We start from the raw sequence: 144,179 nt of genomic DNA, 5'->3' as shown, positions 1-144,179 counted from the left end.
GCAGTGCTCGGACTCAGTGACTCCTCTGGGTGGGTGAAGCTCGATTCGGTATGTTGCCTTTGGCAAAAATCATTACATGCATCTACAAGGTATGCTATGCTGATATCATATGGCTGTCAAAGGAGAAAAAAATTTCTTTGAAGTGCCAATAGAAGGTCTTGGCTATCACAAGACCAAAACTTCAGTATTTCCTTATGAATATTTTTAAGCTCTAACTTACAGAAACAAGGAGATTTTGGGAAGATCAGACAGTTGATCCAGGAACTATGTCTGGGAATGGTTCCCTGGAAGGGCATTCAGCTTGACAGCCCTGAATATCATTCACGGATGACTCAGCAACACAGAACAGGTGATGGAGAAAACACAGATGCATTATTGACTGAGATAAATGAGAGATGTTCAAAATGGTATGTTTGACTCAAACTGTAAGGTCTTCAAATTTGTTCCAGATAGAAGAAGGGAATACCTTGTGCAGGTGTTCCTGATAACCCCCTGTAGCTATTCTCTGTCCTTGCCCTTCTCACTGGTGTAACACACTCCTCAGACCCCTACCGGAGTTCAGTTACTGCACAGTGGGTCAGTGCTTGATATGGGATACTCCTCTATAGGGAAAAGATTTTCATACTTCTCTGTCTTCACCGGTTAGTAACTTGCTCTGTGAGCAAAAGCTGGTTTTAACCTTAAGAGCCTTAAATGGTAAGAATTACTTCTGAGACTAACTCAACATCTGTGGCACAAAGCAGCAGAGATCACAGGGAGTGCTCAAGCTAGCAGAGTCCAATTTAATTGCCTCTCCTTTGTTTTCACTGGCTTGCACTCTCAGTAGTTTTGAAGCCTCTAGTTCAGATCTCACCCAATTCAAAAACTCTGGAACTGCTCATTCCCAGGGCACACTGTACGTTTTGCTTGTTCTCCCCACATTTTTATTTTTCAGTTATGGCCACAAAAGAATATGACAAAAGCATATTGCAAAATGAAATGAGATCTATAAAATACGTTTCTGTTACTTATGGCCAGATTATTCAGCTCTTGGCAGACACCAACATAGATATGGGAAACAGGCATGAAGATCTAAATCATGCAATTTGCAACAAACCTCACTTGGCAGTGTCAGAAGCTGTCAGCTAGCTGAATCAGCTGGCCATACCCCTTTCTGCATGCTCAAAGAACGGCTGTTCTTTGGAGAGGAAAGAAAGATGGGGAAACCCCACTCAGCTGAGCTAACTTTCTGATGGCAGAACATCAATTTAATCACCATTAGGTTCTTCAAAATGCCAGCCTGTTCTTGCAGATCTTGCTCACACGTATTCCTATTCTGAAAAGCACTCTAAGAGGCAACCATCCAATAATTGTTTTGTCCAGAAAGAGCCCCCAAAATACTGTATGTTCCAAATGATCTGTTCATGTGCCTCTTCTGAACGTCTTGAAATCATAATAAGGTGATATGTTCCTCAAGATTTCATTGGCCATCTGCACCAAAATGAATTTCACTTGGTGAATAACTGAAGGAAAATCTCCCCAGTCCTTTTTGTCCATTATCATCTTAAGCAGTAGAACGGACCGAACTTAGCTGCTTTGTAACATCAGCCTGGTTATTTCAGATACAACACGCAATTATATAAATAGGGTTAGTCAAGTTTTAAATCACATAACATGAGCAAATACACACTATCTCAATTCTTTTGAGAGTAAGCATCAATGACCCATTTCTGGCACATGACTCATTCCCTTTCTTCCCAACACAGCAGAAATTAGCACTAAAGAATGTGAGTATGGGGCACTAAATGCACACAAACATACTGCCCTTCTAAACAAGAATATGCATGAGTACCGAATCCCATAGCATGAAACATCTACCACGGAGTCCTTGTATAAATGCATCATTTTGGTGGCATGCAGTACAACCTCTGGGTTACCTCCAGAACTTTGTTCAGTAACATCCCCTATCATCCTCAAAATAATAGTTTTTGTGACATAAGAGTAGAGAGTAATTGTAGAGAGAATCCCATAGCATGAAGAATTAAATATAGATTTGCACACACAGAGCATCTGCTCTAAGGAATGATATCCCCAAGCTGTGTGGATGTGTGTTGTTCCTACATTTGCAATAGTATGGATATCATATTTGTACTTCACTTGTTTTCTTTTCCAGAAATCTCAGCCCACATGAACCCACAGCATATAGCTTTTTCAAAATTAGAATAAACTGTAAATGAGAAAATAGCAGAAGTTTTCTTAAGAACCTAAGATTCTTAGGTGAGCTGGCAATATGTGCTTGCAGATCAGAAAGCCAACCATATCCTGGGTGGCATCAAGAGAAGCATGACCAGCAGATCAAGAGAGGTGATTCTGCCCCTCTGCTCTGCTCTCATGATACCCCACCTGGAGTACTGAGTCCAGTTCTGGGGCCCACAGCACAAGAAGGATATGAGCTATTGGAACAAGCCCAGAGGAGGGCCACAAAGATGACCAGAGGGATGGAGCATCTCCACTACGAGGACAGGCTACAAGATGGGGCTCTTCAGCCTGGAAAAAGAGAAGGTTTTAGGGGAATCTTATAGTGGCCTTCCAGTGCCTGAAGGGGGCCTACAGGAAAGCTGGAGAGGTACTTTTAAAGGGGATGTAGCAACAGGACTAGGGGAAATGGAAGAGAGTACATTTAGACTAGATATTAGGAAGAAATCCTTCATTGTGAGAGTGATGAGACACTGGAACATGATGCCCAGAGAGGTTGTGGATGCCAACTCCCTGGAGACATTCAGGCTCCAGGTTGGATGGGGCTTTGAGCAACGTGATCTAGTGGGGTTTGTCCCTGCCTATAGAAAGGGGGTTGGAACTTGATGGATTAAAGATCCCTTCCAACTCAAACCATTCTGATTCTATGATTCCACTTGCACAGTGCACAGCACCCCTGAACTACCACACCCAGCACCTATTGCTGTATTACGGGCCATGGTTTAGTGGGGAAGTACTGGTGGTAGGTGAGCAGTTGGACTGGATGATCTTGGAGGTCTTTTCCAATCTTGGTGATCCTATGATTCTATCATTCATCTTGTTTTCCAAAATAACACAGACATATGTAGCAATTTCACCTGGTGACTTGTGCTGTAAGAATTCCCAGCATGTCCACAGCTAAAATAGGTCTGGTAGAAAGAAATCAAGGCATCTTCTTTGGTGCAATCTGAAGGCTGGATTAATCTGGAACATTTTGTGAGTCTCTTTGGCGTACATAAAAGTGTCTGAATCAAAAGCAAAGATGCAAGTCTCCGTCCCCACATAATTCATTCTGATGTTTTCTAAATTATGTTTCAATTTCATAAGAAATATTATTTCATTCCAAAGTTTTCTTCAATTGTATCTAAAAATAATTTTAAAAAGATAAATCTCTAAAATAAAGGTATTTTGCTTCCAATACATTTTTTTCCAAATTTCTAATTTGGCAAAACTGTTGTTTTGTAGGTTATTTTTTCAGTAAAGCAGGCATATCTCAAAATAAATAAATAAATAAATAAAACAATCCAAATCACAGTCACTTACACAATTCTTAGGTATTGCAAAACAGATCATATTGTTTCATAGGCTAAACAGAATTGCAAAATACCACACAAAAAACACTGTACTGAACAAAAAGTAGACAAATGCTTCTATAGTAGGAAGTAGTAGGAAGAATAAATTATACTCCATTTCAAAGCAACCATGACTACATCTCAGGGATTGGTTTTGAAAAATTTGTTGTCAGAAAAATAATTACACCTTTAATCCTACTTAAGAGAATGAACCAGCTAACAGTGTTAAACACTGAGCAAACCAACTGCTTTTTCAGTTCTCTCTGTTCTGGAGAGAAGAGTCATCAGCTCACTGTATGTACTAGTGAGGAAGATTTAACAGCCTAGATATTCAACAAGAGCATAAAGGATTGTATTGGCCTCCACCAGTTCACCATACCTTCATCATCCATTTCATGATATGTAGCTTGCTCTGTAAGCAATGTGTCCTATTTATTTCCATGGAAATCATAATAGACACAAAGAACACAATTACACTGTTTGATTATAAAATCACTATTCAAACGCCAATGAATGTTAACAGGTGCCATTTTTTCTGCATGCAGGAATTCAGTGACACACCCGTGCTTCATATGCCCTTCCATGTCAGGCACCATTTTGTCAGACTGCCCCTCTGCTGCCATCTGTCACACAGCAACAAACTATAGCAGAATGCTGGTGCAAAGGCTCAACTTCTACTGCTGCCTCTGACATCGTGGGCCAACATAATAAAATTGGAGATATTACTTTCAGAGCAGCCCTGCAACAGGATTATCAGGAAACTGCTTCAACATGAACAGATGTCTTTAGAAATGGATTGCTTTACTCACGGTGAACTATTATTTCTCCTTTGATAATTTTCATGCTGACCAGACCATGAGGGCTTTTTTTTATTATTGCACCATCTTCCTTCGCAGAATCTTTCCAGTGGGCTATTCTGCGTATCTTCTGGGTATCAATGTTACCCATTAGATTCTACAAAAAAGGATCGATCTGTCTGTCTATCTATCTATCTATCTATCTATCTATCTATCTATCTATCTATCTATCTATCTATCTATCTATCTTCATCTCTTCTATGAACGCAGCTCTTTTGCTTAAAGGTAACAGGAATTTTACTATATATAGGAAATATTGAGTCTTGATAAAATGTTGAAGGGATTGCTTATCAAATTGTGTACCTCTTCATAGGTAGAAATCTTCTCACAGTTTTCTCAATAGTTTGATGAGAAAGAGTTGTTAAGACTGACATCAGAAATAATACCACCAGCATCTAATACGTGCAGCGTAGTTACCACCTTCAGTCACACCATTCATTAAAGCTCCAAATATTGAACATAAACTCAAAAGTACAGTTAAATATTTGGGTTTGGACAGCTCTTCATGCAGTGTGTATGGAAATCAAGGAGGGAGCAGGCTAAACTCCCATGAAGTCAGTCTACCAAACTCCTCACTAGTCATGCAGACTAGCCATACAGAGACAAATGTCGGAAATTCCACTTGGACAGATCTCTCCTGAAACACAATGACTGTGGTATGCACCTTGAAGCATACTGTAGGAAGGAAGAGCTGATTTGAAGTGGTTTAGGTACCCACCCAGGCAAGTGAGCAACAGAGTTAACATCTAACAAATCTTCTTCCAGCATTTCTATCGGCTCAGACTGATAGGGCTCTTTTAGTTACAGCAGATCCATTTGTGGCTGAAGAACCTCTTTACACTGCTGCCATGTTTAGGGAGGAAACAAGGCGCAGGTAGCAAGTTTATTACCAAGCCTGCTGGTTTGCTGTTAGTGTGTCAAGTGCAGTGTGAATGGAAAACTGATAACACTGATAATATGAATTTGCTGTGGTGTCTATATGTATAGTTTTTCCATTTTAACATCATTGAACATTCACAGCCTGAAAGCATGTTAGGAATTTAAAGCTGTCATCTAAATGGAGAACTAGCTAAAATACAAAATTATGGTATTTTCAAGAAAAATATAGCAATTGTAAATGTAAAAATTTGTGTTGTAAATGTAAAAATTCTGTGCAACTGGGTTTTGTGAAGCCAGGAAGCTAGACAGGTGGCTAGCTTTGAAAAGAGGGATGTTGCCGTGATTTCTTTAATGTTTTTAAGGCTACATGCTTAGATGCTTCTGGAAAGGAATATGATCAGTAATCAGAAATTCTCTAAGAGTCAAGCCAGTACTATTTGTCACCTCTGCTTCCAGCCTGGTGGTTGTGTTGGTGTTAAAACATCCATAAACCATCAGGTGTTGTAGAAGTAAACAGATTGGGTGAAAGTGATATATTTAGCATTGCTAGATCTGTGGTGAAATGTCATATCCAGAGAACCATGCCAGAGATTTAGCACAAGGAAGACATGGAAATCCAGAGTGAGAAATCTTCGCCTGCAAAGGCTGATAGTGGCCACTGTGGGATATCATAGCTGTAGCTGGGTTTGAACACACATCCTCTGTACAAAAGCAGAAGGCTGTACTCCTTCCAGAAAGAAAAGACATCTGAAAAGAATGGTGTCTTGACAGTGTTTAAGTACAACACATTACTTCGCTTGCTTAAGCATTTACAGCAATAGAAGCTGAATTTTAGAGTTAAGATTAGGAAACACTTCAGCATGTGCTCTGCACAGCCCCTACATAGTGATTTACATACCCATGTGTGTTATATCCCTAACAGAAACTGCAAATTACCAGCCTGTTTTCCTTTTACTAGGTATCATGCAAGACTCTCCTAGCTGGCGACCTTGGCTCAGGAAAGCCATTAAGTTTATTCTTAGAGTTGGAACTCTATTGCTGGACTCTGCTCCTGGACTCACACTTCTCAACGCTGTGCATCAGCTGTATCTCCCTGCAAAATGGTTGATTCCTTTACATATTAGGAGGAATTACTCTTTGCAATAACCATAGCCAGGGTGGCAAACCAGATATTAACCCACTTCAATACAGTCACATAAAAAAGCAAACCCAAAGAAACTAGACCATTCATTCATATCTGCTAGTTTTAAAGCATGAGTAAGTGCTATTCATTGTCAGCTGAGCCAGCAGCATACCCCTCCACCTCAACATTATTTTGCCCTCTGAAGAATATTAACAAAGAGTACTTTCATGTGATAAGAAAATTATGTCACCCTCAAAAAAGTTGTAAAACAAGTACAGACAAAAAAGAATCACATTAGAAAGATGAAGCAGCATCTTAGAACAGGTAATTCCAATGGACTCCAAATTAAACACGCTTCGGAAGGGCAGAAATGTCTGGAAAAAAAAAGTGTTTGGCTCTACTGCACTAAACTGCAGCATCACCCTACTTTTACAACTGATATTTTATAAGAGCACAGGATGTTAACAAATTTATTAAATGTACATAAAACTGTTAATTTTTCAGAATTAAGTATGCTAGTAAATATTCTCCTTTTCGTTTTTAACACTCTCTAAAGTTTTATGTGGTGCAACCTTTCTGTAGACCAGAAGATACTTAGGAGTGAAGTAATCTCATTTAAAGGGAAGGTAACTTTCAGTGGCTGTGGATGATTATTGGCACTGAAAACCTCATCACATGAACAGGCAAAAACAGATCTTGTATGTGCCCTTCTGGCTTACAGCCCTGCTCCTGGGAAAACTCCAGGAGAAGCAATGCTTCTTTTTAGCAAAACTTAATGCTTGGCCAAGAGCATCAGTGATTCTGTTCACAAGCAAGGTACTGTAAAAAGTGGCTATGCACTAACTGCTTAAATCAGAAGTGGTAGGCAAAAAGCAAGGGAAAAAAAGAGAAGAGATAAGCAAGCTGAAATGACCTGTGCAGCTCTGGATAACTGAAATAACCTCAAACCCTTACCCACGCTGTTAATCAGCACTGAGCAGTCCTCTGTTCCCCTTAGCTGGCTCTGCTGTTTAGGAGTAAGAACATGAATGGTCAACGTGTGACTTGTTTCTGTGCTGGAGAAGTCTGATGTTCTCAGGGACAACAGGCTGCTCCAGAAACCATGGCTGTTGCCACGTAGCATCAGGGAAGGAATTGTAAGTCTTGTCCAAAAACAAAACTTGCATCTGACGATTGCTGGTTCTCTGCTGAGTATTACTTTGGCTTAGAGCTACATCAGCCTTGGAAGTTCATGTGTACCACTTGTGTTATGTCTTAAGCTGAAAAGGCATCCTGTTTTCACTGATCTGCCCACAACTTGTTTGTTTTTCAAATATTTTCTCTTTAACATGCCATGACAGAATCTGTTGCCTATGATCTGCCTTAGACAAGTGGGGATAGAGAACATCTGTAACCTAGAAAGACCCAAGGCTACCACAGGCAGAAGACAATTCCTGACAAGACACATTAACAGATGTAGTTTCCCATAGAATCACAGAATGGCTTAGGTTGGAAGGGACATTAAAACATTAAAAGCATTGAGTTCCCTGTTGTGGGCAGAGCTGCCACCCACCATATCAGGCTGCTCAGGACCCCATTCAGCTTGGCTTTGTACAGGAATGGAGGCACCCACAGCTTCTCTGGGCAGCTGTGCCTCAACATTCTTCGAGTAAAGATTTTTTTCCTAAAGTCAAACGAAAATTTCTATTCTTTTAGTTTAAAGCCACCCCCCTTGTCCTTTCACTATCAGACCATGTAAAAAGGAAGTACCCATCCTGTCTATAAGCTCCCTTCAAGTACTGGAAGGCTGCAGTGAGGTCTTCCCAGAGCCTTCCCTTCTCCAACTTAAACAAGCCCATCTCTCTCTGCCTTTCTTCATAGTAGAGGTGCTCCAGCCCTCTGATCAACTCTGTGGCTCTCCCCTAGATCGTCTCCAACAGCTTCACAACAGTTTCTGTGCTGGAGGCCCCAGGCCTGAATGCAGCACTCCAGATGGAGCCTCATGAGGGCAGAGCAGACACGATCACCATTTTCTCCCTGCTGCCACTCTGGTGCAGCCCAGGATGCTGTTGGTCTTCTAGGCTGCAAACACACACCACTGGCTTGTTTCCAGCTTTTCATCCACTAGGACCTCCAAGTCCTTCTCCACAGAGCTGCTCTCAATGAAATTTATTGGTGAGAGGTGTCACCCTATAATGTTGTCCCTTCATGGGGCACACTGGTGGCTCTGGCCCACACGTGCAGGTCCCCACTCAATGTGGGGAGCCAAGTGGGCCTTGGCCTCTGCAGTCATGTCCTGAGGAAAGGAAAAGGATCTGAGTGTTAGCTGACAGCCTGACTGCTGAACATGAGTCAGCAGTGTGCTCAGGTAGCCAAGAAGGCCAGTGGCATCCTGGCTTGTATCAGAAACAGTGCAGCCAGCAGGAGCAGGGAAGTGATCATCCCTCTGTACTGGTGAAGCCGTGCCTTGAGTGTTGTGTTCACTTTGGGCCCCTCACTACAAGAAAGACATCGAGGCTCTGGAGCGTCTCCAGAGAATGGCAGCAAAGCTGTGAGGAGTATGGAGCACAAATTGTATGGGGAGCAGCTGAGGGAGCTGGGATTGTGCAAGGACGAGAAGAGGAGGCTCAGGGGAGACCTTATTGCTCCCTACAACTGCCAGAACGGAGGTTGTGGTGAGGTGGGGGTCAGCCTCTGCTCCCAAGTAACCAGAGATAGGAAGAATGGAAATGGCCTTAAGTTATGCCATTATTAAGTTATGGGGAGTTTCAGTTTGGATATCAGGAACACTTTTTTCTCTGAAGGAGTGGTGAGGTGCTGGCACGGGGAGGTGGTGGAGTCACCTTCCCGGGGGGTGTTCGGGAAACGCGTGGACGTGGCACTGAGGCTTAGTGGGCATGATGGGTTGACGTTTGGACTTGGTGCTCTTAGTGGTCTTTGCAGCTTTAACGATCCTATGCTCCTACGATCCTAAAGCCGGGCTCGGCCGTGCCGGGCAGGTGGCGGAGCATAGCGGGGAGCGGAGCACACCGCCCTGCCCGGCTGCAGCTCCCCGCCTCCGTCCCACGCTGCCGGTGGTGGGGCGGGGGGTGTGTGTTGGGGGGGGGGGGGGTCCGCCGGTTTCTATATAAGTGGCCTCAATGGCTCTGCCGGCAGAAGCGAGCGGCGCGGCGGGGAGGCGGCCGGGACCATGGAGACGGGCGGCGGGCACGGCCTGCCCGTCCTGCTGCTGCTGCTGCTCCTCCTCCGGCCGTGCGAGGCAAGTGCGGGGGGGGGGGGGGGGCACGGGGCACGGGGTAGAGGGAGCCGGCGTCCGGACCGTGACCCGGAGCCCCTCGGGGCCGCTCTGTCCCCGCAGGTGAGCGGGCGGGAGGCGGCGTGTCCCCGGCCCTGCGCCGGGCTCTGCCCCGCGGAGCCGCCGCGCTGCGCCCCGGGAGTGCCCGCCGTGCTGGACGGCTGCGGCTGCTGCCTGGTGTGCGCCCGGCAGCGCGGAGAGAGCTGCTCCCCGCTGCTGCCCTGCGACGAGAGCGGCGGCCTCTACTGCGACCGCGGCCCCGAGGACGGCGGCGGAGCCGGCATCTGCATGGGTAGGTGCGGAGGGACGGCTGGGGCGGGAGACGGTTGACCTCTCCCGCTGAAATCCGTTCGCTTTCCTCGCCAGTGCTGGAAGGGGACAACTGCGTGTTCGATGGGATGATTTACCGAAACGGGGAGACGTTCCAGCCCAGCTGCAAGTACCAGTGCACCTGCCGAGACGGGCAGATCGGCTGCCTGCCCCGCTGCAACCTGGGCCTGCTGCTCCCCGGGCCAGACTGCCCCTTCCCGAGGAAGATCGAAGTCCCCGGAGAGTGCTGTGAGAAGTGGGTCTGTGAGCCCAGGGATGAAGTGCTCCTGGGAGGCTTTGCTATGGCCGGTGAGGAACTAAAACTCATGATCACAGCTGTTAGGAGGAGAAGGCGATGTGCTGGAAGTATCCCTGGGGTTGCAAAGTCTAAGACGCGGCTGCTTTTTGCCGTTTTCTCTTGTTGTTTTGTTTTTCTTATTTCTCATCTAGAGTGACCAGTAAGTGCACCGCTGGTTATGAAGAAAGGCAGAGGTTGACAGGTAAACGATGCTCAGAGGATGCATGTGCATCACTGTTTTAAAATATAGAATCATAGAATCACTTGGTTTGGAAGGTACCTTTAATCTCCCCTGCAATGAACTGGGACACCTACATCTAGATCAGTTAGCCTGAGTTAGTTTCCAGTTCTGGAATTGCCATTTATCTGGTGCAGGGTACTTCTGTGAGTGGAACAAGATCATAATCCTCCAAACATTATTTTCCCCTCAGAATTAAAACTGTAGTCTTGCTCTGCAAGAATATCTTACATCATAATACCAACGTTACAGCTTAGTCTGCAAAAGACCGTTTCCCCCCCCAAATTCCCCAGCTATTACAAGTAGTCAGCACGGAAGCTTAAATGCCAGCAAATTCCTGTCTGTCTGTGCTAGAGCTCTCATCATTATTGTTGGCATTAAAAGCATTATGAACTACTTGGAGAAGCAGTAGTTACAAGTGGATCTGGAAAAAATTGCCATTCCAAAACACAGAACTCATCAAATGCTTTTATAACTTAAATCAATTAAGCTACATAATATTTTTGCCTATTTTCTTTCTGAATTATGCCTCCCTCCTCTTCAAAAGGAGTCTATCAGTTCAACATGAATTTTCATAAGCTACTTTTACTGAGATTTGAGGGCACTGCATTCTCTTCCAGTCACTGCTCTTTGTGCTGTTAAGCAGTTACTTACGCTGAAACTCAGCTAATCCATTTGAAAAAGCATTAAAGAAGGATTCAGGAAGAAAAGCTCTAGTGACTTCAGAGTGCTACAGTGAGTCAGATGTAAGGCACATAGGGTATAAATGAAAAGCTTGCCATCTTTCCACTGTCTTTCATTTTCTTTGATTTTTATTTTTATATATTTCTTTTTATAGTCACAGGCAAATGATAGAATGGCTTGGATTGGAAAGGACCTTAAAGATCATGTAGTTCCAGCATCCTCTGCTGTGGGGAGGGTTGCCAACCAGTACATGAGGCACTGAGTCTGGTCCTAGATCAAATACCTAGAGATTGATTATCTGGATTCTTTCGTGTCAATGGCCACTCATCATAGGAGGCCACGTTTTTTGGAGCTTTACCTTGCAAAAGATGAAAATACATTCGTAGAGGAGCTTAACACCCGAAGCTGTGGGAATGACACAGGAAGATTCATGTGACTAGCTCGGTCATGCTGCCTCATTCTCTTTACTACTGTGATAACAACCGAACCGAACTACAGTTAGCAGTGTTTGCAGAATGGAGCTTAACACATCCACGAGGGCAGAACAGTGATCAGAGCTGGCAACTAGGAATTTCCCTCCCACCTTCCCTTTCTCCTCTCCTCCCTCCTTCCTTCCCATCATAGTCTGTCAATAACTGACAAAGTTGAGTGACTTTATGACTGCGGGAGTTAAAGCACTTTACTTCCCTGCTGTTTATTAGTTTAGATAAAGCATATGACCTCTTAAATCATACTTAATATAAATATTCTTGTGACAGCTTTAGAACAAATTTGTGACGTATTTCCTTTGGAAAGAAAGAAGACTAAGTAGTTGTTGAAGTAGCGCTTGGAAGTATTTAAAAATTGATAATAATTCTTAGAATTATGTACTCAAATGTACTGAAACTAAACTAACAACTTTGCTGATAATGATGACCTACACCTTTACACTGACCTTTAGATGTGGGAAGTAGGCATCCAGGACAGCTGAACAGGCAGACTGTAGTTCCTAAAGTACGAGTCTTAGACCTGTCTGTGTTTCATGTTTCATCCCAGATGTGGTGGAGATCAATTAGATACTGTTCTTTCTGTTAAGTTTTTCTTAATAGTGAAGTTCTGCAGTGTCTTGTTTGCAGCATACAGACAGGAGGCCACGCTCGGGATCGACGTGTCTGATTCAAGTGCCAATTGTATCGAACAGACAACGGAGTGGAGCGCCTGTTCCAAAAGCTGCGGAATGGGCTTTTCTACCCGTGTTACCAACAGAAATCAGCAGTGTGAGATGGTGAAGCAGACACGGCTTTGCATGATGAGACCTTGTGAAAATGAAGAGCCATCAGATAAGGTATGCCCTGAGCAGTGACGAGAGCAGCATCTCTTCAGCTGTATTTCCAAGGTGGCACTTCGTCAATCTAAAATACTCTAGACACAAGTGTATATGTATTTTAGCATATCTGCAGCAAACTCTTTGTTTTTCCAAAGCATTACATTTGTCATGTATGCTCAACAGCTCTATGCTGCACATTGTATGAGGTGTGAGAGATCAAACACACTGCGTACGCAGAGTGGATACGTCATATTTCTAGTCTGCTGAGCATTGTAGAAGTGCAGAGAAATGTGTGAATCTACTTGGGTAAACTAAATCTTTTCTTAATCCTTTTGATGTTTTGCCAAAAGCAAACCCAACACTGGCACTTAAGCAGTAATAAATAAGTTTCTAAGAGAGCTGATTTCAGCTCCTTCTAGACGTTATACAAGTTTTGCTGTCAGTGAGAATAATGTAGGTAGGGAAGAGGACCATTTGTTTTGTAACGTTCTTGTGTTGGAAAGCATTGCTAAGACCTTTGCTGAATTCCCTGTGCAGTTTTGAATCCTGTGTTTGGAGAAGGATCTAAGACATTTGGAAAGAACTGGGGAAATTAACAGGAATGGTCAGAGGTCTAGAAAATCTGTTCTAAAGAAAATTTGCACTTTTACTGCAAGCCAGGGAAATGATGCAAGTTTTCATAACTGTGCTGAGATATTGCAGCTTGTTATGACTCTGTGGGAGATATGTTGAGATTTGGTGAGTTTAGTCTGCACAAAATTGGAGAGAATGAAAACCTTCCAAGCAGTAAGCATAGTGAACCATTAGGATTGTCCAGTGAAGGCTTCCTAGGATGGGTTAGACAAGCATCTGTTAAGAGTAACGTGGATAAAACTGGTTCTGCCTTGGGTCACAACAATTGAGCAGTACTTCTGTTTTAGCCTTCTTTTCCTGAATTTAGTTCTGTAACTTGCTTGTTTGTCTTCCTGTTTCTCTCGTATGGAACTACAGTTGCTTGAGAAGTTTTCCATTAGGGTAGAGTTTCATAATGAATGTCAGCTTGTCTTGTCTCAGTTGAGAAAACAAAGCTTTAACTATTGGTCATTTGTTACTATCTTAATGACATACTGGTGTTGAGGAGAAATTCTGCAGGAGTGAGAACTGGTAAGAAACTACTGATGTAGCTGCAATGTATTACTGGAGTAGACCTAGCAAAGGCAGCAAATGGAAGCTTTTGGAGTAGACCTATATCCTTGCAAGTCAATTTTTAACTGCTTTCTTCTTCTATGCAGTGATATCTCTAATATATTTTCTTATTTCTCTTAGAAAGGAAAAAAATGTATCCGAACAAAGAAGTCCTTGAAAGCTGTTCGTTTTGAATACAAGAACTGCACGAGTGTGCAGACTTACAGACCTCGTTACTGTGGCCTCTGCAACGATGGGCGATGCTGTACCCCACACAACACCAAAACGATTCAAGTTGAGTTCCGTTGTCCTCAGGGCAAATTCCTAAAAAAGCCAATGATGTTGATTAATACCTGTGTCTGTCACGGTAACTGTCCTCAGAGTAACAATGCTTTCTTCCAGCCATTAGATCCCATGTCTAGCGAAGCAAAAATATGAAATGTATAGTTTAGGTGGCCCATAAGGTATGTAGTTTGTACAAAACTTGACCCACAATCAGGTGAATGTAACGATTGCATGTGTAAAACATCTGAGATTATTTCAAAACAGTCTGAGTGCCTTTTCTCCTGTACTTTGCTGAATACCTCATGACATTTCACCCCTCCAGATGTCTTTTATTCACTTGAAGGAGATTTTGTACCTTGGACAGAGCCTTCTTTTTCTTGACAGTGGCATAACAATTTAGAAGTCAACAGCTGATCTTTCTCCCTGAGTTTGGGGACTGTGCCACAGTTTTCAGTAGCCACAAGACTGGGCTTTTTAATAATGGATTCCTTGGGGAATGCATGATAGTATGTCACAAAAGCTTCCAAGCTCTTACCTTCACTTTGCATAATGTGTACAGCATAGCCTTCTTCTTTCTGTTCTAGTTAAATTCTTTCTGATAACTGTAAAAATCATACTGATGAGAGTGTGGAGTTCTTGTGGTTTATTAAATACCTTCAGTCTGTACTTCTTGACTTTCTCTGACGGATTAGTTTGCACATAGCCTCAGAAATGACATAGCTAAGATCTCTTATTTTGAAGTGTAGGAGATTGATAGCTGGTAACCATAAATTTGTCTTTTGTAGCTTTATTAGCAGCTTTATTAGCAGCCTAATCCAAACTCGCTGAAGTGACTTAGGAGAATTTGGCTCCAACCAATGGGTGTCTGTAGATATAAGTATTTGTATGCAAAAATAAAACTTCTGTAAATTCCTTTAAAATACTAACTGTATCAGATGGTGCTTCACTTATTAGAAACACATTTATGTAAATAGAAACTGTATATATTGTAATATAACTTAATTAGGTAAATAAACTCTAAGTGATCAAAAATATTTTTTCCTAGAATGGTTTAATTTCTTTTTCTAAAAGCATAGATTATAGTGGCTAAAACTAATGGGAGGTTAAAGGGTCTGCCAACTCCAAATATGAAAACACCCAATCTTGTGATGCTCTTTGTGTACCTCTTCCTAATCTGTGCACTAACAGGTGTGCAATAACTTGGTTCAAGAAAGGATAAACAACTTGTGAGGAGCGCATTAGAGGGTGTGTTGGGTTCTTTTTATAGCAAGTTAACCTGGGAGACAGAGTGACATTAACAAATGTTGTGATGCAGCCTGCCATGGGGGGTAGTGGTGGTATAAAGGAAAATCTATGTGACTTGGAGCTTTCTTGTAAAGTATTAAGCAAAATATTTAGCTTCATCTTGTTGCATCTTGCCTGACAAATTGGCCCATGAACTTGATACCCAGAGGATACAGAGCCTGAAGGTGGTAGTTTCACCTAGTGCAGTGTGCAAACAAGTCCTAAGTGCAATTGTGCAGACATACAGACTTTGAGGTCAAGCATAATTTGCTATGAGTGTAAGAGGTAGCAGTGTTTATGCCACAGCCATGAACTTGACCATGCAGGTATGTGGTAGGGAACAGTTCTGTTGCCCTCTTATATCTTTGGTCCTCCCCTGGACTCTTGCATGGCTTTCCTCAGTAACTGCACCAGTGATTAATGCATTTGCACTCAATTGCTATTGTCAAATCATCCCTGTCTGTTTTTTGCTGTTGAAAAAGCCAGAACAAGCCTAGTCTTGCCCCTCAGTTGGAGCATGACACCGCATGTTCTCTGTTCTTGCACTGGTTGATTCCTACTGTACAGAATCTGTAAAGCTCTTCCCAGTTTTGCACCCTGGAAACCTTAAGTGCTAGGATATGTTGAGTGCTGGAGATCCCTGTAGGTGGCCAAGGAGCAGTTTAGAATCTGAGAGAGGAATAAATATCACTTTCACCCTACATCTCTTATCTGCTTCCCCAAGGTTCAGGCTGGATTGTACACACCTTTTTTAACATAAAACAAGCTATCAAGTATTTCTCAGCTTGTAAATTACATGCGTTATAATTTGCAAGATACCAACCACCAAGCAATGCAACACTTGATTGGCCAAATTTAAAGACTTTGGTTGGGTAACCAAAATCCAACTAATGTAAACCCCTGTTCTTGAAACACTCCTTGTAGATCATCCATCACTTCCTTTATAAAAGGAATGTGTGCAGTATGGTATACAAGTTCAATTCTATCTTGAAGAATTCCTTTGCTTATAGAAATTTTCCCAGCACTTTGAACTATGGTCTTCACTTCACCACATCCAGTGCTAAAATGCTCTGCATCATCTCTTTGTCTGCAGCCCATTTTAGGAGAAAGGTATTACATTCATATGAGCACTACAACCTTCACAACAGAAAAGCGCTACAGAGGTCACATCCATATTAGTTATATTTATTAACATCATAACTGTTGCTGTTTCAGTGTCCTCTTACAAAGCTGCAGCATTTCTGTAGGAAAAATATATTTTGGAAAAGAATGCAAATGTTTCTTCTAGAAAGAAGGAGCCTAAGGATGACCTAATTCTCTACAGTCTTTTAGGCTATATATCTAATACCAATACAGTGGCTGTTTTCAGTTTGCCTCTGTTGATACAGTTTTTTCTCTGATGGTTGTTTTGTTCTACTCATTTAGATTTGCTACTTGAATATGGACAGTTAGTCTGAGTGAATTTCAGTGTGTTCCTGCAAGAGGCAATATGTACAATATAATTAAAATATAATAGTGATGTGCCAAAGCTGTGACATTTTCATAAGTAATACCCTGAACTTTGTTATTTCAAGACTATGATTTTCCCAAATAAAGTTAAATTATTCAAGTTGAGCAACATTAAATTATTCAAATAGCAGCAGGTTGGTTTATTTTTATTTTTATTTTTATTTTTATTTTTATTTTTATTTTTATTTTTTTCATATCTTCTCGGATTCGCATCTAAGCAGGTTTGTGCCCATTGGCATTGGGTATCTTCTCCTGGAATTGGGTATCACTGAAAAGAGCCTGGCTCTGCCTTCTTTGCACCCTCCCTTCAGGTACTCACTTTGATTAAATACCCCTGAGCCTTCTCTTCACCAAAGAGCCACAGTTCTCTCAACCTCTTCTCATAGGAGAGCAGATCTAATCCATTAATCACTCCAGGGGCATTTTATTGGACTTTATCCAGTATGTCCAAGTCTGCCTTATACTAGGGAGCCCAGAACTGGACAACATATACAAGATGTTACCTCAACCACCTCAGTGCTGAGTAGAGCACTGAGTAAAGGATGCATTCAGCTCCTGCACTCAGATCATATGGCCACAAACTGAAGCATAGGAAGTTCCACACAAATGTGTATAAGAACTTTTCATATTAAGGGTGACGGAGCACTGGCACAGGCTGCCCAGAGAGGTTGTGGGGTCTCCTTCTCTACAGACATTCAAGACCCGCCTGGACACCTACTTGTGCAACCTGGGCTAGGAAGCTGCTTTGGCAGGGGGCTGGACTCCATGATCTCTAGAGGTCCCTTCCAACCCCTACAATTCTGTGATTCTGTGATCATTAATTAAAAAGATGAACAGAACTGGCCCTAGAAATGAGCTTTGGGGAGTATCAGTAGTAACTGATAGAGTGAAAATCTCACAGCAATTGAAATCTTACAATCAATTTCAGAAATATCATGGCTTCACCATTTCTGTTTTCCAGCATATTTCCAAGGGTAGCATAAGAACACAGTAAAAAATAGAAATGCCCTATATTTTTCTCTCTAATTCAAGTTGTAATTTGTCTTCACTGTATTTTTATTAAATCTATAAGTGTGGGGGGTAATAGAGGGGAAAGGAATTCTGTTACTCTTTCTAGCTCTAATGTTTTTATCTCGTGACAAATCCGAACTTCATAAAATAGGATTTTATTTCTCTCCTCTCAGCTTTCTACCTTGGAATTTACACTCCTTCATTTTTGAAGCAATTGTGAAATAATTATTTGGTAAGAGTATTAACTCCTGTTTCCAAAGCTATTCTAGTCAGGTTTACCATGCTAAATTTTATAATATGAGCGCTTTGGTGCAGGCACAAGATTTTGTATGACCTGTGGGAAAATTCTGCTCTGGATTTCCCATTACTAATCCTTGTTTATATATTATACCAGTACGAACAGCTATTCTCTGATCAAAAGTCATTAAACTGGTATCAGTCAAGAGACCAGCTGTGAGAGGAGCGGTTTATTTGCAAATATTTACTCTTTATATTGATTTAAATCACTGCAGTTAACACTGTTATTCCTCTAAATATGCAAAGTTAGAGTTTCCAGCCTGTACCTGAATGATTAAGTACATCTTTAAAATCTAAAGTTCTCTCTGTGTGGACTGTAGAGGAAGCCCAGATGACTGACTGTCTACCAGTGAACTTTTTAAAATAACGTAACATTAATCTCATGATCAGCCTCTTCATTCGGTCAAACAGTAGGAACTGCCATTGCTGATCAATTGATTTGTTTGGTTGAATGATTTGTAGATTACCTAGCAGAAAAAAATATCTTTGTACGTCCCAGGGAGTCTGTCCCGGACATTAAAGAAAACATATTACAACAGTGACAAGCAATACCTCAGGGACTACTTTAATATTTCTTTGTTCACAGATGCCAAACTTATCATTTTCAATGGCTGAATTAAATATTGAAAAAAAATTACTTTTCATTCCATTTTATGGAGGGAAACCTGAATGTCTGGTCTCTTAGTCTGTCTCTTCTCGTTATTCGGTATGTGCTGATGCTCTGTTTCTCACCCTCCTTCATATTTTTTCCATTATTTCCTCTGACAAAATGCTGTTTTCATCCCAATTCTCAAAGTCTGTATTTATTATTCACGTCTACAATGTCCTCAAGTGGCAAATTAAACATGAATATCCAATGGCCAGAGGCCTTCCTGCTGCCCCCCATGCACCCCATGCATCCTGCTTTCTTCCATTTCTTCATGTTCCTTGCAGCACTCACGGTTTGTGTTATATCCATTGTTGTTACAGAAACATTATTGCTTGGAGCTAATGAGCTTATCTGAGCTTTTTCAAACAAATTCAATTTTAATTTTGCTGAAGGCAAATGATGTACAAGGCTACTCTGAAGAAGGAAAGACGTGTTGAAAATTTGCTCTGCTACACTGCTGGGTCTGGCTTGTTAGGAACCCAGATCAGGTCAGCTGAGTAATCCAGAAAGGAAAAAGACATCAGGACAGAGGTTTGGACTTACACATAACACAATATTGTTCTATAACTATCAGGATGGAAAAATCTGCATGCTAGCTCCTGAAGAAAGATTGCTGCTTCATTTCATTTCTTTCCCTCTCTTCTGAATTAAACATGTTTTCACAAAAAGTTGATGGATTTGGTTTTGTGTGGTGGCTTTTTTTTATTTTAAGGTGGGGTTTTTTTGTTTGTTTTTTTGTTTGTTTTGTTTTTTTGTTGTTGTTTTGTACAAATTTTTTCCAATTTTCCAATCCCAGAAATACTTGCATGGATTGAAGCATAACTATATCCTCTGAACTGTCTTCATAAGCAACCGCAAGCACTGAAATGAGCCTCTGTGTAGTAGGCTTCTTGATTCAGAAACAAACTGTACATCTTTGGGTAGAAAAAGAATCGAGTTTGCTACATCTGTACATGCCTTTAACATTTCGCAGGCTACGTGGTTTGTGACTTTCTTGCTCTGTGGTGTAAGAGCTTGTGACTGAACATTGAAATGCCGTTGTTCTCATCCCAGGACCCCTGCCCACCTCTAGCCCCAGGTGTTGGGCTGGTAACCACTGCTTCCGCCACCACAGCACAGAGCCTGTAATTTTGGGCGTGAATTACAAGAAGCATTTCATCTCAAAATTGCAATGCGACATGGGTTTCAGTGAAACAGCCTAGTTCTCCTCCAAACTACGGAGAAGGAGGACACCTGGTGGCTACAGGCCATTTCACCTTATAAACGACAGACTTCAGACCTGATCCTGAAAGTCCTAACTGATACGACAACCATCACTGGTTATGGGGACATTAACGCTGAAGCAGAGCAGAAGCCTGGGTAGCTAATTCATTTTAGCATGCTTTCAAGTTATTGTCTGCAACACAGTTGTCCTTCAGGCCCCCACCACATCAGGAGCCTGGTTTGGGTTCATGTCAACGTGAGGAAAAGTTTCTGGTCCAGTGAAGTGAGAGACACAGAAGATAAAAGAAAGGAGAGACCCATTTCTTTGGCATATTGCAGAAAAAATGAAGCAATATGATTTCTTTTGGGAGAACTGGAGAGGTCTCGAGCCTAATGCCTAATACCTTCAGAGACTAGAAGGCCGACAAGCTCAGGTAAATTTGTGGTCCCAGGAACTGTGAATATGTGGTTCGTGGTGAAAATACTGCTTTCTGTGTACAATGTGCATCTACTTGTGACAGTCTTACTTCACTTGATGACAAATTATTGAATTACTGTATTTTATTTGTTATTGTATTTCAGGTTACACACTGCATGGTGGATATGGCTTTGAGTACTGTGTTTGGTTTTGGGCCCCTCAGTACAAGAAAGATACTGAGGTCCTGGAACAAGTACAGAGAAGGGCAGTGAAGCTGTGAAGGGTCTGGAGCAGAGGTCTTATGGGAAGCAGCTGAAGAAGCTGGGATTGTTCAGTTTGGAGAAGAGAAGGTTCAGGGGAGACCTTATTGCGCTCTACAACTGCCTGAAAGGAGGTTGTGGGGAGGTAGGGGGTCAACCTCTTCTCCTATGTAACAGCAACAGGACAAGAGCTAATGTTGAACCAGGGGAGGTTCAGGTTGGATATTAGGAAAAAATTCCTCTCAGAAGGAGTGATGAGGCACTGGAACAGGCTGCCCAGGGAGGTGGTGGAGTCACTATCCCTAGAAGTGTTCAGAAAACATGTAGATGTGACACTGAGGGACGTGGCTTAGTGGGCATAATAGTGATGGGTTGATAAACTCAATGATCTTAGTGGCCTTTTCCAACCTTAATGACTCTATTCTGTGATTCTATTGTAGGCTTTGCGTCTGTCTTCCTCAGGATGCCTTTGGAGCTAATGGTCATCTCTCACTTGCACTGACTTTTATCCAGACTTATTGGTAAATCTTTCTTCTTTCAGGCTGTAGCGAACATTTTAGTTTCCATATCAGTGTCCAGAAACCAAACCCATAATAAAAATCCATCACAAAAACTAAATATCAGTCAAATTTGAACTTGCAGATGGTATATGGAGACAGAACACTTCTTGAGAGAGCAATGAGGACAGAAGCCAAAGGTCAAGTGTAGAGTCAGCGACCTGCTCTCAAGGCACTTGGCATACAGATAGGAAGAGATGTATGTAACATTCATGCTCACATGAAGAAAAGAGGAGAGAAAAGGACAAGAGCATAGTTTGGAGAAAGGCATTAAAATGCTGAAGTCGGTTGCAGCTGCACACAAATTTCTTTGTGGTACCTTCAGTCTTTCATTGAAATTTACTTCTTTTGTTGTTGTTTTTTCTTTCTTTCTTTTTTTTTTTCTTGGGGAAGATTTGATATGGTCTTGCCTTAATTCGAATTTGTTCAGCATTTGAAAGGCTCCACCTAAGGAGTCAGTTTAAATGCTCAAGCTGAGCTTTACCCTATTTTTCAACATTTCCGTATTTTTTCCAGATTAACCACGAGGGGGAGGCAGCTGAAAAATTATCAGGCTGCCATTCTTGGAACGCTGCTCTTAGTGAGAAAAGGAACATCCACAAAGAGTGTAAACAATCTGTCTTCAACTTTAGAGGAAATACTAATCTTTTCACAGTTGTTATCGGCTCATATCCTTTTAAGTAAATTTTTTTAAAAACTTAATGATTGCATTTAGAATGTAAGTCAACACTTTCCAGAGGAAGGAAATCTGCTAATTGAAACAATGCTCTTGCTTCTGTATGAGGAGTGAAATAACTTTCTCCAAAATTTACATCAACCAACAAACTTTTACTGCAGGATTTATATGAAGTAGATCAAAGGAAAAATCTTTCTAAATTTCAATTTGTTATGACATACTCTGAACCTGAAAATACATACTTATATTTAAAAAACAAACAAACAAACAACCACAGTTGTATTCTCTTCCTACTGGAATATTCTGTGCATTCTAAATCTTCTCCCCAGCCCAATTGGTGTGTGTGTTTGTGTCTGAAATATTTTTTTTAAGCAGTTGACTACCAAAACTTACTGCCCACAGCACCAGCAACAGGGCAGAAAAAGGCTAGCAGAGGGTTTAATTGCCTTCCTAATGGTCACCAGCAGATCAGTGACAGAATCAAGAGTATAAGGTATTAGCAAGAATGTCTTGGAAGACATTTATTTTTTTGCACGATGAAAATAGAAGGAGGTTTTGCTCTTAACATCAAGAAGCCCTGAAGCATTTAATGCCCAAGGTTAATGTCAGTGCAGTGCTATGAAAAGCAGCTACATAACCCTCAGAAACATTAGTTATGAGTGTATGAGACATAGTCTTCTCTCCTCTGTCAGACATTGACTTGTCAAAGATTGTCATTCAATAACAAGCCTGCAGAATAGGTCACCTTTGAAAACTATATTGAATAACCTCGAAAGAAATCCTTATAAAATCTTAAACAAGCAAAAGACACTAGCCAAGGGCTTAATAAAATACACAAGCCCCACACGCAAAAAAAAATAGGCAAAACAAACAGAAACCTATGGCAACTCCAAACATAACAAGATGGACCTCATAAGGAGGAATTAACAGTAAATCTCACAATAATGTGCCTTTCGTGGCCAGAGGTCTGCTATCTCCCCAGGGTATGGAGCATAGAGAAACCAAATTAAGCTGTGGTTATCTGATGTCTCTGGTGAGATTCACTTCGTCCTACGCCGAAGCTCAGTGGGTAGCTCAAGCCCAGGACTGGGAGTCAGAAAGTCTGCGTTCAGTTCCCAGTTCTGACACAGGCTTGCTCTGTAGCACTGGTTGACTTACTCAGCCTTTGTTTGCCTCAGTTTCCATGGCTTAAAAAGTGAGGGATTGCAACAGGGCTGTGATACAGGAGGATGCTGCAAAGGCCAGAACAAGGCTACTTGCACATCTGTCAGCTCACGGGAGGCAACCACTGTCCGATGTGGCAGCTTCTGGATGTTCACCATGACATATTATTGAGTATTTCAGATTCCTAAGGGGAAGGACAATTTTCAGAACTGCCTTGCTCTATGGACAGCAGATTGAGTGATTGCTATAAGATGTGGCAGTTCTTAATTGCAGAAGGATTGCATGCCTACATGCTGAGCAGTATGGCAAGGGGAGACTGCAGCACTCTGGTCCCTGGAGCCTGAGGCTGCATAGCTCAGTGTGGTGTTAACAGTGTGAGCAGGGTGGGCAGTGCTCCTGCAGTACCCCACTAAGCTGTATATCTGTGCTTTCCACCTATTAGCCACCGTGAGTTGCTCAAGCCACAGCTGTAGGAGCAGCCTGCTGAGCCACAGGGAACCAAAACTGTATTGTATGGCAGCTAGAAAGGGGCACAGCTGTGCAACCTTTGTAATGTGCTCCTGCTGGAAAGGTATCTTCACTCTCACAGTTACATGACACCATGTGCAGCAGAGCCAACAGCAGACAATGAGCATTTTATGCCCCCTGTGATCCAAGCAGTTTACAGATGGTGTCTCACGGCCTGAGGTAAACTCAATTTCATAGAAAAGAAATCTTGGGAGAAATTCTTAGACCTTAGTGCAAACCTATTCATGTCACTTGGCAGGGTCACATGCCATTAGGCACAATAGTTTCCTGTACTTCCATGAACTGAAAATCCAGTTTTCTGATGGAGGTATATGTAATGACACAGAAAGGAATGTGCAGGAAACCTGTGGGGAAGAAGGAGCTGTAGCCAAGGGCAAAGGGCATGCAGATGGCACACAGGAACAAGGAACAGAATTGAGCTACACAGGGTTGAACTTATCCTGGTTGAACTTTGCTTCGAATCAAATTAAGGGAAGTCAGTAGAGCATCTCCGATGCACAGGAGAACCAGGAATCACCCTGCAGAAGTGATTGGCACAAAAGGAAGTATCTATAATAAAAATGAAATTTATTTTAGAAGAGAACAAGTAGCCTTGTCAAATTCAAGCTATCTCAGTCAAGGATGTGCCAGGTAACACTGCCTGTGCCTGGTCCACCTCTAATTTGCTTTCAGTTGAATCTTTACATTACAAAATACAGTAATACAACCAAGAACTCACATCTTCCAAGAACTTTACATCTTTCATGGGCAGTGATTATATGGAGTATAATTCTGGCAGCTTGTGTCACAGAGGGTACTGTCCTCTAAGTGTAACTTCAGTCACATCTTAGCTCTTATGTTCCCTCATAGCCTCTTATTACCCACTTGCATATATAGATATATATTATTTTTTGCACAAGTTCTTCATAGGCTCTACCTGAAGCTTCTACCTTCAGATGGCCATTTTTTAGACAGTTCTACATTTCAAATGAAGGTGTCATTTACATTTCACTTCTAGGAACCGAATAACAGTGCAGGACAAGAACAGGGGCCTGGAAAGCTAGAAGCAATGGAAATATATTAATAAAATATCTGGATCGTGACCCATTAGAAAGGATTCCAAGGACCATAAAAACCTTCACAAGTTGTCTTGTAAGCACAGAGGGGACACTTACATAAATGGCTTTGGCAATTGAGCCACAAGTGGCGAGGACCACTGCTCCAGCCTTCAGGGCTCTCTCTGTTGTGTGCCACTTGCAGGTCTGTTTTCCACTGTGCGATTTCATGCTTTTGAAGTTGTCTGATATTTGCATCCAGAAAATCACCACAAGAAATTGCATCAAGATGTGTTTTAATACACTTTATTTTTCCAGGCAGTCCTTCTATCCACCTCCCAACCCTCAGAATGGTACTACATACATAAATAAGGAATGGCATTGTGAAATCACCTCCGACGTGATGTAACCAGGGCCCAGCCTGTAAAAACTGTGCTGTTCAGGGTGACCCACATCAAAAAGCCATGCAAAACCTGGTTCCCAGTGCCCACACAGCACTCTGGGTAGCGAGCCAGCCCGCATGCAATGCTGTCACTATGTGTTATGTTCTCACTGCAGAGATCTTTGGATCTGGTTTCTGTAGTTTTCAGAAGTTCTAAATAAAAGCCAATTGACCAGAATTATTTTTTTTTCTTCATAGAACAAGACATTACATTAATTGCAGTTGGGGTAACAATGGAAAAAAAATTTAAAAACTCTATAATCCTCAGTTCCTTTAAAATATGTCTAAATAATCAGCTAAAATGCCTACAACATTGCACAGACAGTGATGATGCTGTCACCAAAAGAATATTGCACCAAACATGGCCGTTTTGTAGACTCTTCTGAATTTGGAATCATTTTAGCTTTGAGTTTTACTGCTTCGGTTTTCAGTTTTACTTTTTCTGTCATGAGTTTTACTGTTTTAGCCCTCTGTCAAGAAGCAGTATCTGACAGCACACAAAGCAGGCCCTTTCCTCAAAGGTTGTAAGAATCATGGAAAACATTTTCTGAATAAAAGATGCGAGGAGATCTCAGCATAAACTTTCGGTAGCTATTTTTTCAAATACATGTGTCACTGCATTAGCTTGGGATTAGGCTTGGAAACAAGCCCAGTTATCTGCAGCTGGCATAATGGTGCTTGTACTGATGCAGTATACATCATAATAAGTTATACAAAGAGTAAAAATGGATTAAATGCGTAATTAACCTCCACACAAATACTTGGAGCTCCTTTAACTGGGATAGCACTTATGTCTCACCAGCAACTGAAGCCATCACCAACAGTCTGACCTCACAGTCTCTGAGTGTTGCAAAGCCTTCTAGATCCAGCAGGAAAACCACCGTGTTTTTGCCAACTTTTCATCTTCTTGGCTAACCAAAGAACATTTTGGTTTAGGTCAAATTAAAACAGGATGCTAGTCTGCATGGGGAGTCCATATAGAGTGACTTCACACTGCCTTGTTCTGCCTCCTCGAAGTTGGAGTTATTATCTTCTTTATTATCAAAGCAAAGTTGGACATCTGGGCTTCTCAGTGCATTTGGCCCTCCAGCTTGGAGGTAGCTGCCCCAATAAACCTGGAGGAAGGGCAGTGCAATACCAAGGGAGACTTGTACGAATCTGGAGGTTAGAAGAGCAGAAATAAGACTCAATATTATGGTATGTAATACAAAGCTGTGCGTGAAATGGACAGCATCATTTGATCAGGTAGTGTAATTTGAGAATGTCAGAGAAAGATTTACATGTATCATAGATCCTACAGTAATGCAGCCAGGGATGTGTCATGGCATGCAGAAGGAAAAATATTTCTGTGACTACAGAATATAACTGATATTCCAGGATTTACTTGGAATTCAGAAGGTTTTTGTTTGTTTGGGTATTTTGGGGGGCAGTATCTGATAAGCCTTCTTTTTCTTAAATACTTTTCTTCAGTAATATTAAATTAGAGCAAGAGTAACTGTAAAGTGAACAGAGAAATAAAAGGGCTGCCTTAGAAAAAGACTATTAGAAGAATCCGAAAAAACTTTAAACAAAATCTTGTGGACAAAAACTGATTGCTCTCTACAAGCACAGAAAAACAAACCAGCAACAGAGAAGTAAAAGACATGAACTAGAAAAGCCTGTCCAAGGATACATGGGTGCAGACTGGCAATGAAGCTTAGGTTGGAAAATTTAAAAGGGTTCTTTACTATGGCATCAACAACTTATTCCAGTAGGAAGAGGAAAAGCATGAAACCAGCTTATTTCCAGGGCAATGCTTGCTAATTTCATTGGAACCATCTGTTTTAGTGCAGTATCAAGGGTCTTGAATTTGAGGTTGAAGTTCTGCAGAGACAGAGACATTGAACAATCATCCCACTATGCACAGCCTTATCAGAAGCAGCAATTAAGCTGATCGACAGTGGAACTTGACTGAGATACAGGAATTGCTCTCTTACTGCTCCTAAATCAGCTCAGAAGTTCAGCCTGAAGTGTCAGCTTTGCTGCAACCCCACCAGCCAGCTGCATCACACACCTATATCCACACAATTGTGATTCTGCTTTCAGTGAGGTGACAGTGGCAAGCATGCTGCTCTTCTCTTGTTATATTCTAGCAGAAAAATGTTTGCCCAAGAAATGGAATACAAGACCTTGTGGGAACTCATCCTGAACCATGTTCAGATGAGGACCACATGGCTCAGTAAGTCAGAAAAGGCAATAGGGGGTCAAAAGTCTGTGACCAGAAGGGAAACGTAGGTTTTGTCCCTGCTCCCAGGAGTCTTTCTGTAATTGTACCAAACACTGGTTAAAGACAAGAAAACAGCTCTGGTAGCAGAGATTGAGAAGCCAGGCCACTTCCTTCCCAGCTAAACACCCCGTGCCCTGAACTGAAAGGTCATGTTTATGCCCTTCCTCTCCTCCAAGGCATCCTGAATTCTTCCCTGCAGTTTCCCCAAGAACAATGCAGCAAGTCTAGTCTAGAATAGGCCAGAGCTGGGGGCTGAGAGGCTGCTTCTTGAGAGGAGCCATGGCTTCGAGTGGTGGACATTTCCACTTCTGGAGCAGTATAGTACACTTCTGGAGTGGTGGACATCTCTACTTCTGGTCCAGGTACAGGACTGGAGTTCATTGGAGGTGAATTTGGGCTACTCCTGCTTGTTAGCTGACTAGCTTGGAAAATGCTTGCTTTAAAGGCTATGAGCCTTCATGCAGAGTTTGCAAAGATCAAACAAACCTTTGCCTAATCTCAAACATCCAGCCTAAACTGAGGTACTTTCCATTTGAGAGAATTACTCAGTTCTCACCCTAACAGAATTTTCCAAAGAAAGTAGGATTTATTGCCTTATTTATTCATTTCAGCTTAATCTGCTCAAACAAGCTGCAGTGACCATCTCCCAGAGGTCTCTCTGCTACACATATCTATTCCCACATCTGCCCAACTCCCACTTCAGTGAATGAAATATTTCAGGAGGGAAAACTTTTCCCTTTTCCCTCAGGAATCATTGCAGGTCTGGGAAGAGTACGCCACTAAATAAGTAGGTCGCTCCGAAAGTAATGCCTTCCATTTATTTCCATTGAAAATACATCAGATACAAAGAGCACGATAACACTTTTTGATAGAGCAAACTCTCAGCTACAAAACGCTATTTTTCAATATAACCACCACTGTTAGCTATGCTTTTTTTTTTTCGACAGTGATGAACAAGAGCCTGCATGCTGGGCTTGTAATATCTGCACTGGTAACCCACTGCTGCTGGGGTTGTTGCTATGAAAATGTTGCCCATGCAGTCAACTGGAACACATGAAGGACAGAAGGCACCAAATCTGGATTATACAGTGGTTGTGGTAGGACAGCCCAGCCCAAACTGGGACTGTGCTCCACCGTCTTCAAGCTGGTATTAGGCCTGGTATTATCATGTTGCAAGAGAAAAGTTGTCTTCTTCTCTGGCCTGACTCTGAAGTTTGAGCCTTCAGCTTAGTCAACATCACAATGCTGTGGTCAGAGCTGATGGTTTGTCCTGGTTCCAGGGCCCCTTTCTTATCCCAGAAAGCAGTCCACATCACTGTGTTTGCTAAGGGCTGCCTCTTGAACTTCTTATTTGATAAGGATTTCACATGTTGCCATTCCAAGGACCACTGCTTTGACTCTGGCTTGTAGTGGTAACAGTGAAATCTCTGGTAATCACCATCATCACTGGTAATGATGCAATACAGGAAACTGTCACCTTCAGCCCCCTCGTTCAATAGGTTCAGACAAATTTGTCTATGGTGTTCTTTCTGCTCCTGTGTGAGCATTTGTGAGACCCACTGGGTGCAAACTGAGATGTTCCAACATTGCCACCACTGTTTCCAGTGCACTGAAGCTGATATTCAGCTACGTGCACAGTTCGCTGGTCATAATCTGCTGATTTGTGTGGGTGAGCTGATCAAGATGCTTGATTTCATGTTGTGACAGCTGTACATGGCTGTCCAGAATGTGGCTCGTCTTTCACATCACTGTTCCCACTGCTGAAATACACCACCCACAGACTCACTGTGCTCACATCTACTGTTGGGTGCTATTTTTTTCTGCATGGGGGTATTCTATTCGTAGAATCATAGAATGGCCTGGGTTGAAAAGGACCTCAAAGATCATCTTGTTTCAACCCCTTTGCCATGGGCAGGGTCACCAGCCACTAGACCAGGCTGCCCAGAGCCACATCCAACCTTGCCTCAAATGCCTCCATGGATGGGGAATCCACAACCACTCTGAGCAATCTGTTCCAGTGCATCACCACCCTCTGAGTGAAATTCCATACCTTTACTTCATGTGCACTTCCATGTCAGATGCCATTTTATCAGACAGCTCCTCTGCTGTTATCGTGACATAGCAACAGCATGTAACAGTGGGAAGGTTCATCCTTTACTGCCATATGATCAGTACCCACTGCTGATGTCGTGAGCCAACATAATAAAACAAAGTCATCACTTCCAGAGCAGCCCTCATTTGTCACTATCTCACGACATTGTTATTATTAAAATTTATTAGTATAGCAGGCAATGCAGTCCAAAATACACAAAAGGAGAAGGCATGCTGTGGTATAACAGAATACAAAAATACAGTTGATGTACAAGATTGTCTGCCTCAATGGTTTCCAAACTTTTTGGGCAATGGGACCACCATTAATACTAAGACCGTTTTGTGGACTACCATGTACCCTATATTATCAACCTTTTAATTGAAAAAAATAAAAATAAAAATGAAAACTCTTCAGCATGGCTCTGCAGACCACCTGTGGACCACTCACCATCATGGACCACCACTGGTCTGAGAACCACAGTTTGGTATATATCAGCCAAGTGACTGAAGGCTAGAAACTGCCAGAAAAAGCAATGGCAGTGTACAATGCTATTATAAAGGCATTACACTTAACTACCCATATGGATAAGAATTCTGCATACCACCCACAGCTTTCCATGTGGGAACACAGTTCCAGCTCCTGATTATCTTCTTGCTAATGCCTCCCATATTTTTTGCAGCACATCCTGGGATTTGTTTATATGCATGAGCTTTGTGCCACAGCCAGTAGCTACAATTAAGAAATAATTATATGTGGTAGGGCCAGGAGGAAAACTTGGCTACCAGTAAATTTCACAACCGGTGTTTCTCCTACATCTCATAAAATAGTTTAATTGGGCTCCTTGTTTGCCTCATTCTTTAACTAGTTACTGGCCTGAGCTGCTTTTTCAAAGTCCTTGAGTCTTGTGGGTCTGTATTTTAAGGCCTGGTTCTCTTCCTCACATAGAGGAGGTGGAGCAGGGAAAACCAGAGATCCCTAGCCACAAATGACTACTTCGAGTCTTGCCCAAATACAGTTTACTTATATGTTTTGGGCATCCTTGAATTCTTGGTTTATGTTTTTAGGTTCATCCAAACTCTAAATACACATAAACCTTTGAATAGCAGATACTTGTTTAATCTGCTGCAGCATACACGTTTACAGACATACACACACACACAGAGGGTTTATCTGCAGGACAGTGAGGTGCTGTGCAGGATTGCCTTAAGTATCTCCCAGTGACCTTGCTTAGGAGTGCACAGTTCTACTCAGAGCTCTGCTCAGAAACCTGGAGGACCTTAAGGTCCAGAGCCTTTTTGCTTCTGGTGTCAGCGTGTACACCACAAGGCAGAGAGACCCATGCTGTCTCTAACCCAACTTGCTCAAATACCATAAATAGTGTTGCCAGGACCTTGTGGAGCAGTGTAGGTATATTGTAAGTGGCATATTCTCTACAACTAACATGCTTAAAGGATTCCTTGGTGACTTTGGAAAGACAAAATGGCATTCAGTCCTCACTCTGTTGTGGAGAGGTAAGTGAATGCCGTGAAACAGCAAAGTCCCCAGTTGGCAATAGGTTTGTTAAAAATCAGGCAATATGAGGAAGCACAAAGGGAAGATTTCAAGCAGCCAAAAGAGGCGAATGGGACTCTTTGAAGCTCCTTCACCGTCACTAACATGAACGCTTGCAAATACGCTTCAAAGCTGAGAGGACATTTTATGTAAAATTCATCTTCAGCGCTTTTTGAATTTGGACCCAGTACATCTCTTTGGACAGTATTTCTGGCCATTTGGGAAGCAAACGGCATGCTATCATTTGGATACAGAAAGATTGGGTCAGCTGCTCTAAATTGTGCAGCAAATCAGCAGCAGGGCCAAAAAAACGAGCAGGGAGTGTGCTGATTACATGTTCCATGCTCCTGACCCACTGCTGCAAAAGGCATCTTTCACTTAGCCAGACACAGGAGATGGAGGAAGCAAGGGACAAGTAAGATTTAAAAATCTGGAAAAAAGATTGCAGAGAGGAAGACATTGCATACCTCCACTGAAAGGCTGTTTGTCACACAGGAACAGTGCTCCCAGGCCAAGCCTGAGGAGACAAATTAGCTCTTGTGCAACATCAGCGAAGGAAAGAGACGAAGTTACTAAAATACTGGACTTGACCCAGTAGGCCAACTCATCTTTGGTTGGTTGTAGCAGAAACTTGCCTTATTCTTCTTTATCCTTGACCTTTTTCATGGAAAAAAAAGAAGAAAGCAAAACTGGACACAGCTCTGCTCTGGGAAAAAAAAAAAAAAGTATGCCAGCGGCACATGGCTTCCTGAGATAGAGAAGCTGTGGAGATTTTTCTCATACAAATATCATGTTGATAAACTCAGTTTACACAGCAACAGAGCTGATGCTAATGCTTGCCACTGTCAGTGGCATCTCACCGTGGTGTACTACTTTGTCTCCTTAACTGAGATACAAATATGGCATATTAAGAAATCATTCTGTGATGCTCCGAGGAAGAAACAAAATGAGAGAGATTTTGTCATCTTCCACTTCTAGTGCTCAGAGACAGCCCATGGCAGGCTGCTCTGGGAGTGCACCTCTATGTGGTCCTGAACCCACCCTAGGGAGCTGATGGCTCAGTGTCCTTCTTCAGCTTTGCAGCTCTCCAGGAGGAGATAACTAGCTCCTGTAAGGGTTATGCATGTGAGCTAGCATTTATACACCTCTTTCTTCCTGTTTTTCACAGAGTGTTTTTGGAAGTGCTGAGAATTGCTAGGAGGCTATGGGTCTGAAATAACAGGTCTGTTTTTCTCATGATACCTCAGAGTCTGCTTGGAGGAAGTAGGGTAAGAAGACCAGACCTAATCTCATTCCATCCTGGATGCTCCTTGAGGGATTAAAAAGCCTGTGAAATAAGAAAGAAAGAAAAAAAAAAAAAAAAAAAAAAAACAAGCAGAGAAAGAGAAGGAACCCACAGACAAAGAGTCCAGCTTTATTTGGGTTTCCCCTAAACACATGTTTCTCAACTACATAGTGCTTCTCACTGAGATGATATTTCCTCAGATGTCTCATGACTCATAGAGCTACATAAGTGATGTTTGCCATTGGTTGGGGCACTAAGTGGTGCATATTTAGTTTGTCTCTATCCCTTTGCATTCTTCTCCTTATTTAGTTTTCCCAGCTGCCTACCAGAAACTCCTTCCACCTCTGACTATGCCCATCGTGACCTTTCAGAATAAGCAGACTCACAAACTAGTTCTTTGCTCTGAATTTATCTCTTTGTTTCAAAGCAACTTTTGGATGCAATAGTTTGCTCTGTTTTGCAAAACAGTTAGTCTAATTTTCCATTCCCTTATGCTTGAAAAGACAAAAGCCAAATAAGAGGTACTGATACTGTCCTTAAAAACTAAAAGCAAATGGCCCCACTGCTTTTTTCATTCTTCCAATGAGCCTGTTATCACTCTTCACTTTCTCATGCAAACTTCTCACATTCTAGTGCTGTCAATGAGCAAATCTGCAGATGGCATTATCAGTGCAATAGATTGTCACGTGTCCATAAAATAACATGGCATCATGCAGTAAAATAGTACACCCAGAGGATCAGCTGCTGCAAAATGGACTGTTTAGAAGAGTCAGATTAAGAAATGCTCTGCAAATGCAGATATTTTCGTAGGAAAAACCACATTTTTTGCTCCTATTCATCAGCAGTGCTATCAGGCAGCTCTCCTTGCACCAGGAGCTGATGTAGGGTACAGCAGGGCCTCCCCACACCTGCTTATGAGGGATATGATACAAAAAAACCATCTCCGGAGCCTGCTTCAATTTTTCACCACAGCTTTCTCTTTAATTAGGTTTAATGCAACAAAGAACCAAAACAAGCAAACAAGCAAACAAGAAGCCCACTTTAGAAGAGGAAAGGGTCTGAATTCCCCAGGGGCAGTTATTTTTACTCAACGGGAGAGCAAACAAAGAACTCTTCACTTTAAATTCCTCTGTGGGATTATTTGTGTCCATCAGTGTAGTCATGGTTCTTCAGATATACCTCCTTTCCCTAAAACAAGAATAATACCAAAGAGGTGCTTATATGAGGGACAGCATATCACCCTGAGCCCCACCTCCGTTCCCCACAGCACAGCATTCCTGGGAGACAGGGAAATACCTGTCCCCTCTCCATAAGACTACTGAAAAGCAAAGGCCATCTCTGAGGCTCCTCACAGACATCGCTCTTCTAACCAGAGTCACTTCTGGCCCAAAGTCCAAGTCTCAATTTGAATAACACCTTGAGTCAGCAGCTGCTCAGGCCCTGCCATATGGCCACTCTGATTAATGCTTGGTCAACACGAGTCACCAAAAATCCTACTGTAAAGCCTGATCTAAAATCAGACACCTGAATGGGTCAGCTCTTTCCAAGGCCCCTCCATCAAGGACATATGGGCTATAATGCACATCAGCAGGATGTGCCTTGTTTGCAATGTGCATCTCCTTTTTCTGGTGAGGCCACAGGAACATGGGAAACAACCACAACTCCTCTGCTTTGTCCAGAGGAGAATACGAGTCCAGGAAAGCTGAGGCTATAGAGCCTCCTTAACCTGAAATGCAAAAAGTCAGAGCCAGCAAAGGGCTGTGACCTTAGCACCAGCCCTGACAGCTGCCTGAGGCAATCTCTATATGGATGGAAAGACCAAGTGCTGGTGCAGGAGTTAGACCCTACCAACATCAGGCCCAGGGTTGTGCTGTGCTTCTTAAGGTCTGGCTTGAAGCTGCTCCTCACCCCCACATGTTGTTTGCAAGGTTTGTTTGTTCTCTCTCCCCCCTGCCAGATATCAAATCTCCACCTGGGTTTTTCTTGTCAGTCTGGGTCCTCACAGCTCCCTGCAACGTTGGTAGATCACACACATCTACAGAGAAGCAGGAAGCTGATGATGGGGTGCAACACAGCCTTCTTCATCACTGAGCGGTCTCTATCCTCCTGAGCTGCGCCAGAACCCCTCACACCTACAGTCCCATGAAATGCGATGACAGCCATTGACACAAATATCTGCTGCTAAAGGCAAAATCAGAACATCCAACTGTACGTGATGATACATGGGCTGGCTATGATGTGGTATTTGAGCCAGGCACCTGGCTCTGATAAGGGACGCTCCACGAATCCTCATTTAACTCGCTGGAGCTGAGGGCAGGCTGTTGTTTGCAGGATCTGAACCAATGACCTAAAAGTGAAAGGCTCTTTTTCCCATGCTAAAACTACTACTTTTCCCATCCATGAGATTTCATATTGGCTTCAAATCAACTGCTGCTTAAAAAAAAAAAAAAGAAGAAGAAGAAGAAAAGAAAGAAAGAAGGAAGGAAAGAAGGAAAGAAAGAAAGAAAGAAAGAAAGAAAGAAAGAAAGAAAGAAAGAAAGAAAGAAAAGAAAGAAAGAAAGAAGAAGAAAGAAAGAAAGAAAGAAAGAAAGAAAGAAAGAAAGAAAGAAAGAAAGAAAGAAAGAAAGAGAAAGAAAGAGAGAAAGAAAGAAAGAAAGAAAGAAAGAAAGAAAGAAAGAAAGAAAGAAAGAAAGAAAGAGAGAAAGAAAGAAAGAAAGAGAGAAAGAAAGAGAGAAAGAAAGAAAGAAAGAAAGAAAGAAAGAAAGAAAGAAAGAAAGAAAGAAAGAAAGAAAGAAAGAAAGAAAGAAAGAAAGAAAGAAAGAAAGAAAGAAAGAAAGAAAGAAAGAAAGAAAGAAAGAAAGAAAGAAAGAAAGAGAGAAAGAAAGAAAGAAAGAAAGCATTTAAGCATTTAAGCATTTTGTTATTTATTTTATTTTCTTATAATAAAAAAAGGAAAGAATCGTGGGGAGGATGGAATCGGAAGAACACATCATTATTCTGATGCTTCTCTTATGAAAATGTTTTATATGAAAAATCAGTCCAATTCTGCCATTAAAGAAACAGACATTAACTGTGATGTATAGCCGTATCAAGACAGGGAGTATCAGACCAAGGAATGATCTAACATCAGGAAATGGGTTTTCCTGTCATATTTAAAAAATGTCAATATTTACATGAAACAACACTTCCACAACATCATTCTGGATCTGCAGGAGATTTCTTTTCAGCAGAATCACCACACTTCTGCTTAATAATGGAATCATTTTAAAAACAAGCTGTCAATGTTAAAGCAGACTTTCTTAAACTATGAAAGTGAAACATCCTCTTCCAATAAGTTCAAGCAATCCACTCCATGCTTTAACTAAATGGCTTAACTTATGTTTTCTCAGTGCAAAATGTTTTCGAAATGGTCGCAAAATGTTTTCGAAATGGTCATGTTCTTGGGGAACATTTCTGATTTTGAAATTGGAAAAATATTTGATTGGAAAAAAATTCTTTCACTGGAAAGGTTTCAACCCGTTCTCCTGATTTATGTAAGGCAAACTGAGGTGACAAGCAGCCACACAAACCTGCAGGGAACAGAGCGTCTTGTTGCGTGTGCTGCTAAGGTCGTGCTTACACTAACCTCCTCCTCTGCATTAAATAGTGGGAACCACCTTCAGCCCATGTGCTCAAAAAGACTTTGCAGCTCCTGAGGAACAAGAATTACACATCACTGCATCTGGGTGAGCAAGGAATTTACACTGGGTCTGTGCCCATCAAGCAAAGTCTCAGGGCAGGTGCAGGGATTAGCGTGCTGCTTGTCCCTCACATTTCTCCTCACTTTGAGTTTCAGCCCAGGCAGCAGGGAGGACCTCAGGCACCACTGTGGGCTAAGTGGGAGCAGGAGCTGCTCATCCCTTCTTGCCTTCTCCAGGAATAGCAGTGGTGCCCTGTCTCTCCAGGGCCAGGCAGAGGAGTTCAGCAGCTCCTGCTACTGCTGGGATGGCATGGTGACTGGTCAGGGACTCAAAAGCCAAGATTCAGCCCCTGCAGCTGCTGTGGTTAAGCCATCTTCTTAATTACGCAGGAAAATGTCCTAGAAACCACAATTTACATTGGTTCAGCTCTCCTCTGCCTGAAACCAGAGTAAACTGCGCAAGAGGAAATCACAGCTAAGAGCAGATTTTGCCTATCTGAACCAGTGTTATCAGGACCTGGGGACATCACTGACAGAAATTGACCATCTGTTTATCTGAAACAGAGGTGGTCATACCTGAGACTTCTCTCAAACCAAAAAAAAATTTTTTTGTAGCTCTCTTCATCATGGTTCATATTTGCTACTGGATATTTAACCAGCTTCAAAGCTACTGCTGCTACTTGTGTTTAGCAAGTTGAACTGACTGTTTCCCTAGTGTATGTCTTAACAGTTATTTCTAATTTTTTATTTGTCATGGGCAGCTCTGTCCAGAAAGTGGAACCAAGAACAAACTGTGAGGCAGATCAGCTTGCTGCTATGATGACTGCCCGTGCTGTGCAGTGATGTTTAAACCATACAAATCCATCCCTGCAAACGGAGGCAGATTGCTACAGCGGCTGTGCTTTTAAAGACGTTCTGGACTTCTTACTCCAAGTAGACTGAAAATTACTTTCATCACACAGTTTGGAAAAAAATAGCCAAACCTCAGGGATTACTAATGATGGGCAAATAAACCAAAGTTAGAATACTGGGGAGGGAGTAAACAGTAGCAGTGCTTGAGATCCGACATGGTGACCCAGGCAATGATACTGATCAATGCCTTCCCAGAGGCGGAAAAATTAGAGAGTATGGAATTAGAGACACCATTCAGTTTTAAATGAATAGAGCCTTAAGCAAAACAGAAGAGAACAACCTTATGATGTTGTAAAAGGGCTTTTTGTTTGCCCCATACCATACCTTCTTTCATTGTGCTAGGCTGTTATCATCTTTCATTAGTGGCCCTTTTGGCATGAATTTTTTCTCCCATGAAACACACAGATTTTTATGGGCCAAATCGGGACCCTTAAGCTAAAGTCCTGGACAGTTGGCAATGAAATTGGATAAGGAGAGGTTAAAAGCACACAAGAAACAATTGACAAAAGACTTGGCAAAAAGAATAAGCAAGAAAATATTTTGTGGCTGAATAAATGTCACGTTGTCTGAACCATCAGGAACATCCAGGGAAATAAGGCTATGGTGGGCTTAGGAGACCCAGTGTAAATTACTTGCTCACCCAGATGCAGCAGTATGTAGCTCCAGAATGAGGCCTTGTTTTTTTCAGCATAGATTTCCTTTACTGAACTGTTCAGTGCAGCTGGAAGCGAAGTAGGCACAAGTACTAAGCTGGTGCTTCCTCTGGCACCAGAAGTGCTGTAGGATTACTTGCAGTGGGAGCCAGCAGCAGCAGTGCAGGGAAAACCCTGAATCTGTCTACCCATACCATGAGCGCTGGGATATGTGCCTGGAGAGAAGCACCCACATGTACAGACCACATTGAGTACTGAATGCAGGTCCTCACAGCCCTCCCAGGTGTCCCCACCACCACTTCATGGGGGCAGGCTCCCACACCAACCCCATTCTTGCCTTGCATGGAGTGTGTCATTCCAGATTCCTTTGGTTATAATCACTCAAAATGGGAGTGTGAAGGTTCAGCTCCATATCAAATCAAGTCAGTGGGTTAAAATAATGATATTAACCACCCTTGTGGCAGGTCCTACAGCAAAAAGCTCTGCACAACCGGAGCCCTCTCACAAAAAGCGGGAAGTCACCAATTTGCAGCTCTTTCAGCACAAAAAGGCAATGGGAAACATGAATTTGGAGATCATTACTCCTCCTGCAGTGTTTCTTACCAGTGATGGAAAAAAAAAGTGGAGGGGTATTTCTTACCCACTCGATCCTGGCAAAGAGCATTAAGAAGCACTTCTAGCTTGAGAAGGAAGCCTGAGATTCCCAAGTGCAAGCAGAAGAGCATGACATGAGGGACGAGAGAGCACACAGTTCTTACAGGAGTGGGCATGTACTGACACCTACGGAAACTTGGACTTAAAAATCAGCAGCCAACTCGAGGAAACATCAGTATTAGACTTGTCCTGACAGCTACAAAGGAAGGAATCAGAGAGGCTGGTTTACATTAATTGAATGCAACCCAAATGAAATCCTACCCAGCAATTCTATACACTCAGTGCTTTCAAGATGTCCAGTTACACAAAGCTGAAAACAATTACGAGTGAAATTATTTCTGAGACATAATTTAAACAGGAAAAATGTGAGTGATAATTGGGAACTATTTAAACGCAGTTTTCTAAATGCCCCAAAAGGCACATTCTCATATTGCACAAAAGAGGTCAAGTGGAGTTAAAAAACAAAAGCAAAACAAAACAAAAGCACAAGCTGGCTTAGAGAGGAAATTAAATCAGCTTTTGTAAAAACCTCCACAAACAATTCCACTCCACCACTCTCCCAGCAACAGAATATTAAACAAACCAAAAACACATATATCATAATGAATAAGGAAGGAACTGATGAAAACAACTGTGTATCAGACCTCAGTGAAGGTAGATGGCTGGAATGGGAAGCAACAGGATACAAATGGGAATGCATGGCCATGAGAATGACAGTGGGAAGGGGCTTTCTTCCTAAGTATATTTGAGGAAAAAAGCCCCCTAGGTGTAGTAGTTTCTCACTCTTAGATGGTAAAAGTAGAACTACGAATCATAGAGGAAGATATTAGGAATGTTTCCCAAACCCCAACGCCCCTATTTTTTGGGTTGTGTTCGGAGAAAACAGAATTCTTAGTCCTGTACTATGCTGATTTTGGTGCTGATGGAACACAATAAGAAGAAAGGTGTGAAAATCAGAACTAAATTAACAGGCCCACATCACTTTCCATCGAGAGTCTCATCCAGGAGACAAACTGTTAGTGCTTTCCAGCTACTCAGAGCACTGAGAAGGATACAAGATTGTAAGAACACTGAAGTTTGGCCAGTTTTCAGAAGAGGAGAGCAGGGCAACATATGGAATTGCAGACTTACCTGTCTGACACTGAGTGCAAGTGGAATAACAGAGCTAGATGCAGTAGGGCTTAGTTAGCAAAGAGCTGGGAGTGAATGGGCAGCAGGTAACACACTTATTTGCAAGAGAAATAGCTCTTGTTAAACAAACACACAACTTCTTTCTGTTGAGATTACAAACGTTGTTGCTTAAGGCCATGATTTGTCACTGTGTACTGTGATCTCCATACGGATCTTTTGGTTTGGAGCTGAAGTAATGGGAAAAAATAATGCAACAGCAGAAACTCAGGTTAGTGCACAATGAATATATTCAAACATGCCTAGTTAAGGTAGTGCTGTTCAGTGCCTCTGCAGTAGGATCCAGAGGACAGCATGTGGAAGGAAAGGAGTGAAAATGTAGTTCTGGCTACAGGCACAACCCTGCCTCACCACAGATCCCAAATCAGCCTTACTCTGCCCCTGGGGCCTAACGGACTGTGCTAGAGGAAGAAGACTGCCTCAACTTGGCAGGGCAGGCTGACAGAGATGTTCTGCAAGAGGTCACTCTCCCAGGTGTGTGTACCTCACACTTTCCAGCACAGTTAGGAACATAGAATTATGGAATCATAAAACTCTTTGAGTTGGAAGAGACACATAAATGCCATCTAGTCCAACTCTCCTGCAGTGAACGGGGACACCTACAGCTCCATCAGGGTGCTCAGAGCCCTATCCTGCCTGATCTTGCATGTCTCCGGGGACAGGCATCGCTGGGGAACATGTTCCAGTGTCCTCACCACCCCCATTGTAAAAAACCCTTTCCTTATATCCAATCTAAAGTTCCCCTGTTCTATTTGGAAACAATTTCCTATCTATCAGGATGTTATGCTGCATGCTTCTCCACCTTTATGCACCCTACCCATAGCAGCACAATCTGTTTACTTGTTTACAAGTTGGCCTCTGAGCACTTCAGGAGCCCAAAGCAAGCTGAGTAACCTATTCAAGGCCTAAACTGAACCCAGGTTTCCAAAAGGCGTTCCAGTGCCTGATCCCCAGAGCCAGCAGCAGCAGATGGGCAGAGCTGGACAGCAAGAAAGGGTCAACTCAAAGTATCCATCACCCTCCATGTCCAACTTCCACAGCCTCTGACATGGCAGGGCCTGGGACCTTGCACGGATACATGACCTCCTGGGCTCTGTAGGCTTTCTGCCAGTTCATTTAGCCTCTAATGCAGTCTGACACCCCAGCCTTGAAGGATCATTGACGTCAGTGCTTGTGCTCACTGGAAATGCACTTATTTGCCCTAGAAGAAGCATCCATAAAGTAACTGCAAAGTCCAGATTCCTATTCTAACTTAATCCACAGCATTTACAACAACTTCCAAGAAGTAAGTCAGTCCATGAGAACAGTGGTTTTAAGTTGCTGTGACAGATGGTATGCATTTTTATCACAGCTGGTTGTATGTTCATACATTATGTTCATTTGAAAGGATTTGGCTGAACAACAGAGGGAAATGCCACCAGTTTCCTCTGGTCTGGCTGCTGTGCTCTGGGTCAATCTGAGACATCTGCAGGGAAGGGAGATGGTGTCCTCTCCAAAAATCCTGGGAAAAGGACACAAGTGTTGGTGGGGAGGATACGGTGAGCAGTGGGAATGCCCCTCCTTTGGCCAAAGAGGAGCAGAAAGCTGGACAGAGAAGACAGAAAAGACACCCAGAAGGGTCAGGAAAGTTGGCATCTGTTGGGGATACCACTTGGCGGAGGCTGGCCTAAGCTCCAGCCTGATAGAAAGAACCTGACTGTAAGGACACTGTGAGCAGGAGCAGGATTTGTTTACAAACCTTAATTTAATCCCAAGTTTTCTTGAAGTTTCTCCTGGAAGTTTCTCTCCCAGCAACATTAGTCAGCATGGTTCACAAGCTCGTCCTGCGTCTGGGCCTGCTGGCTCGCAGGAAGGGCACAGTTCTTTTGCAGCTCTGGATATCTCCCATTCTTCTCGAAGTTAACATCATCTGCAGGCAAAACATGAATCCCAAGGGCTCTTAGCTCAGTGCTGTGATTCCACCTCTCCAGACAGTCTCTATGGCACTTCCCTGTAGAAGACAAGGAGATGGGAAAGGAAAGAGCTTGAGCACCTCTTTGGAAGCTCTTCAGACATATTTCTACACTTAAGTGCTATTCAGGCATGCAATCGTCCCTCACTGTGGGAGGCATTTGAAGAAACATTGCTCAATGAACATTTAATATCCTGAATTATGTCCAACTTAGCTTAGGAAAAGTTAAGTGGGAGACTTGATACATTAAATATTCAGAAAAAACTATGGATTTTGGTATTCTGATTTCATCTTTTAACCTCAGAAAAATTTGAACTTCATTTGAGCCTCACTGCTGAGAATTAAAAAATACAAGTTGCTCCTTGATTTGTCATGCCTTGTTTTCATCATGTACTTTTTACACATTAGCTTTATTGATGTGTTTGAACGGATTTAAACACAATGGGTGAAAAAAAAAGAACTGAGCTCTATGTGCAAAAAAAGGTGAGTGGTCTACGAATGAGTGCCATATTGGTATTCTTATCTTTGGCCTTGACACTGTGTAGCTTTTTGCAAGTTTAATTCTTTATAGTCCACCTATTTAAATGTTACGGATGTATTGTATCCTTTACTTCATTACAGCATTTAATTCATCTTCAATTCAACATTTAAAGATCTTTTAAGAGCTACTTTGAGTGTTATGCTTAGTACTTACAGATCTTCCATGGCTCCACATTTAAAATTTCATCAATACTGGGACAAAATCTCTTGAGATAAATGTACCACACTGAATAGAACAGACTTTGAAAGGCATTCACAAGTTAAGTGTCTATTTTTAGGATTGTTAAACAGATCTTTATTAAGCTTTGAAGCTTGTGATCTAAACCAACACCAGAACAAACACTACGGTAGTCAACAGCTCATATCAAGATAGCAGTCAAAAATACCAAAAACTATTTTCTCTTTTCCCTGTTCCTCCAAACTTTCCAGAAAAAACTTTTCACAATATCCTGGACCATCTCAGGCCAAGGAACTTTATCTTACAAAAATAAAAGGCCATTTTTACATTGTTCAACAATTTATGATACCAAACAACAACGGGCAAAGGTTCCTTTGTTTTTACTGAAAGTTCCATACCTGATAAGACATGAAATACTAAGCCCTTACTTCAGGGCTTTTAATCACTGCTGTTCTGCAGGCACACTTATAGATATCTGATTACTTTCTTTTATAAGCTCTTTTGCACAGTCCAAGAATTAAAATATTTACCATAGTTCGTAATACCTAAAAACAAAAAAATAAACAAACAATAAGCTCCCCAGGGCCCTGAATTTTGAAATAAACTCAAGTTAATGGAGCAAACAATTACTATTCCAGCATGCAGAGCTAATTCTGAAACGCAATGGGCAGGAAAATTTATACATGTAATTTGCAGATGACAGACCTAATTCTTACTTGTAAAGATCAAGGTTGTTTGCAACCATACATTACCATTTCTGGAAAATCAATCTACATTATTTTTAGTACAGGTTAGGAGTAATGATTGAGTGATTTGCCAAGGACATGGTCAGACAGGCTTGGACAAGTGGAAACTCTGATTTCTTTCCAAAGGGAACATGTATCATTGTCACAGCTGGTATCACTATGTAGGAGCTTGATCCTGCAGTTCATGGTTTAAGTGACCAAACATGTTTTAATACAAAACCTCCTATTCCAGTGTACCAGGTGTCATCTTCAGGTGGGCATTAGTAAGATCTTGTACCTATGCCAGGACTGTGATAGGATGGAGTATTTTACACTTGGAAAGTGCAGTGTAACTGTGTAACACTCCCAACACTCTTGCAGAAGTATGTAAGAGAATTACTCTGCTTTGCAGAGAGGTAGGCAGACACAGCAGAGAAGCCAAAAGATATGAAGGGATTTATAGTTCATAAAAGATTTTTTTTCCAAAACCCCAGTGCACTTCTCCCCCAGAGCAAAACTCAATGCAAAAAACACTTCACTGCATTAAACACATGTTCAAGTACCCTCTGAAATTAAAGAGATTTACGTCTACAAATGTGGCCAAAGCACACACTGATTACACACTGACACAGATTGGACGTGGCTGATTGAACCCATATTCCAGTTACAGACCTATTTTTAAAGCTGGGGCAGTTGCATGGTACAACATACCCATTGTGCTCAGGGACAATAGCCCAGTATTTCACTCAGGAGCTGTTCTGCAAACGGTAGGTGTCTACACAAAAGAAGTAGAAAACAGTGCTGACACTGAGAAGAGTTTTCTCCTTCTCTGGCATCCTGCTTTATCTAGAGAAACACAACTTTTAAATCACAGCTCCCCTGAGGCCATGCTTCCCACAGAGCCTCTTCTTTCTCCAGCTGAGCAGTTTGTCCAGGCAGCTTCCACACCAAGGATGTGGTCCCTGCTGCCTTTCAGCCCCAGCTATGAGATACTCAGGATCCAGCTGTGCTCCCAGCATGCACCAGATGTTCTGTGCTCATCCTGTGCATCTGCTCTGGGGCCCTGCGATGCCCAGGGGTGCTGCATGCTCACAGCAGCCAGTACTCCTGGGGCAGGAATGATCCTTGGGTGCACCACAGACACTCTTTCCCATGCACCCACCCATATCCTTGGCCAAACTGCAGAATACTTCCCTGGTAACAAATAATATCAGAGGAACCATATCACCAGATCTTCCTGTTAACTTAACCAGCTTTCATGACTCCGAGGTTTTGGATAACTAGCCAGGCTGGAAAGAAATAACTGTTCTTTATTATAATTCAATTTATTTTGCTGTAACAGTTAGCATTCATCTATTCTAGCAGTAAAATATGTCATGCTGAATGAAACACTCATATTTCCTAGAAAGGTCTGGCACTCTGAAATTCCTTTTTGTAGGGAAGGAACTTCTTGGAACTGATTTACACTTCAGTGTATTAACTTGTACAGATTGGGTAACGAGGAGAATCCCAAGTCTTGACCGCATATAAGACACAAAGTAAAACTAATCTCCTTCTTCCCTCAATAAATGAAGTTAGTAAATGGCTTGGCAAACCTCTGCTTGGGCAGAGTGGACAGAAAGCAGTTCACCATAGAATCATAGAGTCATAGAATGGTCTGGGTTGAAAAGTACCTCAAAGATCCTCTAGTTTTAACCCCCTTGCCATGGGCAGGGTCACCAACCACTAGACCAGCCACATCCAGCCTTGCCTTGAATGCCTCCAGGGATGGGGCATCCATGACCTCTCTGGGCACAGTCATGATCTGAAGATAATTCAGTATAAGATTAAGATGAAGGGGAGGAAGAGATTAAGATTTTCAGAGGGAAATGCTGCTTTTCCTATTGCAAATGGAATATATCAAAGAAAACACAGATCAATTGCATAGGAGTTTTTTATTCAAATGTTAAGCATAGCTTAAAGAAGAGCACATCCTAATGCTTGCAGCAAAGTGCTGCAAACACCGCTTCCCCTGTTCTTGCAGCCCTACAGAAATACCTGCTGACACTGAACAGGCAAAATAGCTGACAGAGAACAATGACTAAAATGAGCCATGGATGGTGCAGTGAGAGGATCTTCAGCTGGAAACCAGGTGTGAAACAGTGAGGGAAGTGTTGGGTGTAGGAGAATGATTCCAAACAAGGAGTGCCGTGAGGAAGGGCTGCTAGTGAACTGGTTGAACCCTTGTGTTGTTTAGAGTTGAGTGAGAGCACTCAGCAGGGAACATTTGCACAGGCAAGAATAAGATGATTTAGCAGGGATTTTCCATGAAAAGTGTCTGGTACAGCAGAACAGGATGAAACTTCATCTCGTCAGCCCCACCTCTCCTCACAGCTGGTTGCTTCCTTCCAGAAAAGAGGCGTACATAGGACATATAGAAGCCAAAACATACCCCAAGGTGTTTGCATCTTTGGTGCCTCCTCCTAACAAGTTGGTCTGTGATCCATCAGTTCTTGCATGTCCATTTGTTTATGTCCTCTTCCCAAGCAGAGCTCTGGGTAGCCTCTCATTCACATTTGTAACACCTGTTGGACCCAGATTTTTCAGACCTTGATTGTTTGAAACAGGTCCACTGATACAAAGGCTGTGGAAGGGAGGAGCTCACACAAATAGTGTGATCTCATTACTGGGCAGAACTACCTTGGCACTCTGAAGAGGAATATGTTTTTCATTCACAGAGCGTTCCAGCAGTATCCTCAGGCACTGGCATTACCTGGACATAGGCAGTTTGTGAAATGCTTTGCTGAACAGAGAGCAAAGCCCTTTCAGGGCTTATGAACAAGGAATGATTCCCACTGGAGTCAATGGAAACTGTCAGCAACACTTAAAATCAAGTATTGTTGTCTACTTGAGTAAACAGGTAGCCAGGCAACTTCCTTAAACTCTGGAAAATGATGACTTCCATACAAGCAAAATCCTCATGCTTTTGCCTAAAGTTCTCTTATGCAAGAGAGTTAGAAGACAAGATAGCAAGAAAAACTGGGAAGTGCTTAATTCTGCCCCACTGCAGCTGAGGAGATAGTTTGATATAGGGGTATGCTCTATAGACATGTTCATTTTCACTTGTCATGAACTGCAGTTCATGCAGAAATTTACTTTGGTAGCAGCTGGCAGTTCCCACAGCTGGGTACCCAGGTACTGCCACGAGGAGCAGCCCTGGGATGGGGTGCCAGCAGCTGAAATAAGCTGGGAGCACAAAGGAGACAAGGTCTGTCTACAGTCTTCTCATGGGAAACACCACACTAGCCCTCTGAACTGGCAGAAGGCTTGGTTCAAAAGAAACCCAGCTTTTGGCATGTTAGTGATGTGGACTGAGAAATGCTCAATCCAGTGAGGACTGGAACCAGAACAAGGCCAATGGGAGATGAGGAGAGAAAGCTATAGATGTTGGTAAGGCCATACCTTAGGGGAGCAGTGAGATTTTGGGGGGCTTAGCTGTCTCAAAACACCTTAAGGACAAGCCCACACCAACACAGGTAACTGGATTCATTTAAACCACTACTGAAGGTGAAATAAAATAACTAAGAAGCAGATGAAAGCTGTGAAGGACCATTTCTCCTCATTCCATCTGTTCCAGATGGAAGTATCCATAGTCCTTCTAGGTCAATTCAAGCCCCTCCGTCACAGATTACCACTCTTCTTGGTTATCTAACTGGGCATATCCTGTGTTGATTCCCTAGCTTTTAAACTGCTCAGTGAAATCATCTGTAACTCCAAGTGGAGTGGGTTAGTGGGGAGCAGTTCTGCAGCACTGAGGAAGCAATGGCCCTTGCTGGGAGAGGAAGCACTCATTTCTTCACCCAGCTCAGTGCAGTTGCAATAGTCCATGTCAAGAGCCCAGGAACATCACACAACCCACTTCTGCAATGCCAGAAAATACAGCCTTCTGCTGAAAGTGGTGACTTGTTAAGCCATTGCAGAAAGTCCCACAGGGATATATCCTTAGGCAAAAAACAACACTAAATTATGTGGGGACGGACTAAGTGGCTGCTGGAGAAGGATTATCTTTTTGCAAGCTTTATTTACTGGCGTACATTTAATTATGAGAAAGGGAAATACAATCCTCTCTGTGATTAAAACTAGAATTAGTACCCAGGGCATAAAATGTAGGCATGTGTTCTCATAAATCTAAATCCATAAAATAAATACAAAAATTAAACAAGCCCCTTTTCCAGGAATCAGTTGCAACAGTTCCATGTCTTTTCAGAAGAGATGTGCTTGCAGCTTGAAAAAAAATACATTTTGGAAGAGAGTGGGTGTATTATTTAAATACCAGAAAGGAAGGAGAGCTTGTTAAGATAAGAATGATGTCGACACAAAAGGGGTAAGAAGGTATAATTCTGAACATGAACACATCGAAGCCTGTCATTTTTAATCATTACTGTTCTGAATCTAGCTTCCAGTTAGAGCATGAAGCCAACACCACCGTAGCTCCAATTTGTTGCAGGTCTTGCTAGCAGTTTTCCACACCAGTTTTCTTCAATGTTCAGTTTGGGATGGAAGTAGTGTGGAAGGGTCTCACTTCTGAAAGTAACTACACACTCTATGGGGTGAAATTCAGAAGTGCGAACTCTAAGATTGTAGAGTTTTGGATACTTCTTTTGTTATTAGGTAATGCTTATTGTATAAGAAAAACTCCAACCTATGTCCCATGCTGTGACAGCCTCGCAATTCCTTCTCAATTGATAGTTCGTGCAGAAATTTTGAGTGGGACATTCCATGCTGTCATGGTTTTATTCAACATTGCAAAAATACTTTGTGTGCTCAACAGGCCTGAACATTATCAGTGATTTACGTGATCTTGCAGTCATCTTCTACCAGGTTGGCATATCATAGTGGGAGAGAACAGAATCTCTTCTCTGCAGAGTTACCGTGCAAAAGAAATTCTAGAAATGTCTGATACAAAAACTACTGCATTATCTGCTCTGTTGTCAGGTTTACAAGGAACTCATAAGCAAAGTTAGATTTTTTTAGACTTATTTCGATAATGTGACTACCAAATACACTTATCTAAGGTAGCGTGTAACTGGCTAAAAACCACAAATCCATGACACATGCTCCTCTGTATCTTCAAATGTTTTAACCATAGTACAGGCTAAAAGCTTCAAATCTTATTGTCTTCACAGCAAATGCTGTATTGTAAAACTATAAAAAAATAAAACTATAAAGCTTCAAGGTATTTGCTGTCAAGAGTACCTGCATGCTTTTAAATATTCAGGGGCAGGGAGAGTACTGGGAAGAGCTGAGGTTCTTGGTCCTGCTATGCAAGTCACTCTGTGCAGCAACACCAGTGTTTCTGATGGACCACCATAGGTTCTGTGATGTAGAGCACAAACAGCCATGATGTCATGAGTGTCAGTCCAGCTGTGCAGCTGTTCCCCTCTTCAGTCATACAGCAGAAAAGAACATACAGCACAAGGACTGTTAAGTTAAAGGCAAAACCAAAGGGGCTATTACTCCTCTATTCCTTCCCCATCTTGACATCACCTTATATTCCTCCCTCTTAAACCTGCTCTAGGTAGCTGACACTTTTGCTTATCTTGTACAACAAAACACTCTTTATAAGCAAGTAATTTCCCATTATTTAGACTGAATGACCTTCCCACAGAACCTCTTCTCCAAATTCAGAGCAACATGAAAATTAAGCACATCAAAACTCTCTGAATCATGAAATCGCAGGTATTGGAAGGGACCTCAAGAGATCACTGAGTCCAACCACCCTGCTAAAGCAGGTTCCCTACAACAGTTTGCCCAGGTAGGCATCCAGATGGGTCTTGAATATCTCCTTAGAATGGGACTCCACATCCACTCTGGGCAAACTGTTCCAGTGCTCCGTTGCTCTTACTGTATTAAAGTTCTTATGGAACTTCCTATGTACTTTTCCAGTTTGGAAGCAAATGATGGAATAAGCATCACCTATGCAGGACAGCAGAAAGGAAGGAGAATGGAGGGAAGAAAGATAGAACAGCAGGCAGACTGTCAATCCCCTATCTTGGGAAAAAATGTGGACAGCAACAAATAAAGGCCAAGGGAAGTGAGGTGCAACAGAGTCACCCCTAGACACCCAACAAACCATCCAAACCTGTCAACAATTACTCCCGGAGTAAATTTTAGAACTCGATTAAGGACTACATCAGATCTGGGGTAACAGCCAGACTAGATCATGACTTTGACCACAGGAGGGCTCCCAGGTTTCATGAATGCATATGGAAGCCCTTTGCAAAAGGCTAAAAATGGATCAAGAAGAATGGAAGATGAAAGTCTTGGAGCTGCATCCTTAGTTTAGACCAAGGATGCCTGCTAATCAAGCTGAGCATGTCTCAGTGTAATTGTTCTCTCCTTCAGCAAAGCAGATGAACAAAAGGTACTATTTTCTTGAAGATTTCTTTTTCTCTATTGCCATGAAGAAAAAAAAAACCACTAAAAAATGTCAGGTCTGAGTTCTCTAAAGCAGCAACTGTTTCTTCTGATATTACCAATAAGGAGACTCTTTGAAATCAAATTGATTTTTTGTTGGTGGATAGTGTCTGGGAATAACTTTTTCCTCACATGGCAAAGGATTATCAATGTCTGACCAGCCTGCAGCCCACACAGATTTAGAAAGAGCCTAAAAGAAGATTAAACACAATATTTGACCTGCTTCAAAGGATCACTGAATCATTTAGATTGGAAAAGACCCTTAAAATCATCAAGATCGACCATCAACCTATTACTACCACATCCACTATTAAATCATGTCCCTGGGCACCACACCTCTTAAATACTTTCATGGATGGCAACTCCTCCTCTTTCCTCATCAGTATCTTACAATGCTTAACTACTGCTGCATGAAGAAATTCTTTCTGAAATGTAATTTAAACCTCCCATGGTCCAGTCCTGTTCAACATCTTCATCAATGACCTTGATGAGGGGATAGAGTCCACTCTCTGCAAGTTTGCAGATGATACAAAGCTGGGAGGAATGGCTGACATGCCAGAAGGCTGTGCTGCCATTCAGTGAGACCTGGACAGGCTGGAGAGTTGGACAGATAGGAAACCAGATGAGGTTTAAGAAGAGCAAGTGTAGAGTCTTGCACTTTGGGAGGAATAACTGCATGCAATGGTACAGGTTGGGGGATGACCTGCTGCAGAGGAGCTCTGAGAAGAGGGACCTGGGTGTCCTGGTGGATGACAGGTTGACCATGAGCCAGCAGTGTGCCCTGGTGGCCAAGAAGGCCAATGGCATCCTAGGCTGAATTAAAAAGAACATGGCCAGCAGGTCGAGAAAGGTGATCCTCCTGCTTTGCTCTGCCCTGGTGAGCCTCACCTGGAGTACTGTGTCCAGTTCTGGGCTCCCCGGTACAAAAAAGACAGGGAACTCCTTGAAAACTTCCAGTGGAGGGCCACAAAGATGATAAAGGGTGTAGAACACTTCCCTTACGAGGAAAGGCTGAGAGACCTGGATCTGTTCAGCATTGAAAAAAGAAGGCTCAGAGGAGATCTGATCCACATCTATACATATCTAAGGAGCAGCGAGCAAAGGGACGAGGCTGGACTCTTCTCAGCTGTGTGTGGTGATAGGACGAGGGGAAATGGCCACAAACTGAAGCATAGGAAGTTCTGCACAAATGTGCATGGGAGCTTCTTCCCAGTGCAGTGACGGAGCAGTGGCACAGCTGCACAGAGAGGTGGTGGAGTCTCCTTCTCTGGAGACATTCAAGACCCTCCTGGACACCTACGTGTGCAACCTGGGCTAGGGAGCTGCTTTGGCAGGGGGGTTAAACATGATGACCTCTGGAGGTCCCTTCCAACCCCTACAATTCTGTGATTCTGTGAGAAAGAAAATTCTTTTCTCCTTCAAGTGCAACCAGGCAATAGATTTCAAAATTCCGCCAGAGTGCGCCTTGGCGCAGGCAGGCATTAGTAGTCAAGGCTGTGGAGCATCTTATTAAGAGAGAGGGTAGGGACAAGTGTTCATGTGGTTGTACGACAGGGGAGAAAGAGAAAGCAGTTGCTGTTGACTGAAGTTTTCCAGAACACCATGACCGTGCATCTCAAAACACCTCCCAGCATCCAGATAGAAATATGGATAGGACTAAAAGAACAAATAACAAAGTGCATCAGGAAAATGGCAGGTGGAACTATGACCACCACCACCACTCATTAGATGAAAAGGACAGATGAGTGGAAGTGATAATCCTCCACAATTCCCACTGAAGTCAATGCTGAGACAGTTTCCAAACTATGGTGTAGCTGGGTTGGGCTCTAACTTCACAGTCCTAGAGGAGAAAATACTGATGTAATGAATATGAAACTGGAATTTTCTCAGTTACTATTAACTGGCTAGTTGGTCAAGGCTTGTGTGGAGAATTTCTGGTTTCTGGCATCCAACCGACAGTGACATTAGATACCTACATGCAAAACTGCTCATAGGTAGAAGTCAGCACCTAAAACCCTCTGAAGAGAGTTTTCACTTACAAATATTGGTTCCCAGGTTTAATTGTACTAGAGGAGAAACTGCAGGTATATCCACATCCTCTCCCCTGCAGGAGTGTAGGACCTGACAGAACTAAGAAGAGGTAGCAACAGTCCTTGCTGTAGTGATACACATTTGCACAGAAATTGCACTATCTAGGCTGACACCAGAGCTGTTTGGAAACGGTGGACAGATCAAAGCTGGAAGAAAATTAGAAGGCCAAAAAAAAAAAAATAGTAGAGATAAAGAGGTAAGAGAGGAAATTGCCCACGTGGGGAAAGAGAAGATGCAGAACATGCTGAAGGTCCAGGAGATGCTGGCAGAAGGGGTACAGGGGCTGGAAAAGATTTATTTGGCAGATTTATGAAGTCCCTGTCGCCCCTGTATCCATCCTCTTCTGATAGATCCATTCTTTACATACAACAGATGAAATATCTGCCTTCTTTCTGCTCAGGGCCAGGAAACAGAAAACTCAGGAAAACATCCCCTGGCAAAGGATTTCCTCCTTTTCTGTTGAGAGTTTATGATAACAATCCCGCTTCTTTTCTAGTAAATTCCAGTTTTAAGGTCAATCAGTTAACAGCACCGCTAATCCACAGTTACTCACTTTGCTTGCTTATCTCTCTCCATGGTGAAACCCGCAGTATTTAGAAAACACTGGGAAAAGGTAAGGCTCCAGAACATCAATGCACATACTGTGGATGCTAATAGCAGGGCAGAGATTTTTTTCTTTGTGATGGAAGGTCTAAATAGGCTACAACCCAAACTTTTGATTTGTAAAGGCAAAGACAGCTGTGGTTTCACTTACCACAGTTGACTGCAGCAATGCTGCTTTTTATGTCAACATGCATTTTAGTAAATGTTAGCTTGTACTCTGCAGTGATGGACTGTTTGCAGTAACCTTGGGAATAATGCTCTTATCTCGTATTTACACAACAAGTGCAAAGAAATGAGATTAGGTATTTTTCCACAATGTTGAAAGTGTCTTTTTTTTTTTTTTTCCTCCTTTCTTGAACAAGGACTGAACTTTGAACACTTCAAACATGCTTGGCCCCACTTGGAAGATGAACAGTTAACGTAGTGCTAATCATTTGCTGACAGTTCCACTCTAACGAGGGGTTCTCAGCCTAGCTTGAGTGCACCTGGAGTCTCAGGTCAAGTGCAACAGTTGCATAGGACTGCAACCAGGGAAATGGAAAGTCACAGAAAAGGCTTTTCTCATGCTGCTCAGCACCATGAGCAGGATCTCCTCTATCTACCACACAGAGCAGCTGAACTAAGCTGAATGCTCTGTAGCACAGACTCAAAGTTGATTAAAGACACTTGAGGTGGATATGAGACATCATGGGAACATCAGCTCCAGCTGCTACAGCTTTGTGTCTTTCAGGTGTGATCTTGCACTCTGTCCTCACATTGTGTCTTTTGCTGCAGTTTTGCCATCCCACCTGTACCATGTCATAGGTCAGGTCACTTGCCTTGCTTTCAGTGCTTATTTACTACAGATTTTGATTTTATTCTGGCATATGATTGTGGAAAAGGAGTTAAAACATAACAGCTTCTATTAGCAGGGATATTCCAGTTGTAGAAGTACCTCCAGAGAATTTTTCTCAGAGCAAAAGAACTGTTAGGCACGCAGGACACTTACAATTTTTCTTGCTCTGACAATTGCTCAACTGAACTGCCTCTAACTCCTCAAACATACCTCACATTTACATCACCAATTGCAAACAGTAATTACCCAAACCCTCAGAACTGGTGTTTTGCCTGACAAACTCGGTGCTTGTTCTCCTCAGTGGACCTCTTCCAGAAGCCGAAGTAATATCAAGAAAGGAAACATGCAACAGAAACAAACAGTGTTTCAGATTTTCAAAACACTCCAACATGAATGGAAAGCAGAGGGGTTCCTTCCTACATGCTGCCCTCAGCTAACATTTACCACAATGAATACAAAAGGGAAATTACAAGTTTGCTCTAAGAAGTCTGTTGTTCCCTCAGAGCCCGTGCTGCTTAAAGGGATTTACAAGGCTTTAAGCTTTGCACTGGAGCTTTTGTGTTGATAAGACATCTTTCGACAGGAAAAAAGAGCCCACGATTCACAGAGGTCACCACAAACATTCCCCAGCTCAGCGACTTCTGCCAGCGTGGTGAAATACAACAGCAGTTCCACACAGCAGCACGGGGCTGAAGAGAAGTGAGGAGAACAGAAGTACATTCCCAGTATTTATTCTCACAGCAAGAAACTGAGTTCAAAAACAACAAAACAATACACGTCCCTACGTAGCGATCATTCTTCTGTGAATCTGAGATGGAGTTAAAGCCTCTCTCCCAACAATCGTCAATATCTGTGTTCCAAAAGCAAGTTTCTCTAAGCACATAGAAAAAAAAAAAGCATCTTTCAGAGCTTAAATGTCATCTTATTCTGGGAGAAAGTAACAGAATGACATCATTTGCCAGATTGCATTAAGAATAACAAAAAAAGCAACTGACGATATCAAAGCAACACAGTAGTGGTGGTCTTCGGTTTAGTTTATGAACAAGTACTCATTTCATAGCTAAAGTCAGTATTGGAGAAATTAAGTCTTAACTGAAGACTGTTTTAAATCCAGAGGAAATACTCTTTGTAGCAGACATAAGAATGTAAAGTTTATTATGGCAGGAAGCCTTGCCAAAAGCTTACAGAAAAATATTTCTGTGCTACCAGACAACCACAAGAGACAATTTCTAAGTTGCAAGGATGGGATGTTTCCCAAAGCTTCCTATCAGAATTTCCATCCTCACATTTTGGGGGGATTTTTAAAAGCATTCGTATTTCGTGCACTTCTAATTTAAACAGAATTTGGCATCTGGAATAATAAAACTGTCTACTGGTAAGAGGAATCAAAACATTACGATGATCATCAGTGTTAACATGATTAATTTCAGCTCACCACTGTCTCTTTGATGAATGCTACAAGGATGTAAGTTGCGAAAATTGTGGCTGATTAATTTTACTTAGGAGAACTGACTATTTGTCTGTGTACATGGCCAAGATGCTTTCCACCTTTTTCCTCCTACATTTGCAGCCCTCAAAGAGAAAACAGATGCAAATCACTCTGGAACAGAGAGAGAACTCTGAAACCCCAAATTATGTCTTTGTAATTGAGCTACCACTTGTCTCAGCCTTCACTGCTTTTCCAAATTCCTCAACAGGTACTCTACCCAATAATTGGTCTTTTACATCTTCTAACTACCCTAACATTAATGCAAGTCTCTATTAGTGCTCCATACTATGTGCTTTGCATAAAAAACTCTCCAAGCCAAATCAGGCTATTATCTAGAAATAAGTATGCAAGTGTTTCTCCCACTGCTTTGGGATTGTGCCATCAGTGTCATGTGTAGGGGCTCATCAGGATTACGAGACTGAAAGAACAGAAGTAGAACAAGAAAGAAGTAGAAGAAGAAAGAACAGAGGCTTGGCCTGCTTGACCACCTGATGGTTGTAAATCACAAGTACTGTATGGTGTTCGTATTAACAGAAGTTACATATGTGCAATCAGGCCAAGGAAGTTCCTCTGAGACTGGGGGTTGGCATAAGGACTTGGACTCAGACTCAGCTTAGGAGAAAACTGCACTTATGACCATTAGATTGAGATCCAGGAAGTCAGACATTCTCCTCCTCCTAGTTAAGAATCCATTGCTGGATTTTTGGCAGTGTCAGCTCCTTCAGCATCTGCCTTATCACAGCACCCCTCAAAGTCAAAGCAGAGGGCAATGGAGTGGATATACCCAGAAACCAGCCCAGAGCAGAAAGCATGTGATGCAGCCTTATGGGTAACAACAGATATTATCAGCTCGTGTCCCCCCCACAAGCTCCAGAGCAGTTGGCCCCAGGTGCTGGTTCCTGGTGACTTATGATACCAGCCTACCTCCTCTCCCAGCTCTGCCAATGCAGCAAAACCTAACCAGCAGTTACTACTGTGGGTACCATTATATGGTCTCACTGCTAAGCACCGGGGCAGGACATCTCAGCTCCTCTCATCCCTCTTACCAGAAAACCTAAGCTCTTGAGAAGGGTGAATATGAAAGATCTAGCAGCATTCAGCTGTTAGCAAGTCCCTCTGAAAGTCCCTGTGAAAGGAAACCAAAAGACATTAAAAAAACTGAATGTGTGATTTATTATATTTAAGATGCTATTTGTCTATAGGGTTTAAATATGTCTGACACATAGTCAACAGTAAATGAATGTAATTTTACATGTTCAGTATTTTGATACACAGTACAGGACTAAAAGTGTGGTAAAGGAGCGTGGGATATTAATATTTCCTTGATTCATGTATCAAATTCTGCAGCACCAGATAAAAGCTTGGAGTAAGGACTTAAGCTGCAGTATTACAAGCGCTACTAAATAAACCAAGAGACATACCTATAATTAAACATTAGAGAAACAAAACAAATGACACAAGGGTTTAATATTTAAGATTTGATACAAGATTAAAATACTAATATTTTTAATGTCCTGGTTTCAAATTAATAAATATAAAAACAATATAAAAATATACACCAGTTGATAAAAGAATGCACTGAGCAAGGTTAGAAAGCTAAATTTCACTTTCAAATGTATGCAGGTATGTCTTTAGGGAGAGGATTTCTGTGTAGCTGCGACTGGTCTTTCGGAAGAAGTCCAAGCTTGTGAGCTGCTCGATGTCCCGCACCCGTGCAGTGTGCATCTTAAGAAGATCTTCAACCCACTTTGATTCATCTTCCAGGCTCTGAAATGAAAAAAAAAAAAAAAAAAGGGGGGGGGGTTATAACTTGCCAAAGAGTCTAAAGTCAACTCTGAAAGTAAAAGTAGCTTTTTTAGACATGAGGGCCAACTGACAAGGACTGCAATCACCTGGGAAAAGTTGATCCTGTGCTGCAAGTATTTCAGAACAGGCACGCACCTTTAGAAAACTCATTGGACACCACATAAAAGAATTGTGTCACAGCAAGAACTCCATATCGATCAGTTGTTCTGTATCACCAATACTCAAAGCCCAGCATGTGTACCCTGCTTTTAAGCATTATTCTCATCTGATCAGCACTTCAGCTAACATGGTATTCTTTTAATCTTTCCACCTTACTTTTAGTTGACCATGCACAACTGGGACTACACCTTCCATTGGTAGCTGTAAAATACTGTTATTAAAACATACATATTATTCGCAGATAGGAACGAAAATACAAAAAAGAGTAAAAAAAAAATAAACAACACAAGAAACCTTTCACTAGACACTTGCCAATATGAAAAACAATCAGGAAGGTGTTGCTGCCAGAGTGACAGCAGAGTTGCACTGCGTGGGTGTATTTTCCCTTAGGGAACTGCTCCAAGAGACACAGGCAGCCACCACATCAGCTCTCTGCTGCACACCTTGTACCAGATCCAGCATATGTTGGAGCCATCCACAACCTAATTTATCTCGCTACAAAAATCAGAAAAACCTGCCTTGCAAAGCCCTGCAGTTATAGGCTGTTTGAGTATACTGAACCAGCCCAGTGTCATGTCCCAGCCACCCCTGGGGATATGGTGGGGAACATACCTGGGAAAAGAACAGAGCAAATAGTACCTTTCCCCCATGTCCTTGCAGGCTGGTACATCTGCACCATGGCTGGGGATGCGCATTAGGAGCAGAGGGGTTGAATCTCAGGTTGAAGCTCATGTATGTGGCCTAGAAATCTAGTTGATAAAATCTGTCTTTCTGGGCTTGCTCCTGAAATGAACCTCTGACTGTCTTAGAGGATGTCTCCCTCCAAAACAACCCCCACATCAATAAAAACTAAACTACAGTCATGCCAGAGCCTACCCAAAACAGTAGGTGTCCCACAGACCAGTCTATGGGTCACTCTGTAAAGCCCAGGAGAGCAAGCTTGGTGGTTTGCACAGAGAGAACACAAAGTACTAGTTAAGTCACAACCAGCTGCTCTAAAGCAAATGTCCATGACATTTGCTCATTTGTTTTGAAGCTTTTCAGCTCCAAAACCACATTCCTCTCCACAATGTTAGCATGGCCCAAAGCTATGTCTGGAGCATGAAATAAAGATCCAGACTAAGAAGGAAAAGAAGGGAAGATACCCTGCTCTCTCTTCTCCATTTGTGGTGCCATGTTTCAGGAACACCGTATGGTAACATGCAGCCACGAGAACATAACAGCCATGTTCAGCTAATCACATTGCTAGTCTGCAAACAGGCCTCAATGAGGCTAAATGCAATCACTGTGACATTTCTCTTGTACTCAAGCCTTCTTCCAAACAGAAAATCTGCACTGGACAAAGCTCACAGGTCTATAGGGCTCGTTTTAAACTACATCCAGTGATGCAGCATTTCCATGAGCCTAGAATATCTGTCAACTGGACCACACTATTTTTTCCATTCCAAAACTGGCCCATGAAATCTCAGCTCAAGCAGCAATATGATATTATATTGTTGTGGAACAACAAATGAACAGTGTACATTGAAAATGATGTTTTTCTCCATCTTTGCTTGTTAGCCTCACTTCGGTAATACGGTGGGTCTTAGAATGAAAAAATAACTATTGAGAACATGGAAGTAAATAGAAATGAGCAGTAAAATAGGAGACTAACCTAAAATCCAGATATCAGATATTCTAGATAGAAGAACTGCTGTGTTACTCGTCTCTTAAATATCAGATTGTTAGCTGGAAAGCTCAAGGTGACCAGATTTAAATAGGTGGGTGAGGAACTTTCTTGTTAAAAGAGAAAATTAAAGCATACCGAAAAAGGAACTGTGTACTGGAGGAAGTTGCTAGTAGTTCCTCCAGCTTTGGTTTTGGAAAGGATTTTTATTTAGTATTTTCATACATGCTTTTTGTGCCAAGGTCATTAGTCTGCTACTAAAAGCAACTGGGAACTCTTGTCAGTGCAGAGGAAGACTGGAATACCATACTGCAGGATATAGATGAGGGAGTCCCTGGCATAATTTGAAATTTGGTTATCCATGTTGGCAATAAGAACATCTGCTAAGCTGGCAAATTTTCAGGTGAAACAGCAGACAGAAGGAAAGGCTCTGGGTGTGCTGGTTTATTATGAGATATTCTGAGCCACCTTTATAATACAGCTACAGCAGGAGCAAATCCTAGATAGTACAAGGGGAGTCATGTGAACTGGAAAGAAAACCATTTGCATTTTGAGGTATATGCTGGAATACTTTATCTCATTCATGTTCCAGAAAAAAATCAGACAGGAATAGATACATAGGAAGGCTACTAAAATGCTCTTCCTCTCTTACAAGAAGAGCGTAAAAGATCCCGGTCACCCATGAACAGAGAAAAGTATATGCTTTGAGAATCCTCGTAAATCATCAGCAGGGATGAATCCCAAAGAAGACCACTGAAGGGCTATTTAAGCCATAGAAAAATGTTGACACAAGAATAAATGGGTATAACCTCACCATGAATAAACACAGTTTGGAAATGGAACAAATTCTAATTCTAAGAGTAGTGGTGCTCTCCAACAGCTGTGTGAAGAGAGAGAAAGTGTGTGTGACGAGCAGAGCTGAGGAAAGCTAAGATTTCTTTATATCTGAAAAGAGAGCTGTGGAGAGGCTAGGGGAAAATTCTTATATTACACCAAGCGTTTCATCTGTGTACTACATAAGGTTTTACAAAGTCACTTCTTTGAATACATGAGACAAAATATTGAGTGCAAAACTAAGACAAACTGAATAGCAAAATTTTGCCTGTGTTTTCATTCAAGAACTACAGTTCTTGATATATATTTTAGAGTGCTTCTTTATTATGTCAAGTGTAGAGCAATAGGTGCTAATGAGATTGTACAATAGCACTGAAGTCACACTCAGAACTGTAAATACATATCCCATAAGTGGCATGGTCAACAGAAAAAAGAAGCTTGAGTTGGAATACAAGAAATCAGAGAGTAAAAATTATTCCAAGCCATTCATAACAAAAGATTTCAGAAGTTTGTCAGCACAATGACACACGATCACATACAGGGAGAAATACAAAGATAGATAACTGCCAGATAGCAACTTCCAGATCACCATGTAGGCCATCATTCAGATGAAAGCAGGCCGGAATAAAAACACAATGAAATATCTTGAGGACTTTCCAAGCCTTCTGATAGAAGACACCTCTGCCCAAATCAGAGTCTAAAAGGAGGGAATCCAGATCTGCTCAAGAGAGGAGCATTGCTCCAAAAGCACGGTTTCAAAAAGAGCAACCTGAAAGCAGGCGATGTTTGATGAATGAGAAAGAAACAGTGTTCCAGGTGAATCGTGTACAGAGTTGGAATTACTATTTCTACTTGTAGCTGGAATAGGAGTCTTAACTTTTTGTGCCAATACAAAATTCATAACATTAATGCGTTCATTCAGGAAACAGACTCCTGGCAGTCTATAGTGAAGTGTCTGTGTGCAGGAATCCACACAGCTGTGTAATGGGAGAACGAGTTCAGGCGGAAGGACAAGTCTAAATACAGCTGCCTGGGAGGACCGCTGTCCTTGCAGAGTGCCAGAGCTCATGGGGACCCTACTGGCTCTCCTGCCACACTGTCAGCTACAGAGCACTTGTGCTGCTTTCTGCAGTTCTGAGCAAACTGAAGCTTTTGGACTTCACCAAGATTCCTACCCTACAGGATTTTTCATCCAAGAAGAAAATAAAAAAGGAATGAGGAGGGTGGCTCATCACCTTTGATCTCTGGTAAGACACGGCCTGAAATCAGCAAGAGCTGCTGGCAGCTCTACCTTCAGCAGGTTTTAGCATATAGTTTCAACACTGTGTGAGTTGGATGTAATCGTGCCGTCTGATGCATCCAGACTGCCAGAGCAGACAGATTGTATTGTACCTGCAAATGGAAACAGACTTCCATAAAAGCATTAGGCTGGCTGCCAGCACAGTACATCTACTCACACAGTCCTTCCCAGCTTGAGGTTACCCTGCCAGTGTCTGCCAAAACATAGAAGCCCACAGGTTGTTTACAGCCAACCTAATGTAAGTCAGTGCTTCCGGACAATTATAGGTGCAGTGATAGTTCCAGATTTTCTCTGTTACCCTCATCTATCATGAAAGAGTGCTCTTGTCTAATGAGTTGAACATGATACAGTAAAGTCCACACCCTGTACTTACATTTAAGATCATCTAATAGCTAACTAGCATAACTCCCAGGGAACGTTTACCATCAGGCAGCAGAACTTACATTGCAGCTCTCATCATTGTCAGGCCGGTGCGGAAGGATGTATGAGAGAACAGAGAGTGGTCCATCACACTTGTCAGCTGGCTGAGTGAAATCTAAACAGCTGGTTATGATGGCATAGTAATGAGTAGGAACAGGGATGGCACTGCCTTCCACAAACCTGGGGAAGTAAAGCAAACATTTATCCACAAAGGACTAATCTGTTTGGAAGAATTACACAAACAGCATGGTCTTTCCTACCCTACGTGTGAGGATGCATGTAACTTTGTTGAGATGTGTTTGATTCAAGAGCTCTATCTGAAAATGAGCATTTCAATTAGCTCATGTTTTGATACTGTGCCATAGAAATATCACATGTCAGCGCTGAAAGGTTTCTTCAGTTCAGGGGGAACAGAGAGAAAGCTTTACTGAATTAACAAAAGCTTAGAGTGTCTAACTCAACAGCAGTATGGTGAGCTCTGATACCCAGTTGCAACTCTAAAGTTTTAGAGAGCTTTAGAGAAAACATTATTTGTTACATAAATCAGGTTCATCTGCACAGTGAATAAACTCTCCACTCCAAACCCAAGGTGAAGAGTTACATGGTGAGTTGTCATTCCTTTAATTTTTCCCCTGTCCTACCTACAAAGTCATTCAGTCCCAATAAACCATTTTAGAAAGAGCCAGAAAATTCATCTCCTCCCCAAAATCAAACAAAGAGCAAACAATAAATTGTTTGAGATAAAGTCATCACTAAAAAATACAACAGCAAAGCAATTTAAACACAAACTCTTACTGTTTGATTTTTTCAGGTGTGTCATGTAAACCATCATAGTCATAGTCAAAGATTGGTCCACTTATAATGTTGACTCCATTTCGTTCAGTGGCATATCTCTTCACTAAAACCCTTTGGAAATAGTTCCATACCTCTATGGGGGAGAAAAAGAAAACAACACTAAAATTTGGATAAACATGTTAAGACATGTCAAGATTATAAATAATCTTTTCTTGCATGAAGATAAAAAGCCAGTGGTCATCGTTCACACAATAGCAGAGGAAATCAAAGACTAAGCTTTACAGATTTACTGCAACTTCATTCTGTTTTGGTCAATAAAGCCTATTCAGAATTCTTTGTTCCCTCTTGAATATTTTTTCCCAACTAGCAATGAAGGAAATGCATGGTACCATTCTAAGGCTGGCATTGCCCTAGACACAGCACAGAGAGTTTGCTGTTCCTTCACCAGCAGCAGAAACAGCTATTCACACACTTTCGATGTCACTGTAAACATTTCCTTTGTCCTCCTTATCTAGTTGCTGGGTATACTGCTTTTTCCTTTTTTTTTTTTTTCTTTTTAATTCGAAAAAAAGGAAATAGTACTATGATTAAAAGCAAAGCCCAGATATTTTAAAAGTCAAGGAAATACAAAGGTCATATTATTTCTCACAAATCCTCCTTGAATACAAGAAGTCCAACTTTTAAATCAGGTGCCATCGATGGCCAAATTACAACAAAGCATCTTGCCAAGGTTTGTCTAGCAGGGAATTTTAACCATAATTTTTGCAAAGAGCATGACTTTCTCCCACTACAACCTTCTTAATCTAACAAGTTAATAAGTTTACAGAGGCACACTGTGAAACACACTGGGATCTCCAGTTACATAACTGTTTTCCTTCTTTTTTTTCCTTTTCATTTTAACACTAACAGAAGTGTGTGCAAGCAAAACAGTCCTAACTTGTATAAGGTTAACTTTTGCCTTGCCAGCCTGGACCACTAAGCTCATGGTTCCCCAGCAGTGACGGCAGCACCAGCCTCAGGAACTTCCTTCCCCAGTGTTTTGCCAAACTCCATGCTCAGGCTGGTACAGAGGCACCCACAAGCTATGGTCTAACAAGAACCTCAGCTGTGGTAACCACTTGGCAGTTCCACTCCTCCAACTGCTCCCTCCTTTGATGCATCATCCTTAACAACAAAAATAGCTTCAAAAGGGAAGATTTTTGCAGCTGAATCAGTTCCCCAACTGGTTTCCTACTTGCAGCCACACAAGCAGCCATGCCACTGGAGAGGACAGCTCAGGGGCACGATCCTGCAGGTTCACCAAGGTGGGAATTGCTTAAGCCAGCTCCATGTAATGAGTGGTCTGAGCTCTGCCTTGCAACCTGCACACACGTATTAGTTCATAATTTACCAGGACTGATACAGCATTTGTTCTCAGGTGATCCTTCACTTGGTTGTGATGATCTCGGAGGCCACTGGGATAAAAAGAGCTACTGGTGGTGTGTGGATCTCCTGTGATAAGCATCTCAGCTAATTTACATAGTATAAAAAGCAGTTTTATAAAGTGATTTTAGAGTGGGAAATCCCCAATAATTTTGCTCTCTATAATCAGCTAAGTGTGCCTTTGCTCAAATTTCCAGCAAACATCACCATTTGTTCCTACTCAGAGGTTTTGCAGTTAAAAACATTCTTCTTAGGCTAAAAAGAAAAAGCCTCTCATAGGCTTTGATGTTTATCCAAACCTCCCTGGCCTAAAATCTAAATTGGAAATCTCACAAGAACAGGCTCTTGAGATTCTTCCAAGGCTTCCCAATTCCTGCCAAGCCAAAAATGCCACCAGAATAGTTTGACGATTCTCCTACCTCTTGGCAACGCTAGAGAGAAAAGTGATGTTCAGACAAAAGGGATTTCAACACTATATCCTTGCAGCACTGAAAGCTTCAGTTGGTTTTAAGTCATTCCTCACTTTCCATAAATTTGTTTCTTTTTCCTTTTTCTTTAAAGGTAACAAAAACTTTTGGGCTGCCTCTAAGGGTAGGGATAGAAAAATCAAAGGTGATCCGGATGCCACTTGTCCCTGAACTACAACATGCTATGTGCACACTCCCAGGCTGCTCCAGTTGAGGAGTAAAAACATGTTGCCTGAGTACACTCTGCACAAACTGGGGCTATAAGCAAGAAAATCAGAATGGTTTTGCACAAAATGAGTTACTTTGGCTCTTCAGCAAAATCACTGCACTACAGAGCTGACAGTGCCTGTGCTCTTAATCCAGCAGCAAGGAAAAAAAGCCCTCCCTAAAACTTAAAAACTTCCTGTGGTACAAAAAGCCTATGCCTTAAACTAAGATTCCCATGTGTATTATCTGCTGGCTAGAGGTAATTGGATTTGTGTTCTAAACTTCTCCCATCTGTTCATTTTACAGCTCAACAGGCATTAAAAGAAAAAAAAATGGTTACAAGCTTGGGAAAAAGAGACAGTCATAGAAACAACACTTACTTTTGAAAGCAGGATACATTGGAATGATATTTGTTATTAGAAAAGCATCATACTTTGCTTCTGCAGACGAACTTAGTTCTGAAAAAAGAAAAATACTAATGAGATGAAATGTCAGAATCCAAAGAACATAAAAATGTTTTCAAAAGTGGTTTCAGAGAGTAACCAAAATGAATACTGTCATCAAAACAGAAGTCAGCTGATCTGTGTGCTCTGTTCATAAAACAGTCACACAATTTATAGGCAGAGGGCTGTGGGATTATCTACTAGTTCTGAGCAAGCCTCCAGCATGAGTAATTGTACATCAGAAATCCATTCTAAACTAATTCAGCCACTGTGAAAGAAAGGCAGAGCAATGAAGTTCACATCTGCGATACAGCAAAGTTGTATCCCATGAACATTTACTAAATTTATAAGTTTTTCCAAGACTTGACAAATATAACTGCACCAGAACTCATTTACAGAGATTTTCTACTAGCACTGTTTCTATGAGATTGTATAATTTTACTTTGTTTTTACATTGTGCAACAGTCTAGTATGGACTTATACATTAAATATATTTATACTGTTGTTTGAAGTCAGATTAATGAACCTACTAGATTTCCAACTCATACATGCCACTATATGTCCACTGACACTAAAGGGACAGCTTTTGAAGATTGTCTTCTTCTAGCTTGTGTTCCTACTCTGTGCAACTCTGCCTTTATTTTCATTAAATCAAGTGGTGCACTTCATCTTTTTTGTCCATTAAGCTAAGTATCAGTTTGGAGCCTCACTCCAGCCTTGTGAAAGTGAGAGGTCACAGTCATGATAGCAACTTCTGGCATTCAACCCGTGGTCCTGAACACACGCAGCAAGAATAATATATCCATCCCATCTGGCCTCATATGTGATGCTGGTGCAGAATCAGGTCCCCTGAGTAAAGCCCATTGTGAAGAAAGGAATCACCCCAGGAAGTTGGGAAATCAGGCAATTCCTACCTATACTCTTTCTCAACAATCTCAAAACCCTTCAGTCCCTTTACATCTGATGAGGGTTTTTTCATACCCAAGGTTTTCCGTAGCTAAACAGAAAATTATAAAACCACTTGTTACATAAAAATAAAACATGTCATGCATACTAATGATGTTCAGATCCTTGAATTCTGTAGACTTGCTACTTACGAGGAGGGAAGAGAAAGCCATAGGAGAGCTGCTTGTCACCTCTGTAGGCTGAGCAGCTCTGGCTGTTTCCTGGAGATATGCGGAGATCAGGCCTCACGCAGCTGGCCAGGTGCTCCGGGACACCAGATACCTCTGCCTGCATTGAGTAGTGACAAGAAATGTAATTACAGCACTTATAGCTCAAAGAAAATGGCACCTTGTAGCCTACAGATTGTAAGGCATCATGTGGAGTACAGCAACCCACAGGCCAGCTCTACAACCAAGTCTGCACCTCCTTCATATAGTTGAAATTCAAAATGATGTAGCTGACTGCTATTAATTGGGAAGACAAATTCCCAGAGATAAGCTTAGAATGAAAATGAAAACAGGAAAAGAAACATTTGAACAATCTGCCTTAAGAACTCTTTTCTCCTAAAGGAATCAGAGATTTTGGTATTACTTTCAATTATACTTTGGATAATTTCTGATCGAAAAATCTGCTTGGGAAAGGGAACTTTACAAATTCAAAAATACACGTAGCAAATACACTCCCCAATAATTTTTTAAGCAATTTCCAAGAGAAAAGTCAGCACCAACCTGTTTGGAAATAGTGTAGGATGTCCAGAGAGGCATCAGGAATGTTTCACTGTAGCCACTTTCAAAGTCATGGTGGTGCAAGATATTGTACTTTGTGCGGTACAGCACTGCAGGGCGCCCGTACAGAAGATGTTTCTCTACAGATCAAAAGTAATTACACTTAAGTTTATCACTCAAAACCTTAGAGTTGAAAAAAAACTGCTAAGGATATCCCGTAATGTAAGGAATAGCTGTTCTTCAATAGTTTTGGTGGGGATCCCACTTCCAGGCTCAAAATTCACTTTGAGCTTGTAAGTTGAAAGACTGTTGGGGTCGCAGTATGGAAGAAGAATGTTTCTCCAGGCACAGGAGACTAGGATCTCTGTGCCTACATTTGAAACAAATGAGGTAAAAATCACTTTTTTGTTGCCTTATATCTGCCCTCATCCTACCACACACACTCTTGGTTTTCCTGTTTTTCTCTTCTTCCTCTGTAAAACACAAAGTCCTTCACAAAAGGAAGGCAAAGGAGTCCACGAATAAAAGAGTATTTTTTTCACTTGGCTGGTACAGAAGATATTCTGAAGACCTACATGCTATTTTCTGTCAGCAATCTCAAATTAAAACAAAACAAAAAACTCTTTTCCTAACTCAGTCTACCAAAGACACTTCCAGCTCTACAAAATTTGCTTTTCTTCCATTGTACTGATATGTTATAGTTAAGTGTCACTAGATACCTCAGAAAATTTTTGCTTACAAAAAGATACAAACATTGTTAAACAAGACAGAACAAAAACAAATTTCCTGGCTTATCTTGCACAGTGCTGCATGATTCATTGATTTTGGTAACCTACTGGAAACAGGTTTGGCTCGCTTTTGGAAACCAAAACATAGAAATGAGGTAACCAGTGTAAACACTGTTTGCAGATAGGCATTTAACCTTAAAGAAAAGGGCATCTTTTATTAGTGCTTGAGTCCAAATAGAATATATTTTTATAGGATGCAAAAAAAGAGAAGTAGAAAAAACCTTGGGTAAGGATGAAGATGATAAACTTCCCTTCTTGAAGGAAAGCTGAAGGAATTCTTCCTGCTGCATATGAACTTACTTCATTTACTTCAGGTAAATGCTCCCAGTACGGGAGAAGTTAATTACCAACAAAATGCAGGAAGATCCATGAACATATGCTACAGCTTGTCACAAAATATAACAGAATAAATTACACAAAATAGAACTTCTTGTTGTTCATGTAAGAGAAACTTAATTCCGCTTAACTGACAGCTCACAAACAACTGAAAAAGATACATATGCTTATTTCTTAAAATGCAGCAAAAGTACTTTTTTTTTATACTTCTGAAATGAAGAAGTATCCAAACCAAAATAAAATAAAGATGTTGAGATATCCAGGAGCAGAACAGTTTGTTCTTTTTCCTAATGCTTGAAATAGCTACAGCCAGGAGTAGCTCATCACTAATCATAAAAATCACGTTTAGCAAGACAAAAGCTGTAAAAAGGAATTTACTCACAGAGAAAGGAACAATTTCACCTGCAGAGACTAAAGGATTGGCTGCATTGCCTATACACAGAAGTAGAACTAAACCAGCTTTGTAAGGAATCACAGTCATCTGAGTAATCTGAAGAATCTCCAGTCTAAACCTGAGTCTAAACTTAAGTCTAAACTCAAAGATTTCGAATTTACTAAGATGGAGAAGAAGAAATATAAATCTTCATGATGATGGGGATGCTGTCAGCTATTATTGTTATATCTTGATGTGGATAGCAGCCCTGACACACAGCTGCATCAGGTCTGGCATACAGCATCAGGGATGCTTTCTCCTGGGTGAGGTACAAAGCATCCCTGAACCAGGGATTCCTTGAGCACTCGTTTGATGAAAGTTTAGTGGGTAACCTGCACTCTAAAAAACAAGCATTACAAGCCAGTCAGGAGTGATGAAACTTAAGCCTGATCAATGCTGGTAAACCAGTGTGCGGACGTGCTCTATGTTTTTTACCCCACCTATTGCCTGTGCTTCAGTGGAGCACCATTTCATGCTTCCTCTCTTTTCCTCCTTTCTCTGTTTCCACAGCAGAGATGCAAGTTCCTAAGAGTGATGGAAAAGAACCAGAACTTGTCTCCCTTTGAGGGATTCTTTTGTTCTGATCACAGCAAAAGGCAGTGTGCACTTTGTCACGTGAGCTGCAGTTAGTCTTGCCCGCATAACTCATATAAGTCTGTGTGCTCTTTTGACAGTTATTCGAAAAGTTGATTTACTACACAGGAACTAAAATTAAACAGGAATTTGTTTGGTATCAGTGATGCAAGCTAACTTGCACAAGAAATCAGAAATAGGTTTTAATAGCTGACGCACCACGCTCTTACCTTCCATTCCCTTGACATGAAAGCGCTTGTTGAGTTCATCCAACTTGTTCTTCTCAAGAATAGAAAAAAGAACAAGATTAGGATCACTGGAGCATCTTGTTTTACTAGGCATCTAGCAAAACAAAACTAACGCTATAAAACATGGACAACTGTTTTGTTTCCTGTTTCCCAAGAAGCAGTAATTGCTCCAGAAGTGCACAGAACATTTCATGGGGAGGATCTGGGGAATTCTTGTAGATCAAACACTCCTGGAATGGCTATAAACTGTATTAGACAATTATGGCTAATAGTGGGAGCATCAACAGATGCTAACACCTACCTTATCATCACACGTACATCCTATATCAAAATCTGATGCAGAAGGTAGAGCTACAGGATAGAGTGGCTTAGCAACTTCATCTGGCACGGTTGGTTTATAAACATTGGCTCTCAGCAGGTGATTTAAACTTCCGTGAGTACCATTATTGGGAGCAGGTTTTAATCCAAGCAGATCTATGAAAACACCCAAGGTAAGTTAATGATGGTTAGACTGGAAACATATGTATTTAGCAATAAATATACTTAGCTAAGATACTAATTTGCAATACTGTTTACATCTGTGCCATGTTAATGAACACTTCTAATGTAATAAAAATGCTAATCCAAAACACAGAATTGCAAATCCTGACTGAATAGCATGGTAGACTTCATGAAAAAAAGGCTAATTTGCATGAGAACACCAGAACTATGTTTTATTGTATCTGCTGCAGTTCCCAGTGCAAACCTACAGTCCAAACATCTGTAAGATAGTGTTGTTAGTGACCTGCTTTACACACGTGGGATAACTGCCTTTTTGGTACTTCATGTTTGAAAAAGAAAAAAAAAAGAGTAAATAAATTAATTATACAATCAGCTAGACAGTTTTATTCCCATGGAAAATCCTTACTGGATAAAAGATTGTACAGAATATCACCATGTGTCATCAGATTCTACCTCATGGCTACTGTAGAAGTTTAGAAAATGCACTAATATTAGGAGATGCCATAGAAAATGATGCCCCTGAACTGCTCCATGAGACATGCAGCTACAGAAGCCTCCTTCTTAGACTAATGAAGTGTGGACACAACACACTGCAGTGGTGCATACTTGATCTCTGCCAAGCTGCATGCAGCAGAACTATGTTAAAGTGTTTTAGTGGCAAACTGCTATAGCAGAGCAAGCCCAGGCCCTGAGAAATGCAATCAGTGTTTGGTAAGGAGTCACTGGGGAAGGGACACGGAGGGAGTCAAGGACCAAGCTCACAGCTGTCTAAATAAACCCTTCTGGTTAAAGCAACATGTTTCTCTTACAATTCCTAGAGCAAGTAGCTTACCACACATGACATTGTAAAGTTCAATGTTTTCAAAAGGAGGTACTTTGGTCTTGTATTTGAATGTAGGCCCGTAACCTATGAAGACAGTCTTAAAAAAGAGAGAGGGAGAAGAATACAAAAGAACAATTTTAAATCAGTTTATTTCACTGTGTATTTCATTTGTTTATTTCAGTGAACATTTACATTTTAGACATATCAGTTACCTTCTGGCTTAACAACACTTCTGTAAAGATTACTGCACTGCTCGTACCTGCATGCTGTTTATCTTGTTGTCATAGCCATGATCTCCATGGAAGAAACACTTTCCTGTTGGTTTCTTGTAAACATCCACAGCTTTCCTAAATTGAAAAAGTATTAGCTATTCTCTCAGCTTGTGTTTGAATGCTATTTTACAAAATATGTGGAAAAGTAAGTACTGTAGCATAAGAATCATAATTATCAGCTTGTTCCAGAGCACTTTTCTGCATTTGGTTTTATCAGAGCCATGGTTAAAGCAATCCATGCAGTGGACCAGATTATGCTACAAGATCATTTATTCATCTGTGTTAGAATTATGCTCTGCAAAAGTTTGACTCAAGCCTTGTAAATTACTAGAGTTTTTAATACAGCAACCAGGTCAAAATCAACCATTTTCTTGGCTGTGAATATACAGTTAATTACAGTTACACTAACAAATGGATCACCAGTGAACAATATTTCAGGACATATAATTAATAAATAAACAAAGGAAAATGGTTGAGGCAATTAATAAAAAATAATAAACTTGGGCCCTCCAGCCCAATCCCATCAATTCCAGTAGAATTCTTAACACTAAAAATTTTGATAGGCCTAAAATTCAGTCCACTTCTTTGAAATGTACATGAACCGTAGGCACAGAAACTGTTCAAGGCCAACTGGATGGTGGAGTTATGCAAGAAAGCATTTGGAGTTTCTCATTCACTGCTTCAGCAGAGTGATCTTTGCATAATTCACAGAAGATATGCACAGATGTCAAAAGGCACTTAAACACACCGTGTGTTTGCCTGGCAGCTATACAGGCAAAAAAAAATTACCATAATTTAAAGCTCATAACAGAGTGGCATATGCCAAAATCTCTGTCATCTTTCAAGAAGCACTGAGTCAGCTTTATGCATTAAGACCCAGTTGTCCTCCTGCTTCAATACAAAGTATGGCAAAAGATCAAAGCAAGAAAAATGATATACATTAAATCAGAAAAGGGCATGCTTTCATAAACCAAGGCTATTCCTCTTCTGCTCACTCTGTGGTTTTGCTCCATCATTTTTAACCAAGAGTATTAAAAATTGTCCATGTTTTATAACTGAAAATTCAGAGGCAAATGGAAAAGGCCAAGCCAAAACTGTGTTTGCTTTGACTTGTTAGCATCCTGTTTAGCTGTGGATTTGTTTTGCAACACAATACAATGCAGGCATTTCAGGGGTGAACCTATAATACACTTCCACATGTTCTCAGGCTTTCATGCACTCCACCAATCTCTCTCTCTTTTTTTTTTTTTTTTTTTTAATTTTCCCTGTACATCCACCCAGCCTCTTGTACCCTAACTTCTCCAGTACTCCCATATTCCCCACTACCTGGTTGGGATAAGTTTGCACCTTACTAAAAAAGCTGAACAGTTCCCATGTATAAGCTAATTGGTTAAGAACCACAGTTTTTTGGGGAAGGAAACTAATCTGAGTTTTTGTCTTCTATCCAACTACTGATTTTTCCAAACTGGAACCCTGAACCTAATGTGACAGAATCTCACCAGAAGTTCAAAATTCCTCCTGTTCCCAGATGACAGAAGCAGCAGGACTCTGGTAGACAAAACAGTCCCAGGCCTTATTTTCTCAGAAAGAAAAACATGCTGAAACCAGGCTGAAAGCAAAGTTTACCTTGCTACGTGCCACTTGCGATCGACCAGTAAATGGACATCCTCAATTCGCCTATTGTAAGCATAGTGCAAGCGTTTAGGAAGGTGATGTTTCAAGTATGGTTTAAAGTGCTGGTCTGGCTTTCTGCACTGAAAAATAAACGGTTACAGATGACTGTCAGTTAGCTCAGAGGCACATGAAACCCTCAAGTTCAGAAATCAAGCTGTTAAGTGCATTATCGATGATGTCTTGGAAACAAGTGTACGTTTTAGAGTGCATGGTTCAGTTATTTCGGTGCAGTACTTTCATAAAACCAAGGCACATGGAGCAATCAAAAGATTTTTGGAAAATTTCATTCTCATTGAAGTCTTTTTGAAAGCATCATGTAAAATATCATGCGTACTTAAGAATAAAATTCTTCATCAGTGAGCTAACCGAACCAAAAATCAAATTTCACAGGAAAGATAAATGCTAATAATACATCTCATCTGCAGATATATTTAAAGCAGTCTGGTTAGTTAATCTGACTTTTTTTTTTAATCAGTTTTTATTTAAAACACTTCTTTCCATTAAGAGCAGGGTTATGGTTGAATGCTATCAAATGAACTTTTTCAGCATCTTTAAACTGCTAGTAAAATATTTACCCTAAAAGATTATTTTCCATTTCTGGAGGAATGGATAAATAGACCCAATTCAGGGAGTCACAACTGTCAGGGAGATTCTGGCTCTGCACTGCACAAAAATGTTATGAAAGGTACTACAGCAGCAAACAGTGGAATTTATGACAAACTTTAACCTGCACCCATGAAGGGTACCATTTAATACTTGATTCATGTTAATGGTTGGTTTTCGTACCTAAAAGTGAGGAGGGAATGTTGAATAACGCCCCAAATTAGGACAGAAAGAAAGCAGCACTAAATACTTACTGTAAGGTTGGCAACAATCACTTTAGGATCATCTGTTAAGCAAAAAACAAAAAAGAAGAAGAGAAAAGTATTAAAAAAAAAAAGAAATTTGCAGAATATATCACAAGTTAAGAATATATTTTTTTAGAAGGGCTCTTCCTAGAGGATGGCTGATATTTACTAAAAGAATGCAACAGGTGGGATGTCCTGAATATGAACCAAGTTCAACCTCTTATCCTTTGCTTAATGATATTTTGGTCGCTCAAGTAGTGTTGCTCACTGTTTTGTGATTTGAGATACCCTTAACTGAACAATTATTCTATTTTCTGAAAACATAATTTCAAGTCCTATGATTAACTTATTATGCCTTAACTCCAAAATACAAAATCATCCTCACTGAAAGATTTTGAAAGCACATTTGAATGCAATAACATGCTTCCTTGAAAACAGTAAAATAAATATGCTGTGACTTTTGTCTCTCAGTATTTCACTCTTTTTTTTTTCAGTCTTGAGAAAAATGATGAATAAGTAAAAACAAATTCTTAGCAGGAGAAAATCTCTCAATTAACTATTATTGTTTCATTACTGAGAATATGATGTTGCTGAGCTTCAAATGAGCCCCACTGAATCCCAAAACACAAGCTACAGGCTTATCAATGGCAGAGGAGCATCTGCAGGTCTTGATGCAGTATTATAGCATACAACAGCAGAAAAGGAATTTAAAAAGCTGATGATTTGGCAGTTACTGGAGGTAAACTGCAGTTCTAAAGTCAAGAAATATTATTCTATGTTCTTTGTTTACATGTGATTGCAAATATCCAACAAGGAAGCTGTGGACAGAGGCCAAAAGAGGAAAATTGTATTGTGGGAAAAGCTGAAGTATGACTCAAGATCAGTCTAGTTGATCTTTTTGAAAGATATTGCCATTCATCCTCCAATGAAAACTAACTTTGCTCAGCAATTTGGGAATTCAAAAATTGAAAGATCCTTAAAAAAACATTCTCAGAGGAACTGAAATATAAATTTCAGTTGACTGAAGAGAAGAAAGTCAGTCTTATGCAAGCCTAGTACATTTCAACATGTACATACTGTTTCCAACAGATTTTTACATACCCCTTCTGTATTCCTAGAAAGATAAATTTGTTTCTAATAAAATAAATAAATTGGTATCTAAAATTTAAACCACACTCTTATTATTTCTGCCATAATTCTAGCAATCTTTCATCTTCAAAGTCTAATTTTTTGTAAAATCTGTCCTTAGCCTACCTGTATGTGCATTGCTATGATAGGTCAATAGGATGTCCCACTTATCTGATCTTGCCCTCTTGCAAAAGTCATCATCCTTGCAGCGCAGTTTGCAACAACCTAGGTACTTCTGGTTCATTTGTAAGTTTCACTACTTGATTGTTAGCTTAAGATGCTGGCAAAACAAGGCTTGCTGCAGTACACAGAACCAGAGCAATCATGGTGCTGGCACAAGGCCTGTTGTGGCATTACTTCCCCGAAGGGGAAGCAGGGCAACAGAGGGACAGCTGGGACAGTACTGTCTTAAATCACAGAGTTAAGTTTCACTAGAGGACACCTGTCTGGTTCCTGAGCATGCTGAAGATTATCTAATTCAAGCCCCAAGTCAGGGTGAGTTTCTCATGCAAAAAGTTTCACTGTTACTATGAGGTCTGAATGCACGCTCTACAGTTCTCATGTTATCATTCAACATCCCCAGTCTGCTGCTATTTAGCAACCTGCTCTGTTCCTCATTTATGCCAAAAGCATGAAGAAGCTGATTTCAAAATTAGCAATGCATTTTCTCCATTAGCTCAGAAAAGGAATCAGACTTTCTCCTCATATCCAATCCATGCTCTACTGAGCTCCCTCGAGTCCCATTTTCAGTGACAGAGGAAAGAAGTGCCTAAATAAACTTACAGTGACACGTACGCTGCTATCTGAAACTAACTTCAAGACTGTCCATTTCTCCTAATACATTGCCCAGGGAGGTGGTGGAGTCACCGACCCTGGAGGTGTTCAAGGAACGTTTAGATGTTGTGCTGAGGGTCATGGTTTAGCGACAGGACTATCAACTATTGGCAATAGGTGGATGGTTGGACTGTATGATCTTGTGGGTCTTTTTCAACCTTGGTGATTCTGTGATTCCTTACCAAAATAGGTGATTTTTAACTCAGAACATTTCAGTTACCACTTGACACAGTTCTGACACTCTAGGGTCTGTGAAATACAGGTAGGAAATACAGATCTTCAGTGAGCTACACTTTGAATGTCCCACCAACATTCTGCAAACATACACCCTTTGAAATACTTCATCCCAAGGAAAGGATGGAGTCTAGTTCTAGGCACATGAAAAGTACAATTAAGTCTACTTACATTTTAGGTTATTGCTAGACCTAGGGCGAATTCTCCCTAAAGATCCAGGCAGCAGAATGATATCTTCCACATTGGTCAGATAGTTGCTCAAAAATTCAGTTCTTTCACAAGTAGTGTCTTCCATCCCTGCAGAAGGAAAATACAAGTTTAATCCAGCTTGAAAATAAACATGTTTTCCAAACAGCACTGAAAATAAATAAATAAATAAATAAATGAGCTGTGTACTCTTTTCCTTTGGGTGACAAATTTTATTCTTGTTTTTTCCCAGTCTTCTAGTTCCAATCACAGTCAGTGATAGAAGCCAAATTATGGATCCTTTTAGTACTTGCGTACACAAGAGAAATACCAGTCTCAACACTGAACACTGTAGCAACGGGCACCACATCCACCATATGTGCACTGACACATATTCAGACTGAGGTCATGGAAAATCAAAGTCTGTTTTTAGTTTAGTGTACTACTTTGGGATTGCTGATTTTTTTTAAACAAAGGTTTTTAAGAGAAGTTGTACACAAAAGGTATTGTCTGTTGGTGGTCTGTTCTAAGGCAGCCACAGATAAACAATTCTCTCCTACAGTCGCTTGTGGTAGGGAGGAATGTGTTGCCAGTCAGTCAGTTCAGCACAACACTACCTCCCCTGGAAACTCTTCCTGCCCCTTAACCTTCTCTCCCCAAGTCCAGAAAGAAGGCATATTCCATTTTATTGCTCATTTTGCTGCTCTTGTGTGATGTTCTTAGACAAAGACTTAAAGAGAACAGAATTTCATACAAATGCATAATTAATTTGTGACTTTTGGTGGGATAGCTAAAGAGGAATTAAAAAGCAGGTTTCTCTCAAACATGATCACATTTTTCATTTACAAAAATTTTCTTTTGGCTTTGCTACTTATTCTCATTGCAAAGGAAAAAAAATAAAAGACCTACCAATAATATATCTGCTTTCTGGTGACTCTTCATCTGATCCGAAAATAACTTTTGACTGTTTTTCCACCTTCCTCACTACTTTGATGACATTTTCTGTTGAAGCTGGACACAGCTCCTTACAGACATTCGTCTTTCTCTCACTTTAGTGCCTAGTTATTCTACTAGGAGAAAGACTAGGAAAAACACTTCTTGCTCTTAGGCTCCACTCCTCTCCCCACAAAAAAGGAAGCAATGCTATTAAATTGTTTTCTACTACAAAAACTTACAGAAAGATTATTTTAGGCATATTATGCTGTTTGAATACAGGCAAGGAGAGTTGCGCTTGGATGTCATATTGAAAATGCCAAGTTTTGAGAAACTCTGAATGGGCATATAAATACCCAGATCTCTGATGTGAAAGAGAAGTGTCCTCCAATGACAGTTAACAGGAGAGTAGAGCTACCAGTCAACACTGACTGGCTGTGGTTTGGTACTTAAACTACTGGGGGAAAAAAAACAGCACAAAAGTATCTTGAACTGAACTTTCCTGTAAGCTGCCTACTGTATGCATGGCTACATTGTGCAAGCCTTCATATATTGATGAAGAATTTATTTTACCGTGATCACCAACAAATATGACATTGACACATCGATGTAGTTTCAGCTGTTTCAGTCCATCCATTAGTTGTCCTACTGTCTTGTCAATCTCTCTCAGGGGATTTACCATCATCTGTACAAATACGCAGAAAGGAGAGAAAAAAAGTTAACTGTCATTGTAATGTTCCTCCTTCTAGTACAAGTGAAGGTCCTTTGGCAGAACTCTGATGCGATAACATCCAGGTCAAGAGGCAAAACCTTGGCTGAGCTGTTACACCTACAATTACTGTACTATTTCCATTTTCAGTGTAGAATCACAGAATGGCTTGGGTTGGAAGGGACCTCAGAGATCACCTAGTTCCAACCCCTCTGTCACAAGCAGGGTTGCCAACCACTAGATCAAGCACTAAGCATCCATTGCAAACATGAGAAATCCCTTTTGAGATGCTGTCACAAGACAGCAAAAGATCTTTATGGCTGATCCTGGGCCTCCTAGGGACATGCATGCACCTGTAAAGTGATATAAAAATATTAGAAAAATGTATGTGAGACTGAATTTCAGTTTGATTCTTTCAGATAAGTAACTCCTTGTGAACGGCTATCTTATATGAACGGTTCAGTCAAAACATGAAATGAAGCTTTGGCTTTAGGATTCATACACCAAGTTTGTGAAATTCACTTCAAAGGACATCTGATACTAGGATGACAACATGCAAGTCATTTGAGTAGCATATGGAGCTTGGAGGGAGTATTCTTCATCTTCAAATCCAACAGTTTCCAAAATCTCAAGTGATAGTTCTGGCAAAAATGTCAACATGTCCCAGAGGACAGATATGGTGTAGTGATTTCTTAATTCAAGTTTCTTTAAGAAAGAAAACAGAAAACACCAAGACATACTAAAGGGACTGTGATTTTAGCTGTAAGAAAATGAAACATTTTTACTGGGTGGAACAGAGAAGGAAAATGTTTTCAAGTAAGATTTTAAGCAGAAGAATTGGATTTTGCTCTGGTTTTGAGAAGAAAACAGATCTTGTCACTGTATAGACAGTTTGACTTGGCTGGTACAAATATACAGAACAAAATATTCTTCCAATGAAAAACAGAAAGCTAACAAATATTGGATGAGAAAAAGCAAAATTTTGGCAGAATTTTCTGAGAAGAAACATTACTCTAGTAATATCCCAGAAAGCAATAGATGAGAAATTCTCCCTCTGCCTGAATCATTAAGGGATGGATGTTGAATAAGTCTGATAGTGTACACGATGAGACAGGAAATGTCATCTCCCACCTGGCACCATGAGTAGACAAAGAGGTGACTCGTGGGAGAGGAAAACAGGAGGAATAGTTTTGATGAACCATGTAAGAGGTCTAAGTAGCAGGTGATATTTTTAAATATTTGAAATCAGGAAAGACTAAGTAGTTGGTTTTGTTAAAACCATGGAACAGTTCAAGTTAAAACGGAAAAAAATAAAAGGAAAAAAAAGCAAAAAGAAGCCTCTTGTAGCAGCACATTCTATCAACTCTGCAATGACTAAGAGAATGCTTTTTATGAAATTGTTTGCACAACATCAATCATATGAGGAAATACAACTTTTACTCTGAATCCAAAGCTAATTTTGGGAAACCGGAAAGCCAGGTGGATCTCCCCTTAATGTTTACTTTTGTCAGCAGGCTTCCAGATATTTCAAGAATTCATGATTAATGGCAATTTTGTTTAACTACCTTCTTTCCCAATTTCATCTGCATGTCTTCAGAGACATTTATGAAAATATATGAGTTAATATAAATGAAAATGTCTATTCTTAAAAGAAGCATGACATACATGAAAAAAAAAAGAAATCCACAACTCACTTTCGTGTTTTTACTACTTTGGCTGTGTTCAGAGTAGCCTCAGAAGACAGTCCTCAGTAGTATCAGCTCACCTCACTTCATTCTCTCTATTCTTTAAGTTCAGTTAGCTTTTATTAGTCTACTACACTCATGTTGTTCCTCAACTAGTCTCTGCAACCTAAGGCTGTAGGTGGCATATTCAGGCAAATCTTTTTCTGTCGAGGGCTCATGTTTTCCCCTGGAGGCAACTTCCAAAGAGTTACTAGTGAACAAGTTAGTTTTGGATATATCCAATATGTAGATATCAGGGTTTTGGAAAGATGTATGAAAGCCCATCATCTTTCAAGATATGCGGATATCTAAGTACAAAAGAGTTGGTATTATTGTGAAAACGCTGAGTATGAGACCTGAATCAAACAGATCACAATTGGATTCTCCCCTGAGTTTTCCTTTACAAGAAGCTTTGTTAGATGAAGAAGAAATTTCACTATTTAATTGGTAGAATCCGATCTGTACTGTATTACATCCTTACCCATCAGCACCGGAAGATGAATATGAAGATAGATGAGAAACATAATGTAACATGCTTTGTTTTGTTTTTCCCCCAAAATAAATAGTGGTAAATTCACAGTAAGCTTATAGGAATAAGAAGCTTGTGTGACCTTTTCATTCACAGAAAGAAAAACAAAGAATGAAAAAGGAGAGCTGTATATGCTCACATCAATAGGAATACTGCAGGTTTGTGCCAGAGTTCTAAAAATTCAGAAGGTAAATTAATGAGTAACAGTAATATCATCCACAGCAGTTCTAAGTTCTCCTGTCAAGTAAATCTTTATTAAATGTTCCTGAAGCAATGTGTGTCCCTGTCTGCCCTTTCACAAAATAATTATTTTAAGTAATCATGCAACAAGTTAAAAAACATCCACAAAAATGCTATTGAGAAGAGTGCCTATAGCTTTTTTAGGAAACAATGGAGTGTGCCAAGATTTCTGTTGGAAGCCTGAAGGAGAAATATTTTGGTTGTTTACATTTCTGTATTATTTACTTAAAATTCTGAAATAAAAGAAATACTGAAGTTGTCTACCACCCCGACAGCATGTTCACTTACTGCCAGGTAGAGAAAGACAGCATAATAAGGAACACACTTTTTTGTTCACTTTTCCTTTTGTTCACTCTTTTCCTAATAAAACAATTCCCATCTGACATTTGCCCAGTAAAAATAGGCTTAGGTACCCTTTCCATTGCAAATACATTGCATTCAGAAATCATGTTATCAAGAATCGCTTGTGCTCCTCCAAAGTCACTAACTAGTTTTAAAGGAATTGTTTCTGAAACAACTTTTACAAGTTCTTTGCCTTTTAGATATTATGAGTCATGTTTTCAAGACATCTCCAGAACCCGGACGACTAGACACAGAGACTCAAGTAATCACCAGGCTCCCAAGAGCTGGGGAGTTAACGAGGGCTGGCAGCACTAGTAGTGTCTTCCCATGGATTTATCTGACATCACCTCCAGCTGATGGCTGGATTCATAAGAGGATTTAAGATGACTTTCCCTAAAGCAAACAGTCTGAAACAAGAAAAACATAGCTCCCAGAAGACTTGGTCTGCTTTGGCTGCTTTCCTTTATGTCCTTCAGTACACTCACAGAAGTTTTGTCTGCAAAGTCCCAACCTGAAGCACGGAGTGATTCTCAAGTTGAAAAAGGTAAAGCTAGAGAAGTGCCTCAAAAGGGGCACTTCCATCATAGAATTTTGGAATATGTGTAAACTTACTTTCTTCCGACGAGCTTCCGCAGCATACTGATCCACTCTATGTACTTTTCTTCTTCTTTTCTTTGGAGCTGCAACTGGTCTTTCCTGTCTCCTCTTAGGAGGAAGCTTTCTCTTAGGTCTCTTAGGCGAAGTAAGAGAGGAGCCATAACTACTCTCCTGTACTGGCGGGGAGAGATGTCTGGACTCAGAAAAAAAAAGCCTGTCTCGACTCACATCAGAGAGCAAAGCTACCTATGCCAGCTAATCCTTATGCATAAATAGAGGCTTTTTCAAAAATTCAGGCATTTGGACAATTTAGCATTTGTCTCTCTTTAAGGAGTAATGCACCAAATTGTACCGAAAGCAGAACAGCAGTTACGAGAGCAAACAGCATAAAAGCAAATGAAATTGGTGTTTCAGAAAATAGGTGGGGCTTCTGGTTTTGAAAATATACAGCTACGGGTATTATTTTTCAAAACTGATCAAGTGTCAGTTCATTAGTATTATCAAAAGTAAACTAAATTTCAATTTTAGTAAAAATCACTGCATAAAATGTGGTGACTGTCTGGGGCAGAAGGCAAGTGGACTGCATCTTAGTTTGCTGGTGGTTCAGGTATGAGTACTAGTGCCTGTCCAGACCAAATGGCTTTCTGCAAGATTTTCCACATATAGTTTTGGTCAAATCAGTGACAGTAGATATTCTCATCAGCACCATTAGCATTGTGTGCCAGGCCATAACCCCCACTGAAATCACCAGAGCCCCATTGATCGGTACTGGGGACTGCACTTCTGCAGAATGAAGCTGTAAAGGTGAGACTCAGTTAGCTTGGAGCTTGCATCCTTCAAATTAGCTGGGTAGGGCATATTTATTAGTGGCACAGCCTCTGAAAGCACCACTTGCCTCGTTAGCAGCTTTGTGGGCAACTTGAAAATTTAATTTTCTTAGTACTTTTGGTATGATATCTCATGTGGGTAATTGTTGATAAATGCACAAATATCTGGACATACAGAAGGGGAAAAACCTTGTAAGACATAACTGGAAAAAAATACCATCCCATTAATCAACTCGCTTGTAATTTAAAACTTTGCCACTCTCACTGACTTCACATGAGTCACAGGCTCTTGGCACTACTCTGGGTTGCATACAAAGCAGTGACAGATGATGCCTACCAGGAGATAATTACTAAGATATAGTGCACATAACGGAGCACACTGAGTGGGCTTGAGAAAAGTCGGTGATTTATAATTATATTTTATTTCTATGTGTTTAGTCAGCTTCTCACAGTTGTTCAGTAACAGAGCAATGTAAACAGGGAAGGGAAGGAAGGGGATGTTACCATCTGCCATGCTGTTTCATTGCTTCCAAGGCAAGCAGCTGGAAAGGAGATTCTAGTCCAGTCTCATTCGTCTCTCTCCAGAAAGGCATTTTAATAAAGCAGCACCAGAGTTTTCTGTTTTTAAAACGCTTCAAGCTTTGTGCAGTCCTGATGAGAGGAGCAGCAGGGAAGGGAAGGATTCTCATTTTACTCTCTCTGAACGCGCTCAGACAGAGCTTCGCTATGCCAGGAACACACGAGTGCAGGAGACCCAGGTCTGAACACTGAAAAATGGCCGTCTCAAGACAGCGTGTTAGAGGAGCAGCAGGAATGGTGTAGCAATGCCAGATTTCAATGTGTTTTACAGCTCTTACAGTAGTATACATCTAGAAGTTTTATTTTCAAAAATAAAAGTTAGCTAAGACTAATAAAAAAAAAAGCCAAGTTCTTATTAACCAGCCAAATCTTAGTTTTGCTTGAAAAGAGTCAGAACAGAGTTACAGAGGAGGGAAACAAATCCCTCCCCGCTTACAGAAGGGTATTGTAACATCACAAGAGTATCTAGCCAGCCAAAGCTCTGCTTCTTGACCCAGATGGACCAACATACCAGAGTTCAACTGCAGAAGCACAGAGGGGAAAAAAAAATTGCAGAAGTAAATGAAGAGCAAGCACATCTTTGATAACTCGATAACTGCCCCTGAAAATGCATCAGAATCCATTGTTATGCTTCCTGAGAAATTCATTCATGTCCCTCCAAACAACCAAATAAAAAACCCTACGTAGTCAATCAGTTCCATTTACGCTGATATTCATAATGTTAGAGAACATGCAAAGTTAGTGAGTGGACACTGACCCTAATATGTGTTCCATTCATACCAACAATGCTGGCAGTTCACCCAATAAAGCTTAAATGGGTCTAATTCCCTTTAATCCTAGCTTTTAACTCTCTACATAGGCTGTTGTGTACATCCTCTGGAACTCATCAGCTGGAAGCTGAAGATTATTGGCCATGGATACCATCTGACCTCTTAGGCTATATATTTGAAAAACATTTAGAATATTTTTGGCATAAAAACTCTAGTAAACATCCACTTTTCTAATGGTCTTTTGTAGGAGCTGGAAGATGCTGAGGTATAAAACAATTTCTCAAGCTGCCATATACAGCAACAAAAGCTCAGCATGAAACCTTGACTCTGCAAAACAAGAAGTAAAAAGCCTGTCTTAAACACAGCAGATAGTAGTTACAGAGTTGTTTCAAACATAAGCACTGGGCTGATCTGCCTTTGCATGAAGAAAAATGAAGTGCTCAGAATTACTCCAACTGTCCAGCCACTGCCAGCTGTACACAAGAAAAGAACAACTGCACAGGGAGGTCATGCTCTCAGTATCTAGGAAGCAACTGAACTGGGTCCCTTTGAGGACTCCTTCCCAGCTGTTTTACGTTAAATTTTGTAGATCCTAAAAATAATACTTGAAAACAAAGTGTCAAGAGAAACAATATAATTCCCAGCTTCTCTATCCTGAAACGAGGCCCCTCACAAATCTCAGCATCTGTATACTTAACACAGCTGTATTCATTTACTTAAATTTCCATTCAGAAAGTTGTGGCCACTGTCTGAACTTCAAACCCATTCATGCTCATCTGCTAAACTATCTGTTCTCAATTTACTAAAAATCAATTTCAAGTTCTTCTTGTGTTTAACACAAGTGGCGTAAGTCAATTCATTTATAAAAATTTCATAAGCTATTACTTCACACTTATTAAGAACTTGAATTAGAGGTCAGCCTTCAGATAACCATCCAGAAGAACCCCCAAGCAAAAAGAGCCGTTGAGGACTTTTGCTTTTATAGTGATTTTTTTTCCTGTGACAATACAATTACAATTCACTTCTTAGACACTTCTGACCCATCTGAATCTACATTATTCAGCATAAAGTGCTAAACTGGTTTGTTAAAGGTTGGAATGTAAAGAACAAATTCAATGTCATCTTCTTTATATTGTCCTTTAAGTCCAAGGGAACAGCCTTACAACTCTGCTCAGACAGAAGTGGTTGTCTACAGATAAATAAAATTAGAGTTGTCAGTCATAAGCCATACACTTGTAATACTTCAAAAGGAGGAACTATAAAGCATCATTAAGTAGTGTATCCTTGAACTGCATCTCACTATCCATCTCTCACTTGACTCCGTCAGATATCTCTCCTGTTCTGAGTCAAATGACAACATGAAAACAAATCGATGCCCCTCAAGTTAGCAGGAGTGTTGGCAGATTTTAACCAAAGAATATCCTTAAAAGTAGACTTTATCTTCCTGCCCAGTACAGTGTTTTAATGATGGTTTGGAACAACTCCTCAAAGATGCTGCTCTCGGGACCATGGCTAAAACTGCACCAGCAGGGATGCTTCCCATAGCAAATCTATAATCACTGTAAACTTGTTTAAACAGTACTAACTAATAAGAGTGTATTAAAAAGGATTAATGCTGCTTCTCTTTGCTCACTTCTCCAGTAAGGAAACTACCAGATTTATAGCAAACAAGTAAGAAACATCTGCTTGTTAACTGGCTGCTCAGGGAGATCAGTATTACCTTCCAAAGGGTAGATACACTCCTCAGTTTTCAAAGATTTGAAAACATTTGTTTACCATTTAAAAAGCACATATGAAAACTTCTGAAGTCTTGTGACTGCAACCTACAAGCATATGTTTCCACTGAGACTAGAGGAGCTTTGCCAGATGTTCAGCCCCCAGCCACCCCAAGCAATAAGACATTTGGGCTGAACTTACTTTCCCTCCCCACAAATCCCAGACAACTGCACAGTCTTTAAGTTCTTGTAACCTGGACCATGCTGGCAGAGAAACTGTACTCATTGGCAATTCAAAATCCAAACAAGGGGTTAAACTACTGTAGAGTTTTGCACATAATCTTTCTTTAAAATACCTTACGATGCTTCAAAATCTTTTCCAAACTCAGCAGCCCAGCCCTGAGGGAATAGCATTGGCAAAACTATCTGAAATCCTCTAGGGTCTATAGAGACTGGAAATAGCAGCTTTTTACAGCTCATGACAGACTAGAATTATTACTTTGGCTACTGCAGGCTGTTAGCTTTAAATAAACCTTTTTCTTCCCCACTTTTTCCTCAGAATTTTCTGCAATATAGTTTTATTATGTTTAAGAAGGATAAATTGTTTGAGAAACATTAAATTCTGTTGTTGCACCCAATTATAATCTCTTCTTTGCCAAAGAGATCTTTCCATTTGCATACTCATAACACACAGAGAAATAATCCATGAAAGGCACGGGCCATTCCTTCTCAGAATCAAATATCACAAGATAAATCCTTAAAAATAATTTTTCTTTCTCTGGCAGAGGCGATGCATACAACAGAAACGGGTGAAAGAAGTTGCTAAAAATATTACTTCTGAGCAGAAGCAAGATTCAAGACACGTGCTTTTCCTACAGAAGAAAATCTCTACTAACCTCTGAGTTGAAAGGACCATATCTGTGGCCAGCAGCATCTGGTTGCTCAGAGTAGAAAGCATAAACATAAGGCCTGAAAGAAAGAAAGACCTTGTTCATTACAGCTTTCCTTCAACAACAAAAAGCCCCAAACCTGTCACGTCAAGCCAAATCAAGCCAACCTTGCAATGAGAGTTGGCTTTAAAGAGAACTGATTCTCAGTCATATGTTTCCATGGTATGATTAAGCAATTAATTGTTCTACAACTTCATTAAATCCCAGAACACATGCCAAGGGGCACCCAGGGTACCATCTGAGGACACACGCTTTCTTAGTTCTGTAAGCAGGATCAGAACAGTAGCCCTCTGGAGCTTTGCAGCCAGCAGCATGTGTGAACATGTGTATGGAAAAAGTCATTATTAAAATCTTAACATTTTCCCAGTCCTCACAGTCCAGTTCTGCAACTGCCACTGCCTACAAGGTTGTTAAACCATATTAGACTTAGTAGGTTAAGCACTATCCATCCAACTAAGTGCTTCTAGACAATAGGAAAGAAATTCATTCCATACATTGATTAAGAATAAAAATGAAGATGTTTAAAAACCAAGATCAAAAAACAAAGAAAACCAACCAATCAAAACAAATCCTGAAGTCAGTGGTAGTTTAAAAAATTAAACTTCCCCTTGCTCTTTTCCAGCTATTTTTGAGGAGAGCATAAGCTAGCAATTAACCAACAACAAGTCGAATTACCTTTCGTTATCTGGAAGGGTCAGCCACTGCAGTATTGTTAGTATTCTGCGTTCATGGGGGATGACACTAGATGGCAAAGCACAAAAATATACCTTTTTATCAGAGACTACAAGAAGCATCAAAACAGCCTTACTATGAACTTATTCTAACATGACTGTATCAATCATAATAATGTCATTTCCTTTTAGTATATTGCATCTTGTTTCTTGTTTGGTACTGATTTTTATTTTACAAAGTCACCTCTGATCTCTTGAATGTCCACATGCTCCAAAATAAATTGGATTAAAAGCTCATAACTGGAGTCAGAACTGAAGGTAGGAAACCAAACTATTCTAGTAGCAGTAACTAAAAATCCATTCTTTTATCTTTAACCCAGATGAGCTGCTTTCATGCACAATAGCACTGCCATTGGATAGCTGGCATGAGTGAAAATTGTGACATTTCTCACATCAGTACAAATCTAACTGCAAGTCTTAAAGATATAGGAAAACCTCCCATTGACTTAATAGTAACCAAACAGGATTAAGCTGGTGTAAATCAAACCAGAGCCATCTGAAACATTAGGCAATCAGCACGGTGACTCGCACAACATTTACAACTTCTCACTCTGCAGAATAGATAAATCACAACTCACTGCTATCCTGAGATGTCTCCCTTGGTCGCTGAGACCAAGTGATTGCGATGAGAATGACTAAGCATATGAACAGCTGTTAAGTTCCAAAATATCTCATCTTAAGAAAGCTCTGCAGATCAGTGATCATGCAAGTATTTCAATATGATAGCATCAGTCGTTTCAAATACCTATGGAACATTGCAGAATCTTGAGAAAAGAGTCAAGTAGCCAATAGCAGTCTTGTCACTTAAAGGAAATAGAGCATCGATACATCCGAATTCCTCAAAACTCAGAAATTATTAAAAACCATTCATTTTTAAGTAAGGAAAATATGTCTTAGTTGGACAAGGGAAAATAACTGAGAACCATTAAAGAACAGAAGAGCAAAGATCCTCAAGGCTCTCTCTTAATAATTGGGAACTAGATATCTTATTCAAAGGCCAAGCTGGACTGTAAAAGGAGGGAGTCAATGAGGCTGCTGATACTGCATGACATGAGGACAATAAAAGTCTTGCACAAATACTTAGAAGTCTCGAAGACTTTGCCAGCAATACTGAGGAGGCAAAACAACATGGTCAATTTTTGACACTCACTCTTCTTTAGTTCAAACAACCGCCAAAAAGCAGTGTATAAACCTTTATCAAACTTCAGCGTTAGCTTTAGTTATGAGAAACATTTGAGAAATGAAACAAGAGGCTTACAGGTACAGTCTCCAACTGAGCAGCTACCAAATGCTTAGAGCAAGGAAAAAAATTAATAAACATTGCATTGAATTAATTCAGATTTATTAGTTACAAATCTCCAGAAAACAGAGGGCACTTACACAGACCAGAAGAATGTACCAGCTTTCACCCCTTGCTTGGCTGCAGTAATCCAAATCTAATGAGGAAAATATAAGAGGATTAAAATGTGTTCAGATCCTTAATGACCTTCTGAAATCAAAAGAAAATGTTTTCAAGGCACATTCTTCTACATTGAGCTTATAAATAAAAATTGCAGGCTTCAGCTTCCATCCCTAATTTGAACACGTGAAGTGACAAACCTACATAGATTTTGTAGCAGTGTAGCTGATGTTCTGTAGTTTCAACCCTAAGTATCTTTGCTAATTCTAATGGAAAGCATTACAATACATGGACAGAAATTTCTCAAGTACCTCACCCCATTTAATTTTCAAAAATCAGACATACCTCACCTGAGTTCTTTTGTGTTCAAGTTTTGAAGGATACTCAGGAAAGAACACAGCTCAATCCTCATCAGAGTCTATAAAGAACCCTGCCTGCATTCTACCATCAGCAGCCATCAAAAAAAAATACGTTGATAAAGAGTACTAAAAAAAAAAAAAGGGAGCAGAGATATAAAGAAAGCGTGAAGGAACACCTTTCTCTATAGAAGTTTAAGAACTTTTGGGGCTCATCATAAGTGCTGATTGATGGAAATGACAGAAACTACCTTCAAGAGATTTTCAAATTCTTTTTCTAAATTCATCTATTTTTCTGCCTATAAAATAGTTTGGAGCAGCAAGTTCTATGTTATAGTCACACAAAATATGAGCGTAGTTTTACTTGGTTTAAAACTGACAGTTTCACTGGATTTAAGGCACAGTTCTCATAATGGGATAATACATTATTAATTCTTTCTCTTCCCACTTCTACAAAACTTTCATTACTTTGTAAACCGCAGCTATATTCCCCCATTTATTACTTTTCAAGCAAGAGTAGCCTTGGTTTATTTGATCTTTCTTCACTGAAAACTACATCATATCTCTAGTTATCCTCACTGCCTCTTTCTTTCAATATTCTAAAAATACCTACAGGAGGAGGGGAATGAGAATGACCGAATATCTGAAAGGTCCATAATCAATTAGTAGCCTGGTGGGAATTAATTTCTTCATAAGAAGCTAGTGAATTATTTTAAAAGCTATTTCAAAAGTGGTAATGACTTAAATGCTAACATTATGCATACAGCTAGAAAACTGCTTTCCCGTGTCATTGTTTACACGTTCTGCAATTTAGACATTTCATGACCATTTAAGCCAAAACACAGATCCCTTCCTTAATGATTGCAAAGTCTCTGGTTTACTTTAAATCAACTCTTCAAAATACATTCATGGCCACTATACGTTGCTCAAATAGGCGCTTATAAATTGTCATCTGGGCATGCATTATTCAAATGTCATGCCTGAATAATTCATGCATTACTCTTAATTGAATTAAATTTGGCACAGTCTAATGAAGATCATTTCCACACTGAGGCTGTAGTTAGTGGAAATTAAATTTGAATATTGTTATGTTCGCAACTATGGAAAAATTGATCGTGTTTTCCTTTCTTTCTCTGTGGATATGCCTCCTAACTTATCTCTACATCTTTTGCTCCTTCAAATTTTACTGCACTCAATCCAGTTCATTTAAAATCACAGCCATAAAAAAGAGTTGCTTTCATTACATCCTAATGTTCTGGTAATGCATCCTCTTTTTCATGGAAGAATATATCCAAGGTAACAGTAGAAATGATTGTTTACTAAGTGAATACAACAAGAGCAGGAGCAGAAAGTTCATGTTTGATTTTACACTGGAGTCTGGACACACTGTTGAACAGCAGGAAGACTGTTTTGGAATGCTCATGGTCAAACACTGACTAACTGGACAGGACAGACAGATGCAGGTGAAGGTAGGGAGAGATGAGGAAAGGTGCCTTCAAGCTGGAGGCCATATGCTGCAGTCAGAGGTGTGACTGTAATGCAAGGATACATTCATAAACCTGTTTGTGTCATTTACATCAGCAAAGGGTGTATAACTCCAACCCAGACCCTGTGCCAAACTAAGACAGGAGCTACTCCATATTCATTAGTGGTTCTTGGGCTTCCCACATGAAAAACGGTCAGCATTTAAAGCAAATACATTTTCCATTTAACTTTAGGTTTATTCCCAGAGCAGAATCCTACCACAGCAGAGAAGAGAGGTCAAATACAAATTTAGCATAACGACTGTCAGCTCCACTGCTGTTATGCTCTTTGTCTTGCAGTATTTGGAAAACCGCCGTCCCTCCAGAGCTGCAGCAGATTTATTTTTCTTTGAAAGTGTTTGTGTTCCTGCAAACTTTAAATAATTTTGCAGATAACTTTGGGATGGTACCAATAAACTAAGTCCAGGGAATTCAGTTTTAAGATTTTACCATCTGTTAGACTTTCTAGTGCTTTGGACTGCACATATACAGGTGGTCCAGTCTGCATCTTGTCAACTAAATAAAACAAGCCAAGTTCCACCCACAGCAGCTCAAGCTGTCCCGTGCTGCTCCTGACTTGTTAGCACTGCTGAAATCACTCACAGATGTCCATTTCAGGCTTCTCCTCTATCAGACCGTAGGGTCTGACAATCTCTCCCAGGTGATCTTAGTGGGGATCACTCCTAGTTGTCCTTTCCTCTGTCAGCAGTAAGAGAACAGCACTGACCCTTGCAAGAGCACCTGGACTGGCTTCAGACAAGGAAAAAATGCATTACCTCTGCTCCCAGTGCAGCAATTTACATTGGCATTAACTATTTAAATGAGGAAATGCATCTGCTGCACTTAAAACAGCTAATACAGTGATCTGTTAAAATCAAAGAGCAACAAGTCAAATGGTCCATATCTCTCTGCGACATCTGAGAAGTTTGAAATGACTTCCTTGGGACTTTGCCAGGAAGAGACTGATTGAACCCAAGGTTACAAGAAAAAACTACTGGACACTCCTCCCTGACTTCTGAATAGGAAATTACAAAAAATAAAAATAAATTTAAAAAAACAGGTTTATTTAAAAGCAAAATAATAAAGTCCAGTATGATTCAATATCATACCTAATGCCACTACACATAACAAAGCATTTGTAGAAACAATTTAAGATTAGAGATAATGGCCTCAAGCAGGACTAGATGATCACAGAGTCTTTTACAACTTCAATGATTCTATGATCTTGCAGCACTTACTGAAGCATCAGCAGTCATTCATGAGAAAGAGTTTTTACCCACATTAAAGGAGCTGTAAATAAAACTTCTGGTGTCTTTTGGAGCTGTGACAGTTATCACTCGTAAATATAGTGATGGCAGTCTTTATTTCTCTAGCAAAAGTGTCCCTGATAGCCATACCCTTTACTGATGAGCTAAAATCAGGTAACAGACTGGCAGGTACAACAGCTGATGGGCACACACACGTTTACTTCCTACCCTCAGCTATAGGATATTAACTCCAGCAGAAAAGCAAGGCAAAGTGTTACTACATCCTCACCGCCAATGAACATCTCTCAGTCATTAAATTAAATTCACTGACTTTCAAGACAGAGTGCAAGTCATTCATGCTTCTTCCAGGTTAATGTCTATGCAGTCAATCACTGTACAATACAGAAAAAAACTTTAGGTGATGTCCTCTCAACAGCGTCCATACAGATCAGTCAAAATTAAGAATGGAATAAAAATCGTTTCATCTGCTCTCTGTTGGTTAGTCACTGTCTTTAAGTCATTTAATCCTACATATTCAAGTACTGAGCATGTAAATGCAACGTGTTCTATACACATCTGTCACATCTGCTCAGATGAATGCATCATAAAGTTTCCTATGTTACCCATTAAAAGGTCATTTCCATTTGTGAACTTATGTAATATATTTGCCATATGTAAATACATTGGTTTTATCTGCTAATATTAGCTGAACAATGACTATAAAATTCTATGTCAGGTGAACACCTCTGGTTTTCAAATAGGACACAATTTTGTAGTATTACAAGTTACAATAAACATATTTCTAAATAAAGTTGCTTAAGCAAAGAAGAGAGGAATGAATATTTAAAACTAAAAAAATACCAAAGATTAATCAGTCTGTGTTCATATTGTGTCATGGGAGAATATCTAAATTTTCCAGTACAGAAAGATTTGGTGAATTACAGAATCACTGATATGACTCAAGCACACTGGTAAGTATCTCAAGACATATTATGCATAGTTAACGCTTACATCTCCTGTAATCTAAGTATATTCTCTTTGATGAGAGATTACAATTATTCTTTATTTTCTCCTTTAGTAACTGATAAAAATAGAGCAGCTAAGGAATACTTCAGGTAGAAGTACAATATGCAAAACACAAGTCCCAAGTTCTCCCTTCTTTCAATTTCCAGACATGTGCTTGCACAGATACTACAAAGTTCTTCAAGATGGCTGTTGAATCATCTTTGAAAACCTGCACAGAAAGTGCAGCACCTCCCTACTTCTAATATTCTACGAATAAAAAAATGTCCATAAATTCACAGGGTCTTCCCGTGTCCTGTTGCATCATTCAAGAACAGCAGTGGCACACCTCAGGTCAGGGCCAACAGGAGGGGCAGGCCTCATTGAGAGCTGAGCAAACACAGCTGCCAGCCAGGGAAAGAAATCCATGTCAACAGTTGAGGTAGCACAGACACTCACTATAACTGGGAGGAGGCTATGCATGAATGGGAAATCCCTTCCATGCCTAGGACTGATCATCACTATTTCCCAAACAAATTTAATCAAGATTGGTGCAGGTATGTAGAATTAACTTGGTACAGTGATGCTACATTACCTTCCTGCATCATCTGTACTTCACCTGCCAATGAGCCAAAAGTTAGAGTCATGACTCTCACATGCATCGCTTTAACCCTATCTCCTCTTTCCTACAAACGTTAACAGTGAAAGTAAAGTATCATACAAGCTGCCCTAAACCACCCTCTATGTTGTTATAATTAAGATAGTTCTGGAGAGGCATCTTTAGAGGCAAACTCAAGTACAAGCTGGACAGCCTTCTCAAGGGGCCTCTCTGTCCTTATTAACTACAGCCCTCGTAAAACTATAGCTTTACAACTGTCATCTCCTGATCTTAGGGAAGCCAAAGGATTATTTCTAAGGATCATGAAAGATCACTAAGAAAAGCAACATATTGCCTGTATTGTAAACTTAAACTCACTACACCAAATCAAAATGTGGAAAACTACTGCTGAACAGAAGTCAAAGACAGCTGGTGTCTTAATTTATGCAGTTGACTTCAGTGATTGAAGTTATTTGGATGAAAACGGTCTCAGTGTCATGAAAAATGAGCAGTTTCTCCTTTGAGAACAGGGGCTGTGATGCTCACAATTTCTGAGAGATGCTGTAGCAATACAAGAAGGAGTGGTTATGCAGCTGTTTCCTGTCAAGCACTCTTTTCTTTTAAGAAAACAACATGGTTTTAAGCTCATATAATAAATCAAGGTTATATACTAAGTCAGAAAAACAGGTTTCAGGAAGTCTCACCACCAGTTAGAGGACCTCTGAACACTTCCAAAGCTACCTGCTCCCTCCTTCTGCTTTTCCTAATGCTCTTAAAATAAATTTCTCACAATTCCCTGTGTGAAAACATTAAACTATTCATTTGTCAAATCCCGCTGATGTCATGTGTTAGCTTGGCTGCTTCCTAGCAAAGTACTCATAATTAGAACAAGTAATTTAACAAAAAAAAAAAAGCTCACATACATTTTAACAAAGTATATACAATATGCTAGTGTCCAAGAGCAAGGAAGTATTTTAGGAATGATTAATGTTAAATGACATTCTCTTCAAGGCAGTTTTTAGCAATAATGCGAAGCTAGGGACCCCAGTAACAACTTCTTCCTTCCTGAGGAAGGTGGGCAGTTTTAGATAATTCCCTGTTCTGTGCTAACCAAGTACTTCTCTGAAGCTGTGTACTACAATTTGAGATTTTCTTTCCTCCTCCCTTAACCCACCCAGTTTGGGTAGTTTTTAATCCATGTCATGTTTAGATAAAATCATAAAAATGAATAAATAATTCACTTAGAAATCAAATTCAATTAGAAACGTATCAGAACTACATTATCTAATTCACACACAGGAGAGAGAACATTTTCTCCCATCAAAATCTCTGCCTTCTAAGTTTTAGCAGCTTATTTTCACACTCCCTTGATTTTGCTTAATAAATACATGCAAAGCATTCATTTAATCCATGTGCAGAGAGGGGATCATTAATATCAGTAGATCCTTTGCAGAAATGTTCTTTCTTTGCCCCCAGGCAATGTGGCCACACTATCACATTTCCCAAACTTAAAAGTTCTCCTCATAAGTGTGTAGGAACTGAATTAGAGCTGTTCCTCCATGCATGTTCCCAATTATCCAAGGAGACTTCCAGCTTATTATCTGATTCCTGTATTTTTAATTTTTAACACTTCTTTGGATCAGCTGCTCTATTTTAACATCATTACTTGTGTATACAACACTATCCTCTGAGAATTTTTTTTAGCATGTGGTCATCCATAGTTGTGTAACTTCCTTGAACTCTTTTCAGCTGACATTTTTCATGACCCTTGTTTACAATCCAGAATGACTTATATTCTCTGCAATAGCAGAGGTGTTTCTAATGAGTGGGCGTTAGAATTACCCAATATCCCACACTCAACATGACAGCTGATGCAGTATACTCTGGCTATTAAAATATTGCACTTTAAAAAATAGAGACATTTGTACAGTCTCTGAAAGTATGTTTCTGAGTTGTTCCTACATAAATTCAGCTGAGATGCACAATTAAATTTGCAATGCACAATTAAAATTGCAGCTGCCTAACAAGCTATCAAACAGCTGACCCCCAGTATTGACTATGAGATTGATGTTTGACTGCAGCAAGCACTGCAGCAAGCAAGTCATTAAACAACATTGATGCTGTTCAATGCAAGGCTCTTGCTGTAGCTTGAATGGAGAAAGAGGCTACTTGCTGTCACCCTTTCACTGCTCCTACTTTTGATCCTACTGCTTTGCTCAGATCTAGAAGGATAACAGTCTGGCACCTCCTCACCTTCTCTGCTCTACACAACCTATGCTGAAAACTAACCCAAGTCATAGCTGAGTGAGGGAGCAACCACACCTCCCATTACTGCTAAATTTTACAAGCACACAAATACCTCATCCTGGCTTGGCTACAGCCAGACATCTGCCTGCAACTCTAAATAGTCTTGTCTTGCATTTGTTGTGGACTAAAACCACATGTGGACAAGTAACACATGCTTGCTAAGCCTAAAACCATTTAAGTAACTTCCTTTTGTCTCCTAGGATGTTAACATCTTAGAAATTTGGAGAATTACACTGATCACTTGAACTTACAGCAGTGACAGATAATGGTACTCCCAATCTCATTCCAATACTCACCTCCATTACGGAATCATAGAGGTTGGAAGGGACCATGGGAGATCATCCATCCAGTCCAACCCACTGCTTAAGCAGGCTCCCCAGATTAAGTTGCAGTGGAAAGCATCCAGGCAGGTTTTCAATATCTCCAGAGAAGGACTTCACTACCTCTCTAGGCAGCTTGCTCAAGTGCTCTATCATCCTCAAAATAAATTTTTTCATCATGTTTGTATGGAATTTCCTGTGTTCCAGTTTATGCCCCTTGTCTTATCACTGGGCACCACTGAAAAGAGCCAGGCCCCATCCACTTGACACCTGCCTTTTATATATTTGTAAGCACTGTAAGCCTGGCTACTCAAGGAGTCAGGAGGCTTGTACTGCTTCCTGTAAAAAAGGCCTTAATTTCTGGTGTAGAAAATGGCCACCTACCTGGTTTAACTGCTCAGGAAGTTTTTAAGCACTAGGTCCCCAAGTAACCAGTGTAGTATATGCACCCTGACTGCTTGCATGTAAAACTTAACTAGTTTAATTTAAAACTATCTTTGGTGGCAGATTAAAGCAGGTCACTAAAGCAAGTACTATAGGAGAAAGTGCAGTAGAAGCAAAAGGACCTTCTTTCAATCCTTAGAAAGAGGCCATGTCCATGCCCAAATTAAGGATTCAGACCTGGACAAAACCAATTGCAACGCTAATTCAAGAGAGCTGCGCTCATCCACTGCTGCTGTGTTCTAGGCAGAAATTAATTCACACCCTCTGCAGCTGTCAGGTAACAGCAATCACCTGTGGACTTAGCAGATAATAATTATGAAGCTATGCTATGCTACTCTGACAGAACATTAATACTAAAGCTGCCACAAGAACATTACTAGGATGAAAACCTGAGAAACCCGTAATGAAAAGGAAACACTATGCTGCAGTGACAAAAATATAGTAATTTGTGTTAAACTACTGCCTGAAGTGAGGGTTTTTTTCCTAGCCACATCTAATTTATACTTAACAACACAAGCACCTTTCCATAATCAATGGCTTTATTATTCTGAAAAGGAAAAGCCAACTCAAAATGTTACATTACATTGATAGACATAGGACCAGCCATGGGGAGTTTAGGTACAAATTGTTCACAGATGTATTTTTTTAATTATTATTATTGGCTATGTTCCACAGCACGAGGGGGAGGGGAAGGAGGAGGGAGAGAGGAGGAGGGAATCCGAAACTTACTGGTTGACCTCCCCACCATCTGTGATTGAATTTCTCTCTCCCTCGAAGACTGAAGCTGGCATCAAACACTGGGTCATACATTGAATTGCCAACGATTCCATGTGATTCAGGATAGAGTCCCTTTGTACAGAAGTAGATTAATTAGTAAAACCCTAATGCACATAAATGCAGTCTTCATAGCTATCTGCAAATACCACTGAATTATTTTAGAATGGGTGCCTTTGTAACAGCACACCAAAAAGAGGTTTTAACCATAAGATAAGCACATTTAAAACTGGCTGCAGTAGTGAAAACAGCAGGAGGTGGCTGAATTGTGTTAAAAAAAAAAAAGCACAAAAACTTCTGCTACTGGATATTTTGAAGTATTTTCACACTGGTTAAAAAGTTAGTTTTAGGCCATCAAAAACAAGCAAAAAATTATGAAGGCTGATTTGAACTTTGAGTTCTCCTTTATTAATTCCCTTTCTGGAAACAGTGATTCATTTTCCAGTAGCAAGAGTTACAATCTGCATTCCTGTTTTATAATAATTTGTCTTTGCTAGTGCCTCTGTTAAGAGCTATTTCTAAGAAGAAACCATTGCAAGACACCCAAACTGTGATATGAACCCACAGGCTTTTATATCACAAACAGTAGAGGTGATTCTCTCCTGCCCTCACCCATACTCAGCTATTAGTTTGTCCATTTCTTCCTCTATTTAAGGTTTCTACAGAGGTTGCAGGAAGAAAAAGAAGGGCAAAAAAAAATGTGGCTTCTGCTTCAAGAGCAGTTGCTTCAAGAGCAGTGTCACACAGCAGTGCTTGCATTTCAGGCTCAGGACAGCCTGGCCACCAGCAGTGCCACCAGAGCACAGGAGTGATGGTTCCCCTACTACAGAGCCAAGGCAGCATCCAGACACACTCAGCAGCTGTCAGTTTTAAGTGGGTTGCTAAATCAGCCTTCCTGACTTCAGCTCCTCCAATGAAGGAACAACTGCTGGTTGTATTCTGGGTTGTTGTTCTCCCCCCCCCACCACAGAAAAACCATGACCTGTAATTATACAGCAGTACAAATAACTGCAAAAACAGGTATAAGAAAATGCAGAAAAGCTGTAACATGGTGCTTATTCAAGAGAAATGCTTTATCTCAGAAGTTCAAAATACTAGAGGAAAAATAAAAAACATAACTGAAGGGAGAAAAGGATTGGCTGTGAAGGAGTTTTATTTAAAAAAAAAATCCTGTTTCCCACAGCCCACATTTCTAGTGAAGTACAACATTTTATCAACAACAACAACAAAAAAAAACAACTCAGAGACTTACAGTAGCAAGGGTGTACAAGTTGGGGAAGGTTTTGGTAGGGTACACAGGCCTCATGTAAGGAGAATGTGTTCCACAAGATCCTGAAAAGTCAATAGGGAATGCAAATGTTAGAAAGTGAAACCCTGAGATAAAAAAAAAAAAGTCAATTGCATTCACTGAAAATGCTGCAGAAAGTGGTTAAATTTTAACCAGTTTAAATGAACATTCTCTGATGACCACTGGCAAGTCTTCCTGCAGTGCTAAATCCCCACGCACTACTTTGCACTTCACAGTAAACACTGAAACAAAGCAGCTGGTACTACTACACCAGCTATAATTTCACAGACTGCTTTCCCTTCCGAGTTAGCCCCCTTTCAGTGCTCATAGTTGCTGGAAGTGTCTTGCTGTTAAGTAAAGCAACATGAGAAATCACAGACTAATTTTAAGTGATGAATACACTGAAGCAGGAGTTTCACAATAGGTTTTGGCCACAGCTCCCCGGCTGGCTACACAAATGCAAGGGCCAGCAAACACACAGGGAAAAAAAAAGCACCTTTCAAGGATATGAGCACGTACACAAGCTACCATGCTACTCTGAGCTCAAACATACAGTGTGTCCAGTACACTACAAAACCAGGGCTACATCTTTAACATCTGTGACTCAGGTGCAAAATTTTGCAGGCACCTCTCTGCTAACCTATCCAAGGGCACGATGCATATCACGTCCTGAAGATTCGTTTATTTGCTGACAAGCAAAATTAACACTACCAATACTGAGCTGTGTTCTCTAAAGCAGCTCTCTCCTCACTTTTGGCTGTGAGCTGCTTTAGCCAAGGTCCTTCAAGCCACCAGATTATAACTATCTAAACCTAAGGGGACTACTGCAATTTGCTATTATGGAAAATAAATGTAATCTTTATTAGTCTTATGAATCAGAAAAGCCCTGTGTTTGGCAGAGCCCTTCTACCCACCAGGCCCATGCTGATTTTTGTTACTCAATACACAATGAAAACAACCAGACTGCATGAGGCTGTAAGAAAACAGATGTAAGAAAACAGATGTACTCACTCAGTTTTTCAATATTGGGCATGACCTTGTTCCCTTTCTTCATATATGATGCACGGAAGCCATCAACAGAGAAGATGATCAAAGGAGGACGAACAAAGCTAAAAAACAGAAGCAGCAGGAGTATAAGTCAGCATTTCAAAATGATATATTTTTTTATTTTCTCTTTCTAATTGAAACTCCAGAGAATTTGAAGTACAGTTACTGCATGTGCTATGTGTATTTTTTATTTTTTATTTTTTTGCTTACTTGCTTACTTAGCAGGTCAGCATAAACTGATAATCTTCATGCTTAGTAACATTCAGACTTTGGTCACAGTCAGCTAAAGGGCCATGTTCCAACATAAAAGAAATCTTCCCTAGGCAGTCGGAAGCACACAGCCCAGAAAAGCAAATGCTTACAGAAAGAGATGAAGAAGAGTAAAAAAAAAAAAAATTACCAAAAAAATTCTATGCTACAATACCCACCCCAGCACACAATTTGTAGTTAAAAACCACATGTTTCAGGACAGCTGGTCTCCCTTTAGAAAAAAGGCCATGTGGTGTCTTGTGCAAGCTCTGAGAGGCAGAGCCCATTCTCACATATTAAAGATGATGGTGTTTCATGTTATTTTATTACATTTTTGCTTATTACTTGTACTTGGATATGAGTCCAAGCAGGCACAGATGTGTCCTGGATGGACATGCCTGAGCATTTAATGATAGTCACTCACTGCAGCGGTAAGAAGCCATCATTTTCACCAGGAGAACAAGGGCTCCTATTTCTTCCAAACTCTTCTCCTAATAGCACAGTCTGAGCTGCAGCCCAGTGCAGCACCTAAGCAGATGCTTGCCTTTAAGCAAAATAATAAGATAACTGGTTTCAGAAGCTCTCACATTTTCAATGTTATTCTTGTGCTTTTTATTTTAAGTCAAGCCTATTACCCATTGCAATTCTGAAGTTCCTTCAGATAGGAAGACAGTATTAATAACAGAAAAATTAAAAAAAAAAAAAATGGCCTGAGCCAGTCTGAATTTTAGTGAAATCAGAAAAAGATTTTCAAGGTCTTATAAGGAGTTTGACTGCTTTTCCTACTCAGATAAGTAAAACAGGAAAATCCATCAAAGATGATCAAAGGACAAGAGTTCAAGCCCCCATATCATACATCACTGCTCACATTAACAGCCCAGTTGTACAAACGGTGAAGGACAGGAAAGTAAGCAACTCAGTCATTCAGTAAAGGCTTTACAGAGCTGGGGCAGAAACATGATGTTCAGAGTGCTGGACCACTGTCCTTGTACTTGGCTTTGGGGTAGCAAGCAAACCACTTACCCTGCTGGACATTCAGGAGTTTTTATCTCTTCACAGTCATCATCAACCCAGTGGGTTTCTCCTAGCAAAAATTCAAATCAGAGTTTGAGGGGAAAAAAAAAAGTATATATATATATATATATACACACACATATATACACATACTTTACACACACACACACCCCTGTGAATACAGCTTCAGGATCCAAAGAAAATTACAGAAAAATAAAGTCTAGTTCTGCTAATGGACTTCCGCAATGATCAGCTCCCTTCCCCAGTGCTGAACAAATGTTCTGGTTACATTCTATTCAACAAGAATATCCAAACTATTACTTTTAGGAGCAGCTCTTCAAACTGAAGCTAGAACTATTTTGCATGAAGGAAATGGTAGTAAAGCTTTAGCAACAGCAGTCATTTCTAAAATTACTTCATTATTATTTTTAATTTGTCAAATAAGGACAGCACTGCTTCTGGTTGTCAATTCATACGCTCCATCCCACCAAGTCTTATGACTCCATGACTTGCTTCAGCTGGCTAAAGACACAAAATAATAAAATAAAACCCTTTCTAGGGAAGAAAAACAACTCTAAATAGTTTCCATCTGGTTTACAGAGCTGAACAGCTCACGGATCAGGTAAGACTTCAGGCGCAGCTGAAAAAGAAGTATTAATGGCCTTTCAGAGCTAGCTTATTACTTTACATAATCAACTATTTTGTTAAGGCTTTCACTACTGAATGCTGACTATAGATTGGCTCATAACTTGCACTTTCACAGGTCAACTGAAAAAGAAATTATTAGCTAATGAGGCTTACTTCCTGAACCTACCACTATTAAGGGAACTGTAGTTCAATTAAAAGAACAAAACAAAAAGCACCATAGAAAATATCTGCAGGAAATGTGTCCTGCAGCAATTCTAATTGACCGTGACAGGAGGTAGAGGGATGACTTCCAAGGAAAAATAAAAATAAACACTATCCTCAGATAAGCAAAAGCATGAAGAAAGAGGAAACACAGTTCTCATATAAGGCTTCTTTCTGTTAGAACACCAGGGTCATTTAGATAATTTGTTATTAATATATTGTTATTAATATTTTTATTAAACAAAGATTATGTACATAATCTTTGAGGAGACATAAGTTCCTCTGTCTTCACCCTTGTAAGGGGGAGCTCACAAAAAAAGTCAGGAACTGAAAACTATATCAGTATTTAAATAGTCTCAGCCTTGGGTCTCATTGGGAAGAGGAAGAACAATCTATGGATACTTGCTGGAAGGTGCGTATTTCACCTGCATTCCCAACAGCAAAATTCAAGTGAAGAAGAAAATCCCACTGTCAGCATTTGGAAACTCCGCAGTTGGCCAAAAGGGTGGAGTCAGGGGGTGTGGAATCAAACCTTAAATTCTCCACCGTTAAACAAATGAAGAAACTAGAACTAGGTGAAATACAATAATGAGACTTTCAAAGGGCTCATTACCAAGGACCAGAAGACCTCCACAGAATGGGAGACACATTATACAAGGCAGAGTATGCTCCAAATCATCTGGGTGTAGGCTGATAATTAAGCCTTCACAATCTGTCCCCCCATCAGCCAGTTAAGGCTGTATTGCAGATATCACGTGTCTAGAAGGTGATATAGTCATCCTCATCCTGTCACCTGGAGCCCATGCTAGCCCATCTGCAAATTAAAGCTGTTGTGCTCTCACAACAACCATCCTGCAAGAAATAAAGCCCACTGTTTTGAACAGGTGCTTTTTGTAGTAGGGATGGGAGAGGTTGTTGAGACAGAGATAACCTATCTAGGAATGCTCATTTCCTTCTGATGCCATCAGATCAACAAGCTTTCCTTGTAATGCAGTCAAATGCACCTGAATTATGTTGTGTTCTGTTTAAAACTTTGTCCATCTGTGCTTAATTTTTGTCTGTCAGTATCTCTACAGGGTCCCTCTTGTCAATAAATTAGTCTCATTCACCTCCACTAGGAGTCCAAAACTCACCAATGTAACTCCCTTTTCTTCCTCCCTATTCCCCAAATCAGAACAGAACAGAGAGGGGCCCTCCTCTAGAAAAAAAAACCTTCACCAACAGGGCTGCCTACTGTCTACTTCAAAAGATAAGAGGCAGGAAGACCAAAGACATACCTTTGCAAACGACTTGGTAATTAGTGCAACAGTCACCTCTACTTAAACAGTCTTCAGAGCAGTGACAAGCATTGTCATCATTCCTGGTTTCTCCGCAGCGGTCTTTGGTACATTCCCAGCCTCGAGCTAAAATATTCACAAGTAAGCAAGAATGAGAGATTATAATCAAAACAAAAAGCACTCACCCAAGCCATAATGACTACATCCAACTTTACAGAGTCTTAAATTTATAGCCCCAATTTTGTGATTTCAAGACCTCTGAAATACGTCAAGCAGAAACAATAGGGACCTTCATGTCCTGTAGATACAGGAGGGCTCCTCCATCCACACAAGTGCTTCTGCTACAAACAGCTGTTGTACTGCAGGCTTTGTACAACTGGAAGACCAGAAAAGACATGGAGAGGAGAAGAAAAAAAAAGGCTGTTGAAAGATAAATGGAAAACTAGAAATGTTGGTGTTTTCTGAGCAACTCATTCTTTTTTGCCCAAATATTCAAGTCCCCAGTTCAATCAACGGGAAATAAGAGGAAGCTGGAAAGGGATTATGTGGATAGAAATTGATATTATGCTCCCATCAGCCCCTTACAGACAGGAGCTTTCTAACACCTCAGTGGATGAGATTCAGCACCAACTGCAAAGTTAGAAGTTGAAGAAACATGGCGCAGCAGCTGTAAAACACTTCAGCTCTTCTGATCTTGCAAATGACATTAAGATCTAAGGGCCTAACTAAATTAGGTCTCCACAACAGCACATTGCTACGCCTCAGAACAGGGACTGAGGATGTAACCATATGGTTTCCAATATGTCCTGGCTTAAGCAGTAAGAAACTTAAAAGATTGCTTTTAACAACATGCAACCAGTTCAAAAAACACTAGAACAATTTCTGTTACTCCCCTCCCCACTTTATTATTCGGGACTTTTTTCCTATAAATATGTAATATTTACAGATTGTACATGTGATAATTGTCTTAATAAATGCATATGGGATTATAAGAAAACATACATGACAATTCTAAAAGCTACAGAGGTATCCACACATTTAAGTGGATAACGTACCCTATGGACAGGAGGCTGAGGAACTGAAAGTCTGTTCTTTTCTAGCAAACATCTTGCAGTGCATTGAAAGTCTTCAGAGCCTCACATTCTTCAGTCATTTACACTGGGACTAAACAGTCTTAGCTGTAAATTTGGAACTTCTCGGCGTGGAACCAAATCAATTTTTCATACTGGATCAGCTTACAATTTTTTGTTACCAAGCTACTGAAATGATACCATTATAAACAGAACTGAGGAAGTACTCTCAAACATCTTCCATCCATGAGCAGAGATCATTTTAGTCACTAGACTTCTTTTTGGTTTGCTCTGTAAGTGTAAATCCTTGACAAAGCAAGGAAATGTTTAATGGCAAAAGTAGAAAGCACCTGTGTCAACTCTGATCACTAAGCAAACACCCAAGGAGATGAGTACAAATTATAATTCAAATGCACTATGTTAAGAAACAAAACATCACTCATGACCTTCTTTGAAGTTTCGCTCGCCTATGAGTCATGAAAAACAAAGTGAACATAGAGCTGTATTTCCATTCCTCAGGGTCTAATGAATTGAAGGTAAACATTTTTACCGGTGTGTTATATGCGTCCTGACATCTGGAAATTAGAGTCCGGAGCAATGGTAACAAACCCAGCCTGTCACTTCTGAACAGACCTGCACTGCTTTAGCACTCCCAGCTTCCCAGGTACTTTCACAAATAAATGCAACGAGTAATCCAAAAGTGAGCATGAACCGCTCAACTGTTAAGTTATCACTCCTGAGAAAAAAGGATGGCTGACACCGAGAGACCAACGACACGTCTTTACTATCTCTTCACTGTAACCTGGCAGGACAGCTGGTGCCTGAATAATGATTATTGTTTGTAAATGAGTATCAGAACATCTCCTTTTCAGGTAGTACAAGTAGTCCCTGCCCTTTTCTGCAGAAACTATGGCAGAAGCCCAGCAGCAATAGACGCATATCCCTACCGCTCCCACCAAGGATAATGGTGGGATGCATTTTGGGCCAAGACAAGCCCAGCGAGCAAGGTGAGCAGAAGACCAGGGTTATGGCAAGGAGTGCTGGATTATGCCAGTCCCAACTATTCACAAAAGCCAGGCAACATCAGCACCCACCACTGCAGGGTAGGAGACCCATCCTACCTGTTTTTAAGCACAGCTCATCAAAGTCGAAGCAGCAGCTGTTGTAGCTCTTGCACAGGTTGTCACAGCGGCAGCCAGGAGGCTCTGCCTCTTGAAGTTCAAAGCATCTGTTTTTGCAGGAGCCAGAGGTACTGATCCAGGGGGAATCTGACAGGACTGTGTGGAACAAGAAACAGGGCAACATCTGTCAGGCCGGTAGCAGTGGGACAGGTGACTCAGCCCCAAGCCAATCAGATGAATGAAACCTCAGCTGCCTGCTTCGGGAAGGGAGCAGGGAGAGAAGGGCTGCTCGCAGAAGCTAATAGAAAAAGAAAATCCAAAAAAACCAACATTTTTTTTGGAGGAAAAAGGAAAAAAAAAAGGAGGAAGCAGCATGCTGTGATAATATTCTGTCTAAAAATGGACCTGGCTCTACCTATAACCATCAAGTGATCATTAGCAGAAACGTATTAAAGTCTGCAAGGCCCAATTCCATGAGCTGCAGCTGTTCCTCAGAAGCAGGCCTTTGTTTTCAAAAAACCAAGTGACATTTTCATGGATGGCTGGGCAGTTCACATAGGAAAGAATTGCAATTAATCTACACGCAGTGAGCAGGACTTGGACTGCTGTACTGGAAGGTGCCAAATCAACGTCAAGCATGGGTGAAAACTATGAGATGCTCAATAAATTAATGGAGAAGCAAGTGAATCAAGGCTTTTTGGTGGGCTTCTGCAGAGCATGAAATTATAAAATCTAAAAAAATACCACCTTGAAGCATACAAGAGGTTAATGTATTTGATTGTATAACTAAATGGAAGACTGACAGTCTGAAATCCATGAATAACACATTAGACTTCAATAGGCTATTACTGGAACCCTTATTGTCAGAGTTGATGTGTGTTTCCCAGCTATTTTCTCAAAATTTATTATCCTACACATTTTTCCTGTAAAAGATTCCTACATAGTGGCTTATATAAAGCTGGAAAGTTGTGTGCTGCTCTGTAGGGTAATACTATTTTATGAAATAAACTGAGACAAATTCGTGTTATTCCTTAAAAACAGAGGTGTTCCAAGGAATATTTCAGTGTCACTGGTACTTTGAAGGACCAATTAAAGTTAAGTCTTTTTCTTTTAGATCATGTTTCAGTTTTGGCAAACCTCAACACAATTGGCAGTAAATTAAGAGAACTGATGCAGTGGCACTTTCAAGAAAGAGTTGTTCTGATTTTTCATGTATTCTTTCCCTGTTCTTTGACATAGCTGAAAGTTTAGTCTCCACATAAACTGAGGAAAAATCTTTATTCCAAATATGATGTCACTGTTTCAATGCTGAAAATGGATAGAAAAGAAGTAAAGAGAGGAAGTTTAGAGGTGATAGGTGGATGGTTGGACTGGATGATCTTGCAGGTCTTTTCCAACCTTGGCGATTCTGATTCTATGATATACGTCCCATCGGCTGCCATCACCAGCACTACTGGTCCACTATTTTTCTTGTGGCATCGGCAACAACACAGGCTGGACACCAGCATTAAACACTTCAAGGAACAGACAGGGCAGCAATCGTTCAGCAAGGTTACAGTGAGTGAAGGAAGGCAAAACTACAATGGCTGCCATCGTGGGTCATGATGATGGCAAGGAAAGCTGATAAAGGTAAAATCATGGATTCATAGAATACCTTAGGTTGGAAGGTACCCAGAAGGACCATTAGGTCCCACTCAATATTTTGGTCACCTGGATCTCCTTGGAGCTAGAAGTGGTTTATCTATGCTGGCAATACACAGACTAGTGTTTTCTTTGGCCACGAAAAAAGGCCATAAGTTTTTTTGGGAAGTAAATCACATGACAGTTGTTTCAAAGCATGTGAACACTCAGGTTTTCAGAGATATGAAGTATTAGTCCCTATTAATGATAGCTGCTTTGTGCCAAATGTTCCTGAGTATATGTTAGTAAGGAATATTTCTGTTACTAACCTCTCCTGCTAATCGCCCTTTGGAAGGTAGGTAATATACTCATATAATCACAGACTGAGTGAACTACAAATCTGGATTCAAAGGCATTGTATACAGTCATAGACTACGTATTACACAGACATTGCTGTCTTCATTTCAAAGGAATGAGAAGGATATCATTTCAGAAATCCAAGAAGCATACTAATGTGGGTTTAAGAAGAAGAAGGTATACTGCCTATTACAGAAGCAGCAGCATCAATTCTACCTCAAGGAATGCCTAGCTGTTGTAAAGGGCAGTTCATTTATCAGGAAACCACCAGAACAAATTGCTAATAGAAGCTGTGCAATCTCTGATCTTCGAGATTTGAAGAACAGGTTAGACCAAGATCTGTCAGGAGCACTTCAGAAATAACTGCCCATGTATTGGGATATAGGTAATGTCTACACAGCTGCTCAAGCTTCCCTCTAGCTCCGCCTTCTATGACTATAATTAGGGTTTCCATCTTACATGAGGATGGCTCAGCCTACGTACCTCGTTTGTTATTTTTTCCAGATCTCTTGGCAACCTCTCTATTAGTGGTGTGCCAAATTTTCCTGAATTCCATAGCAAATACAAGTCATACCTCCTGAGTCAATCTAAGACACTTTCCATGTAGCAACAAAGAAGTAGATGTGGCTTAACTCCCCTGATCTCTGTATACATTATGCATTAAGATCATTCCTTTGTTTACCATGCTTGACCTCATCTTTGCAGCCAGACCACGATTTTCAGGTCGTGCACAATGCCATGGCACAGCTACTGGTGCATGCAGAATAGTTTGAAAATATATCATCAGGAGCCCCATTCATGGTTAGCATTTGCATACTGACAGAAGCCCTTGTACAGAACATACCTACAGTTTCAAAATTCCTTTTAAAATTCCTACATCGTCTGCAAATTCACATCTGCCTCCACGTAACAGGAAAAGTACCTCCCACATGAATATCCTCCTCTTCTTTTTTAATAGATAAAGCTTTCCATATCCCTTTCAAGCATTCTTCTTTTTTGGCCAACTAAGCTCAAAACAACCATCTAATGATTGTCTTCTATACACATTAGAGATCTATCTATACACTAAACACCGAGAAAACATTATAGGCATTATGGTACTTCTTTGGCATGCATGTAATGGGCTATGGGAAAAAAAAAAAAAAAACAGATGTTGGATTTGACTTACAGAGGAGTTCTGTGCTAGATGAAAACTGCAGTCTGCCTATAACGGTGACACACTCCTGGAGAAGTAAAAACTTGGTAATATGTGGCAACGGTTGATAAAGAGACTGTATTGTCAATACAAAATAATTCTAAACACTAAGAAACTTGGAAATAAATAAGCCAAGGCAGAGCGGAGTTAAAAAGAATTCACAGCAGTGTTTCATTCTGAATATTTCATAACACTGGACTTCTGACAAAGTACAACTGTAAGTCATGCAACTGTGAGAACCTAAATAGCTTACTGGATCATGATGTTTTTATTTTGTTAAAAATGCACCTTTCCATTGTAAGAGTTTATTTTCTCTTCCAGCCTGATCTGGCAATAACTTTGTTATCACATCCAAGTTTGTACTGCAATAAAAGTATTGAGGCTGCCCAAACACACGAGGGACAAAAGCCTCCAGTACCTTTTGTCTCACTGTTGACACCTAGACTAGACTACATCAACACCAGGTTCAGGTCCAATCCCAACCATATGTGAATCTTCAACAGGCTGCCCCCAAATAACCCTTATCTCCTGCCTTTTTAGGAGATAGCCTGTTATTTCTTACTATTCCCATGGGATACTGAACTAGCCTTCCTGCTACTGGAAACAGCTCACAGCTGCTGTTCCTAGCCCTGGCAGCATTGAATGGTTCTGGTGTGCTCAGCAGAGCTGGCACCGATGAGCTGCAGTTGGTTCCCAGTATCAGACCTTAGGGACTTCAGGGCAAAGCAGCCTGCCTTGAAGCCTAGGCAGTCAGCAGTCAGGTGTTGAATATATGAAATGTAAATCGTTCACATCACTGTTACACACATTGCCCAACTTTTCTACAAACCAGGAGATAAAATTAGAAAGAAATTTGATTTATGAAAAAATCTGTTTAGCTGTTATACGAATACCAAAAGCAACTGCCACTATCTTTCTAGTTACCTAAAATACCTCTGCTCAGTGATCAGCAGCCCTGATTGTGGCTGATGATGTGAAAGATGCAGAGAGGAGATCGCAGTATTCTTCACCAGGAGCACAACAAACTCAGGCCACCATAAACAAGCTTACAATGAAAATCCACAGGCTATCATTACAGATGGGGACTGAAAATGAAACCCTTTCGCTTCAGTTATATTAACCAACCCTAAGAACCACAGGTTCCCTTTCTCCTCCCAAAAGAAGGAACAGAGACACAACTCAACTCTACATTTACAACAATAGTTTTCCATTTTATATGTTTTTCCACTCAGACGATGCCTGAGCTCACAAAACCCTATATTGCCTCCAAACACAAACAGTCCCTTCTGTGGCACGCTCTTGCTTTTCTCCAAAGGTGAACAGCCGACCCTAGACAGCACATCTGGCACGGGACACTAACACCTGCTCAGCCTCACTGCTGTCAGATGTCTGCCTTCTACTGTTCACAAACTAGCATGACCTCAGAAGCCACAGAAATCACCAAAGCTTTCCTCAGCAGCACGTTCTTGAAAGCGTTACTCGAGACTGGAGAAACTGCTTCAGTAGTTACCAAAATTAAACCAGCATCCTTAAACTGATAGGGCTTTCTTTTAGTTCTGAAGGGAAACCGTATGGAGCACAAAACATCGCAGAAGTGATGAAGCAGCTAAGGAAACCTCTGCAAGACTGATGGTGCTCAATCCTAAAATAAGTTAGATTTTCCGTAGTCGCATGCACACAGAGCAAAAGTTTAAGTAAATAGGAGACCTATAGGTGAGTCCCAAAGGTCAACTGACTCAGGCTCAGTGAGTTATTTCTTCATTATATCCTAGAGGTAAAAGGAACAAGCAAACTACTGTTTCAGAGTAGGAGTGGTTTCTAACCACCGCACATAACATAAGGATATTGCGATCTACGTGTCTGTTACTGTACCTGAGATTGGGCCCTCGTCCCATTCTTCAGATCTCCTAACACGATTTGTTGTAAATCCCATGCAGACATTTACTCCAAAGGCAAAAGCAAATAAAGATATAACCTGCAAAAGCAAAACAGCAAAGTGATCAGATGGTGCAAATCAGCAGACTTCCAAGCCAAGAGCATGACGAATAAAGGGCAGAGATGATCCCTGTTACATTTGAGCTCCCCAGCACTGCAGTTCCCATCACTGGGGCAGCAGCTGACAGAGTCACTGTTTTAGAGTAGCATAAACCAGAAGGGGTTCATGAATAAAACATCTCTTTCTGAAGCTGAAACGCTCCTTTTTGTAGGACCTTATTCAGGAGAGACGAGCTACTCCTCCTCTAAAAGCAAACACGCTCCTTTCCTCCCCTACCTGGTGGAAGTGCAAGCAGCCCTTCTTAGCCATACTAGAGGATTCTTGAAAAGCCTGTGCAGTACCGTCCCTTTTGCTTTATAGTAAGCGCAGAGCTCTGTTTGCTCTGGGAGTTCGGGCTATTAGCTACAAGTAATCCCACCTGGTGAGGTTGACAGGCTCGTGTGATTTGTCCAGGGGGTGATTTCATCATGTTTCACTCACAAATCGGAGCTCCGAGTGCAAGAAGCTCCAGGCATCATCCCTCGCTGCGCCCTCCCCCCAAACACACACGCACGCTTTTATGTGGTTTCCTCTGGCAAAGCAGGGCTTTCTTCTCTCGCTGCGGCCAATAGCTTTTCCTGCTCGTTTTATTCTCCTTGCAAAAGTAACATGGCTAAAAGAGAAACCAAATGCGTCTCCATCTGGCTCAAAGAAGAAAAAAGGGGGGGAGGGGGGAAAAGCTCGCCCAGGCTGCGAAATGGAAATGTCCCCATGCCACCCTCCAGTGCCACAAAGCGTGGGGCAGCGACCTGGGCACCGCTCTCGCTCTGCACTGCCAGCGGGGTCGCAATGTCCCCATGCCACGGACCCGCTGGAAGCGTAAGGGTATGTATTCAGCTCCCACACGGTGCGAGGCGCAGAGCGATGGAAACGCTCACGGTTTTATCCAGAGGGCTGGAAACCACAGCCTTTCGGAAAGGAAGGGAAGTGGCACGTTCCCTCTGCCCCACATTTTCCCATTTTCTTCCCCAGCAGCAGGAAGCTAAGCTGTTTGGAGAAGCACTTGTATTTACCAAGCAGATGATAATGCTGAGCAGAATTTTGGTTGAAATCGGTTGTTTAAATATCGCTTACCGAGGCAAAATATTTACCAGTGTAGTTTGCTGCCTTTTTTGTCTAATGAGAGCTCCTTTCATTAAGGTATTGACTAACAATAGCATTTAAAGGGACAGAATCAAGGCTGTTGAGCCTATGGATAGACTTCCCTTGAGAAATTGCCATGTCGTACAGTGACATTCAGAAATACATCACAGTTTTCTTTAAACCATCTTGCAGTACAAAGCACACAGTTTTCAGCTTTGCTGAGAGATACTTTTTAGCTGCTGCAGTATCTGTACCTCTCCACTGCATAGCTTTGCAGGGCAAGCTCCTCTTTGCTTCTCACAACTCATCTGCCTGCCACCCATGGCTCAGAGCTGATGTTTTTTAACGCAGATTTTTAACCAAAAGTGTCTCTGTTGGGCAGCTGCACCTTTGTACTGCAAGCTTCAAGAAAATTTTATTAGCATGGGAAGACCTCAGTCTTAGCCATACCAGGACACTGTATTCCTCCCCTTGCACAGACGAGGGGTGTGAAGTTAAGACTTTTCTAATGTTTGCTTCATCACCAGCTGAAGATGAAATAGGCAGCTGAAGTATAGGCTGCATCATGTGCTGAAGGCAGTTCTTCTCTAGCAAAACAAAACAAAAAAAAAAAGAAAATCCCAAAAAAGCAGCCCAAAGACCTGCGTACAGGAGTCTAGAGAAGGGTAATAACCAAATTTTGAACTAGCTGTTCCTATAACATTATTCACTCTTAGCCTCTGATATACCTTTCGTTAAACATCTTCACTAGGAAGTGCTAGGTAAGTACAGCAGTGCATGACAGCAGCAGAGCAGAAAGCAAAGGGATCACACACCGAATTATTTGACAGTGTCACTTATCACGGCTGATGAAGTTCATGATTTGATGGGCAAAGCATGAGAATCAGCAGATTGAGCTCTCTAGCCTGGGACTCTCAGGTCACCATGTGATCCTGGGCAAAACACAATTGAATTTTCAAATCTAGTTGCCAGTTTTGAGTGACCAAAGCAACATATCCAGCCTCGGTTTCAGAGATGCTAAGCCTGTGTAGCTTCTGCATGTCTTCCTAATGTGCAAGTGCTGTTCTTTTGAAAGAAAGTTAAAAATGACCACCCACAAAAATGAAGCAAGAAATAAAATCAAAACATACAGTAGAATGGGTTTTTCCAACTGAAAATATACATATCATTTTTTTTCATTCATGTAACATCTCTGGAACTTATAAACTGCACAATTTCACATTAATGGAGGAGTTCATTTTAAATTTCCTGGCTCACACTACAAATATGTTATATTAATTAACATCCTTCATAATATCCTTTAAGAACTATAGATGACAGTGATCCCGAAACTGCTAATATTTTTCTTATGTGTTATGTAAGACGCATTTTCCAGTAGCTCTGAACTGACCGCATACTCAGATGCACAATAATCTTTTTGTAACAAGGATTCTGCCCAAAGCCACCCCGCAGATGCACAAGGAACCTATTAGCATAAACAAGGTTTAATTATTTTGTTCAGGGATAATTTCACTGCTGGGAGCACTGGCAATTAAGTTTTTAGCAATTAATTTCCATTCTACTCATCAGAAGAAGAAAGAATAAAGTAGAAATAATATGTTCCTGACCCTTTGGTCACGCAGTGGTTCAGTATGAGTTTTAGGGCCTAAATTGAACACATGAGAAAGCGATTTTAACAAGATCAACAAAACATGAAATGCATTTTTATCAATTATTGTGCATAAGCATTGGGATTTAGCATTTATGTCTGCTTAATACATGTAATGGTACTAAACTTTTAACTCTGAATGCAAAACTTCCAACCAGCCACTAGGTGACACACTAAATGAGAAATTCATATTTTAACAGTTCCAGAGTTACTTTACCTATGTTCCAGAGTTAATATAAGAGGGGGAACATTTACAGTCTTGTATAAAATTGACTTTTTCTTGAACTGTTTTGTTTTGTGATTATTTTTTGTTCGTTTGCATCTGTTTTTGTTCTTGGTTTCTGATTTTCAGTGAGAAAGCAAATTGCAGAGAAATCAAGTACACTGGCTAAGTCAGAAGCCTGGGATGAAGCAGGCTCTAAAGAAATGAGCCTCCCTAGCTCCTCATCTCCATGATGCACTGCTGGGAGCAATTAAATAATCAGAGGACCTGGGTGAAAGTTTCCAGTATACTTGATAGCTACATGAGTAGCAGAAATATGAATTTGATCTCTCCCTCCATTGTCCACCTTCTACGTGTAGCTGTGGTCAAGAAAAAAAGGCTTGTCAGGTACAAAAGTTTCTAATCGCAAAACCTTTCGATAAGCTACAGAAATTCTGTCACGGAATTCAAGCAATCTCCATTCTGAATGCCCTCAGACACCTGTATGGTGGAAGCAAGTAAGTCTCCAGCAGCTGAAGCAAACACGACGAGATGTGAGCACCTCACAGAAAATACTCCAGCATTTTCAGCAAAACCGACACAATGAAGAGACAAAGCCCACCAGGGTCAGAGGACAGAAAGAGAGCCAAGAGGTGATGGCCTGCAATGAACAGCACCTCAGCAGAGTCTAGCCTGGGAATCAGGACACAGCTACATATAGGAGCCCAGAAACTGAACTATATGCTCCAGCAAGTGATAGACTTCAAATGGCTGGCAAGGTGTACTGGAAAACAAAACCATGCACTCCAGTCATAAAGGGTAGGTGAAGATGCAGAGGTTCATATGGTTATGTGAGGGTGGAGGTGGGGTGTAGAGCACGAGAAGCTGTTAGGAGAGACAAGGGTCAGACTCTCCCTTCCTTGGGTTGTCAGATGTGTTGTGAGAGTAACAGAAGCTGCAGAGAGGATATTAATTTCCTTATGCATGGAAAAGCTCAATTTTGTCAAGGAGGTGAATTCCAAGGCGGAGGGCCCAGGAGCAAGGGGCGATGGGCTGCTCCACCATTTCTGCTGCTACCCTGAAAGACTGGAAGACCCACAGGCCAGGCTGTGCCTGCTTATGAAGAGTCTTAAAACACCATCCAGCAGTACTTGAGGGCTTAATGAATGCCTCACCAATTATCTCCCTGCTCATCATCATCCTGAAGGGAAAGGTATGCAAACCGTGTGCTCAAGTGCACCCAAGGAGTGGGCTGTGAAAGAAGAGGCAGCAGACCCTCAGGGAGGATCACAGACAAATTGAAAGTCTTCAGAATTGCAGTTCAGTGCAGTCCAACCTGAGGCAAGGAATGCCTCAGGCACCTACAGGTCCATTAGCATTTCTGAGCACCCCGTGTAAGGCCTTCAGGGAGCACCCAAATCCAGACTGAACAGCAATGAGAATGAGCAGCAAATGTCCTCCTCATTTTGCCCTGCTGGGTCAGCTACCAAACAAGGCCCTGCATGAAACATAGGTGTAACAGGTCCACGCATCTGGCCTGAACTGCACCTACACACGCTGCCTACCTTGAGAGAAAAGAGATACCACTGATCTAGGAGGCTCTGAGTCCCAGGCTTTGCTTCATCCTCACTGGGACAAGGACAGAAACCCCAGTGGGTGGCACAGTGAAGGAAGGAGAGCATAATGCAATACAAGGATAAATTCCCCCACACCTCACATCGTACATTACAAGCTTCAGTGACTGACTGAGGGAGATCTGTGAGTTTGGTGAGGGCACTGCAGCTCCTGAAGCTGCCTGGGGTGCCCATGGCAAGACATTATCTCTAGTGCAACACACACACCTGCCATCTGTGACCACACACAAGCAAAGCAAGGTTTGTAAACAGAGATATCTAAGTTAGGTGAAAACAGAGACACGTTTTCAGTGGCCCGTCGAAAACTGTGTACCTGAGAGCCTCCCTCCTTCCAGCAGTACAGCAGCTAACAGACCAGCAGGTCCAACACGTGTTAACACCTCCTTGAGAATGACACATTCAACAAGAGCATAAACACCAATCCAACACGCATGCTTTTATCACCTTCAAAGATGCTAACATCTTCTGAATTCAGTGTCTGGATAATATTACTGTTAAGAAGCAGCACAAGTACTTTTGAGCTCATCACAGCCAGTCTTGATGTCTTGCTGGCTTTTCATGGTAGCATGCTTGTGTTTACACAATCACTGATAACATACTGAATTTTATACAAAGCGTACAATCTGTTCCATTCTTTGAAAACCACAGTCCATTAGAAGCAATGAGTTCAAGTTAAAAGAGAAAATAAAACAGAGCAAAGCTGGTAATGTTACTTAAAGATGCAAGAAAACTGATCTTTCTGGACCTCAAAGCATGTTCCCACTTTCTTTCCATAACTTGTGTGAACATCCTTTACCATGTTTGACCATTTTTCAGTAGAAAATCAGCTTTGAACTTCCTGGATATATAAAACATCTTGTGAAGACCTCTACAATAATCCTGGAACATAATTCTCCTACTTAAGCATATCTACCCTCAGCCCAAACTTCTTTTTGGCACTCTTTCCAAGCTCAAGGCTTGGTTATGATTAAAAAACTTCCAAGTGCTAATCTCTTCCCTAAGTAAAATGTGGATATAATTAATACTGCGCTGTTTACTTTCAGATTGTTTTCTTTGCCAAACAAGAGTTTCTATTTCTTTGTTTCAAATCTCTTCTTTAAAAAAAAAAAAGTTTTTGGCACTTGGATCAAGAAAAGTATTTTAATTGATATTTTTCTTCTCATTAATCTAAAAAAAGAGAGAAAAATAGGTATTTTCTAAACAGCAAAATTCGATTTGATTTCAGTTTAAAGAGCTACGTCACTGAGAATATTATTCTCAACTTGCCTGTAGTTGGAGCTTTGGCCATCCATGCTCTCCAGCACCAATACATGTTCTGGGGAAAAAGCAAAGCGAGATCAGGCTTGATTCCTCCTCAACAAATGGGGGCATGTCCACATTTGGGAACATTCTCCTTTTGTTTCTGCAGTTGTACAAGGAGGTATTTCAAGGCTGAAGAACTGGCTGCTCTTACAGTGACCTGTAAGTGTCTGTACCTACTGAAGCTTTTTTGGCACAGTGAATGGATATGTGAAGGTAAGTAAGACTGCAGTGCTGCAATCCTGTGACAGGCTGTGAGCTGCAGTTAAATAAAAAGATCTGTGGGCCATGAGAAGCTTGAACCTACCTCATATGAACACAAGTCTGATTCCGGCTCAGTGATATTACATTTGCAGAGGGGCTACAAAAGTGGAGTACTAAATGCAGTGGTGCATTTAGTCCAATATAAAAAGAAGGTGCTCTGCTAAAAACAAATCAAAATAGCTAATGAAGAAGAGATGTACTCTGGGCAAACCAGCAGCAGAAAAAGCCACACATTTAGTAAAAGCTGGCTAAACTCCTGATGTTATTCACTGAGTATTCCCATGATTTCTCATGCAGGGGAGGATACAATAGTAACTGCACAGGCTGCTGCTAGAAGAAAAATCCATAAAATGAGAACACAGTAACACTCTCACAGATATAAAACCATTGTGGATGGAATGCTTTGTCACGTAGTTGAAATACTCATTTTATAGCACAATCTGAAGATACTCCCAACCATCGAGAGGACTGAGGTGATTGAATAAAACCAGCAGGTGCAGTCCAAGTGTTAGGCACCTATCAGCAGCCATAGAATCACAGAATTATCATATGGTTGGAAAAGATCTCTAAGATCAGGGGAGACGTTATAGCTCTCTATAGCTCCCTGAAAGGAGGTTGTGGTGAGATGGGGGTTAGACTCTTCTCCCATGTAACTAACTAGCAATAGGACCAGAGGGAATGGCCTCAAGTTGCACCAGGGGAGGTTCAGGTTGGATGTTAGGAAGAATTCCTTCTCTGAAAAGTGGCCAGGTGCTAGAATGGGCTGCCCAGGAAGGTGGTGGAATCACCATACCTGGAGGTGTTCAAAAAATGTTTAGATGTTGTACAAAGGAATACGGTTTAGTGGGAGAACATTGGTGGTAGGTGGATGGTTGGACTGGATGATCTTGGACATCTTTTCCAACCTTGGTGATTCTATGATTCTATCATCAAAGTCCAACCCATTTGGACAACCCAAAGTCCAACTGTTGACCCATTCCCACCATACCACAAAACCATGTCATTAAGTATCACACCTACACATTTCTTGTGCACCTCCAGGGACAGTGAGTCCACCACCTCCCTAGGCAGCCTGTACCAATACCTCACCAGTCTTACCGAGATGTTTTTCCTAATATCCAACCTGAACCACCCCTGGTGCAACTTGAGGCCATTACTTCTCATCCTATCACTGTTACATGGGAGAAAAGGCCAACCCTCACCTCACTACAACCTCCCTCCAGGCAGTTGCTGAGAATGATAAGGTCTCTCCTGAGCCTCCTTTCCTCCAGAATGAACAATCCTAGTTCTCTGAGCCATAAGATTTGTGCTCCAAACCCTTCACAGAATCTTTGCCCTTCTTTGGACAATCCCAGTAGACTGGCTGGCCATCATTCCAATTCCTCTCACTCCAACAACTCCACCACTCCTACCTAGGATCACAGTGTGAGTTATAAAATAAAAATTAAAAAAAAGGTAAAAAAAAAAAAATCCCTTCTTTCATTGTTTGGTTTTTTTGGTTTTTTTTTTTGTAGTTGGATGAGTTTTGTGCTCTAGTTCTCAGACCTGGAAGCAGCATGTTGTCTGCAATAGACAGCTGCAAGCTGCTACTGCTGAACCCTAACCTGGGTAATGTCAATGAGCAGCATCCCTTGGCTGGGGACAGCACAGAGCAACCCACCTCCTCCCTCATAGCTCTTCATGCTTGCTATCATGCATCTGCCACTGCCTGTTGTAACAGCAAAGCACAAAAGCTTAAAACAATTGCATACTACTTTTTAGGTCATTTTGGACAATGGGCCATTTTCCAAGCATCACAAATTTTCCTAAGTTGAACTCTGTCATGCCAGCTTTTATTTTTTTCCTGATTACAGCTGAGTGCAAAGATGACAAATGTAGGAACAAAGGGAAAAACATCCTGTTGGAACAGTACTCCCTGTATTCTCAGGGTGAGAAAAGTATAAGCAACATTTCAGCAACATAACAATGTGATCCATTGCTATTTTTTTTAAGCTGTATTATAATGTGTAACTGAATACATTTCAAGCTGTGCAGGAGTGCAATATGAAAAAAAAAATAGCCATGAAGGAAAGTGCTAGAAAGCAAAACTATGCAATTGTGACCTAGCATAGGTTTGCTTAAGGATTATTAGCCTTTTTCGTTGTTGCTTTTTCGTTGTTTCACCTATTAAGCATAAAACTTTGCAAAGTAGCAAAGACTCATTTTTTATGGATTAAACAAGGTGACTTTAGCAAAACTGGCCACTTTATTAACAGATTTCATCAATATTTTCAAGTGGATAATCTGACAGATTTAAGTTTTATATCTCTAATTATTTTTTTTCCCCCCTAACTATACAAGATTTTCAGAAATAATCTGCTCTTCGGTTTAATGATTACTGACTGCTGTACAATAAAAGAAGCTCTGCTTTGCCCAGCCCTCACAGAAAATAGATGCATGTTTCCTCCCCACCCAGTAAATCCCTTTTCCACAGCAGACACCAATAAAGCCAGCTAAAAATTGTATTTGTTGAAGCTTCTCAGAGCAGAGACAGATGTTCCTGGGCATTGCAAAACAGCTGGGGCTGTTTAATATTGTGTTCTTGCTCCGTTCATTGCTGCCCCTTCTCCAAGACACTGCAACATAACACCTTTGAAAGCAATGCCTGTTCTAATGCAATGCAAAATGGACATGAGTATAATAGAATTCTGGTGAAGAGCTGTTTCTCCAGCTTTTTCAGCTTTCTTCCCAGCTTTGCCAGCTGAAGGAAAGGCCTGCTGTCCTTGCTCGTGTCTGCAAGCTCAACGTATAACCCTTTTGGGTGAAACATTGACCACCCCAGTTGCCTCTCTCTGTCCCTTCTGCACTGCATTGCAACGACCAAAGGAGTTTCACTGCTCAGCTAATCTTCCCTCCAACTTAGTGCTGAGGAATACAATGATTAAATCACTTTATATATAAAATGGAAGGGAAAAAAAAACACACAACAGATCTTGGGTAAAAGAGCAGCAATGAGCAATGGAACCAAGCAGGGAGCAGAAATACCTCTAGGTGACACAGCTGAAGTCATAAAAGGAGGATCCCTATCCCTGGGGCAAATCTGGATCCCTCTGCATCATGACAAGAGCAGAAGCACATACATGCTTCCTCTATGGTAGCTTAAGACAGAACAGATGTTCTGCAAATAAGTATCAGACCAAACCTCATGTTCATACCCTTGTTTGTAGGCAACCTGAGCCTGCTGAAACATCTGCTTGATTCTGTAGATATGTTTTCGGAAGATATAAGGCAAAAAATAAAAAATAAACTAGGAAAGCTTCTGCTTTTGTTGCTTGCCATGCTGATGCATTATGAATAAAACAAACAAATCAACCTCAAAGCCTCACTGTGCCCAGTTGAATTTTGCAGTCAGATCCCAGCACTGTGTTACAGAGTCAGGACAGAGGGCACAGGGCAGAGGTGTGGGAGGGCTTTGGAAAGGCAGCAGCTTCAGCAAATAAGTTAGTCTTAATGCTGCCAGCAATAACTGGAGGCACCCAGTATCCCATTACAGTCAGAGCTATATCATGACATCCCTGAAAAAATGCTGAGCTGGCTGGTAGAGAAAAATAGAGTGGCTTTGGTTGGAAGGACCTCAAAGAACACCTACTTCCGACCTAATGCAGTGCAAGTTGACCTTGAATTTGGGGGTGAAAAGAGACAGTACCTCAGGAGAACAGATTCTTTGGGGGCTCCAAAAGAGGGAACATTTCTTTTTTGTTTTCTCTTTTGGGGGACCACAGAGGAGAAGACCATTCCTGTGATCAATCTTCTATTGTTAATGCTCTTCTTCTGTTAGGCACTTGTGCACAAGTCCAGTACAGGTTAAGGGACATACAAAAATTAGAGTGTATTTAGGTGTATTGAATTTATGTGGGCAAGCACAAGTGACCCGAATAATGAATCCTTTTGGACATGTTTCCTTTAACAGAAGTTTTAGATTACAGCATCAAGCAATTCTTTGGTACAACCCTGTCGTTTACGAAGAATGTCCAAAAAATGCAGTTTCCCTGAGCACAGAAAGGAATCCTATTGTTTTGGATATCTAAAAGGCACTTAAGGACTTCTTACATTTATGCTGAATGAAGGGCTATCAGCTCCAAAGGAATTTCACCCAACTTCATAGCAGTGATCCCTTTCCTCTGTCCTACCCTTAGCAAAACCTTGTCTTGAGTTTGCCTGTTGTCTTCACTGAGGCTTTAGATGTGTTGGCAGCAGCTTATAAAGAAAGGAAAGCAAGAACTTACAGATGATGCAAGCTTAGTTATTTACAGCACATTGTTTCATAAGGACTCTTTCTTCATGCCAGAAAACATTTTCAAGATAACGCATTCATCAATGTCACATTCATCACACACATGTAACCAGTACAACTGAAAAGGTTTTTCCCAGGGAGAAATATACAGCAATAAGCAGGTGTTCTGCAGATACTAAATTCTACTTTAAAATTATCCTCTTTGCCTTTTTCGCTGCTCTTTGCCAGGAGTGCTGATGCTGCACCAGAACCTTGTCTTGCCTGGAGGTCTCGCACTTAAATAGGGCAGTTTAGCGCAATCCCGGCAGAGATGAACTGTTGGAATCAAGCCACTGAATACACAGGGCTGGGATGGGGTGTCCATAGGCCATAATCCTCCCCTCTGCTTTGTTATGCTGCATGTAAATTACTGTGGCAAGCGTTCAGATCCTGGCCCAGGCTTGCACTGGGCTCTCTGAAAAACCTGGAGCAATTGGCAAAAGAATGAGCGGGTGGGTGAATTTGTGTGTAAACAACCTCTTCGTGGGCTAGGTCTGCCCAAAGTGCAAGCAGCACAGCCCAGCAGTGTAGGGAGCACACCCTGGCCTTGTCCTACATCTGTCTGATTTTGGCAGGTGCCAATACAAAGCTAGAAATTGGCATTAGGTCAGAAAACCTGCATGGGCAAAGTGTTTTCATCCAGGATAGTTTACATATCCCGAGTTTTGAGCGCTAGAGAGATGAGAGGAAGGGCCTCAGATGAAGGTAGCAGTGTTTAGGAATGAGCAGCAAGAAATGGAGACACAAAGAATAAAACAGGAAAGTGCTGTAATGGAGTTGGGATGTAGCCACTACAGGTGGGAGGGCTTAGGCAGAAAAATGGCAGGAATACTCTGGCCATGTTCTGTTGGCAAAGTGCAGGTTTCTACCAGGTGACATGGGAGTACATTAAAGGACACGCACCTTTCTAAATATATAAATGTAATTAAAAGGAAAAGGCCAACAAAGAGTTGAATGCTAGCAAAAATCAGAGATGGCCTCCAAAATGAGAAGGTTAAAATCATTAAAAAAAAGCAAAAAAATAAAATACGTGGAAACAAGATCAGAGGACATCACAGGGCAACAAGCTAGTGGCACCTTGGGGAAAACAGATTTCAGAACAGGCAACAAATACTGCACAGGCAGTGAGGAGGGACAAAAATGTGAGAGAAACAGCCCTGCAGACACCAAAGTCAGTGAAGGAGGAAGGAGTGGGAGTGCTCCAGGCATTGGAGCAGAGGCTCCCCTGCAGCTCATGGAAGAAATCCTCACTGGAGCACGTTTCATCCACACTGTCCTTACCTCAACCCTCAGGCTTTTCCATCCTATTTTCTTCCCCTGTTCTCTTGAGGAAGCAGAGAGATACAGCAGCCTGGTGGGTCCTGGGCAGCCAGCCAAGCCAACCCACCACAGCTTCCTCTTAAAAAAATCTTCACACAATAGTATGAAATTAGGTAAGCAAGGGAGAAATTCTGCAGATTTCTAAAGTACTTCACAATAGAAAGAGTGGAAGGAAGGCATAAAGTTTCCTACAGAAATGGAAAGAGAGTGACTGGACAGGAATTGTATTAAGGAGGCAATTGGAGACACAGTTTCTCTCCAGTTGCATAACTGAGGAAGATCCATCTGCAATAGGACAGCTGTATTTGGCTCCAACAAAACCAGGACACAGGAGCTGAGCTTACTTGCTATATTTTTGGTCTTTCAACCAAGTATTCAGGTACTGAATTGAATTATTCCTGCATATTCAGCAACTGAAACCTGTAAGGATTTCTTCACTTCTGGAAGAAAATTCAATGCCTTGAAATATGAAGGCTGCTAGGACAAAAGATTATTAACTACGGATCTTCCTATTGGAATTCAAACAGTACATAACAGCAGACTCATTCTCCAATGCCAATGGGACCCACATTTTATTATTTATGTATTTATATTTTTTTGTGTACTGAAGTGACAGTGACCCTGCCATCCGTTACTCAAAGTGAGCATGCACAGTTTCATGGATTTTGAGACAATGAAAGCCTATGAGATCTGACACCCCATGAACATGGTCACCATTTCACAGGGCGCTGATCTCAAGGGAGGGTGCACCCCAGATGGGCTGGTGCTACTCTGGGAGCATTGAACCCCCACACTCAGTGAGCTGCAGTGGGGGCCAAGTATGCCTCCATCTTCACAAGCACACAAAAATGAGCTCGCATTACTGATGTGTCAGTAGTGACTGCATTGCTCCTTCACTGTAAGTGTTTGGTGAAGCACCATAAAGGAGCACTCAAAATGGAAATTCAGACAAGGAGATGCTAGCTCCAGCACTGCCAGAAACCATCTCGTGCCACCACATGTCACTGATCCCTCAGAACAAGTCAACACCTCCACTTCAGTTCCATATGGAAAGGATTGCAAGTAGCACCCCTGGGCAAAGGCTGCTACGTGAGCATCGCTAGTAACAGCTACAGCATTCAAGAATTATGCTAACCTATTTTTACCTGGCATTCAAACTCAGCTAGAATCCTTTATGAGTAACTGGGAACCGGTGACTTTAAACTCATAGTTTAAGCACCATGTTACATCCTCAAATATAAGGCAAGATTCTGTAGCATGCAAAATAGAGTAGTCTTGTTTTCCTAACATGCTATGCAAGCCAACCTGCCAGGAGCAGGCATTTCTACAGCCTTGCACTTCAAAAGAATCTCCTTCTTAATCTGAAAATGCCCATAACAATCCCTAAACAGTTCGGCAGGTCACTCGTGGGCAGCCCAAAGCAAAGTCAGCCTCTTTTGTTTTACTTTAGGGATACAGAGCCCCACCTGCCCTCCATTACCTCTCCCTACCCAGCACAAGCAGTGCTGGCAGGTGCTGAAAGGAAGCTTGCAGACATAGAAGTAATTAGAGGAAATCACCATTACAATCTAAGCAAATTAGAAGCCAAGAAGACTCAGAAGAGGTATCTAGTGATTATTACTTCAGAATCAAACTAATAAAAAGCATTACAATTCCAACCATATAGAACAAGGCATGCACTGATTTGTTAACTCCTTATCAATTTACACCTCTGATCAGCACTTTGCATCTGTGGCATGGGGAGTTAGGAGAAACAAATACAAACGTGGTAATGCCGCAATGATTAAAGACATTCACACATTTCTTTCAGAAAGAAAAACAAAAAACAAAAACAAAAAAAAAAACACTGGGATTAGGTAGAGGAATGGGATTATTATTTAAATTATTTATATTATTTATTAGTAGTGCCTTATTTAAAACAGATTGCCTTTGCACCCAACACTTTTCCAGTGAATCTCCAGAGGGAGAAGATTTTAATACAAATCAAATGCCAGGTGATGTGGAGCTAAACTCATAATCACTTGTTGACGTAACGTTAATATCACAGGAGGTCAGTACAAACAAAACAGACATTTCCTTGCTTGTGTCTGCTGGAGGCCAATTTTAACACTGCTAAAAGGTAACAAGATGTGAAGGATGGTTATATTAAAAAGGATGGGAGAGAGGGATATCTGCGTAAAGGAAAACAAGCTGCAAGAGACCTACTATGATATTTTAATCCTGCTTACTGCTCTGTGCATTAAATAATGCATTCTACTTTAATTACAAATCAGAGGACTTCCGTCATCACCCCTAAATGCACATGGTCAGAACCTTCAGCTTGCCAAGTCCCAATCCGAGCTGCGCTTGGCAGAAATACACTCATGTCGCTTCACAGCCTGACTTTGCTTGTAATTATATTTACTTCAGCCTACTTCCACAAGCCAGAAAAACACGGGGCAGAAGGGGAGGGAGGATGTGCCTACCGTACCAGCGGGTCTTTTTTCTCCATGGCTGAGGTTTGACGTGGAAACTTCGCTTCGCCCCGGTCCCTGCAGCAGCTGCCCTGGCCCTGGGCCGGCTGCTGGGGGCTGCCCGGCCGCCTTGGGCTGGGAGCTGGAGTCAGGGTGCCGGCTGCCCCGCAGGACAATGGCTCCATTGGGACAGAGCTTGGGGGACAAAGGCGCTGCTTTCAGGATTGATTTTATATGCACACATGTGACCTTTGCCTGAAATGACTCTATGGAAAGCGTCCCTGTCCCGAAGATCTGCTTTCAAATGCAGCGGACTGATGCTCTTGCCTAATCTCGGCTTTTTGGTGTTTTTCTCTTTTTTGGCCACAGATGCCTCAGGAGAGGTCATGTGCAGATAACAAGGTGGTGCTGAGCCCTTTCTAATCATTTAATAGCCCTATTCAGTAATGGATAGGGTTATTTTCTTCACTTTCAGAGTCCTTCACCACAATTTGCTAGCTGGAGTGCTTTAATCTGCATTTGGGAATTTAACTACAAACCTGGAGAGCCCTAACTCCCAGTCCGGTGCCCTAAACCACTTCCAAGCTCAGGCCAGCTTCGCTAGATTGCACATAGTTATAAATGTGTGCATCCAGATAAGAATGTCAGAGCCTTTCAATTTTTTCACAGACCTGTAGGATACTTTTGTAGGAACAAATTTCTGTATTACAAATTTGAAGTGATTTTTAAAGTGTTTCTGAAGTTTCCTACTTGACAGGATATAAAACAGAAGCTGTCAGTACTTAGCACACATGATCTTGCTGTCGCTGCACTGGAGGTCAGGGGATGGAGGAGTTTGTCACAGGGATACTGCAAACACTGCAGCTGTATCTGGACAAGGGAAGGTCCTTTGGAGGGCTTCTTTGTGTCATTAGAGAGTTAAACAACATTTTCCATTCTAAGATCTTGATTTGTACTGTCTATTTCTCTGACAAAGTGTCCGTTTTGCTTGCTTTCTTTACCCTGGCCATTGTGCTGGAAAGAGTGTGGAGTTTTTACATAATTTTTACATCTATTTTCAACTTGTCAAAATATGCCAACTGTTTTTTCAGAATAAAACAAAGGGTGAATACTTTGCTGTATTGATGCTATGCACATTTTTCTGTCCTTTCCATGAACAAATCACAGGATTATACACCTTCGAAACAATGAATTGGATTTGGGGGCTCGGGGAAGAATAGCCTTTTTAAAGTGAATACGTTCATCCATCCCTACCAAATTCCAGCTGGATTTGGCCAAGTCATAAATCTTGAAGAGATCTTTGTGTATGCTCAGCACTGTGTGCAGCTTGCTCACACTTAACCACTGAGCTCTCTGGAGGTCATCTTCTCTGGTTGGCTTTGAGCCCCCTGCAGCCTGCAGTGCACTGCAGTTTTATGTCAAGGGAAAGGACTTTTAAAAGATGCACAGCTGAATCCAGTAGTGGGTCACCCACTGTCAGCAAAGCTTCAGATTCAGTTGCCCACATCTTTCCCATAAAAAGTGCAGAAGTGTGTGCTTGTTCGCACTGTAGATCCCCAAAACTAAACCTAATCCCTCTGAAATCTCCCCATGACCCTCCACTCCATCCTCCATACTACTTAAAGCCCCTTCCCTCACCATTGGTCCTTTGAGGTGTTCACACAAAAAGGAGGACAAAATCAGTGCTATGAGCAGCTGCTGGAGTGGTGCCACACACAGAACGGGGCTGCTGTTGATCAGACAGTGTCACAAGCTGAAGGTACGTTTCAATGCACAGAGACCATGAAAGCAGACAGATTTCAAGTGTTTGTTTTAGAAATCTTAAAACACAGTGTCAGTATCCGCACGTCAGATCCAATAGTTGCAGAGTTACAGTTATGTGAGTGCTAAGTGCAAACATTCAGTTTTTTTTTTAATTGAATATTTTGCAAGGTCTAGAAGCGAAGTATCTGAATGTACAAGGGAGCAAGCAAAGCATGGGAGAAGAAACAAATTAACAAACTGACACAAGGTCTTCCCACCTCATAGCAGGATGTTCCCAGCATCCTACTCCCTAATGTTTGTTTGAATTCCATTTAAAAGAGGATTCCCCTTGCTCCCCCTTAGAAGTGCAGCTTGTTGTATTACTGACAGTTTTTCTCCTTAGATTCCCAGATCCCCATCTGACTTCAATCTTTTTTATTATTATTATGTTTTTGTGTCTTATCAGCATTTGGAGGCTATCACAAACTTCCCCTCCAGCACTGTTAGTGGGTACTAGCACGATTTAACATTCTCCAGTATATTAATTGCAATCTGAAAATATTTTAGTAGATACTCACCCCTGTTTAGCACCACAGCATTCTTGGTCCCACAGCTATCTACTTATCTGAGTCATACTCAGTTAAAATAAATCTTAGCCAGCTCTCTCATTGTGTATAAACAAACTCAGGCTATGTGGCAAAACAGACACTGCCATCTCTAGATGCCACCTGGAGCAGCAGGGCTCGGTTTGAACAACACTTACTTAGAATCAGTGTCCAGGAACTAGGATGGTTCACCTGGGGATGCATGAGGAAGAGGCTTTCAGGCCAGCACTCTTTCAAAGCCTGTGGCCATCACTGCATTCTGTCAGATATCCTCTCCCTGCAGCATCATCTCCAATGAGCTACAGGCAGAGCTGCTGGAGCTGCTTTGTGCACTTGGTTTAGGCAGCAGCAAGGCTCAAGTGGTTCAGCTCAGGACAATGATGAACACACACACAGGAATGTAACTGCTACACATAGGAAATTACTACATGTGCAGGCAGGTACTCCCACGTGAAGGAGCAGCTCAGCTGGAGAGACAAGGGGCTGCAATGGATGAGGAACTGAAAATCCACTCAAGTCTTATCTATATAATGTAAAACCTTTGAAGCATTTGGTCTAACAAAAAAGTACGAGTTCGAGATACACTAGGTTCAGAAATGAGTATTCAGGAACTTGATTTTACAAGAAATGCACTGAGGAGAAGACTTTCTGAGGGACATGGGTTCATGCTTCTGTTTGCAGGACAGACTAAGCTGGAAGGTTAACTAAAAGAACAAAATGTTCCCTTTCCACTGCAGGACTCAGAATTTAAGGGAGTGATACTGTGTGGAACTGAACCTGGAGAAAATGTTATAGAGGCTCAGCTTTACAGCAGCTGTCCTACCACCAGAATCAGAGTCTGAGAGTCTGGACATCTCTAGATCTTGTGCAATCAGAGGGAGCAGCTATATACTTAAATCAAGCCAAACACCGAGCACCTATATATGGATTTCCAGAGCTAATATTTAGATCCTGGTTTTAAAAGCTGTGTTTACATATGTCCCAGCCTCCTAGGAATAAAGATCTTTTCATCATTACCCCTTTTAATCCCTCCATTTTCTACATTCATCTTTAAACAGTACCATTGCAAATAAATTCATCAGAAAATCAAACCGGCAGTTAAATATGCCATGGGTAGTACAGCATTAAAATCAACCACAAAAAAAACAGTGCTTCAAAAATATTGTACTGTAGATAGTCACGAATAAAAGAAGATTGTGACTTACAAGAAATATATGACCCCTCCTACAGTTAATCTATTCCATATTTGTTGATTGAACGTGAATTACAGTTGAAAAATATCCCAAGGGATTACTTAATATGCTGCCTAATCCAGCAGTCCACCCCCTGCAAAGAACAACCTCATGCGGTTTTGCTTCATTAGGAGTTTCTCTGCAGCTCCAGTGTCCCAGCTCAGTTTCACCTCCTGCAAACAGGTCTGAGCATGAAGAAATGACTTCTGTGGCCAGAACTGTGCAGAAGTATGTAACTCTGAACAAGCTTAATTGCACGAGTTGAGCTAATGGAAAAACCATACTTTGTCTGACTACCTTCAAGGCATGGTTGGAGTTATCCCTTCTGAAATCTGAATGGATTATGTGGTCTTGTATCTCTGGCTTTGCTTTGGCATATTTTCATTTTTTTAACCCTTAGTTTACAGTATTATGGCTGCATAAAATGTTTTGCTCATACTCCAAAGCTTTACTGCCTCTCCTGTTCAACGTTTTTCCTGTAATTAAATGATTTGTTTCACAGAATCACAGAATTGTATAGGAGCTGGAGTGGACCTCAGGAGATCATCTAGTCCAACCCCCTGCTAAAGCAGGTTGCCTACAGTAGGTTTCACAGGAAAGCATCCAGGTGGGTTTTGAGTATCTCCAGAGAAAGAGATTTCACAACCTCCCTGGGCAGCCTGTTCCAGTGCTCCGTCACCACCAAAGTAAAGACATTTTTCTCATATTTACATGACACTTCTTATGTTCCAGTTTATGCCCATTGGCCCTTGTCCTGTCACTGAGTACCACTGAAAAGAGTTTGGTCACATCCACTTGACACCTGACCTTTAAATATTGATAAGTATTGATAAGATCCCCTCTCAGTCTCCACTAGGCTGAACAGAACCAGGACTCTCAGCTTTTCCTTATAAGAGTGATGCTCCAGGCCCTTAATCACCTTCATAACCTTCTGCTGTACTCCCTCCAGAAGTTCCCTATCTTTCTTGAGCTAGGGAGCACAGAGGAGTAGAGGGAGAGTATCACCTCCCTTGACCTGCTAGCAATGCTCTTCCTAATGCACCCCAGGATACCATTGGCCTCCTCAGCCACGAGGACACACTGCTGGCTCATGTCAATCTGTTGTCCATCAGGACACTCAGGTCCTTCTCTGCAGAGCTCCCTTCCAGGAGCTCAGTCCCTAACCTGTACTGATGCATGCAGTTTTTCCTGTATAGATGTAGAAATCAACACTTGTAATTGTTTCTAGTACAGTTTGTCCATTAGCAGGAATATTGTGACATCCTTTATCCTCAACTTATGTGAAAATGTATCTTCACTTAGAAAAGTCATTGGATCCACAACTTCTAAAGAGCTTCTGTCAAAAAAGAAAATCTTCTACTCTTGAGCTCTGTTAATCACAGTATAGCCAGATTGTGAGCAGCTATGAAGTAACACTGCTTTACAAATTTGTACGACCTTGGGATCCACCTCTCTGATATCCTGTGGATATCTGCCACTTAGAACTTGGGGTGGAAGGAAAATGGCCATAAGTGGGAGCTCTGTGTAAACTCATGAAGGGAGACAAGGTGCAAAGATGTGAATAATTGCGAAGATCATAAACTTGAGTTCTCCCTGGCTGGCATGAAAAATAGTCTGTGTGGGCTGCAGGCGTAACCTGAGAAGGCGCAAACTTTTTGAGATAGCTAACAGCTTTATCTCTCTGCCATCACACAAAGTAGTCCAGACCCCAAATAAGGCCAGAAAAGGACAGAGAAGAACAGAGTATCACTGGCTCTGACAAGATCCTGCTCCTTAGCTCTAGGGCTGACACTGTGGCTCTTATCTTGTTCTACACATTGTTCTACACCTTCAATCTTTCTCCTTTCACGATTGTTTTCTTGCCTAATGTTCTCTCCTGAACAACATTTCTGTTATCTGACACAGAAGAAGCTGCTTCACTTCATTTTGAAGTTTTTGGTCTAGTACAGTACATACAAGTTCTATCAGATTCCACATCCTGAACGAGATGTACACATTTCTTAAATGAAACAGTAACTCGCAAGTTGTAAGTAGGGGTGATGTTAATAAAATGCTCCAAGAAATCTGATGTGCCTATGTCCCAGAAGGGAAAAGTACAAGTTTCAAGGCTGCTCTTTTCTGCTACAGAAAGTCTATTGTCTGGCTATAAGCGTTTGAAAATTCCATGAGGAATAAGGAATACACAGTTAAAATTGAAAAAAAAAAAAGATGAAGTGATATGATAACTGCAAACTCCCTACAGATCTCTCTTTGACAGAGTAATGCACCAGATAACACAAAACCTAGGTGAGGGCAGCCAGCAAACAAAGCCAGCATACCCTAGAGGGCTGTGCAATGAGGAAAATTCAGAAAAGGATAAGAGATGAAGGGCTGATGAGGACACCCAAGAGGTTTCACTGCAGGACAGGACTGGATGCACAGCTGGTTTTGTAGGTCATATGCCATCCCAGCCTTCAAAACATGGCAAGGGATTTTGTCCACCCACCAGCTGCTGTGCCAGAAAGAAGCTGGTAGCCCACCAGCTATAGCATGACTTGGGTTTTTCATATAGTGTTTATAGTACAAGAGTAACAGTCTTGCCACTATTAACAGTAATTTCTGCCTTTAGCAAAGCCCTGGATTTCCACCATTCTGTGAAGAAAGTAATAGTCTGGAGAGTGTGAAAAGAAAGGAATCTTTTGGGGATCGGGGGCATTGGTTGATTATTCTTTTCTGAATGAAAAAAAAACAAAAACAACCAAAAACCACCTTTCTCATTTCTCATCCTCTTCCATTGGAGTATAAAAGCTAATAGAAGTGAATGGACGACTCATACTTTCATTTCCAAGAGTTTTGACTGAGGCCTATAGCAAAGCCATTGTGGATAGAAGCTACAAGGCCCACTGCAATGCGGACTGCGGCCTTCTGAGTGCTAGGCAGAATGGGTAGCATGGTGGCAGCCACTCCTGCACCAAGATGCTCTCAGCTCTGAGGGAAAAAGAGAGAGCTCATTGGCCTGTTCAGTTTGGGCCACTGCAGAGAGGAGCTGCTGTGAAGTGAAGGCTTTTAGGCTAAACAAGTGGTCTCTGACATGAATTGTAGATACAACTATTTGAGACTTCCAATATGACTCCAGTTTGTTTGCAAAGCTTGGTTTATACTCCTGCTTATAATTTATCTTCTGCTTTTGATTCCTCACAACATCTGTGTCCTTTTTCCAGACCCCCCTGCATGGTTTTATTCACGAAAGCTTTAAGAGTTTTGTTTTTGTTCTAATGTTTTTGCCTTCTAAGTTGTTTTTATTATGATGCGCACCACGCTGAGTGCTCTGGCAGCTTGCAAGGGCTGTTTTCTAAGAAGAATAAATTATGGGCATTAATAAAACAAAGCGCCGAGCTTTTGAACATTTGGTTTCAACGTGGAAGGATTCTCTTTCATATGAGAATCGTGTTGAGGATTTATTTCTAGGGGGACTTTTTCTGTTATTAAGATCTAACAAAGCAGTATTTTACTGAAGGCTTTTTGTTTTTCCCTCATCCACTCTGTCATGGTTATTGCAAAGCTCTTCTGCTGTTTCTCATTTCACTGCAAGGTACCTATGTGCATACGAAAGGTATGCTGTGCAGGATTTGCTTTTAAGTTTGTAGCTAAGAGGGGGGAGGGGGCCTGGGAGGTTTTTGTTTGAGCTTCTTTTGTGGAGAAAGATTAAGGTAAGGATATGGAAACCGAGGGTAAAGTAGTTCTTTAAAATAAAAACAGATCTCCCCTCCGTAAACACATGCCAAACAAATACACAAATTATGACAAATCAGTTGGCTGTGTTCACAACTGGGCTAGGGCAAAGAACAAGAGCGCTGTAAGCATGATTTACAACACTTATTTGGACCTCCTTGAAAAGTCTTCCTTTCAGTAGGCTCAATCCTGCAACATAAGCAATTTGGCTCTCATGAGTAGTCCCATTGACTAAAAGCAGGGCCCAAATTTACAGGGTCACCTAAACCAACAGGAGAGTTTTGAATGCAACATTTTCCCATAAGTCACTTCCTATTATACCCTTTTGCCACCTGGACTACATCTCCTTAAATGTGCTTTATTGGTCCCATATGCCTTTATTCAGTGAAGTGCTCAAGCTTTGATGAAATGGAAGAGATGCAAGCGAGTGCTAACAGCTTTTCTGAGCTTGTGCTGCAGCCGCACTCCAGATTAATGCCTCCTTTCATATAGCTGCTGCCCCACACTACACACATGGAACAGCCTCCCACTTGTAGTTCCCAAACGTGCTCGCCTTCTCTTCCAAATCAGCACGCACAGTCCTCCAGCTCACATCTCCACTGTTGTCGTTGCTGCAAGGGAGGCAATTTTGCAGAGAGAGCCGTTGAGCATCCAACACCACCATGTGCTTAAACTCCCCTGGACTTCAGTCCCCTCTGGTTCCCAGGAGTGGAGTTTCACCCACAGCCCTGAACAACTTGGGCTGGCATCCAGCCTGGTACCTCTGCACCTCCTCACTGCCTCTCACTCACTCCAGGAGACTGACATTGGCTGCCCAAGCAGCATAAAACACCTTTTCCTTTCTTATCTGACTTTGGTTGGATTGGATTTCTGACAATTTAGCAAGCTGACTCACCTTGCAAGGCCAGCTGCTGCGCTGATGATGCATGGGAATCAACAGAACTGAAGCAGGAGGAGGACAGGATTACCACCTTCAGCAGAGTGGGATCAACTCTTTGCAGCATCATACCCACATTCTCCTTTATGCCTGTGTTTCACAATACAAAAGTATGAGAAAATATTTTGTTGAAGACTTCCTGAGAACAGAGGCAGTCTTTGCACCTGGGTGGATTTTTAATCTGCGTTTAAACATATTTCAGCATTAGCGGGCATTAGCTATTAGCTAGTGATATTAAAGATGCAAACAGTTTGATAACTTAGTGCTCCAGATCAAAAGGTGGGGTGGGAACTGTAAACTTTGCAATGTTTGACTTGAACTCAAGTGAAAACATCTGACAGCTTTTATTAGTGTTTGCACTTCTCAGTGATGGGCATCAAGGTAAAAGTGACCCGATTGTTGCTTTTTATCATTTTCCAGCTGCGGTACAAAAACAGGAATCTGTTAATTACTTCAGACACCTATGGGGTCAGGTTGGCAGCAGCAAGGCGCTCTGAGCCTTCTCACTGCTGTCATGAAAAACCTCATGTGTTTCCTTCCTCACCGCATGCCTCACAAAGAGATTTACTGCTGTGTTTTAACCACACGTCAATGAGCCATTCAAAATGTTCAGCAGCAAATTTGGAGACTTATCTGTGACAGCATTTTCTCACTGATAGGCTGTTATTTATAATAAGTGTTTGCATACCTCATTAGTTGCATGATGAGATGAAATACTACAGAATGGAGGCCTAAATGATGGAGGCAATCAGTGGCACTGTGTTCCTACCAAGGGGAGTGAAGGGTAAGCAGAAACTGAGAAATGAGATCAGAGTTCTTTGCTATACCATCCTGCTCACAAACAGCAGCAAGCAACTGCATGGGAATACCAAGAAATTGATGTTCATTTGCATGCACTGAGGCTTCATTTCTTGCAGGATTTCTTACCATCAATGCCACTTCTGTCAGTTCGTTTTCAACTGGACACCCAGACTTCTCAGTGAAGACAAGGGCCTATACTGTTAATTTATGCAGTGTTCATGTTGGCTTGTTTAGTCACCTCTTAATCAACAAAGGTTTGAAATCTACTTATCTGGGTGGTTCTAATGATCATATTGCACAGAATCATAGAGTGAGTCATAGAATCATAGAACTGTAGAATCACAGAACAGCCTGGGTTGAAAAGGACCTCAAAGATCCTCTAGTTTCAATACCCCTGCCATGGGCAGGGTCACCAACCACTAGAACAGGCTGCCCAGAGCCACATCCAGCCTTGCCTTGAATGCCTCCAGGGATGGGGCATCCACAGCCTCTCTGGGCAACCTGTTCAGTGCGTCACCACCCTCTGAGTGAAAGACTTCCTCCTAACATCTAACCTAAATCTCCCGTTTTAATTTAAAACCATTCCCCCTTGTCCTGTCACTATCCACCCGTGCAAATAGTTGTTCCTCCTCCTGTTTATACGTTCCCTTCAAGTACAGGAAGGCCACAGTGAGGTCTCCCTGGAGCCTTCTCCATGCTAAACAAGCCCAGTTCCCTCAACCTTTCCTCACAGGAGAGGTGCTCCAGCCCTAGGATCATTTTGGCGGTCCTTCTCTGGACCTGTTCCAAGAGCTCTGTGTCTTTCTTGTGCTGGGGGCCCCACGCCTGGATGCTGTACTCCAGATGGGGCCAAAAGCACAGGGCTGTTGTCTTACAGGACTGTGCCAGTTTGGGGCACACCTACCATCCCCTGTGAGAATTCCTTTATTCTCTGGGAGTCTGGGGTAGGATATGGAGACAAGGGACTTCTTCACTGAAAAAAAAGGGTCAAAGCTGTGATTTGCAGAGCATATTTGGATGTCAGGAGGAGGTTCTTCACAGAGAGAGCAGTGAGGTGCTGGAACAGACTGCCTAGAGAGGCTGTGGGTGCTTCATCCCAGGAGGTGTTCAAGACATCAGGTTGGATGGGGCCCTGGGCAATGTCTAGTACCAGATCTGGAGGATGGTGGCCCTGCCTGTGGCAGGGGGGGGTGGAACTCGATGGGTCTCTTCCACCCCAAGCCATTCTATCTGCTCAGGATGAAGCTCAGTTGGGCTGGAACGGGGAGATGGGCTGTGAGGCTTGGACTAGGTGAGAGCCTACAGTTTTCTTACATGACACTTCTTGTCTCTTGGCACTGTGTTCATTTTTGATGTCTCTCAGCAGCTTTCATGGTGGGCACACTGGGGAGAGGGACAGCAAGGAGCTCCTGCAGAATGTCTAAGCAGCACAAGGAGTTTCCTATTACCAGAGATGCTGATTTCTTCTCAGCTGACAAAACCTCAAATTGAGCTAAGGTGGTATCAAACCTGTCTCATTTTTTGACACGTTCCCAGAGCATAATCTTCCTCCATGCTTCAAAAGTCAAACACCAGGGCTGTGAGCGTGTCCACTTGAAATTGCTGTAACCTCTTCTGCAACATATCCATATTGCCATAAAACTGGAACACCAAGCCTCAGCCTCTATGCCTCTTATTAATGTAACAGCCATTCATTCAGTGCTTGAGGGAGAGCAGCATTCATCCTAGAGAAGGCTAACCCAGATACAGGTTATAGCACCTGTCTAACTTCCACCTTCTCTCATCCCTCTGATAGTCATTTCCATTAGTTTCACACTATTTAGCATATGAACCCTGTGGTGCAAAAATCACATCTTACTTTTCACAAAATGCTCACACCACCTTCAGAAAACATTTAATTACTACAGAAGTAGAACTTTGGTGATGATGTTTGTACATCTTCTAAGGGAGCAATACGAATTTCAGAATTAAGAAGTAAGGATTTCAGAATTAAGTACAAAACATACTCCTCCATTCTTCTCCTTTGTGCACTGGTTTCCATGTGTTTGGTGTTTGAAGCAGAAGGGATTAGGACCATATTTACTAACACACCACAGGCTGAGTGAGAGAGGGGGGGTATTAATCCCTCAAAAAAGCCTGTTTGTTATAAAATACCACAAGTAATCAATATACCCCAAAAGAGCAAAGGCAGCGATGGAGCAAACCCTTAATGTGAACCAGACCAAATAACATGAAACAATCAGCTCAATGGGTGAAGTAGTGATTTGGCAACTGTTCTGACACTACTTGCCATGGGATTTCTGGGCAATCATGGTGAAAGTAAGTAAACAGGCCTCCTCAGAATAGCACTACTAGCAGACACTGTAGTGGGGCACAGCTGGGCCGTTCATCCAGGAGAGGGATTCCTTCCTTTACCTGACACTACATCCCACCCCCTGTACTGCACAGCAAAGCAAAGCGGCTTGGATGTGTTACGTGGGGTTTGCTTCTATCTAAATACTTTTGAACAGAAGAAACAGCAGTTTGATGCCTGGGTTTACACTTCAGGACAGAAACAAGGAGTTCCCTCAACTAATCCATATCCATTTCTAAAGTTCAAGAGCCAGTCTGTGAGCTGGCATTTTGGGATCCCAGCCTCATGCTCTGTCCATTGCACAAAGAAATCCTGTGTTTCAGTGGAAGGATTACCCAGACCTTTCTGGGCTTTTCAAGCCAAATCAATTTCCTCACCTGTAAGAAAAGAATAAGAGGTTGAATAGATAGATATAATGGGTTTTCAAAGTTCATCATTTAAGTGCAAATTGCTGTTCTCCATCTGACAACCAACATTTCTTTTTCTTTGTTTTTTTTTTTGTTTTGTTTTGTTGTTTATATTTCATTGTAGGAACTCCTCCCATCTCCAGGGAACATGAACAACACAGAATGGAGAAGCAAAAAAGGGATGTTTTATTGTGTCAAAGAGGTATTTAGTCTATCCACTGAAAGGAATAAAGTCACTTTATAAATCTTCAGTTCCAGAGCCACTAATCCAGGGTTCCTTTAACGTTTTCAGACACAGATGATCTCCTAATGCCCAGTCCTTCTATCTGATTAGCTATTAAGAGATGTGAGCTTTTTTGGTGACATCAAACTCTGTGGGGGCTGAGGGGAAATTTGAGCCAGTCCCATAAGAGTGGAAATAACAGCAACAGTTGTATACAGAGGTTTGGATTTCTGGATGAAACATCAGGGCCCATGGGAAACATTCCTGCATTAAAGTCATCACTTGATTCCAAAATTTGACATCTCCAAGGTGCTAGAGAGCTTTCAGAAAACAAGACCATCACTCAAAATATGACAGGGACTTCAAATATTGTTACAAAATCATCTCCAACAGGCATTAACACTAAACTCTGAACACTGGGGTTTGATGCAGCTCCAAGAAAGGGTTTTGCTAAGCTTCAGAGAGGATGTGCTAAATTTGGAAAGCTGTTCAAAGAGAAAACCAATTATTTTCACCAGAAGTCCATCTAATGTTTTGCAATGACCTTAAAGCAGACAGATATAACAAGGGATGGCAAGTAGCCACTGCCATGAATTATGTTGCATCCCAGCTCCAAGGTCACTTGTCAAATACAAATGGTAATCAAATCTGAGATGTGCAGTGTTCAGCATGCAGCACAGGGCTGAAGGGACAGACAGCATCCTGCCCTCTACTGAGCTGCTCCTGGCTGGTCAGGTGTTTCTCTGGTACTGAGAACCTGAGACCAATTTTACGCTGCTGGAAAACACTCACTTAAGCCAATATCTCTCCTGGAAATGTTAGCATGTTTGAACCTCTGTAACAGACAGCTTAGCTTGGTCTTAAAAGTACTCATATGGTCACCTAGATGCAAAATACATTGCCCTAAAGGCACTTCATGTTATTCAGGCCAGGGTGTATCCCCTTTCCTACTGGAGTTTGTCTTCTGGCAAGACAACTGACGTGCTCTGCTGCTCCAACCCTGATGTGTTCTGTGTATTCGAGTGCTTTTTGCAGCTGTGGAGCCTTGTTTCCAACTACATTGTCCACAGCAATGTAGGTGGTGCTACACTCCCCTTGGTCCATCTGATTCCCCTCATCAACACCACACTGGAGACCAAGTCAGGGGTATGTTCCAGTACCGACACTCTTCAGTTAATCCATTTTGCAATGCTAAATGCTGCTGAGAAGAAAGGAGCATGGTATCACAGCCCTCTGCTCCTGTGCCACACAGCTGCACACTGGGTGGCAGGACCAGTTGGATGTGACACCAACAGCAGCACAGGGAAGCCCAGCATGGTTCCTTTATACGAACACCTGACTTTATTTATGGAATGCCATTCAAAGCCATTCTCTGTTTCAAAATATACCTTTGCAGAAGTGTCCAGGTGATTTCCAATATATTATACCTACACTTCTTTGAGGAAAAGGCAATATCACCATTTTCAGATGAGACACAGAGATATCAACAAACTATTTCCACTAATTTTAAGAATCTGATGTAAGACTTGGTGACTTCTAGTTTTTAGAATGTATAACAGTGAATAACAGTTCTGTGACATCCCATAATAGGCAAGAGCAGAGACGAGCTGTGCTGGGGTAAGCACAGACCCCCTGTTGTCTCCAGTCGGAGTCCATCAGCGCTGCTGTAGGTTCACCAGATCAGAACTGTGTGTCTCAAGCTGAGCCCTGAGTGAAGAAGTTAGAAATGACCTTTTCTGAAAATTATAGCTGAAGTGACCTGGCAGCACAGTTCTGTCTGTGAGACAGGAAAAAGATACAGCTTTCCAGAACAAGATTCAGCTGAGCACCACTGCACTGCTCCTGCCCCACAGGACACAGCCTTCAGGTCATCTCACCAAACTTACAACAGGGGGCTGAGTAAAATTGCCCAGGTGGTCTCTCGTCCACTTGAATTGCAACCTTAATCATATTCTCCAGAGGGAATAATTAGGTGTGTTTCTGTCGTTGTTGTTGGTTTTCTTGGTTTTGTTTTCTTTAAAAGATTGAATTAGAAGAGCAATTTCTACTGATGTGACACAAGTTACCTCCTGCATGGTTCAACAGCAGCAATTTGAAACTTAGCAGGATGGCACAAGGTAGGACTGTGGCAGCTCACAGCTGTTATAGATTGCCATCTCTTTTTGGTAAGTTACTTAGAACCATCAAGCATTTCAGCAAATGGCGGTGCTGCCAAGGCGCACTGGAGATTCCTGAATCTCCAGTTGTAGCCTAACTTCTGTAAGGGACTGTGACTCAAAGGGATTTTGTCCAGTCACTTTCACCTGTTATTCCTCCCTGCTCAGCTTCTCCACCTTGCCTCTGTTCCCTCTCTGGCCATTCTCTGACTTGCAATCTCTGTCAGCTGTTCCTTGTTCCAGCTCCTTATCCATGACTTTATTCCCTCGCTCCCCAAGCTAACTTTACTTTCAATTTCACATTTGACTCACCTTTGGCAGAGGTCAGTCCGAACCACCAGATTTCTCTCCAGAACCACCTAGGCCAAAGCACCCATTCCCATCTGCTCTCCCTGCCCTGCAGGCCATGATTTCAAAAACTTCTTCAGCCACTGATCTAAGTCTCCTGGCATTACACGGGGCTTAGATTTCACCATGCTTAAGACTTTTCTGGAAATTGGGTGAAGACTTGTAAACCACGTGAATGGTTTGGGCAATTCTACTTCTAACATCCACTGAAAATTGCAAGTCTTGTCATTATTTCAGGCAGATGCGGGAGGATGATTCAGGACTTAGATACACGTAGCTGCCAGCCACTGAGAAGAAGTCCAAGAGAGAGTCCAAGAGATGATCAAATTGAACAGAACTGAAAGTTATCCAAAGCTTGTAGCTTGTGTTCAGCTCCCTTGGGAACACACAGCGCACACTGAGCAATGGATTCCAAAATATTAAGAAATAAACTAGCGTGTAAGAAAAATAAGGATCTCCTGTTGAATTAAGGAGTTAGGTCATTAATGCTTGTTCATATTACATTACTCACACTTGAGAGACAAATAACTATCTGTTTCCTCACTAACCCATGTATTTATTTGAGCAAATATTTCCCAAGAAGTAGGGAGAGAGAACCATTTCAACAGAAAAGTTTTTTATTATGGTCTTATCATAACAAGCCACTTCACAGTACACTGATGTGTATCATATACAAGCACCCATTGTAAAAAGCTTTTAAGTGTATCTCACTTTATGGTGCTGACATATTCACTCATTCTCAGAGGTCATTAGCTCACAACGAGGCCTCTCATTTCCATATACCCTACTGAGATTTTGCTGTATTTCAGAGTCAAGCCTTTATATGGCCATTACTGACTTAGGGCACGATCAGTGTCATATAAAGTCAATTTATGTATATGTAATATGTAAAAAACTAGGCATACTTTATATGTTTATATATATAATATGTAAATATATAGAGAAAATATGGTGCATATATGTATATATATAAATCCTACAATCATTTCAAAATGTTATTAAAATTGTAGGATCTGTATGGAAAGGACATAATGCATGGCCAGGTCCAACTTTGCATGCTCAGTATGCTTAACTGAAGGCTAATCTTTAAAAAGAAAAATATATATATCCCATCTTGAACAATCCTGCCTGTTTTCCCCTCAGTCCCAAATGCTGCTCGGTCAGGCCTGCCTGTAAACACGGTGCTGGAAGTGTGCTCTGACCAGAGGTGCTATTTGAGCTTTGGGCAAATAGATGGGTTATCACTGCTCAGGTCTACCCTCTCAGCTCAGTTCCAAGATTTCAGAGGCAATCCAGACAGCCAAGGGCAGAACACCGTCGATCCAGGCAATGAAAACCACGCAAGGGTAAATCAAAACCTCTGAGGAAGTAAAACAACAAACTGTGAGAGTAGGCAGCATCTGATTGGCAAACAGTTGTCATGTACATGCACAATTTTAACTGTCTTGTAGTTGTCTACAGGGCATGAAAGACTATTTGATGCCTTCTGCAGAAAAATACTTGCAGCTCCCAGTTCTGCTCTTCATCTCAATGAGCCTCGACACCCTCAGCAGATCCTCTTTGATTCTGCACAAAAACAAACAAAAACAAAACCGCAGTAGAGAAGAAGAAAATTGGGGAAAAGAAAAGGAAGCGGGGAGACACAGTAATCACATTATGGATGTCTTACACTGATGAAATCCTACTTTGAATAGAGTTTGAAGAAAGGCCTTAAAATGCCAAAGGCACTCCAGTCTTCAGAAAGGGTAAAAAGGAAGGACCCACTTCTATCCCAAGAAAGGTGGTGGAACCACCCTAGACAGCATCTCTAAGCATGTGGAGGACAAGAAGGTGATCGGGGCAGTCGGCATGGTTTCACCAAGAGGGAATCATGCTCAACCAATCCAATAGTCTTCTATGACAGAGTGACTGGCTGAGTAGATGAGGGGAGAACAGTGGATGTTGTCCACGTGGAATTCAACAAGACTTTTGCAACTGTCTCCCATAACATCCTCATAGATGCACATATGAAAAAGTCTTTTACAGTGAGGATGGTGAGGCACTGGCGCAGGTTGCCTCGTGATGTGGTGGATGCCCCATCCCTGGAGATTTTCATGGTGGCCCTGGGCAACCTGATCTAGCTGTGGATGTTCCTTATGTGTCCATAAGGAATGAGGAACATTATGCTTGATCCTCCAAGAAGGTAAACATGCTGTGGTTGCCTCCATCCATAAAGCAGGGGAAAGAGCATGGAAAATGAGACAGGAGATCTCAGCCCCAGCGCAGAGTATGCTCCTGTGCCTGCTTTGCTGGATGTCTTTGTGCGATCTGCTTCTCCTGAAGCTGGGGCAGCTCTCAGATGAAGAGAACGTCAATATGTCTCTCCACATCTCCCCTGTGGTAGCAAACAACTCTCCATCCCTTCTCTTCCCCCTTCACCACCTCAATCTTTTGAGCACAGAAAAATTTGGGATTAAGCAACCAAAACTGTCAAGATATCAACACACTGACGGAGACTTGTTTGACTGCTGTACCAACTTGGAAAGCTGTCCTCAAGTATCTCCCAAACTGCTAAAAACACCTGCTTCTCACGGCTTTGATTCACCCTCTGGATGGGAAATGAGCTGTCACACCACTTGTTCATAGTGTCAAACTTTAAAACAGTTTCAAACTTGACGATTCAGCAGAATCACTGATCAGGTGCCGAGCAGAACCTTGTGCTGGTCGCTCAGCTGGGCCCCCACTGCTGTGATGAGCTGTGAGCCCCTTGCTGCTCACACCGCATCGCTCTAGGTCCTGCACTGGAAGCTGCAGGCAGTGGGGGTTGGCACTGCCGGCGCCAAACAGAGCTTTACTCACAGCTTCGACACCGGCAGCGAGCCTGAGTCATCGTCCCTCCTTTTCCTGGAAAGGTGAGGGACAGATGACTTCCAAAAGAGTGTTTTTTCCTGAAGCAAGCTTATTGAAAAAGGGGAGAAATGAACAGGTCCTTGAAATGTGCTTTAGTTTCTGCAGAGCTTTCAACTTCTCCGTCCTTCAGGGGCTTGCATTCATTTATCAAGTGCTTATTCTTTCACTGTACAATTATGAAAAATAGGAATTCACTTAGGAAACGAAAAGCACGTTTTCAGAATGAGATACTTCGTATTCACAGAATCACAGAATTGTAGGGGTTGGAAGGGACCTCCAGAGATCACCGAGTCCAACCCCCTGCCAAAGCAGCTCCCTAGCCCAGGTTGCACAGGTTTTGAAACTCCTCTGCAAGAAGAATGGAAAAAATAAAAGGATAGAAATAATAATTAAAAAGATGTACTTGACCTGAGATCATCTTCAGGGTCATTTTTGTCACTTTTGGCCCTTACTCCTGAGACCATTCCCCTTTTACTTTCAAGGCAGCACAGAAAATAAATGCCACTCAGTGAGCCTGATTCCCAGCAGCACTCCGACATTTTCAGTGTGAATCTGGTTGAGAACATCCAAACACCTCTGAACCTATGCAAGTCCAAACCTGTGCAATTTGGACTCCCGAAGAGTGGGGACACCCCCAAGATGGAAGACCTTGAGCCCAGCCCTGTGCTGTCTCCAAGTGATATCAGTTGGCTGTGGAATAACCAACTGTATGTATTAGCTGCTACGGCTTCGTGTGTATGAAAACGCGTGCACGAAAACACTCAAATTATTATTGCCATTTTACATTGTAAAAACAGGAAATAAATATAAATACATATTTTATGAATACGTATTCATATAACTATTTATATTAGTATGAAATATAAATATATACAGTGATTAAATTTCATTCTAAACATTTATATTTACCTTGTATGTTTTTCAGGGCCCTTGTGCAATACTGATGCTCTGTTCAAGATCAGGTTCTTAATTTTCCGTGAATAAACTGCCCTAGGGAACCAAAAATATTGATGTGCTTTAAATTTCCTTACATGAAAAAGTTACACAAACTATCAGGTTTCTACGAATACAAGATCAACTACAACTACAACTAAATAGCTTTTGTATCACAAAAAGCCAAACGATGCAAGGTTACACTGCTGTGGTGGATGGTGACCCTGATGTCAAACTGAGCACTTTATGGGAGAGCACAGCTCTCTGCCAGCTCACCCCAGGGATCTGCACTCTGCTCTTTCCTCCACAGCACCAGGACAGGTAGGCAAGACCAAAAAAGCTGAAATGAATGCTCACTTGGACAGCAGGGAAAGAGGCTGTGCCCTAAATAGATTTGTAGATGTGCTAGAGTATCTAAGAACAGCAGCACATCTTACTCCATAATTATGCTAAGGAAAACAAGACAAGAGCAGTCTGTGATAAAACAGCACACTGGCATTTTCATGACATATTTCTTAATAATGAACAAAAAGTTCACATTAAAAATTAAAATGCCAAAATAAATTATCCAAACTTTAACCTCTGCATGTTTTTACTTTGTATGTGTGATGCATATTCTTCCAGTAAAAAAAATCATGGAATCATTAAGAGAGGAAAAAGAACAGTGAGATCACCCAGACCAACCATCAACCCATCCCCATCATTCCCAGTAATCCACGTCCTTCAGTGCCACATCTGCTCCTGCCTCAAACACCTCCAGGGACAGTGACTCCACCACCTCCTTGTGCAGCCTGTTCCAGTTCCTCACCACTATCTGAGAAGATATGTTTCCTGGTGGATGACAGGTTGGCCACGAGCCAGCAGTGTGCCCTGGTGGCCAAGTAGGCCAATGGGATCCTGGGGTGCATTAATAAGAGCGTGGCCAGCAGGTCAAGTGACCCTCTCCCTCCGCCCTGCCCTGGTGAGGCCTCACCTGGAGTACTGTGTCCACTTCTGGGCTCCCTGAACAGGAGAGACAGGGATCTCCAGGAAAGAGACAAGCAGAGGGCCACAAAGATGATAAAGGGTGTGGAACACCTCTCTTATGAGGAGAGGTTGAAAGACCTGGGTGCGTTCAGCCTTGAAAAAAGAGGACTCAGAGGGGATCTAATCCACATCTATAAATACTTAAGGAGTGGGAGGCAAAGGGTCGAGGCTGGACTCTTCTCAGCAGTGTGTGGTGATAGGATGAGGGGAAATGGCCAGAAGTTCTGTACAAATGTGTGTGGGAACTTCTTCACGGTGCAGTGACGGAGCAGTGGCACAGCTGCACAGAGAGGTGGTGGGGTCTCCTTCTCTGGAGACGTTCAAGACCCACCTGGACGCCTACCTGTGCAACCTGGGCTTTGGACTCGATGGTCTCTGGAGACCCCTTCCAACCCCTACAATTCTGTGATTCTGTGAGCACTGAAACAAACTATAACAAGGTATCTTAGCCCAAAGGCCTGCACTGTGGCAGGGCAAGACATCCCCTAGCCCAGCCACCCTCTATTGATGTTTGCCATGTCACTGCTTACATACTCTTACAAGAAGAGGTACTTAACCACGTGCCTATTACACCATCTTTCACCTTAATTTTTATTGTCCCACAAGTACATATATATATATTTTACAAATACAGTGAATCCGTTCCTTCTCACTGTAAATATAAAGAAAAAATGATGGCTGTTTTTTAAGGTATTAGAAGGGACAGTTCCTTCCTCAGACATTTTTCTCCATGACCAGGAATACTCACTTCCCTGTATTTTATTTCTTCTGCACAGTGTTACCTATCAGTTCCACTCGGGGAAATTTGCCCGCTTACTACTTCCAAACTGCTGCTCAAAATCACTGGATGGATGATTACTTTCACACCTTATATAAAAGTTCCCAGTTAATCCTCAAGTGAGATTTGCTTTCACCGTTGTACCCGGTTGCTCCGTGTGTCACGCTGACTCCCGCTGAATTTACCCTGCTGCTGTGGGGTCACATCCTGCCCGGCCCTCCGACCTCTGATGGCATCTCCCACTTGTGAGCGCTGCCTGGCAAGCACGACCCAACCTCGTGTTGCATCGAGCACATCAGTGGATGTGCAGAACCAGGACCATGACACAACCTCAGAAAGCATACTGGAAAAGTCTTTGTAGCTTTTTTTCCTCTCATCTGCTAGTAACTGTGTCTTCACCGCTTTTCCTTACCATAAATTAAATACTTCACTTGAAGCCGTACGGCCAAATAGATGACGCGAGAATTACTGCGTGGCAGCTCCCAGTTCCGTGCCTGTGTCACTAAACAATACGTTTCCCTTCAGTATAAGCTATAAATCCACACCTCCAGAAGCAGAAACACCAGCCTAAATTAGCCATGACCTCATTTTTAAAACATAAACGCATCTGCCTTCGCTCTGCCAAACAATGCCACCTTTCATTGCTTATTAGCCCAGGTCTCCCACAAACACCTTTGGCACTCTTACCTCACTCCTTAGCCAAGGAAAAAAATAGCTAAAAATATTTCCATTGAGCTATTACTATAGCGTCCCAAACCTCTCCCTATGATTCACAATTCATGATGCCACCAGAACAGCCCTCTGGCTGCAGAGTTGGTCAGCTGAACAGCGCCCACTATAAGCCCACCCAAAAGGTGCCCAGTACCTCATCCTAACCATGCTTGGAGCTCTTCAACGCTGCATCTCTCTAGTTCATCCAGCCTGCAAGAGCTGGCAGGCTTTGCAGGCTACAGAGGATGCAAATGGAAACAAGTAGGGCTTACACCAGCACGAAGGGCCCTGCATGGCTGCAGGTGGGCAGTGCATTGTGCATGGAAAGGCTCCAATGCAGCACACTCCACCAGGGCCGAGTCCAGCTCAAATGTATTTTAGGACATGCTCTGAGTACAACAACTAGCAGCACTACTCACATGGTATTAAAAGGATATGGCACTTGAGGAGCGCACCGGTGTACACGTCTTACAGAATGCACCTATCATCTTTTGGTTCTACAGTTCTTGTTATTGCAAGAAGTACAGGATTCAGCAGCAGGTATACAATATAAAAGCATTTATTAACTTCCATGAAACAGAATATGGCTTTAAAAAAATCTGTGGGTCCCCGCTGAACTCTCCCCTTTGCCCTAGCAAAATTCTCACAGGAATATGGGAAAAATTCTGGCAAAAATACCTCACTCACACACAACCATCTTACAGAAACCAAACGTGGTACGAAAGATGGGCACTAACAGTCAACCAGTACACGGGAATGAAACCCTTGCCTCCACACACAGATAAAGAGAGCGTTTAGAAAGTGGCAGAGATGATTCATCTCTAACGGCAAAACTTCTGAAGACTTCAGTTTTTAAATAATACACTGTGTAAAACACAGCCAAACAGATCTGAACGTGCCTGTCATTTCGAGCCCCAGACCCCGGCTCACCTCAGCACACGCTGCTGCCGTGCGTTCACGAGGCGATGCTGCAGAATGTTGCCAAGAAAACACCTTTCCCAAGGAGGAAATATATTTTAACCTTTTAATTCTTAAGCTTTCCAAAAATATTTTCAGTTTTAACAAAGATATCTTTCAAAAGCATATTCCAATGTCGAGCTTGAAGAGCATTCTGCCTCTGTCGAAATAATACGCAAACTTTAT

The 144,179-nt window shown here is 41.4% G+C and overlaps 2 protein-coding genes across 2 annotated transcripts; one reads left to right on the top strand and one right to left on the bottom strand.

Annotated features, from left to right (window-relative positions):
- The first annotated feature begins 9,594 nt into the window (after positions 1-9,594).
- On the top strand, positions 9,595-15,004 carry CCN3 (cellular communication network factor 3). Its single transcript, XM_065753659.1, has 4 exons — positions 9,595-9,991; positions 10,066-10,317; positions 12,344-12,552; positions 13,840-15,004. Exons 1-4 carry the CDS (start codon positions 9,595-9,597, stop codon positions 14,134-14,136), a joined length of 1,155 nt encoding a protein of 384 aa, XP_065609731.1. The 3' UTR covers positions 14,137-15,004.
- A 40,313-nt stretch (positions 15,005-55,317) lies between these two features.
- Positions 55,318-122,427, bottom strand: ENPP2 (ectonucleotide pyrophosphatase/phosphodiesterase 2). The gene is given in 26 exon segments (XM_065751750.1): positions 55,318-55,930; positions 60,372-60,528; positions 61,144-61,276; positions 63,620-63,697; positions 64,780-64,915; positions 65,356-65,492; positions 67,713-67,761; positions 68,032-68,204; positions 69,064-69,151; positions 69,314-69,401; positions 70,953-71,080; positions 71,858-71,889; positions 74,216-74,341; positions 75,737-75,848; positions 84,092-84,164; positions 84,821-84,886; positions 86,257-86,312; positions 94,802-94,921; positions 96,099-96,178; positions 97,146-97,243; positions 98,454-98,514; positions 100,571-100,696; positions 102,762-102,917; positions 107,806-107,908; positions 122,196-122,384; positions 122,386-122,427. Coding segments are annotated over 26 exon segments (2,778 nt in total). The 3' UTR covers positions 55,318-55,759.
- Between the last annotated feature and the right edge of the window lie 21,752 nt (positions 122,428-144,179).

Source organism: Cyrtonyx montezumae, unplaced genomic scaffold, assembly GCF_038088225.1.
Source record: "Cyrtonyx montezumae isolate F1298 unplaced genomic scaffold, pur_monq_1.0 scaffold_8, whole genome shotgun sequence".
NCBI lineage: Eukaryota > Metazoa > Chordata > Aves > Galliformes > Odontophoridae > Cyrtonyx > Cyrtonyx montezumae.
Note: the sequence above shows the minus strand (reverse complement) of the source record. Positions and strands in the feature narration are given on the sequence as shown.

Bases quoted from the DNA above. Each gene is read 5' to 3' on its own strand.
- CCN3 (XM_065753659.1), top strand. From the start codon at position 9,595: ATGGAGACGGGCGGCGGGCACGGCCTGCCCGTCCTGCTGCTGCTGCTG. The intron at 9,992-10,065 runs GTAGGTGCGGAG...TTTCCTCGCCAG, and splicing joins CGGAGCCGGCATCTGCATGG to TGCTGGAAGGGGACAACTGC. The intron at 12,553-13,839 runs GTATGCCCTGAG...TATTTCTCTTAG, and splicing joins ATGAAGAGCCATCAGATAAG to AAAGGAAAAAAATGTATCCG.